General features: G+C 39.1%; 5 protein-coding genes across 18 annotated transcripts; 3 read left to right on the top strand and 2 right to left on the bottom strand.

The window, feature by feature from the left end:
- The first annotated feature begins 20,797 nt into the window (after nucleotides 1-20,797).
- Nucleotides 20,798-34,062, top strand: SCOC (short coiled-coil protein). 2 transcript variants are annotated; one of them, XM_017820362.1, is made up of 4 exons: nucleotides 20,798-20,984; nucleotides 30,948-31,022; nucleotides 31,117-31,200; nucleotides 31,767-34,062. In XM_017820362.1, exons 1-4 carry the CDS (start codon nucleotides 20,921-20,923, stop codon nucleotides 31,907-31,909), a joined length of 366 nt encoding a protein of 121 aa, XP_017675851.1. In that variant the 5' UTR covers nucleotides 20,798-20,920; the 3' UTR covers nucleotides 31,910-34,062. The 2 variants fall into 2 exon arrangements, with proteins under 2 accessions (XP_017675851.1, XP_017675852.1); XM_017820363.1 differs by having other exon boundaries at nucleotides 20,851-20,984; nucleotides 30,951-31,022; nucleotides 31,767-32,394.
- A 1,865-nt stretch (nucleotides 34,063-35,927) lies between these two features.
- On the bottom strand, nucleotides 35,928-60,854 carry CLGN (calmegin). Of its 13 annotated transcripts, XM_017820339.1 has the most exons (20): nucleotides 60,655-60,828; nucleotides 60,138-60,269; nucleotides 58,213-58,347; nucleotides 58,001-58,038; nucleotides 56,726-56,783; nucleotides 55,684-55,862; nucleotides 54,733-54,803; nucleotides 51,579-51,637; nucleotides 49,624-49,765; nucleotides 49,189-49,270; nucleotides 48,272-48,464; nucleotides 46,279-46,468; nucleotides 45,942-46,055; nucleotides 45,304-45,460; nucleotides 44,315-44,530; nucleotides 43,117-43,236; nucleotides 42,800-42,935; nucleotides 40,854-40,931; nucleotides 38,618-38,754; nucleotides 35,928-37,023 (listed from the first exon to the last, which is right to left on the bottom strand). In XM_017820339.1, the coding sequence occupies exons 6-20, from the start codon at nucleotides 55,843-55,845 to the stop codon at nucleotides 36,949-36,951; spliced, it is 1,932 nt and encodes a 643-aa protein (XP_017675828.1). In that variant the 5' UTR covers nucleotides 55,846-55,862; nucleotides 56,726-56,783; nucleotides 58,001-58,038; nucleotides 58,213-58,347; nucleotides 60,138-60,269; nucleotides 60,655-60,828; the 3' UTR covers nucleotides 35,928-36,948. The 13 variants fall into 13 exon arrangements, with proteins under 13 accessions (XP_017675828.1, XP_017675829.1, XP_017675825.1 ...); XM_017820340.1 differs by lacking the exon at nucleotides 56,726-56,783 and having other exon boundaries at nucleotides 60,655-60,829; XM_017820336.1 differs by lacking the exon at nucleotides 58,001-58,038.
- On the top strand, nucleotides 59,237-61,138 carry LOC108499954 (proline-rich proteoglycan 2-like). The gene is made up of 2 exons (XM_017820325.1): nucleotides 59,237-59,240; nucleotides 60,348-61,138. The coding sequence occupies exons 1-2, from the start codon at nucleotides 59,237-59,239 to the stop codon at nucleotides 61,136-61,138; spliced, it is 795 nt and encodes a 264-aa protein (XP_017675814.1).
- A 2,041-nt stretch (nucleotides 61,139-63,179) lies between these two features.
- On the bottom strand, nucleotides 63,180-98,652 carry MGAT4D (MGAT4 family member D). The gene is made up of 15 exons (XM_017820345.1): nucleotides 98,562-98,652; nucleotides 89,071-89,232; nucleotides 86,254-86,394; nucleotides 84,331-84,464; nucleotides 82,169-82,215; nucleotides 79,578-79,691; nucleotides 78,225-78,300; nucleotides 73,105-73,216; nucleotides 72,256-72,386; nucleotides 68,985-69,092; nucleotides 67,924-68,117; nucleotides 66,586-66,664; nucleotides 66,392-66,470; nucleotides 64,500-64,612; nucleotides 63,180-63,962 (listed from the first exon to the last, which is right to left on the bottom strand). Exons 1-15 carry the CDS (start codon nucleotides 98,650-98,652, stop codon nucleotides 63,936-63,938), a joined length of 1,608 nt encoding a protein of 535 aa, XP_017675834.1. The 3' UTR covers nucleotides 63,180-63,935.
- A 6,470-nt stretch (nucleotides 98,653-105,122) lies between these two features.
- Nucleotides 105,123-113,675, top strand: ELMOD2 (ELMO domain containing 2). The gene is made up of 8 exons (XM_017820353.1): nucleotides 105,123-105,315; nucleotides 106,483-106,511; nucleotides 107,118-107,212; nucleotides 108,001-108,130; nucleotides 109,096-109,229; nucleotides 109,822-109,890; nucleotides 110,938-111,071; nucleotides 111,488-113,675. The coding sequence occupies exons 1-8, from the start codon at nucleotides 105,171-105,173 to the stop codon at nucleotides 111,643-111,645; spliced, it is 894 nt and encodes a 297-aa protein (XP_017675842.1). The 5' UTR covers nucleotides 105,123-105,170; the 3' UTR covers nucleotides 111,646-113,675.
- Nucleotides 113,676-120,168: the final 6,493 nt, after the last annotated feature.

Here is a 120,168-nt window from a genome sequence, read left to right as displayed (position 1 = left end):
TGGGTCTCACCTAAAAAATCCACTGCGCAGGCTCGAAGGGTTAATGACCTTTCCCAAATCTTCGCTTGCGAAGACTGGCCATTATATAATGGGGATGGAGCCCTTTAAAAGTCTGCAGACCAGCGAGTTTTGGGGGAAGCTAGATACTTCTGCAGAATTTCCAGCCTCCCTACTCCTTCCTCCAAGCAAATTCTTTTCTCATTGGTTATGGCTAAAGTATTTTCTCTCTTTACAGAACCACTTTAATTTTTTTTTGCTTTAATTAAGATTGGTAGCCTTCAGGTTATTCTAAATTATGTGTGAGGGTATTGATTCCTCTTCAGAGGTGTTGTAAGTACCAAGACATCTTCTAGGTGTGGAAAGACTCCTTACAGATCTCTGAAGCTCTGAAGCATGTCCCAAGTAAAAAATTCCAAACCCATTCATACTGCCACAGGCCATATCCTGCTGTGAAAGAATCTATTTCCTCATCTTTTAAAATTATTTGATTTTCAAATGGTCCACAGAGAATCTAACGCTGATAATTTTTCCCAAGCATGTGCAAGACCCAAGAAATGGCCAAGAGTGCAGTTAGATTATTCTGACAGATTTCCCCAGGGATCTGGAAAGCTTCTGCCCTCTTTGAAACTGCTTAATTAGCCAGCCCCTACTCTGCACACCCATTTTGCGCAGAACCAGTATAATAGAACTTGTGTCTTTGCTATCTTGGGGAAAAACATTCAAATTCCTAAGCAGAAAGTCTCAGACCACCCTGTTATACTTTATTTGAGCATAGAGCATAGTGATGAAATACCCTAAAAAGAATCTTGACTCCCCACTGATGAGCATTTTCTGTCAGCTGGTCCTGGCTCTGCTAGCTCACACTTTGGGAAATCAACACTCATGGTTATTTCTTACAGGGCAGGAATATTCAGCAACTGAATATGATTGCATTGTTCATCAGACCCACACAAATTTCAGGAGGTACAATCTCTTCAGGAATTTTCTTTTAAAATGAATTTTTCTAATTTAAAGTAACTTCTGAGTTTTAAGCTCAAGTTTCACCTGTCAGATCAGGTAAAAGCACCCTGCCCTAGCAATCAAAACACCTACCATGGGCAACCCTGTGTATTTAAGAATTCTCCTTCTCCCCTTCTGGTCTCCATCCTCCAATTATCAACAGTTTTTTCTGCTTCACTGCATTTTTTCACATCCCCACAATTTCCCATTTTAAAAACCAAATTTCCCTATCTGCCTGCAGATCTTCAGAACTGCCATGCCTGAAAATAAAATGTGCTTCCATCTTTCCCTACAATTGTATTTACAGGGCCTGAAACAGTGTGATTCCACCTCCCAGGGCTGCAGCTTGGCAGACCCTGAGGAGTGGCATGGCCACCTCATCCCTGACCTCGGCCAAGGACAAGGCCCAGTGCTGTGCCTTCCAAGCTGTGCTCAGCAAAGGATTCTTTACCTCCCACTCCCCTAAGTGTGAGAAGAAAAGCACTGAAGGAGGTACACAAGCTTTGTGTCTGATCCCAAGAGACACAGACCTGATCCTCTAAATGCTTAGATCCAAGGAGACTCTTGTCTCCTTGTCTCAGTGCTTTGTTAGATTTGTTAGAGTAGTAAAACATTTCATTCCAAGTGAATTTTCATACATAAATACATGCTGTACTCCTCAGCCCTTTCAGAGCTTGCTCTATTATTGTGTTTTACTTCTCATGTTTTTAAATACAGTTTTCCCTAATTTCAGTATAAAGATTTTGAGAATCCTCCTCCTGGCTTTAAAGAGGGTATTACACACTTTTTTTCAAGTTTTAAGAACTACACTGTTCAATAAATTAAGCTTTTCATATTCCTAAATTAAAAGGATAAGTGAAGTTACATCATGTGAATTATGAAGTGATAATGTCTTTAGTTCTGCCCCAATCAGAAGTGTAACTGTTTAAGCCTTGTAATAATCATGTTCAAACATATTCAGATTATAATTACTTTTCTTCTGATAATGATAGCCCGTCTGATTGGTTGATTACCTATTTGACTTTGATAAGTCTCAAGGTCAAAGAAGATAATTACAGACATCTGTTTTCTAAGAAAAAAAAACCTCTTGAAAAATAATATTTAAAGTGACATCTGCAAATAAGCATTTTAGAATCATGCTGCTCATGTGAAACTCACAGGCAGGCAAATGAAATAAAAAAAGCAAATTGTAAAGTTACCAACTGATCACATTTCATTTGTAAATGTGCAAATTTTCTTTTGTTACTTACATAAGCGTAAATAAATTCAGTCTGATCAGAACATTTTTGAGTAAATGTTAAGGTTAAAAATAAATGAATTCAAGCAATGCATATTCCGTACGTTTTAAACCGTTCTTGTAGGCGTCGTTTGTTTGAACAAGAAAATTGTTTGTTTAGCCACAGAGTGGGTAGCAAATTATGTACCCTACCTGATGCTATTTCCGAGGAAGGAGGAAGAATATTATTCAGAGAAAATAAGCCAAAGTGTTTCAGTGTCCTAGTGATCAGAATGGACTCCTTTCATTTTAGCTGTAATGCTCTCCAGTGGCCAAAAGTGCCCTGATCACCAGTCAGTACAAGGCTATGGAATACTGAAGCATTACTAACTGGCAAACAAACTAATCTAGAGAAAAAGGCTTAAGCATTTGTTTCTGGAAGAAGAAGAGGCAGGAAAAGAGCCACAGGACCTAAGACAAATTTTCTATAAAGCAATATTTTTCACTCAGATGCTTTGCCTCTGCCTAGTACCCTCTAAGACAGGTTTCTCTTCAGGCTTCATGAGCATAAAAAAAGCTGTCAAACCAAGATACTCTGCTCAAACTAATGATAACTTCTCCATTTCCAATCTTCACCCATTTCTTCTGCATCAACGAAGTCCTGTAGTTTAAACAGCTTTTCTCCTCAGCAGGCACTCAAATAGACACTTTAGCAGAAACCTCTGCTCTCCTTGCTCATCTACAAGAATGTAGATTTTAATTTTATTTTTTTTAAAAGGTCAACAATTATACTTCAGAACTTTATGGATGCTTCCTGGTGATGAAGACCTAATTTATGCAGTTCAACAAAAAATAGATTCTGTCACCATAACCTACTAATGCCATCAGCTAACAAGAGACACATTCTCCCCCTGTTCTTCCTAATACCAAGCCATAATAAGATTAGATTCAATATAATTACTTTAAATATTCTGTTAGATCAGTGCACACAGCTATCCACCTATGTTGATCTGTAAGCTTTCTAGTTTTGTGTAACTTCACCTTGAGGTAAATTCCTAAATAATTCTGCTTAGAATATGAGTGGTGGAAAGAAATCGAGATACCATTAATTATCTTCCAAACTAGTCTCTGGAGGTAGGTTAAAATCAAGTTAGAGTCTTGAACAAGGCAGCTAGTTGGGTTAAGTGATTGCAAGATTAGGATCTTGTAAAACAGAGAAACATCCATTCCATACTGAGAAAGAAAAAAAAGACACAGTGAGGAAGAACAAGAATTGATGAAAACATGCTGATGATCATTATGTCTTACCCAGTAGGGAATGCAAAAGATAATTAGGAAAGTCATAGACAACATTAGATTCAGGATGCAGGCAGCTGGCCCGTGTGTTTGGAAAAGCAGCTAGATGGGTTTATATTTTGTACATTGAAATATTAAATCAAAATATCAGGGGGCTGAAAATTTACAATCTATTCCCCAAAAGAATAACCACACAGTTCAATTTAATTTTAAAGTACCAAAAGAGGTCATAATCTAAAGAAATGGAAAATATGGAGAAGTAGGTGAATTTTTCTACATTTCTTGAAAATCTAAAAATCCTGACAGACACAAAACATTGGCTAGATCCATTTCAGGTAAATTCTGATTTACAGTATTGTACTATAGCCCTCAAAGTTATAGTAGGCACCTCTCTTTTTGAAACAAAGTCTGTTTTCTATTGTTAAGGAAATGAGATGCTGAAGAAAATTATACTCAGACTTTGCTAATATATGATAATAAAAATTCAGATCTTCTCTAGAAAACTGAAAGTTTTTTTAAACAAGTGCAAGTGAGTATTTGATAAGTACTGAAACAGGAAAAGCAACCGAGCATTAAATGAGAACAGAGATGAGTAATGGGATAAATTAACCCCAACTACTATTGGTATTGTTCAGATACAAAATAACAAACAGTTCTCCAGAGAAGGACAAACAGGCTAAACTAGATCATGACTTTGGGGTGGGCTTAAAAGAGCACCCAAGGGGCTGGCAGAGCACAGACTGAGGGGGAAAAATCTTGGACTATTCCTTATCTACCAGGATGGAGGTGGGAAGAAAGAAGTAGAAGCTACTTATTTGATGCTGAATCACAGTTACACTAAAGAATTGCTGCTCTTACTTTGAACAGCTTTACAGCAAAGGAAATAATGCTGAGGCTTCAGGTTGTACTCTGTTTTCTGGCACAAGTACTGCCCCTGGATCAAGTGGGATACAATTGAAAGGGAAGAGAAGAACTGATCCCTCAGGAAGTTTGCTATGTGCCCAGGATCCAGATCTTTCTTCCCCATTCATTTATCTCCACTCACCAACATAGTATTCAAGCTCCTTTTATTCTGTTGCCTACATAAATTAAAGCATGAAAACGGAAGAGGAAGAAATAACTCCACATACTGCTACGTGACCCAGAACTACTGTCAACAAATGAACATTGAGCACCTGATAGGAGAAAGGGTGCTGCTCCTCTCCCAAAACTTCTTTGACACAGAAGATTGAAGAGACTGGGTGACCTCAGCAGGTCCTTCTGAAACTACCAAAACCAACTGGAACTAACTGACTTCAAGACAGGCTTAAATACACAGACTTCTAAGGGGAAGCATAGTATATCCAAAGTGTTCTCCCTGCCTGAAACAGGTCATAAAGCAAATCAGTGTATTATTATATAATTGGCCTTATTGCTGTTATGTCAAACAAAGCAAGACAAAAATAAAATAATTCACCTGGCACACTGATATTTGTAGAAGGTTATCAGCTGTGACAATGTCCCCCTGAATGCAGAAACACTGATTTCCTGGGTTTTTTATATGTACTGGCTCTTAAGAACTTGAACATGCACCTTGCAGTACCTGTAAAACATTTCGTGTTTCCAGCCATGACTCCAGAAGAAGATGGGCATAACAAATGCAGAGATCCATGTTGTGTGTATCTGCTGAAAAGCTGCACCCAAACCATAGCTTTGTGAATATCAGTGTTACTCTGTCCTACGGTGAGTACCACAAAAACAAAACTGAACAACTGATGCACCTCTTTAAATCTCTTTTTTCTTTTTTCCTTTAAAAATACTTTTCTTCCCTTAAAAATTTTTTTTCAATTACTTAAACGACATTCAGTGTAAGGTAGTCTGGAAACAGACTTTGAGCTGACCTGTCATGTCAGAGAGGGGAAAGGAATTATTTTGTAATCAAATTGTATTTTTAGAGCATAGACCATGCCGTGAAAGAGAGACTCCTGAACCTACTTTGACACTTCCTGGCAAAAAACCCAAATGCTATAGACATAAGAAAGAACCTCATCATCATTCCATCTGTTTTTTTCAAAAGTGCTCAACATTGGTCCAACCTATGTTTTGACACGCAGACCTTACTATATGGTCAGTAAGAACAATCACATTTTTGTACTATATTTCTGTAGGCACATAAATGGGCTATATCAATATACACAAAGTATTTTAACTGGCAATAAAACAACACATATTTGCACTATATGGTTGGGAAAGTTTTGAGCTTGAAGAGGAACAACTCTTCAATAATGAAAAACAAATGGTAAATCCTTTTTCCTGATGTAGATGCCCATTGCAGTAATTTCACAAAAGGGAAGCTGTAATTCAAGTACATTTTTAATTGCTATTCCTATTAAAATTTTCATTGGAATAGGAGAGCCAGGTATAAAATGACCCCAAGATAACATACAAGTTAAATGCTACTCAAGTCTCTCAAGTAGCATTGTAACTCTGGGTGAAATTAAGGTGCAACTCAAGAAGCGGTGGATTATATTAACCAAACAAACATTATTTCACCTAATGAATGTTTAATTTTTTTTCTTGCATAAGCTACTTAAGCAAAGGATCCTGAGATTCTTGAAGATAATTCCGAACAGCACATTTTTCTGCTGTAACACATTTGACAGGAAAAGAATTTTAATTTCTCTAATTGTTGCAGAAGACCCTGTCTGATTCTTTGGATTGTGAAATCTTAGCAAGACAGTGTTAACAGAAAAGAGGTATCCTGTCACCTACAACTTTCCATGGCATGTTAGATGATTTTTGAGCATCCTAAAGAAAGAAAAAGTTATAAATCTTTAACCTGGACACCATGTTATTGCAGCACATGCGAATTTTGAAAGGCAAGAAGCATTCTGTGGACAGTGAGAAGTCTTTCCTGACATGAAATCATGTTGGTTATGGCTTTCCCTGACTGCCATGAACAACAGAAAAACTAGCATATTGTGATTGTCCCTACAACTGCAGGAAGAAGAGACCAACACCATTATTTTACTCCATTTAGTCACCATGCAGCTCTCTTTGTATTCCTTCCTCTTCTTCCATCATCTATTGCGTTTCAGGATTAGAAGGAGCCACACGTTTGTTCACAAATGTAAGTCTTGCCCCCCTGTGTAATAAATGTGTTGGGTTTGGTTTTTTTTTTTCTTAAGTAGCAAAGTCGCTGTACCCAAAAGGTTCCCAGGTCTCAGCATTGTTCCCTTGTATTTCTAAAACCTCAAAACTGCAGCTTTTGTGAACTCAGGGCTTATTTTCAGCACCCGACTAAGTAAAAGCAGTAGCTATCAAAACATCATCTTGTTTGGAGCAACCGGCATCCTTCCCTCACATTATGTCTCAATAAGGTTTTATAGGGAAGTATTCCAAGGAAGTTCTCTGACCTACAAGCTACCTTTCATGTGAACTCACACTGATTACATAGAAAAGATTGTTTGGGGAACATACGAGAAAGATCCCTGGTAACAGAGCACAGTAATGATCAGCTAGGATTTAATGGTTTTTATCTGTGAAGTATAATAACAAAACAGAATTATGTATCTCTTTAACCATAAAAATTAATTTACAGTAAAGCTTTATTCCAGGGATTGAATATCAGAAGAAGAAAAGGTCCAGTTAGATATTCCAGAGAACAGCAAATTCTGCCATCACTTGTTTGCCAGACTCTGTCTGTAGTCTTAACTCTAACAAACAAACTGGTTTACTTGTACATGAACTGGGAGAAAATTACCTTGTTACTGCAGCTTTTTCAGTAAATAACAGTTAAAAGACCCAGTCATTGTTATCAAGGAAGGAAGGAGAATCAAGTCAAACTTGACTAGGAAAGTGGTTACTGTCAGCACAACACAGGGCTGGTAAAAACTCATAAATGGATAAACAGGGCTTGGTTAATAATTTAACCCCAGTCAGCTGCTCTGTTGGAGCTGGAGGCAGAGGTGTATTTACTGAGTCCTGCAGAGCCTTATGTTTCAGTTCAGCTTATGAGAACAATCACCCGTATGGGTGGACGCACAATACTCATGCAAGGTTACAGTACCAAGGCTGCTGATTTGAGAAGCGCTGGAAGAGTGAAGAAAAAGACCAACTTTGACCTTATAATCAGCTATATGCAGCCAACCTCTGGTGCAGTGTGCTGCCATATGAAAGCAGTGCTTTGAAAAACCTTCTTACAGTTTATTCTTTACCTCTGTCATCTGTCTCTTCACCCTTCTTCCCACTTCCTCTCAAACGAACAGTTTGACAACTGTTTTAATAAACACCTGCTTGAGACAGATGACCTGTACTTTCCATCAGAAGTTAATCTGTTCAGCACAAGCAGACTATCTGTGTGTCTGGTACATTCTTGCTGTATAACATATCTAAGCCATGACTTTTCTTATCCCTCCATACAGCTGAAAATCTGATTCTCATCTTGATTACTACAACATTCCTCTCCTTGGCCTTGACAGATGCAATCTTGTCTCTCTTATTTCTTTCAAAATACTACTGCAACGATGATTTCTCTCGGCTCATTTTTTTGACCGGGTCATCTCTCTCCTTGTGGTTTTCAAATAGTAGCTGCTTCTCTACTACATCAACTCACTCACTTTGTTGGCTCAGGCTTCCCAGTTCTCTTCCTCCCTCACCTTCCTGTGCCTTTCCGAGATGCTCCATTCTGATCACACTTCCATGCAAGCTTGCATGCCTAACTGTTACATTCCTGAGCTTTCTGCTGTGTTTCCCCTGGTGATGACTTAAAGTTGCAACATATCAGCAATACTGCCCGATTATCTTTCTCCACAGTTCCCCCTGGAAGCCCTACAGAAAATTTTGACAACAGTCAGATTGTCAGTGTGCTGAAAATATTGCCTGGTACATGGCTATTATCTCACTGTTTCCTCACATTTCCCCTCTTTTTAGTTTCTCTTAATTGCAGCCTCTTTTTGTTCTGTATTTGTACAGCATCAAACACAGTGAAATCTCCCTCTGCAGCTAGGGATGAAGGTACACAACATAAATATACACAATAGTGAAACTAAAGAGGTTTCACAGTTTCCTTGAGAAAATACTGCAGGGCAGGGCCTGAGGAGCTGCCAGTAAGCTCAAGTCGTGTTTGTTAAGGAGGACCACACTTCAGTAAATTATGCTGGCACACTTTTCCATTTCTACTATGTAGAAACTATGTAGCATTTCTAGCAAAATGTTATTTAAAAATATATATTTTTTCAGAAATCAAAAGTATTTCAAAGTTTAAAAATTAGGAATAAGCATCTTTGCAGGGCTGTTGGCACAGCTGTAAGCAAGAACCTCACAAATTGCTGTGCTTTAGATTAAATCCAGAGGTAAATTTTACTATGAGATCAAGTATTTGAGGCAGTAGCATCTCCCCTGCCCATCTGCAGAGATGCAGATACACCACAGTGCAGTCCTATACGTAGTGATCTGATATGATCAAACAGCAGTGATTTATGTGCAACTGTGACAATCTCATGGTGGGTTTGGATACAGAGACAATGAATTGTTGGATATCTTGCCCCAATACACACGCTGAGACAGAAAGAGGGAGAAAGTGTGTGCATTTCTACTAAATTACCTCCTCTGATTAATCCGTGCTTCTCATGTGACTCAGCAACACCAGAGCACTACAGCGAGGAAATGATGATGTCCTACCATCACTGGAGTAACTACTTCTTACTTGCTCATTGCTTAGCTACCAGAAGACCCCGAATTCCTAATATTTATTCATCTATCCCAAGGCATAACTTTTCAAATCTGTGCGCACAGATGATAACTGCATCGCTTACTTGAGCCTCATCACACAAAACTGATTTAAATTAGGGATGTGTGCTGTGGATATCAGATTCTCAGCATGAAAATGCTAAAATTAGGGGTGAACAAAAACAAAAAGCAGAACTAGAAATGCTGAGGTCTGCCTTCCTTGGTCTGTGTGTGTTAGAATTCGTTGCTGACTTTTATTCCTCGGGCGCTCCCAGAGTCAAGCAAACATTCCCACTAAAACAGTCTTTATAGATTTGTTCAGTTCCACCTTCTAGCCTACTCAGAAATAAAAAAAACCAAAACCAAACAACCAAATAAAAAAACCTCCAATAAACTTACAAAAACTTTACATAAATATTAGGTATATTTAGCTGAATGAAATGCAACTGAACTACCCTTGGACTTTCCAAGCCAGTCTGTAGTAACTGATGACAGATGCATTCCTAGTATGCCACAACTACCATGTGTTAGCTTAACTCACCTTTGTGAACTGCTCCACGGGCATATGAGAATACTCATTGCTTCATCCATAATTTAAAATCAATGACACTATATCAAGGCAATGATTTAGTAAAATGCATTTCTCCATTAGCTGCTGGTAATTGGAAGCTGACCACGCTGTCTGCTGACCCAAGCAACAACTGTCACAGCAACTTAAATTAAAAAAAAAAGGTTGAAAAGCCTCTCAATCAGACTTCTTTTTCAAACAAAATGAAAGAAACTCTTCCTTTTAAAAAAGAAGAAAATGCTGCCCTCCATTGGATCAGACATCAGTGCTCTTCAGTTTAGAGTACAGCAGGAAAATCTCTTCTGGAGGAGTCAAGTCTGGTATTGCATCCTTTAGCTGATTCTCATGTAAGGTCCATCTTGGAATTTAGCCAAAAGAACCATGATTTAAAATCCTGTCTAAAAGATATCACCCTAAAACCCCTCACATCTCATGCCATGTTTGCCGTGGACTTGGAGATGGGAATATTTATTAAATTCAACACTTTATGCAGCAGTCCTTTGAACCAGCCCCCATCTGAATGACAAGGAGCACACTTCCAGAGATTTATTCAGGGACATCACAAAATGCCTTGGCAATGTCTTCCCTACTTTCACTAGAGAGGATAATTTGCATACAAAGCAATGGACTTTAGAAAAAAGGTAGGTACCACTCTCAGATAATCAAACAAAATAGCTGGGGTCCATACACATGCAAAGCAAATAACACACAGAGCATGAATAATTAGCATTAATGAATGTCAAACTCATCACTGAAGCCTGGCTGTTGATTCACGACACTGCTGGAGTGTGGAACTACTGCTCCTCTGGGAAGTAATACAAGGAAAAGGACTGAGGTCTATCGGGGAAGTCAAAGATGAAGGGGACCTTCTGTGAAAAAGATTATTAGAAAAACGATGTTTCCTTTTCCCTTTGTAAGGCAAATACATCCTCTGACAGTTTGATCTGACTAATGAGAAAAGTACTGTAAAGAGTCACAACCTGAGAGGGTTGGTTTGTTTGTTTGTTTTCCTAACCACAATTCTTTTTCAGAGTTTGTCAAAGGAAAACCTGAGCAGGTACCTTAGGATCTGGCTCTTCATACACTAGCTGTAGATGTAGAGAATAATAAGCCTTTTTTTTTTTTTTACACAGAATCTTAGAAAAGCTCTTAAACCATTAATTTATTGTACATGCAGATTCAGAATCCATGGAGTTTAGGAAAGCTCTTTACCCATTAATTTCTTGTACGTGCAGACTTAATCTTCACTTTCTGCCTGAAACTGCTCCACTGGAATACCTCTAAAGTTACAGCATTTCATTCCCAAAGGACAAAAGCCATGATAATATAAATTATAAAGAAATTCATAATTTTCCACTGTGAAGGTATCATATCTTGTTAAGCTCTTCAGCATAACTTTCCTAAAAATAAGGTCAGATTTCCTACCCATCCCTCTCCCCAGATAAGGTACTCTTGCCTTATATTTATGATCAAAGACTAAGAAGCTGTGAACCACAGCACGGGGGTGAGATACTGCCCATCAAATAACAATAATTTGCCCCTGTGGGACACAGGCTACTGTACTGGGCCTGCCAGAACACATCAGGAGTCAGGACTTGTACAAAGTGACTTATGACAGAAACATGGTCAAGTGAGGAGGGCTGAGAAGGCAAGAAAAGCTAAAGACACACAGAAAGGAGGATGGAGCAGGAGCAGGGCTGAGGAGGAAGCGTGAAGCTGGGATATTGAGGAAGAAAGCAGGATGAGGCTGGGAGGGGAGAAAAAGACGTGTCACAGCTTTGCTTTAGTCTGCAGAAATATGCCTCTCTCAGACACATCAAACTAGAGATGCTCAGGTGTTTGGGTAAGTATCTGGTCCACGCCAGATAATTCCATCGTTACACTTGCAATTTCTGAGAGTAACTTTTCTTTTTCTTGGCTTTTGGTGAATTTTTTGGTAACAGACATTCACGTACTGTTACTGTTGCATGGGCCTTGCAGCTGATTCTCTCTACATAAGGTATCACTACAGTTCTTGCAGTTTTATCCTGCATTGTGTTAACATAATGGTATATCTCCTCCTGTATCTTGAACTGATAAACTTTCACAACATCTTAGCTTTAATACCCTATTAAAAAAAAAAAAAATCTGCTTGGGCCCAAAGAGATGTTAGAAGCATTAATGCTCATGGCTAAAGAAACAAAGGCTAATAAAAGAATCCCAATATTTATTATTTTTTGAGGTTGAACCATTTACAGAGTAGCATTTTTGAATCTCTGGGTTTGGCATTACTGTCAAAGCTTCATTCTTTCCTTCTTAAATAGTTTACTTGGCCTGGAAATCGAGTTTGTTCATTACACTCTTACTGTTTTCTCTTTTTCCCCTTCTACTTGCAGCTTTTCCAAATCAAAACTGAAAACTTTTTCTTCAGTATGATGTGATTCCCACCAGGAAAGTTGGCAAGGGAAGCCACTCAAACACAAACATAAGAGATAATACCCTGTAACCACTTCCAGAGTCTAAAAAAAAAAAAACAAACCCAAACCCAAAAACTTCCAACTTCTAAATAAAAAAACCCTTGCTTTGATAAAACAGTTTTTAAAGTGAAACATGGAAACAAACCAAGTGCTCCACCATTTAAGTGCTGTGACTCACAGAATTAGATTTACAGGAACAGAATTTTTCCTTTATAAATTCAAATACTTCACACCTGTGTTCAGAGTTCACAGGTACCATTCTTTTAAACTTTCATTCCTTATCACAAGTCTTGCATTTTAAAAGTAAAAGAATATGAAGATAAAATTATGAAGATTCTCACAGAATTTCAGATTCTTTTTAAGGAAACACCAGCTATTGTAAGACTCATGATAAAACTAAGATCTATGCACAATTCTATTAAAGTCACTGGGAAATAGCCCGTTTTATAGGGGAAAAAATGTGTCCAAAGATCCCTTCCTTCTTCAGAAATTGTTTTTTTTTTTTTTTCATACGTGAGCTCTCTCTCAACTGAGATTTCCCTGCTATTGTATTGTTATAAGCACTATTGATCATCAAGTCCATTAAAAGCATTAGTCACCTTAAATAATTCATCTCTCCAGACTAGGTTTGGCCACTGATGCCATCAACAATAACCTTCTAGGAGACTTGTATTAAAGAAAATCTGCAGCTCAAATAGACAATATCCAGGAATAAGCAAGAAACAAATGACTGAGCAAATGTGCCACGTGATTACATTCCACTGGGGATTCCTCTAGAAATCAGGTATGTGGCAATGGGAACTCATGAAAGGCAACTTACTCTGCTCCTGCAGCTAGCCCTGAAATCTGTGTTTAAACTACACTGCTTGAGTACTCAAACTAGTGATCTCAGCACCTGAGTTGTCATGAAGGAAGTTTCTGTGGCTGCATTGACATCCACACTGTTTTGCAACCCTCTTACGAAGTAAAATCTATTAGTATTATATCCATTTAATTGTTGGTTAATCAACAAACTTCCTTTGGATTAAACCTTCCCCATTCATTTAACGATGACAATTTTAATGACAACACATCTAAAGTCTGAAATGTTTTGCATTTACCTGCACTGTGGAAGAGAACTAAAAAAACAGGGTATCTGGTTACAGACCTGAGGGGCTCTAGGAAGGCCCAAGAGGAAGGAAAAGTTCCTATGTTCTGCCAGGTCACACTCACTTTAGAAGGATGCTAGTGGCCAGTCACGAGAGAACAGTGTCAAAAGCAGAAGGAACACATACCCTGGGACAGGTTGTGCACTGCTGAACTTTCTGCATGACTGTATTAGAAAGATGTGGAGGAAATATTTAGTATGAGTATAGAGTGATGAAAGGAAAACCAGTGTCTCATCAGTTTCTACACTGGTACTCTCTACTGAGCTAACCAACACTGTCCTAGTATCTTTAATGAACACTGTGAAATATTATTAGAGATGTAGAAATTATCTGAGCCAAAGCTGTTCCTGAATTACTGCCATGTCTAGAATTATAGATCAATGGACTTAAGCAGAACAGACTTTCATTCAAAGAGAAAAGCAGATGGATCATTCCAAAGTGTGGTGAAGAGTCCTGTTCTGCTGCAGGCTGCACATGCTGAGGCACCTAGTTAAAAATTATGATGTATCAGATGAAAGAGAAAGTAACAGGAAATGGAAAGTAACAGTATTTTACACTAGTAAAATATAGATAGGCTCAACCATCGCCCGGTCACTGTCTGGTTTCACAGGAATCATAATGGAATCAAACTTTATGGAGTATTTGAAGCAGTAGAATTTTTTTTAATTTTTTTTTTTAATTTAGCAGGCAAATGTTCTCCAAGTCTAGACAGACATATGACAGGAAATCTGAGAGTAGAATGGACAAGTGTGAAGGAAAGTGGGTCTGTTTTAAGGCATACCTACCAGATGTTATGAACAAGTCTCTCATTTTCAGACAGCAGATCCAAATTTTAAAAAAAATTACTCATGCAGAAAAGAAAAACACATATGCATTCATGAAAATTAAATGTAGTAAATCAGTGGATATGAGTACAAGTGGGTAGTTGTTGTAGACAGTTGCCAGGTGGCTGACTTTGGATGCAGCTTCAGAAGCAGCATTTGCAAATAATGATGCTCATTTGTCTCAAAGTCTATCTCAAAATTTGGAAGACTGTCAGCCACAACATGGCTTGTAAATACCTTAAACTGGTAAGTGGTGAGAGAAAAGGGAAGCAGGGGAAGAAAATACACACCTAGGAGACTTACTGGCAAGTATAAATATACCTCAGTTTACAGGTTAAATCTGTGAATACCACATTTAATACACTTCTGTCACCATCTTAGCAAACCATCGTTCTGTGAGTAGGTTACTGTCCTACAGTGTCAATCAGCCCAGCATTGAACATCCTGTGAATTCACCAGCACAATTACTGCTTTATTAGCATGCACTAAACAAATTCCACAGTTCCTTTCTGCCAAAGTTTATTAAAACAGAAGTGCACTGGCAGCTGTCATTTCCTAACAAGGCACATAGTTTTAAAATGCTGTGGTTTATATGTAGTGGGAAACTGATACATTGGATGCATCTTTACAACATTTTGTGTAAGAAAAATAAATCCAAATGCTACTCTTTACTCAAAGCTTATTGTCTTACTTGATAAAAAATAAAATCAAAAAGAATGTTTTTGCATTTGTTTTTAAATGTGCTGACTAAAAGCAGAAGGGTACAATATCTCCTAAGAATGCAAAACACAGTTTTCTCAGTTCAGAATCTTTTAGTGGCTTGCTTAATGTACTGTATTGCTTACATCATATGCATCCACATTTGTAAAACTTGTCTTCAAGTTATACTCCTGATCAAACCACTGTATAACAAAAGCAGAAGAACACATTAAGATTGCACAGTGCAACCTGATGGAAGATCAGACATTACACCTGTGTTGCAACAAGGATCTAATCTACCTAGACTACTCCAACTCTGTCCCAGTATTCCATGAAAGCAACAGGAACCTTCTTTTACTTAAGTGATTTTCTGACTTTTTTAAAAAAATTAACTTTTCTATTATTGATACTCAGAAAGTATCAGAGAAGAGCAGGCACCGCTACACAATTACACCTTTGGAACGAGGAGTCAGTGAGGTTTTGCCAAGTGGTGCAGACAGCAAAAATGTCTCTCAGGCGACTAAACTCCTGTCTCTGACACCACACTTCCCTCCTGCCTTTCCAAGTTAGGAGAATATTTGAAACAGAGCCACTGCAAGAAAAGTGTTTGCGGAAAGCCCAGCAGCTGTGGACTTCCAGAGATAACAAATTAGCACTAATAGGAAACAAGGGAAGCAGGTGAACATGGCTGTTGAAAGTTTTGGTGTTGTAGCTCAGTTTGTAAGTGCAAGGCTGAACTCTAAAAAAAAAAAGAGTGGCATTGAAGTCTGCCTCAACCATCCTATAAGCACTGTTACACTGTTGGTATAAATAGGAGTTCTAGCACATGCTATGCTTTAGCTAAAATACTCCATAAATTCATACTTAACTCTGAGCCAACTTCCTCTTCAGATGGAAGCTGACTTCAGTAATTAAATCACTTTAATTAGAAAGCAGTTACAAGGTACTTACAGTTATAAGAAAGTGAACCTACTACCAGGCAGGTTTAGTTATAGACTTTTAAATCTAAGGTCCTAAACACTCCTACAAGTGTGTCCTTGACACAGACCAACTACAAAACCCTGAGTTTGGAGAATCATTTCAGTACCAAGCATGAAGACATTCTTGGGCTTTTATCTCCTGCTTTCATGACCATTATATCCAGACAGTGATCTGCTGATGCGCTTGTTATCAGCACTCATTGAGACTGGGCCAGCACATGGCTACATCAACTGATGTTATTGCTATAAAGTCAAACAAATGGCTCAGGAGCAGCTGTAGAAGATGCTGCCCCCATATTTCCCCTACCCTCAGCTTCCTCTGATAGTTCATGGCACCTATTTTAAAAGGCAGCCAGACAGCTGCTCAGCACTCCACAACCTCTGTTCTACTTGGTAATGAAGCCCTCAGAAAGATGAACTGATATTTTACAACCAAATTAACTTTTACATTAATGTCCATTGCTCCAGTGAAAATAATTCACACATGGAAATAACTGAACTCCTTGTGCCTGACAGTTAACTCCATTATGTAGCTTCCTTTTAAGCTGGTCAGAGTTCCTCTGTCTGCTACTGCTCCTTTGTATTCTCCCTTATAAAACAAACACGGTGACAGCAAGAAATGGGTATTTCTACTTTACATTAACATGGCACCTCCTGTCCAAAGACATTATTTCACTAATGAAATATCAGGCCACCACCAGAGAAAATGTTTCTCACCATAACACTCATAAAACCAAACAAACCGTGGATATAATTCTACCAGTGCCTTTAAAATTATAGAACACAGCTGTATGGTTAAACATAAAGAATCTTTTGGGCAAGAAAGAAATAAGATCACATCTGTAGACTCCTTTTGAACCCCATCCCTCTCTCGGCTGGTAAATGAGTCTTCACTTCCATAAGCAAGCTGCGTAGGTCTCCCACAAACCTGATTCCCTGGTCCTCATGGAAAGCAAAGGGCTTCTGTAAAACAGTGCAGCTCCTGAGTTCCACATTGGTCTTTGTTTTCACACATGTGAACACAGCTAGATACATGCACCCAAACACATGTATCTGTACCTTCTGCTCCCTCCTTCTTCAGAGGCAGAGGCATTGATTGAGGAAATGAAGTGAACAAGCAATCTGTCCAAAGGCCCTCCTTTCAAAGGGAGCTTTAATGAGCTCTGAAACATTTGCAAAGCAGCCTTATTTTTGAGCCTTGGAGTCTTTACTCTCTAAGGCAGGTCGAAAAACTCCTCAGGTAACCTGCTCCTGGTGCCACATGGAGTGGAATGCACTTGGCACAAAACCAAGAGTCTGACTCCATAAATTGCAGAGACTGGTATCTCTCACAGGAGGCAGCCAAACTCCTCCCTGAATCATCTTCTCCTTCACCCTGAGGAGCCTTTTTACTGGCTCTTATTAAAGTATAGCTTTTACTCTGCAACACTTTTGCTAATGCCTTTCATGTAAACATGAATAACAACTGCACAACATCCATATTCACTAGGCTACTGTGACAGGCTGTCTAAAACCAGCTAATAATTTACATGGAAATTGTATCTATCAGAGGGTACCCATAAGGCCAGTAGAACAATATTGAAACAGGCTCAAGAAATTCATTAAACCTTTTAGATGAGGGCTGCACAGTTCAGACAAGATGAAACCCTTAGGTTCCACAGGCATATGATTTTACAAAATTTAGAGGTAACAGATTATATAATTGCATATGTTTTTAGAAACTGCCCTTCCAACCTGAGTTGCTTAAATGCTTCTACTGTACTTAACATGCCTGAGAACAATAAAAGACATAATAAAGACAAAAGCTGTTTTCTAGCTTTATCATCATCATGAGTGCTTTGTAGCATGCTGCTGCATCACTGAAAAAAAGAAAAAAACAAAACAACTGATCCAGAACCCCCTTGTGATACTCAAGGATCTGGAATTAATCCAGCAGGTCTCTTTACACAGACTACTCAAGAATCATGGAATCATAGAATACACTGAGTTGAAACGGACCCATCGGGATCATCAAGTCCAGCTCCTGGCCCTGCTCAGGACACCTCAAAACCAGTAAGGTAAATTTTGAACTGCTTCTGATCAATATGAAGCAAAAATTAGTAACTCAACACAGTTCTGAAAATGCAAGATATGCTTGTTTTTCAATTATCTCTGAAGGCAGCTGTCAGTAACATCACTGACACCAGCAGTAAAGCTAAAATGAAGCCATGCAGTTAAAAGATCAGAAGAAAAAAAACTAAATAGCAGCATTCCATTATAATTCCTGCACCAATTCCAACACATAGTGTCAATAGAGTGATGGTGAATCGTGCCACATTCAGTTGGTGGCCATTGCCTAGTGGTGCTCCCTAGGGCTCAGTATTGAACCCAGTCCTGTTTAATATCTTTATTGATGATCCGGATGAGAGGATTCAGTGCACCCTGGGTAAGTTTGCAGACAACACCAAGTTGGATGGGAGTGTTGATCTGCTGGACAGCCTGGATTGTTGGGCTGAGGGCAGTTGTATGATGTTCAACAAGGCCAAGTGCTGGGTCTTACACTTTGGCCACAACAATGCCATGTAGTGCTACAGGCTGGGGGTAAGCGTGGCGGGAAAGCTGCCCAGAGGAAAAGGACCTGGGGGTTAAACAAAGTAAGGTCAAGGGACCTGCCCAGGAAATTCAGTTCCTGGGAGTAAAGTGGCAAGATGGATGCTGCCAGACCCCAATGGATGTGGTTAACAAAATAGCAGCTATGTCTCCACTGACCAGCAAGAAAGAAACACGGGCTTTCCTAGGTGCTGTGGGTTTTTGGAGGCTGCACATCCCAGAGTACAGTCAGATTGTAAACCCTCTCTGCCTTGTGAACAACAAGTTTCTGAACAGATCAAACAAGAGATTGTTCAGGCAGTAGCCCTTGGGACAGTCAGGACAGGACAGGATGTAAAAAACGTGCTCTGCACTGCAACCAGGGAGAATGGTCCTTCCTGGAGCCTCTTGGAGATCATCATGAACCAGCCTGAAGGTGAATATTTTGTCTATCATCTGAAGAGGAGCAGGTGACACACGCTGAGGAAACCTCACCATATAATCAGCTGCCAGAAAATGAAAGGCAACATGCTCTCTTCACTGATGGCTCCTGTCGCATCGTAGGGACAAACTGAACGTGGAAAGCTGCCATATGGAGTCCCATGCAGTGCGTTGCAGAAGCCATTGAGGGATAGGGTGGACCAAGTCAGATGGCAGAGCTGAAAGCCATCTTGGGCCTTAAAAAGCAAGTCCTGTGGTGATATAATGCTCCAGAGAGAATTGAGTCCGAGAGTGGGACTCATTCCAAGAATATCCTCATAAACACCTGGGCCAGAGAGCACAGTATTGACTGGGTGTATCATATTCCCTGTCAGGCACCAGCCTCTGGGAAAATTGAACAGTGCAATGGACAGCTAAAAACCACAGTGAAGGCAATGAAGAGTGGGACCTTCAAACAGTGGGATCTATATTTAGCAGAGGTGGTTAGTTAACACCAAAAGCTCTACCAATCAAGCTGTCCCTGCCCAGTCAGAACCCTCACATACCACAGATGGAGAAGAAGTCCCCATTGTGCATATGAGGAATATATTAGGAAAGACAGTCTGGATTAGTCCTGTCTCAAGCAAAGGCAAACCTATCCATGGGATTTTTTTTGCTCAAGGACCTGGGTGCACTTGGCAGGTAGTGCAGAGGGACAGGGAAACATGACGTGTACCTCAAGGGGACCTGATTTTGGGTGAGAACAGCCTGTGATGCTGAATTGCATATACAATGCCAGTTGCTAAATGACACTGCCATTGTATATTGTACACACCATGGATAAATGAGCATGGACCACTCCACTTACTCCAGTCATGGACAACAGGAATTCAACAAGCATCTTAGGGGAATGTTCAGTAACTACTGAAATAATATTTTTGTTTGTATAATGTATACACACATATATAGGTATATAGTTGATAGGTTTAAATCTGGGCATGTTATGGATGATATAGAATCAGGAGGAATTTATTCTCAGAAAGGATTGTTAAACATTGGAATGGACTGCCCAGGGAGGTGGTGGAATCACCGCCCTTGGAGGTGTTCAGAAAACAACAGGACTTAGTGCTGTGGTCACTCTGACAAGGTGGTGATTGGTCAAAGGTTGGACTCGATGATCTCAGAGGTCTTTTCCAACTTATATTATTCTGTGATTCTGTATCTTAGGCCCTTTGTCCTGCAAAGTTTCATGCATTTTCTTTGTACCTAGAAGCTGTCTCAGGAGTCCAAATCAAGATTATGCCCAAAAGTGTGAAAGGCAAACTGTAAATTCAGAAAACTTCTAGTTTATGTGCTCAAACTATGTTCAACATTCTTTCAGGAGCAAAACAAGATGACTAAAGTGGGGTCTTCCGTGAACTTGATTTCCCTTCCTTCCTCCTGTCTGCTATCATGGAGCATCAGATGCTCACTTATTTAACTTCACTTGTTCACCTTACCTGATTGGTTTTGATGCAACTGTTTATGTAAATAAAATCACTCAATTTCCCAAGTATTCAAAGATTATATTTTAAATTTGTTGCTCCCAAGAGTGTTCACTGCATTTTTTTGGACTGTAAGCAACATTTTTTGAACACTAACTTACTTCCCCTCTTTTCTCTATCAAAAACCCCTCCAACAAAACTCCACACTCAGCCCTAGAGAAAATAAAGAACAGCAGTAACAAAAAGCCAGCCAGGGTGGATACACAGTTCTTTTACAGAAAGAACCTGTTATAACAGTGTTTGCCTAGCACATGTCTGACAAAGCAGTTAGAACTCAGACACCTTCCAGCTTAACAATTTCCGGAAAAGAGCTCAAGGTTCAGAGGAGACACCACATCGAGTAAGACGTGTGCAGCTGCCAACAGTACACAACAACACCTGTGCGTTGGACTCATTAAAGATTGAACCAGGGAAGTCACGTGTGCTCTCAGAAATGGCTGACAACTGCCATGCTTAACAACACAGCTCCGAAACTTGGGAAAAAGGCAGCAAAATGGAGTTACCTTCGGATGAGGAGGATGGCACTTTCACCAACATTTCTTTGGCAGACGATTCAGGTAAGGAACTGCAGTAGTCTACTGATACAATGCAGAATACATGGGCTTAATAATAGCATTGTGTGAGCAGACAAATTTGTAGATCGTGATTACTGGGTACAATGCACTTTCAGCAAATGCCTTCACATAAACTTTTTTTAGCTGTGTGGTTGAATAAGCCCTGTGATTTGTTAAGAATTGAGATTTTGGGGATATGGAGGGTACCACAGTTTTCACATATTAACATATAGTAATATACATTCATCAACTGAGCACATAGAGCCTTTCACTTTTTAGAGGGACAGTGTTACAGAATGGTTAACTCAGTAGTTACTACTATCAAATAAAACACAGATAATGTTCTGAATACAGAACAATAACCTCTTTGACATGCTCTCAGGAGAGCTCACAAGAAGTGTTGCAAATTCATTAGTAATGGAAACAAGCTGATAATTTAAATTTCCACTATTAAGCATTTAATTGCTTTAAAAGAAACTACAAAGACTGTCTCCCCCTCCTCCACCCAACTTACAGAATAAAAATTACTTGGAAGGGGAAGTAGGACAATTCTACATACTGGAAAAATGAAGTAAGTTAATATGAATTGATAATAAATTATTTAGAAAGGTGTGGCCAGAGTATCAACTTGATCACGTCAGCATGGCTGACATAGAGCTGTGCTAATTCACAGGAGCTAGGAGGGCTTATTTATGAATAATACAAGTCCTATTCCCTCCCCACCCTCTCTTTTTTTTTTTTTAGCATAAAGAACATTATTGTGCATGCTATATTTACCTCCTGTATAAAAAAACAAAACAAAACAAAAAAACATTGAGTTGATTTTATTTTTAGAACACAATTTTCTAGCAATTCAATATTAGTGTGATGGTGTTGAGTTGGATATTTGAATGCACTTCATTTATACAGAATATAGCCTTATGACATCAAGATGTGGTTGACCTGAACTATTCACAAGAAGACAATTTGGCAGACCTTGGTCCAAGCTGTGCAATAATGAAGGGTTCTCTTGACAGTGAATCTCACTCTGTTCCTGTAGCAGGGTATAGAAGAGTAGGGAAAAGGTATCCTATGAGAGAGACACTGTTTCGTGACTTGCCCGCAGTTGGTAACACCTCAAGAACAAATGAGGGGCAGCATTCAGTGACAAGATTGTCTTGTCCTTGCAAAACATCCAGAACTGAGTTGCAAAACTCCATCTGAGTTAGGGATGACTCCATAACACAGGATATGTTTGAATCTGCCCTGTCTCACAGATGGGTGGTTTTGCCATATAGCTTGCTTAGTCTTTCAGAAGACAAGTCAGTTCCTTTAGAAGGCAAACACCCACCAGCCTCCTTTACTGCTCTAACCTCAGCACCCTTGCAGCTTGGAAAACGGTATTACCCATGAGAAAACAGAGGCACGAGGTTAAAAACTCTCTCATTCAAGCACCTACTGACAGTGGGTACCAAAGTCAGCCCCTGAAAGATGTCACTGCTACAAACTGAGCACTTCAGATTTACCAGACTCTCGATTGCAGTAATACACCCAAGGTCAGAGAAGGCTCATGTCCACAGCACAGAGGACCATAAACAAGGCATCTTTATTAAAGATCTGCTACCAATATTACAGGTTTTCCCTAGTAGTGAGGAGGTGGGGACAATCACTCAGAAAGCAGAAGTAAAATCAGAATAATTGACAATAAGTGACATTTTCAGGCAGGCTTGTAGCTTGAAGGCACAGAGGGTAAATACAGTATCATGGTGAACATGATAACCTGGGTCCATTTCTTCTGCCAGATCGCAATGCTTGGATGTTAGAAAGGTATGAGAAAAACCCCTAAACTATAATAGGAAGAGACTACGATACACTTTGTAGGAAACAGTCTTCCTTGTCTCTCCCAGCTGAAGTTAAGACTAATTGCAGTAACTCTAGGGCACTGAAGCTAACAAGCAGAGTGGGGTGGGCCTTACAGCTGTAACTGTAAGGCTGGAGAAGAACATCGATTCCAGAAGAGCAGGGAAGCTAAAAATCTACACAGTGAGAGAAACAAAAAGATTCCTTAGGATGGAAAACAGCAAGTTCAAGCATGGAATAAAGGAACTAGGCTTGCAGTATGTAGATCATAAGTGAACTTTGTCTGAGAATGATAATGATTTACATGCAACTTGAGCACATTTGTTATTGCATAAGGTTTCCCCTCTGTTTCTTAAAACATACTGGAAAAGATGCTAAACAGACAAGCAGAACAACATGCTGCATATCTACAATCTGACACATAATCAGAATACAGACTTCATATCAAAGTTTCCTTAGTACAGTGAAAAGCCATTGTGTCAAAGCAACAGGGGTTACTGAGCCTGATTAACCGAGTGCAATGCAGGAATATTTAATAGCCATTGCTCTTTCAAAACAGCAATATTTCTCTATTTGTTAAGTATGCAGGTATCAAAAATAAAACACTTCCATGTAAATCAAGACAAAGACCAAATGGTAGCAAGACAGAAACTCCTCGATAAGTATTTTAATAGCAGTATCAACAGTGCATGAAATCGAGGAAAGCTTTTGCTAACGGCATTTGTGAAAATATTTTCACCTTTAATGAAATACCTTTTAATTTAGAAACTCATAGCTCTAGACAAAGTTCCCTTAAAACATGACCTACCCAAACAAAAGCACAGAGGAAATTAAACCAGAAGTAAAACAAAACAGTGAGATGATGTCCAACAGCTGCAAAAAATTCTTTATTGTACTTCTGATCAATGCTGAATAAGTAAATCAAGGCACTCTTTCCTTTTTGTAAAGTACCTAGAAATTATCATACTCTTTTTTCCAAATACTCTACAGAAAGCCAACACTAATGACCACATTTCTCATGTAAACCCACCCTTTTAAAAGCAGATATAAACCCCAAAATGTTTGGGCCTAACTTACAGAAAGACAAAACAGTTTTTCATCTTAATAGGTTATCAGTAACAGCTTTATGGAACCTTGCTAAATATCCTTCCAAAAACTCTGGTGGCAAACCTATAGCCAATGATTACAAGGGGGATCATATTGTTAACAAGACAGTGTTAACAGTCATATATGTTGGTATTCACAGCCTAGAGCTGCAAAGGGCCCAGTTCCTCAGTCTGTTTAAAAATGGGGTTTTGTAAGAGTCAGAGTAGAAACAAGAACATTTGCACTCACGCTCAATCTTGCAAAGGATGGGATGCAGCTATATGTAGACTATACAGCTATATGTAGCTATATGAAGGCAGGCCTCTTCAGGGGTAAAGAAAAAATATCACTTTCTGAGGCTTGCCTTTTGTAGACTTTCTAAAGAGGCTGCATTTTTTTATCCCAACTGTGTGCTCACAGGTTATGTCATCTGATGAGGTCCCATTCTCACTCAGGACCTAAGGCAAAACCAAAACAAGCACAATAACTAAGGACACAGACAAGAGTTAGAACAATGTAAGCCAAAGTAGTTGCTCATTTTGTGTCATTTGATTAGGTTGGAAAAAGCACAAACTAAGAAATACTCGAATTCTGCATTTGACAGAAGTGCCTAATTGGAAATTTGCACAAGGAAGTGCACAAGGCTACAAAAGCCTTTTGAGGTTACTCTGAAAGAATAACAAGAATTGCAGAGAATTTGGGTGTAAAGCAACATTACATGAAAAAAACCACCTCAGAGTCTGTTAGTTCTGCAGAGAAACAAAACCAAGAAGATTTGAGGTAAGGGGTCTTACAAGTCAGCATTGCAGGGAAAAAGGATTAAGCCATCTGTGTTCCTTTTTGTCTTTTTCTTTGTGGCAATAACTAGCCAAAGGAGGAAACAGTACAGTTCAAAGAGCAAACTCATCTCAGAAATATGTACAATGCCTTCCTCAGTTAGAGGAGAGGAGAATACATTTCTGTTGTAGTGGGGAACAGTGAAACCTCTGTCATCAGTCAGCTTACGCAGGCGCCTCTGGTGCCTGTAATGTTGCCAAAAAGGAAGTCAAAGGCTTGTTGGTTTGCTCTGTGTGCCATGGAGAAAAACAAGATGTACACCAGAGTTTCAGAAAGAGAAAGTCAGAAAACATTTGTCATTAGCAGCAATGGCTTAGAGTCTGAGTCCAGAGCAACAAAATCCTCTCCTCTCCATTAGTAACTGTATGTGTACGTGTATTCAGGTAAGCTGTTAATGATGCTTTACATCCTGGGGAGACGATTGTATTTTAAGGAAAAAAATGCTCTTTCAGTGAAGCTGATTAAAATAATTCCTTTTGCCAGTGGCATCAGCTAGTTTTAGAAAATCTAACTGGAACTTAGGGTACAAGTATATATAGATAATTGCTTTTGTGAAGTGAAATGTGTTGTTCCTATAAATTTAATATAATGACAATATTATGAATGCCTCCTCTGCTTTAACCAAATGCCTTAGAAAATATAAAACAAATTAGTAATACAGAAAGGGTTTAGCACCTCTTCTTAGTTACATTCAAGTCAGTTTTGACTTCAGGAGCTCTGACACAGCACTAGAACTTACAAGTTCTCTTTATAACTCTTCAGTGAGAAAATCCACTCATCTGAAGCAAGTAATCTAGTGTGACATGTAAAAACAGTTTAATAAACCAAACAGTGGAACATAACTTAGGGCAGTGTTCAAGTATTTCTAGTAACAAAGAGAATACTCTTATTTCTTCTTTTAAACTGCACAGTGCTATTGGAATGTTGTTATGCTGCTCCACAGAAGAAAACAATTTCCAGTGTTTGGGAATATTATTTAATTTTCTTAATAAGGTGTATGTTCTCCAAAGAAGAGAGCACTAAGTTTGCAAACAAAACCAATAAAAAAAAGCTCTGTGAACACAGGTTGTGGCCCATCTCTCAGCCTTGTGCTGCATATTCCGAAGACTCAAAGTAAACAGCCAAGCAGCAAAGATGGCCAGTTTGCTCACAGTTACATATAATTAGTATTAACCTCATTAATTTTGCTCCTCCCAGTCAGTGGGGAAACCATAGTGAAGCAAATGCTGCCAGATCCCTCTCAAACAGATGGCAGACTTTGGAAGGATTGTTTCAGGTTCTCCTGCAGTCCTCAAGCAAGACTTGCCATCTAACAACTTACAGAACAAAGACATGACACTTTCTAACACAAGAGCGAACAAAATACTACAGGCCGATAAAAGCAAGAATTGTTACACAAGGGCTTGAATTGGCCACCCCCAGCCAAAGGGGACACCAAGCACACCCCAAAAATGCAAGGTAGTATTTGGTTACTCTACAGATATCATAGAATCAATTAGGTTGGAAAAGACCTCTGAGATCATCCAACCTTTGATTGATTATCACCTTGTCAACTTGACTATGACATGAGTGCCATGTCCAGTCATTTCTTGAACACTCCCAGAGGGATGATGACACCATCACCTCCCTGGGCAGCACGTTCCAATGTTATACAACCCTTTCTGTAAGGAATTCCTTCTGATGTCCAACCTGAACCACCCCTAGTGCAGCTGGAGGCTATGACCCCTCCTCTTATCCCTAGTTACCTGGGAGAAGGGGTCAACACCCACCTGGCTACGACCTCCTTTCAGGTAGTTGTAGAGAGTGATGAGGTCTCCCCTGAGCCTCCTTTTCTCCAGGCTAAACAACCCCAGCTCCTTCAACCATTTTTCATAGAAATTGTGCTCCAGACCCTTCCCCAGCTCCACTGCCCTTGTCTGGACATGCTCCAGCACCTCAATGTCTTTGTTGCAGTGAGGGGCCCAAACTGGACACAGCACTTGGTGTGTGGCCTCACCAGTGCTGACTATAGGGGGTCAATCACTGCCCTGGTCCTGCTGGCCACACTATTTCTGACACAGACCAGGACACCATTGGCCTTCTTGGCCACCTGGGCACACGCTGGCTCATGTCCAGCCAGCTGTGGACCAGCACCCCCACGTCCTTTTCCACTGGGCCACTTTTCAGCCACTCTTCCCCCAGCCTGTAGCACTGCATGGGGTTGTTGTGGCTGAAGTGCAGGACTCGGCCTTGCTGAACCTCATACTGTTGGTCACAGCCCTTCAACCCAGCCTGGCCAGAGCCCTCTGCAAAGCCTTCTTACCCTCCAGTAGATCAACACTCCCACACAACTTGGTGTTGTAATATGCATAGCTGTGCCTTCCCTAGGGCACATTCTGCATTATAAAAGGAACCTGATTGTTTTGGTTATCCTCTAAATGCCTAAATCTTGAAATTTAAAGAGCACAAAAAATTTAACTGATATTATGTTACCCAGAGAGCAAGACAGGTGAGGTGAGGTAAGATATTTAAAAAACCAATAGGTAAGTCATGTGATACATTAAACTTCTCTTGTTTCGGTTGATTTCTCGTGAAAGAATACTTTGAGATGTGGGCTTTTTTTTCTGTAGTGTATTAGGTTTGGATGCATTTTGCTTTGTGTTTCGAGGGGTTTTTATGTGTGTGTTTTTTGGTGTTTGTTTGTTTAAAACTGCTAATGCATGGGATATTTAGAATCCTGGAATTGATTTCTTTGCACCAGGAAATAAGGGAGAGTTAGGAATGCAAACCTTTTTAAGGGAACACAGGATAATCTAGGCATCCTCTCTGTGGAATGTGCACCCACCAGTATCAATCCAACAGTTTTGGCCCCTGGACTGTGCAGATCAGGGTTGTGCACAGTAGAGCTGCTCCCTGCTGCCCCAGCACTTAAATATACTTCCCTGGGAAACGGGATGAAGGACAGGGAAAGAAATAGGGCAACGTGCATCAATCTTTCCACAATAAGGATTTGGGACACAGCCAGGTCACAAAGAAAACAGTTTCTAAATGTTGGGGGCAAGGAGCACATGCCAGCTGCACAATCTTATCTATCAGGGAAAAGGGATTCATACTAAGCACTCAGAGCAGGAAGATGCACTGTGTGAGATCCAGTATGTCTGAGTTTAAAGCAGTACAAACCCAAGGAAGCTTCTGTGCAACTGTTTAACACTAACCCAGTAACACATAGCACTCTGTAGACTAAAAACACCATCTGCTCTCTGCAATGCTGACAGTGGAGGCTCAGAAAAAGACAATTTTCTCTAAAGGAAAACCAAAAAGCCTCTCACATAGGTTAACTTCTGAAAAGGAGTTCCATCCTGGTGCTCATGCTCAAAAATCAGAGTTAAGAATCAAAAGAAAATACTACAGTCAGAAACCACAACCACACAAAGTAGAATGAACCCTCAATGATAGAGGTACCAAAGAGGAACCAGTAGGTAAACTAGCAGCTCTTGAAATTATTTCTGTTTTGGCTACAATAGGATAGGAGCCAATATTTCTAACTTCCATTCTGTCCTGTAATTTAACATCAAGGATCTTACCACTTTGCTCACATTGGGACAGTTTAGACAATAATACAATATACAGCAAGAAAATAATACAGCAAGAAAAGTGGAATTTCTGCAGTAGAGAGGTGCATTTCCCCAAGATAAGCCTGCAATATTCCCCCCTGCCTTACAGTGTAAAATACAGCAAGTTCCTCACCAGATAAGCAAGCTCTCCATCCATCTGTATAAACCTGCAGACTCTGACCATATTTTTTTTCCTTGTTAATGAAAGTGCTGGAGATTGTCTCATTAGAAAGAATTGTGAGAACCTGTTGATTGCCAGGCTTGCCACACAGCCGGTGCAGCAAGCAAGATCAAAACAGTGTGAGAAACACTCGTCATTGTAAAAACAGCAATCAAGGAGAGTTACTAACAAGCTCCTAAAGCCCAGCAACCACCTGAGAGGACTGCTTGCAAGGAATAAGGATTGCTGTGTTTAAAACAGCCATTGTAGAGAAGGTGATATACTTTTGAGCACACTAGCTAATGGAACTGAAAACAGACTAATTTTCCAGTACAGACAGACAGCAGGACTCTAATTACAGTAATTCGTAACCTGAATAGCATTCAGTCTAGTCTGAATTTATCTGATTGTAAGGTTAAAAAAAGTTATTAACACAATGATAGTAATACTGTGGAGGCAGCCGGAAGATACGGATATTGGAAATACACACTTTCTGAAGTGTACTTAAAAATACAGTAGAGGGCTCACTTCCCAAATGCCTTTATCTTCCCGTGTATCTGCATAGCATCGAATTACTTATTTATAACTAGATATATTCCTGCAATTTAGGAATACAATATGGATATATTTCACTGCAACATATGGTTCAAACTACATGGTACAAAGGTACTATGAGTTATGCAGTGCAGTCACTTCAGTGAAGCCACTAAAATTAGCTCGGGTCCTGAATGTTTTTCATTCCTTTACTGTGGCTCACAGACTGTGCTGTGAGGTCAAAGCGAGGAGCCTGTGCAGCATGTTATTCCCTCCAGGGAACCAGGGAAAGAACGGAGACACAGGAGTGTAGTTTTGGAGCTACTGAGCTATCAGATGAGAGTAACTCCGTGAAGTTACTTAGCTTCCTGCGTGATGTGATCTCTCATGCTGTGAGATCCAGAAGCAAGGAGCTAAATTACAATTAATCCAGATACTGCTGTGGAAAAGGCTTGCTGATCTGCCAGACTGGAAGCAGCTAAGCCAGTTGTACATAGTACTGAATTGGCAGAGGTAAACCCTGATGGACTCCAGCTGTGAGGCTCCTCTCTCACAGAGCTCCACATATGAGCACCTGAGAGTTCACAGCAGTCACACACACTGTCGGTTTTCTCTGACCTTCCTCAGGCTTTGCCAACCTACCTGAATCCGAAGGGGTTACCCACCAGGGAACAACTGCCTTTTCTCAATGTCTTGTGAACGCTATGCAGAGCAACTGGCGGCCGAGGACCACTGCTCTGAACATCGGCAGTGTGTGAGCACAGAACAAATTAATGTTGGCATTTATTTAGAATCACAGACTGGTTTGGGTCGGAAGGGGCCTTAGAGATCATCCAGTTCCAACCCCACTGCCAGGGGCGGGGACACCTTCCACTGGACCACATCGCTCAAAGCTCCATCTAACCTTGTCCTTGAACACTGCCAGGGATGAGGCATCCACAACTTCAGGATATGCCAGTACCTCACCACCCTCGCAGTGGAAAACATTCTTCCTTTAATTTAATTTAATCGCGTTCTTGCCAGTTACTTCCATTATCCTACTGGCAACCCGGCGGGATCTAACGGGAAAGGGCCGGGCGCGGCTCAGGCAACCCGTAAGGCAGGCACAAACTGCGACACGCCGCCCCGGCCACGGGAAGGCAGCCTCTCCCCCCACATGCCGCCCGCATCCATCCATCCCTCCCTCCCTCCTTCCTGCCCGCATCCCGCCCCGTGCCCGCCCCCTCGCGGCGCAGGCGCGGTGCGAGCGGAGCGGGGCCGGGCCTGGCCGGGGCGCAGCCCGCGGGGAGGCGGCAGGTTGGGAGCGGCGGGAGGTCGGGAGGGAGCGCCGGGACGGTGGGTGGAGGGAGGGAGGGAGGGAAGGGTGAGCGGGGGCGCGGGCAGGGCCGCGGCGCTGCCGTGTGGCTCCCGCGGGGCAGCCCCTCTGCGGCGCCGCCTCCCCCCGGCCCCCGAGCACGGGCGCTGCGGCTCCTGCGGCGCCGGGCACGGCCGGGATGGGGCCGGGAATTGGGGATGCGCGGAGCCCCGGAGCCGGCACGCCTGTCCCGCGGGCCCGGGCACCGGCGAAGGGGGGTGGGAGGGGGACAAAGCGGGGCCCTTCCGCTCCTGCCTTTGGGAATAGCCAATTCCAGAATGATCGGTGCTGGGAAGGCGGCAATTACATCACTGGGACGGCGATATCTTATGCGTTAGAGGCGTCCGGATCGGTTATTTTTGTAAACAGAAGCATAGTTACTCGAAGAACCATAGTTACATACCACATTAAAGCCCTAGGAAAAATAATTAAAGAATGGTAAGGAGTGTTCATCTGCCTTAGGCTTAAGTGCAGGCCTTTCACCGCCAATTAGAAAAATGCAACTAAAAGCCAAGTATAAAGGCAGTTCCATTAACAGTTGCCTCCATCTTCTTTTCTTTAAGCAGAGCACCTCTCAAGGAAACGCTCTTCAGAAGTGGAAAGAGCCCATTCTACAATGATGAATGCCGACATGGATGGTATAAGTTCTTAATGTTCTTGTTATTCTTTCTACTTAATATAATTTCCAACTGTTTGCAGAGGTTGCACTAAAACTCTCATGATTTATTGCAGCTGTTGAGGCTGAGAATCAGGTGGAATTAGAAGAGAAAACACGGCTTATTAATCAAGTTTTGGAACTGCAGCACACACTTGAAGGTTAGCAGCTTGACACATCAGATTTTTTACAAGCACACAGTAATAAGCGAAAAAAGAGAACCTCACTGCTCTGCCCTACCTTAGGCACAGTGTCCAGAAGTATGTCACTTAAAGCAGTTGAAGGTACATAGGCAAGGTCTTGGAACTAGGTTTTTTCCTTCCTCTTTATGCAGAATTGTGTTTGCTCGACTCTCACAATACACATCAAGCAGGAGGGGTGATAGAGTTAATTTGTTGCTTATTAGCTGACACACATCTTTGAGTCTCTTTCCAAGTAGCTGAGTTTGCAGTAGCTTAAATCAAAAATTCAAGAAAATAATAAAGTTACAGACTAGGAGTATGTTTAAGAAGTTTATCCAAATACTGTACTACAAAATAATACAGGAAGAATGGGCTTTTGATAAAACTTTAGCAGCAGAATGTTAGTTTATATTACTGTGTTAACATAATACCTTACGGTAACGTTTCCTGCATTAAAGGTGTGATGTCTGATATAGGCCCGTAGAACATATTAATTATTGCATGCAACAGTGTCTAATACTTCTCTTATAATATCACCTTCGCAGATCTCTCAGCACGAGTAGATGCTGTTAAGGAAGAAAACTTGAAACTGAAATCAGAAAACCAAGTTCTTGGACAGTATATAGAAAATCTGATGTCAGCGTCTAGTGTTTTCCAAACAACTGACACAAAAAGCAAAAGGAAGTAAGGGCTGACTCATAGATGATGCTGTTGTATTGCTGCTGTCTTTTTTTGTTTTAACTGGCATAGGCTACATGAGCTAAAATACCTTAGTTTGTGGCTTACTGGATACTTAAAGATTATAAACTTCGGTGATAAACAGAATTAAGAGCATTATCATGGACAGGAGACGTAAGTTTGTGTATTAAGATTAAGCAATGTGCAAATGTAGTGTAGATAATTACTAAATTTTGATATTTGTTTTAAAAATGAGCATATCTTGTTAAAAATCGGATTCAGTTTGTGAGGTTAAACAAAGGTCTGTTGGCACTCTTTGAGGTCTTAGGGTAGAGTTCTTGACTAGCAAAATAAGTTACAATATTGTGTTGAAGCCCTGTTTGATAAAAATATTCAGTCTAATTGCATCACTTTTTTCACATGAAATATATTTAATTATTGTGTAGTACTGTTCGTAGCTCTGCAAAGCAACTTAAAACAAGAACCTATCAACCAGTTAAGCATTTCTGTGAAGTAATAACAGTATGACATTGTTTGTAGGGCTTGCATACAGAAAAACACTTAAGATTTTTTGGGAAGGGGGAGGATAAGGGAAAGAAGAACAGGGCAACTTAATCAGGGAAATACCAAACCGATGCAGTATTGGAGTGTTGTAATATGTCCACTTGAAACCATTTTCGCTTTCCCCTTTCCTCGAAGAACAATCAGGCACAGCATCGTAACGTATGATCCTCCTGAGGTTTTTCAGTTGTGTGATGAAGAGTTTTGTAAAAACCTTAGTGATTAGCTTTTCAGAAACAGGTCAGCAATGTTCCTCGTGCTCATTGTGAGCAATCTGCAGTGAGGAACTGAGAAGTCTTCTTTCCTTCCCACCTTTTACTTTCCTCCTGAAGTGCCAAATTTGCTTCAGGCCTCAGAGCAGATGTTTTGCTGCCCAACAGCCTGAGCTTGTGAAGTGCCTCTTGAGGCACTGCATAAAAACATGTAAGGCAGAAGGCTGCAGTGGAACGAAGGTGGCTTTTGCCTCTCAAAACCATGCTGCTCTGAGCAGTGCCTGGTGCCAAGGTGCTGGTTTTACTGGCTTGGCTGTTAGCAGGTTTTGTAAGGGAGCTTAGCCCAGATTATGGGTCTGAGCACTTCCCATAGAGGCAGCATGTCCAGCATAATCAGTATTAAGGGAGAGCAGAAGCTGAAATACAAACAACAATGTAAGTTTTGTCAGTACTTAGTTGCATGTTTCATCTTGCCATACAGCAGCACTGCAGGTTTATTTATGGATGTTAGCTAGAACTGAGTATCTCTTCAGTAATTAAGCCATTGTACTTGACCTTTTAAATGGAAACCACTAGTTCAGGGATCTCTTTCAACCTAGCTGTGAACGAATCAATGGAATAGTAGAATAAATCCCTCTCAAACCCCAAGTTTCTTGGCAGCTAAGCACTGCTGTGTCTCAAGAGTAAGTTGACATTGTAAGGTTCCCCCTCCAAAAGGTGAGGTTTCCCATTTCTCCCCATTTAAAATGGCTCTACAGTGCTCACTGGAGTGTCAGCAAAGACAAAAGACTGCCAAAAAAGCACTAATAGTTTGCTCTCGAGGGCTGTTTACAAGTCTGGGTCAAGAAACCAAATGATGAAAAATGTTTTACCCGCCAAGACACAAATGGGTGATAGTCTTTGTGTCATGGGGTTCTTGTAAATGTCTAAAATGATTTTTAATCTTCTATAGACTACTCTCTCACACTACTGGAACTCTAAATTAATGCTAGCAGGTAGAGTAGATCACATGGTTAGTCCAGAGTTTGAGCATTAAACAAAGAACAGGCACACCAAGCACTTGACTTCTAAAGGTTGCATCGCATCACAGCCATTGTAGCTTTAAAGCCACGTCACTGCCCATCTCCATCTGCACTGTAGGAGCTCACCTGGTAACAGAGCATGCGCTTGTTAGACTTCAGCAACTTCCCAAGATAAAGTAACTTTGAAATCCTGGGTTTGTATTGTAGATTGGATAGTGATACTTTATCCATCAGTGTGTATATAGTAGTTATTTCATCTCTATGCGATTTTACATCCCACTACTGTGGCCTTCATTTAACTTATGAGCATTTTAAAGATGTTGTATTTCTGACTTTACACTAAATAAAAACTTTTGATTTGTCTTGATTAGTTTGCTTTAACATTTGTAAACCCTAAAACTTCTCACAGCCATCTGTAGTCGAAAGGTGGAAAAGTAGTAGGGTTTGCCATCATCTTAGTGGTTTCTACATAGCTGAACTGTGTGAAAGGCTAGATAAAATCACTAAGTATTAAGATTAAACCTGGGTCAATGAATCTAGTTTCAGTAAGGTTTCGGTTCCTGACTCACTTGCTATTTTCAGCCATGAATCTCACATTTCTGTATACTTTTCTGGCTAAAGAAAAAAGGATTGGTAGACTGCATCCAGTGTAGTCAAAAAGCTAAAACTTGCACCTCTCCATGTGGGAGGCCTTTAAGCCAAGTTAGAATACAGGAAGCGTTCCCTTTTCCTACACAAGTTAGTGAGCTCTACGTTAGACAGGAACCAGAATTATTACTTCATCATACCTTCATGACTGTGTATGCCAACTGAGGAGTAGCTTCAGCTGTAAGGAAATAAAAGGGCCTCAGTCCTACTTGGCCTTCCCTGCATATAGACAATGTTCAGTCTGGTGATCTGGCATCTTCCGTAAGATCTTTAATGAAGCTACAGTGTAGCCAGTGGGAGTGCAGGCTGTGGAGATCTGATACTCATGGAGTTCCAATGATACTTTAAATAATAAGGCACCCTGGAATTGAAAATCATCACCTTGTTAATTTAAAGCTCTTTCAAGCAGCTGTGATAGCAAGATCAAGTATTTTTCCTGAAATACCTGTTCAGAAATAAATGGATGATGCACAGGAACTGTGGGTGAAATCTCAACGTTACAAGTACCAATGGACAGGGGAGGTTCCCCTTCTGCCTGGTTTTGTACATTTAGAGCCTCAAATCCCCAAAGCTCTGATATTTCTCCCCTAATTAGCAGCGTAAGACTAGATCCAAGTAAGCTGATGTGCAGGAGAGTGTCTTCCATCTCCAGGTTCTAGGTGATCAAAGTAATTAAGTCAGTATTAAAGTGAGAGAGGCCTTACAGAGTCAGTATTACTGCAAACAGCACCCTTGAGCTATGGGTATCCACTGAGCAGTGGGTAACCCTTTTACCCATAATAAATGACTCCTTTTTTATTAAAGTGAGGTACAAGCAAAGATGTTGATGGGGCATTAATCAAGACTTTATGGGAACCTTAAGTTCAAAACCCCAAGGGAGGACTAGCATCCCCTGTGGGGTGACCAATCCCTGGAGTAACTAAATCACATCAAAGAAACTACAGTAACTATATCATATCAAAGGAAAAAACCCTCCAAAACCCCAAAATAAAAAAGCCAAACCCAACCCCAGAACCACACCCAAATGCTGTAACAATTCCAAAGGACTCTTATCAGACTCAGACATCATCCATTCAGTAGGAGCGCTGAAATGCTCCCTGACAGCTCACAGTAGCTGTTACTAGCAGGATACTACACTGATAACAACTATCTATTGCTGTGGAGTAATCTGGAGTCTTCACTTCTTACCTTCTGCATGTGGACCCTAAATAAAGAGGTGGGAGCTTGCACTTAACGACACAAAAAGCCCCAAACCAAACAAAAAACTCAGAGACCTTTCCATGTAGTTCACACTAAGTAAGAGTCCAATATAATTAACTTCTTAGCACTTCAGAACAAGGAACAAGCACTTGAGGACACTGCCTTTTTCATTAGGGTTAAGTAAGCATTCATTTCTTAAGAGACTTCCATGGAAACTGCTGTGAAAATACTCCTTTTTTATGTGAACTAAATTCTTGTCAGGTACAAGAAAATCGGTTAGAATCCTTATGAATTAATGTATTTCTGCTTGTTTACAATGTATAACTGCTTTTGGTAGCACCTTATAGTCCACTACTTCTACAGGCAGCTGTCAAGCAGCAAGAGGTTTCTGGCGACTGAATTTTTATTGTTTTTTTAATATACAGCTGAACTTTAACAAAACAAAGTTTCTTTTACAATATGCAGTTTATTTCAACTACATTATGAGAATGCCCAAGTTACTCACATCTTTAAAAAACTTAACCATCAAAAATTCTTATCTATATTAATAAATTTCATATTAAGGAAGAATTATTAAATATTTTTAGGTGGCAATATACACTTAGCAAATATTCTATAAACAGAGGTTATACCACTCTGGCTTGGAACATGAGAACTATAAAAGTTTGAAAAAATCATCTGTATATCACTTCTGCAGATCTGCTATCTGCATTCAAAAGAAAAACAAGTCACATCAATTACCACTTGTTCTATCAGTATTCTATTTTAAAATATCTCTTAAAAATAAGTTACTGTAACCAATGCCTAAAGTGAACAGGTGACCACCCATGTAACAAGATCAACTAAAATAAATAATTTACAATAAAAATTGTTGCTAGCACAAAATCATCATACAAAACCAATTATTGCATTTAGCTCTGCACAGAAAAAAATATCTTTTCTCATAGCAATGAGAACTGCTATAGATGCTACATCTACACTGTCATCCTCTTTTAGCTGAAATCTGTAAACAGCTAATTTTGTGCTAGAGCTGCAAAAGTATTATAATTTATTCATTTAAAAAAAATATTTAGAGCAAGTTTATCTCCAACTAATACTAATTTTCTTAGAAACTTCAAATCTTAAGAATCTTCACCTAAAAATCAGTTGGCCAACTTGTAATTTCACTTTTATTTTCAGTTGGAAACACCAGCTAACTCCTCACAGATAGTGTTTCTCCTTAAAAAAAAGGGAATCGAGGAAGTTCAGGATGGTTAAAGAGGTCAGAGGATTAAAACAGGAGGTTAAGTAGCAGTGAGTTCCCCTTTTTCCTTTAAAGCTCAGCAACTTGCATGCTGCCAGGCCCACTGGAGTGGCACACCAGAAGCTACTGTTATCTAGACCTGCAAATACCAGCTGGAAATAACTCAGTCCTTTCGTACTCTTCTTTTGCGCACTGATCTCAGCGGATGATCTCCTGTACCCTCATCGGCTTCTTTCTTCTGAAAAAGAAAAATGAAATTCAGCATTAGAATTTTAAACTTACTTTAATTATTGAAGCTGGCATGCTACTTTATTACTGCACCTAAACCTCCCAGTCATGTTATCACTAAATGCAACACTGAAGTGGCAGGACATATTTTTCAACAATACCAAACTAATGATAAACAAAGTGGGTAGAAGACTTTTCCTTCCTATATTCAGAAGGAAGAGAATAGTACATCTAAACAGATGTCAGAAATTTGGGGTTGCCCATGTAGTCACTGGTTTAAAAGTGGTGACTTTTAAATTAATTTAGCAACTTCTTCAAAGTGCATCTTATGCTAATTTTAATTTCCACTTCTGAAGCAGGAAGCATTTAAAACATTCTAACCATCCCCTTTGGAGAGCTGCAAATAAAGCAAGCTGTTCTTAAATCAGATGTGGTGTTCCCAGTTTAAAAGCAATAAGCTTCCAGAGGAACATAAAAAGCCTTTCCAGTGTGAACTCCATTCTCAGACAATGCATTGCTTCCTCACTTCCCTGCATCACCTAATGGCAAGCACCTCATTCAGAAGGAACAGCTCACAGAATGTGGGCCAACCTGAGTGAGGATGTGGTGTACATGATGCCTCCCAACTAGGTCACCAGCTAACTCATGACAGAAGCAAGCTGTGGCCTCACTGTGCTACTCTGTAATGGCACAGACACATTCAGATCTTGTTGCTACTTTCACAAAGAGTCCTGTGACTCCTAATAGGGTTCATCAGATACTGTATTTCTAGGTAAATGTACAAGGAAAAAAAAAACCAACTTCCTACAGGAAGAAGAAGTACTGAATAAGGGGTAATTGATGAAAAATTTTAGTCCTGAAACAATGCAACCTCATGCAAGGTCCAGTTTCCTAGAGGAGTTTTCCATGAAAAGGAGTTAACATTACATTACATTAAACAACTCCCCTAATCTGGGAAGGGACTCATTTAGGGAATGACAAGCACAACGTGACCAATGGGTGGATCTAAGGCATTTCAGACACACCAGTTTCTAAATAAAGGATAATGAGTAGTTGACTGATGAGCAAGTAAAGCACAAACAAATTCCATTATACAGTGTTATTTTAAAACATTCTGTAGATTATCTGGGTGACTAGATTAATCTGCACAAGAAAAATGAAACTGCAGGTGCTGAATTGAAAAAGAGTGTGGTCATTTTGCTTTATTTTGGAATCCAAAAAACCAAAAGACAGCTGAAAGCTTAAGGTTTTTCTAGGTCTCACGAAAAGGCTATTCTGTTAGAAGCACATGTTCCATCAATTAAGTAGCACAATAAAGACTGACATCTAAATTTTCAAGACTAGCAATTCATTTAATAACCTGTTAAAAACTACACTCCTGTAAAAACATTTCATGTTTTGAGATCTGCATGATCACTTCTGTACTATACCTGTATTTATACAGAGCATTTGAGGTGTCAAACTCAAATGTAAACACATTTCCACCTTAGGATTTGTTTCATGGCTCAAGAGAAGAAAAACACTTGTTGCAGGTAACTGGGCTTAGTTAGAAGTATGATGTCAGATAAGGGCAAGGAGAAAATAGGGAAAACCCACCAACTTACCTCATCTTCTGAATCAGATTTATTTGACATACCACCTTCTTCTTGAGTTGCATCTGCAACTTCGTTTTCTTCCTCATCTGCAACTTCATTTTCTTCTTCATCATCATCAAGATCTTCACCACCTTCACCCTCATCTTCTGCAAAAGAAGTTAATTTTACTTAGTAATCAGAACTGTATTAAAAATGCACTATATCCAGACACAAGGAAAATAAGCCAATTTCAGTCTTAGAATGAACTGCTTGTTTAGAATAACCCATAAAAACATCTGTGTGACATAGTGAGTAGAATTCTCATGAATTAGTAGAAAGTGATCATTTTCAAATTTAATAATCAATTTTAACACCTCCACCTTCACCTCTTTTCACAATAGCTCCTACTCTCTTCAGACTTGTTACTGACTAAAAGGATTTACTTCACTTAAAATCCAAGTATTGTATTGGACAGTTTGGAGACCAGAGTCCAAAACAGGACAACTCAGGCATCCCAAATTTGACTAAATTCTGACTTAGACAGGAAAGTACAATATTGCAGGTATCAGTCATCCAGCAAGGGAGACACCGACATCTTAAGGCAACTCCTGTTTTCAGCAGGGAATTCTTCTGGCAATTCTTCTGTTTTGGTTGAGGGATAAGCAGCCCAGTACTTCTCCCTTTCTTATGTATTATTGCAATGCAGAAACTAGTCAGAAGAGGACTGTACTCCCCTTAGACCACTCAAGGTATGTCCAGCTTGCACTACTAGTGCACTAGTACCCTTTGAAATACTTTCTATCATGAGTAAACAGACATCTTACCTAAAATCTGATAGAAAGGATACACAATGGCACTCTACAACTTGACAGGCTGCCAGTGACTCAGCTAAAAACAGTAACGAAGCAGTGCTCAATTCTAGCCTTTTCAGGTCATGCCTACATCTCATAAGCACTACTTCAGTGTGGGGAAAAAAAACAAAGAAAGAAAAAACCAAAAGAATACCCACCCACCCCAACCTCCCAATTCTTACTGCTGCATCTCAGTAAAAACTGAAACAGAAGTATCCATATAAATTCAGGAGGTAGTCACATATAAGATGTGACTCTCCTGATTCTTGGTGATGAAAATCTAGAAATTCCAATTAAAATATTTGAGACTTCTGTAGAAGTACCAAAAAACTTCACTTGCAGTACAGCTATAAATAGAGCTTCCATAACTGTTATAAACTAAGAAATCCATTTTCCCATCTGTCTGTATACCTGGTACATGTCTACAATAGTATCTCTCTACATTTGTTATGAAAAGGGGAAATATGACCAAAAAATGCAGATCATGGTTTAAGAAAGATGTAGACAAAGATTTCTGTTCTAAAAATATGCTCTTAACAGAGGAGCTTGGCAAAGCCTTTGCTCATATTCTAATGAAGATATTAGAAATGGTAAATGATGCAAATCCAGCTCTTCCCATAAGTACTAATTTCAATGAAGGGGAAAAAAACCCAAAACAACAAAAAAAACTTCAGACATCAGAAGCTGTAAAAGCCAGAACTGGACAACTGTACTATGTAAAATTATTAATTTTAATTTAATCCAATAGTAATTTAAACGGTATTTCATATAAATGAATGTATAACTTGACAAATAAGGTTCAGGCTGTGGTCCCGAAATTCCATTTTGTGGTAACATTCTTCTACTTCCTGGAATATTTTTCTAGAAGGCAAGGCATTCAAGACAAAGCAGACAAGAAGACAAGTCAAGAACACACCATTCTTTAGCAATGTCACAAAAATTAACACAGAACAAAATAAAATAGTAAATCCCATGGACAATACCCTTCAAGAAGTAATCTGCCAGCAACTCATTCTCACTGGAGTCAAAGAAATCTCCAAGTGTTTCTGAACTTTGGTATTGTGCCACACTTCCCTTTTCTTTCTTTTTTTTTTTAATGGCCCCATGATAAAATGTAGATCTCAAGTCACTCAGTATTCAACAGCTCAAACCCCATTACCTTCAACTCCAAAAAACAAAGGAGGAGATAATGACAACAAAGGAACTGTAAAAATTATAAGGAGTCAAAGTGACTAGGAGAAAATATTTATGACTACAGATACTACAGGGAGAAATCTTAGAGAGGACACTCGCATCTGCACTGGATGAAAGCTGGAATCCACCAGCTTGAAGTTCTACCATCAACAAGAGGGAAGAAAGCAGATAGGAAAGATCATTTGCAAGTCCTGGCCCAAATTACTTCCCTTTCCCAGTACCTGAAAGAGAAGCCTCCCTTCCCATCTTCTTTGTATCCTTCAAAAATTCTCTTTTTGTCTCCTCCATTTCTCTTCTCTCTGTAGCAAAAAGAATCAGGAAAAGGAGGTAGAAGACAAATTCTCTACTGCTTTCAGATAAGAAGAAGATGGAAAGATAGTGACAGAAAAAAAGGGAAGCTTTCAACCTGCAAATGTTAAAGGCAGCAGGAAGCTAAGGGAAGCTAAGCAATTCTTCTTAGAGAAAGAAACCTTGAAGTCATATGACAGCAAAGTGTAATCCTTCCCTCTGAAGCACAGAATTTACTTGAAAACTTTGGAATAGTCATACAAAAGCTAGCTAGGTTACTTTTACTCTGTGTTCAGTTTAGTAACTAAAAGTAAAGGTCTAAAATAGAACCTACCTTTGCAACACCAAGAACAGCTGTTCCAAGTAGAATTTTAAAAAGTTGTGGGAGCTAAACAGCATTCCTCTGCAATTGCCTGAACCTTATTTCTAACACTGAAACACACACTCTAACATGCTATTTATTAACTGATGTGTTGTAATTAATTAAATAAATTAAATTAACTGTCTTAAAGAAGAATATTGGACTTGAGGTATCTCAGCCTTGCAACAGCAGTGTATTAGGTACAAACCACATCTATGATCTGCAACAAGACTGGGTAGAATAAAACAGAGTCTGTAATTCAGGAGCCATGACCAGGTAGAGTAGAGCAAGATCAAAAGGAAAGTGCAGGAAGATACAATGATGAAATTATATACTAAAATTTATGCTAATGTAAAGAATAGCATAACAAAAGAACTAAATGCCTAGGTTAGGCTCTCAAATAGTGAGGCAGATAGTCAGGACTAAGTTTGGGGTGGCAAGCATTGGGACAACAATGTACTTAATTCTGTCAGTACTGGCATGGGGATGGCTGATGCTAAGTGAACTTCTAAGTCATACAGACAGAAGCCATCAACAATCATAGAACGTGGTGTAAAGACACACAAACCCCACCAAGTTTCAGTCAGTAATACAAAGTGATGTCAGTACCAAGGAAAAAAAATGCCAAGCAAGAATGTCTGCTCAGTTTCTAATTATCCATGCCAGTCACTTGTCACTTTGTTTGTTCTTATCAAGGAAGAATGAAGTAAGAGGCAGAACCTTCTAGAGTTCTGAAGCTAAAAATTTTCTCATGAAAGTCAAGATAACATACTGTAAGTTAGGTGATTTGTTTTTTATTCATTATATAGACTCAGGGAAATGCTAACAGCACATCAGAGCCATGGCTGAACAGTACCAGTAATCTTTGATACAGTAACACAAGATGATTTACCCTTGGATGCCAAAGTACAGCTCAACCTACTGAATCACTGATTTCTCACTTGGGCAGCAGGACAGACCTTTGCAATGTGTTGCTAAAAAGCAACACAAAGGAAGCAGCAAACTTCAGTATTTCAAGTATTTTCAGGCTTTAACAAGAGCAACTAAAAATAGTGATCAACAGAAGAGCTGAAGGTACAACCCTCCCCCAGAGAAGTAAGCAGAAAGATTTATGTTAAAGACATAAAGCTATTCCAGGCACATTTTAAAGACAATGATGTAACTTTAACCACTTCAGGTACTTATATCTGAACCATTAAAATGTGTTCAATACATGAAATATTTAGAAGGAATAAAATATGCATCGCTGTCTACAAAGATAAAAAAGACTGCTGGAAGCACATTAATTTCTTGCCAGTGAAAAAATACTGAGTAGAGCCTTACTTTCTGCTTGTATTTATCAAAGAGTTATAAGCCATGGGATGCCACTCACTGGAGGTTATCAGAGGAAAAAAAGACTCGGAGCAAGGCAGATTTCACATATTCTAAGATAACTGGCTGTAATTATTGGCAATGCAATCCATGAACTAGTTCTATTCATGTCTTTAACCAAACTGCAAGCTGACATGCTCATCTTACCATCTTCAGCTGTATCTTCATTTTCTTTTTCTTCATCTATTTCATCATCTTCAAACTCCTCTCTCTCTTGTTTTAATTCCCCTTTTCTAATTTGCTTAGATACATCAGGTTTTTTGAAGTCATATTCATCTGTTTTCTACAACAAATTAAAAATCGATTTACATTTCAACTCAAATTAAGAACTAAACACAACAGCCACTGTAAGCTGAGTAGTACCAATGGCACATTAAAAGTGCATATTGTTGTACAGATGCTAAGAGTTTTCAAATAAAGTATTAAGAATAAACTCAAATACAAATATAATAAATTTCTCTAACCTTTGCTGGCCAGCAGAACAATACACCTAGACCAACGGGGAGAGCTAAAGTCAAGATGTAAAGAACCCAGAGCCATGGGTGGTCTTCTGCAGCAGTCACCAGTTGACTAAACATACCAGGCTGTATTAAAGAAAATAAATAATAAGTTTATGAAGTATACTCTAAACATTTATATTGTCCAAAGGAAACCCTTCTTTACCTTTGCTTTTTAATGACTTATGGAAAAGGTACATCAGTAACTAAGGAAGTTTGAGAGACACAGTGGAGTGAGGGGACTCAAAGGAATTTTTTTGCCATTGCGTGTACAAGTATAGATAAAGGTTCAGACATAAACCCAAATATTTTGGAAAAAGACAAGGTTGGGGGAAGAGATGGCTTTCCTGATGGCATGGGCAGATATGCTATTGCTACCTGCTCATGCTGTGACAAACAGCACCTGTCAGGAATTGGCCACATTTGACACCAACCCATCATTTCTCTCCCAAAATTGCAGCCTGCTCTTGCCACTGATTCAAAGAAAACAGAGGACTGTTGGACAGAAACAGGAGGGCAGGCAGCCACTAGAGGGGCTCATGATCCCTGTGTGGCAGGGCAGGTCCTTCCCACAGCATAGGGAAGAGATCTAGGAAAAACTGTGGTGGCTGGCTAAGTGCAGAACAAAATGTGGATGCACACATACAAACAGAACAACAGATGCAGCTCCATAAACATATATGCAACATTTTCAGAGCTGCATAATACACGTGTAAGCAGCCAAAGCCCTAAAATTATTAAACAGAAACAAACACTGGACTATTTATCCATTCCTCACAGGAGGGAAGCATCTAAAGAATATGGATATAGCCACAAGGAAAAATGGGAGTGGGAGGGGAAAGAAAAAAGAAAAAAAGGTCTTTGAGTGCAAGTAACTCAACTTTCATTGGCTGTCAGGTACTGAATTTCTAGTATCACTGTGAACAGCAGAAGACTTAATATGAAGCCAATTTCTCATCAGGTGTTTAAGTAAAATGTAGTGCCCTTTTAATTTCAAGAAGATATTGATCTGGAAAAAGTAAAAACCCAAACTATCAGAGTTACTCAGCAAGATTATTAATTGCAGACAAATTAATATTCTGTCAGCATTAACTGACAGAAAATTCTTCCAACAGCACAGCTTCCTCACTACTTTCTGATATCAAGAACATAGTAAAGTTTATACCTCATTAGCACTTGCTACTAATTTCTTCAAGCCCCAGCCATCTGCTGCCCAATGATCTGCTACTTCTTTTTCTGAACAGATGATGAAGTTATCAAAGTAAATATCAGATGTCATAGACCACAGTTCTAAACCAATAGCACTGACAGTGGTCATCTTGAATGGGTGAAGATCTTCAAAATAGTCTGGGTTTGGTATTTTCCGAGGGCTCCAGATTCCCTGTTAATGGAAAAAAATCACATTAATCACATTACCTACAGCTCACCAAAAAAAACAAGCTGTGAAAGAAATTTTAAAATAATTAGAACTTCACAACTATGTTAAATGCATTATTTAAAAAGACAAGCAGTAAAGTTCAACCTACACTGTTACCAGAAGTGGTAGGGAAAATTTTAGGAAAGGAAACTTCTGCCTTATGATACCTCTGCAAATTAGAGGCAAATTTTGTTTGCAAACCTGCTTAGGATCTTAAGCTCAAAGAAATCAGACTCAAGTATTCCCCAGCCATAACTAATACAAAGTAACTCTCTTTAATATGCAACTGATTACCTCTTATGTCTGGAGGGGAAGAAAGGAATTTAATTATCCAAAATTGATGCATCCTCTAAAATGGAACTAGTAAGTTCAACCTGCTTGCTGAAAGGCTTAATTTTTGAATATAAAAAAGACTGTTTATTCAAAAGACTCATATTTAAAGCCCCAATGTAACTTAGAATACAATTCTACAGAGCATATTAAATAAATGGTACCAGTGCAAATCGTACAAAAAGCAACTTTGAACAGATAAATTGTTTTAATATAGGAAGCATTACTTAAAGGAAAAAAAAAAGCAAATTACATGCAAAAACAATCTCAAAGTGTTTAGTGAGGCTATTCAGACTCATTCTAAAATATCAATATACTGTAAAAAAAGCCTAGATAAATATACTACTTTGACTTTGCTCTTGTTCAACTCTGTACCTTTTAACAATGACCTACAATTTCACTATTACCTGATAGTTAGGATTGTCTATCATAGGTGCTCTCCATTTTCCTTTGTACCTTGGGTTGTTCTTCATGGGACGCACCCACTCTCCACAACCAGGTGCAGTCTCACACTTCGGATTAGGGATCTGGGGGGCTTCCCACTCCCCATCCATTTCTTCATCCCTAGAGAGAAAAACAAAATAAAATTACAAACAACTGCTTTAAGATCAGACAGGCCCAAAGCACTGGCAGTCTGAAGTTTGGGTCCATACACATTTTGCTACAACAACCTCAGAACTCCGACCTGCTCACAGAGCTTTACCCAACAGTATAAACACTTTTTTTAAGGAGTGTTCCACTCTTTTTTTTAAAGGTCACATGTTCATAACTACCACAGCATGACTGACCTCAATTACATTCCTGCATCTGCAGACAGCTTGAAACACTTCTCCCTAGGATGCTTAGAGATCCCTTGGAGCCTATTATATTATGACTTCAAGACATCGACTTAAACTGTAGTAAATTCTTTCAAAGGGGTCCTTCATATTCTGTTTTTGCTAATATATCTTCAGAAAACAAAAAGCAATGGACATGTTCATGTTTTTATAGAAGCTGTCCCACAAACCAACAAATATTTGGCCATTCCTTACACATTCCAACTTACCAGTCCTTTGGTTTTTTTGCATTAGGGTCTGGAACATATTCTGGTTCATCATCAAGCCATCCCTCAGGCTTAACAGCATCAGGATCTTCTATTTTGGAAGGTTCATCTTCATCCCTTCAATTACAGACTCAGGTTAGAAAATACAGCAGCCTGACTTCGAACCAATGTTCTGTTCAGAGGACTGTAACTGGCATGAAAGGGATGATTTTCAGAGGCACAACAGAATTAGACTCACTGACCATGAGAATTAGACAATTATCTGTTTACAAATACCTGAATTTCAAATATATAACCTGCATGTAAAACGCATTGTAGAGATTAAAAATAGTCTCCTTACCAGTCATCTGGTTTGACAGCATTTGGATCAGGTATTTTTGGTCTCTCATCCCAATCATCAGGCTTCTTATCACTAGGATCCTCTATTTCTTTGGAAGGGTTTACTGGAGGAACCATATTCTCAAGAAGACTTCCTTTACTGACAACTGTTTGGTCGATTAACATTTCAAATGTATCATCTGGTTTTAGCACTAAATCGAAGAAATTTGTTTTGAAGAAATAAGGAAGCCATTAATTTTATAAATATCTTTAACCAAAGCTATATAATAAGCACAGCCTTAGTCAAACAACAGCAAACAGGATCCTCCCAAGCAGAGCAGGAGACAAGCTCCTCACTTAATCTGGACACAAAAAGTTGCCCTTGAGGGGATGTATAACCACCATCAGGCCCTCAGAATGAAACTTCTAGAAAATTCAATTGCTGAAACACATCCAGACACATTCTAAGAGATTTTTCAAAAACCTACCACTTGGCCAAAATTCTGCTGTTTTTATTTAAAAAGCACAGACAATGAAAGTCAAATCTCTGCCCCCAAATGCATCTCTGCTACTAAATTACAATCTCACACTTGAAAGCATGGAAACACAAGAATTGTGCCAGTAACACAGCTGAAGGATCAAAGAAGTACTTTCTCTGGGATTCAAACCTCTAACAGCCACTTCTCTCAAATGCCAGACTGCAAATACAGAAAATTCTCTTCAAATGTTTAAGTATGTTAGCAGGTGTGAGTCACTGAGAAGCCAAGGTCAGAGAACTGAGCAGTGTCAGATGGTAACAGATGCACCCAGATCCACTTCTAATAAGCACTTACAAATGGACTCACTGGTCAACTAGTATATTCAACTCTCCATTCAACACAACAAAGATTATTAAGTAAAAGTAAATGCTATTCCAGTTTTATGACAGCTTTCTAAAGTTGGGTGATGAAAACCAGAGTAACAGTCTTATATCTAATGAAGATCTTGCAGCCCAAAGTTTTCAACAGTATTAAAATATCCCAAGAAAACCCTGTATCAACTTTAGATAAAATACAAAGAACTAATTTTTAGACTTCTGTTGTCAGTCACATTAGAATTACACAGCTCTGTGGAATCTATCTGAAGAATTATGAGAGAATAAATGCAATCCAAGTTTAAGTATCTCGAATTTCTAACAGACAGCCCAAATACATGAATGCATGCATTCCTTTACTATGAGATTCCTATTATCTAAAAGTGAAAGTTTGCTATGGCACACTACAGCAATCTATCTTAAAAACCCATGGCACAGCATATGAACATGCCTACTGTTATTATTAGTCCATGGAAGCTTGTAAGTACAGTTAATTTGGCTGGATTTGCAGCATGCCACAGATTAGCCCATTCTTCTCTGATTTTCTAATTCTGAGGAAGAATAAACAAAGGGGGGAAAATGAACTGAACTTTTATCTCTGCTATACTGTTCATTGGTACAGGAAGAGTTGTCACATGAATTAAACCCAGCCCACATTCATTCACCTTCAGAGGATGTGCTGACCTATCTTTTCATGCACACTGCAGGTGTCTGTGAGAGCTCTTAACATGTGGAGGAGGGTGGTGAGTGACATGCTGCAGGTTTAACTGAATTCCTGTGAACTCTGACACCTTCCTAGAATATTGGACAGTTGTATGTCTTAATATCTTCCTCAGTAAAAATATTTTTACCATAACAAATACTGAAGGCATTAATCAATTCTTTATGCTAAAGGCTGGCCAGGGCTGATATGCTTTTTCCTATAAGTGAATATTAAACAGCAGCTTCTGAAAGCCACTTTTATGTCCTGCAGTTAAGCTCAGTCATTAAATCATTTAAGCCCAGTTATTAAGTCACTTAAGGCCAAATCATTTAGCAATCACCCTTCACAATTAACAGACTATTACAAACAAAAAAGCAGACTCAATTACAAACTTCAGCAGACAGAAAAAAATTTTTAATTTCTGCTTTCCAATTTAAACTTGTAAGAATTAAACAATACCAAGAGTATAAAGATGTGTCTTCTTGTCCAAATAGAACTTTTTTAGGTCTACATCAGGACGTTCAGCATGCTTTTCATCATATTCTCCAGTTTTAGGATTCTTATGTCTGAAGATAAAGTGTAGTTTGTAATCTTCTCCACATTTATCTGGTCCAAACATAATAGTGTAAGGTGTTCTGTCAAAAAAGTATTCCTGTAGAAGCAAGAAAGCTGAGCATGTGTTATACTGGACATTTCATGAAGCAATTTTCAGTAGTTCTTTTCCTTGGCATACAGCAGTTACCTTTTTCTAAAAGATAAATGAAAAGTGGTAGGGAAAATCACGAAAGGAACTGATTAGTTCCTCTTGGCTTGCTGGGTGCTCTCTGTTCTCAGGGAATGGACTAACTCTTTTAGTCTCTTCAGAGATGAATGTATTTATTTAGATGCCTGTCACAAATCAAAACACCCAAGTATCTGTGTCCCTCTACAAACATTATACTAAAAATGGAAGCGGAACTAGTTACTGTTCTTCGTAACAACTTTATTTTCTAATAAAGATAAAAGTCAGAATTTTAATATCCAGTATTTTATCAGTGCTTTTTTTCCTTTCCACATTAAGTAACAGCAACAAACAGCCCTGAAAATATCAGATATAGTTATTCACCTTCAGAGTATGTTGCATTAATCTGTTTAGTTATGTCAGTACCTTTTAACTACTTATATGTTTTCCATATTTGGAATAACCTACCTGTGCTCTGCAGTAAAATAACTGTTTCAGAAGTTATGAGTTAAGATCCTGTGGCTTCTACTAATACACAAAGTCAGAATACACAGATACAGGAGTCCTTTGTCCAGGATATAAGACATCACTCAGGGAGAACCAAGCTGTTCCTCAAACGAAGAACTGATAGCAAATGTTAAGCAAGAGGACATACCAGATTCAAGTCATCACTACTGGAGAGAAGTTTAATATATGCACCACCACAGTCAATGCCTTTTTGAAAATTCACTTCATACCTGGACAAAGTTAAAAAAAAAATACCAAGTGTGAGAAAAATACAAATTAACTTCTAATCTGCCATTCTAATTATGAATACATAAGACTCGGTATTAGTCACTACTGTCAAAACACTTCTATGTAAGCAAATATTAGATTTCTGTCCAAAATTATTTCGAAATAGTCTAAATATCACTTTTTAACACGTATACTACAATTTTAATTAATGAATCAATCAATTGCATTTACAATTCTAATAGCTCTGGATACGACAGGTCAATGCTATATGGAAATCAGTATTGTTTTATAGAGGTTCACATTATTTTCTTAAGGATTTTAATAATAAAAGTAAAAAATCAGAGGCATTACTTACTGAACAATCAAAGGTTTATCATCAAAAATAAATGGTTTTGTTAGCATTGCTGATATTGCATGATGCTTTGCCACTGATTTTAACACTAATCCTCTGTCTCCAGGCACTGTGTTTTCTTTCAGCTCTTCCACTTCCCATCTTCCTAAAACACAGACACATGGAGTCTTTGAAAAACAAAGCAGGCTGAAGAAATCACAGCCTTGTTGAAAGCAAAGAGTTAAGGCATAAAGACTATTAGTCCAGGCAGGGAAAAAATCTTGACATTTGATGTCAAAAATATTATTTCTTGCTCTTCTCAAATTTACAGATATCTACAAGAAAACTTAAATGCTGTAGATCTGTATCTTTAGACTGTAGTACCCTATAATAGCTAGAGGAACATAAAATATTTCTTCAGATTTTAGATGTACTCCTACCATCATCACATAAAAAGCATCAGTCACAAGGCACTGTGTAAGCCAGAGACCTGCATCATTCTTTCTCTTCTGCTTATACAGAATTAGAATCTTTTGGGTCAAATCTAATCACAGGGCAGATCAAATTCCCCCCAAAGTCTTTCCAAGAATTATCAGGTTTGATCTTAAAGGCAAACAAATACACCTGCAGCTTTAAAAATAGATTATATACTTATATATTCTCCAAGTTTGGGAGAGATACAGTTGAATACACATCTGGCCAATATTCAAAGAATAAGATTTCTAAAAGGGTAATTATATTTTCTCACAGATTACCAGCACAAGATTCATTGGGTTTTTTTCCAGGAATGAACACAGCACAAAAAACCTATTTTTACAATTCACTGTAATCTGAAAAATGCCTGTGTCAGTGTGAAAAGGAAAAAAAAGGTCATGAGTTCTTCACCATGTATTTTAGAGAAGATACATAAAATTGTGAAATGCCAATATAACAGTTATTTACTTTTAATTAACTGAAGTGCAATATGTGTAGAGTTGTTAAGGAAGGGCAGGTATGTAAATCAAAAAAAAATTCTTAGTTTCTTCTAGTCTGCTAAACAGGAGCGAGGAAAATTCCCTCCTCTTCAATAGTGTTCCTTCATGGAAACTAAGGCCAAGCAATAACACTGGGCAAAACAACAAGCCTGAAAAAACAAATGATGGGAAAATAGTTCCAAAATGTGTTTTTACCACTGACTTTATTAAATGTTGAATTTTCTGAGTGGCTTCAACCAAAACCAACTTTCTGACATTAAAGACAATTTCTATCTAATATGAGGCTGAGTAATCAGGGAGACATCAGTTCTTATAAGCATCTCATCTGTATGGATATCTCCTCTGCAAATTCTTAATTTTACCAGTTATTTCTGGTAACTGCTAAACCTAAAAACATCTGTTCTGCTCACCAAAGTCCTGCACGTTATGTTTGCTTACCACTTTCTATTAACATTAACTGATTTCATTTGACATAAGAACAGTAGGAAATATTTTTCTTTAGCAGCAGAAACCTTTTCCGTTCTCTCCACTCCCTCTTGAATTAAATAAATTTGGACTCCAAAATTATGGCCACAGATCACACATCTGTCAAACAGCCTAGAATTACATTTAAGCAGCCAGTTATAGACTAGGAAGTGACAAGTCAAGTGCAAACTCCAATAATTAAACCAGCACAACAACCTTTTCATGATTGCTTTCCAAATTTATCTTAGACTACTGTAAAGCTAAACTGTACAAGAACCACTGGACAGCCCTATATTCAAGCACAGGCAATCTGAAGAAGTATTTTAAAGAAAAACATCATTCCATTTAACTTTCTTGTTTCAAAAGACGAGCAACACCTGGCGTCTCAGTTTCAGGGTAACAGTCATTATACAAACTAATATTTTTGACCTGTCTCGTCTAGATTTTCAGAGATAAGTTCTGTGTAAAGGGTAGTTCTTTCTCAAAGAGCAACAAAACATCACAAACCATACAATGGAGGTAAACATTAAAAGTGCTCACCATCATATTTAGCAATGTTATCATCTATGTCTTCTTTCTTAGTTTTAGACAACACCCACCTAAAACAAAAAGTGTACTGGTCATTGAACAATCTATGCAAAGCTCTATTATTTAACAAGCACGGGAAAAACAGCTTTTGCTTCCAGGGTGTGAACCTGTGATAATGATTTTGACAGTCAGCATCATGGAACTGTGTGTACTTCAAAGAACACGAAAAGAAAAATCATAAGTAGATTAGTCTGATATGGCACTTCAAAATATTTCCTAAAAATGCAAAGGAATATACAATTAAAACTCTATAAAGTAATTCAATTCCTGAATTATTTAATTCTGAATAGACTTCAGTTTTATATACAAGCTGAGTTTGGCAGAATGTAAGAATATTATGTCAGCATACAATGTACAAAATACAGGGAAAACAGCAAGTTTCAAGTATAAAACCTTCACTATGACAAGGAAAGAAAAAAAGTCATCCAAAGGAACCTTTACTTTATCTGACAGCAACAATACACCTGCATAGCAGAGGACAAAAGGGAATGGTAAGTGTCTAAATGACAAATGCAATTATACACAGAACAGATTCCAAGTGTTCTGCACACAGAGGATCCAACAGGGTAAACACACTCCTGATCAACTTGATAGTATGAGCAAGGCAATCAGCTTATCAAATTGAGGTTACCAAGAAGACATGTACAGTCTACACACAAAGTGTTCATTTGGAGAGGAAAAAAAGAAAAAGGACAGTCCACCCCCATGTGGACATACAGTGGTTATACCCTGAGCCATGCACAGGAACATCTTAGGCCAACAGTGTTGCTGAACTCTTCATTGTATCAACTACAATACTACATTCTCACCATTAATTCTGTAAAGAACTATTTTCATTCATTCTGAACTATTGTCTGCATGGAGTATTTCAGGGATGAATACTTTATCTTTTCTGCTGGAATTTCAGTCACATTTGTTCACTGTTAACAGAAGTGCTGGAAAAACTTCCCAGTATAAATAGCAAACTAGATCCTTGGCGTACCAGGACAGAGACCAATGAGGAAATAAAACATCTCTACAAGTCACACAAAAGATTTGCAAGAGCCATTCCCAAAAAAGCTACTCTACTCTGGTGATTTACCCAGTCAATTTACGTGCAGCCTTTTCCACAATTTTAGGGGAGAAAGGCAACATACTGCTTACTTTTTTAGAAATCTTTCTTCCATATATGTTACTTTTATGTAAATTATGTACATCTAGACCAAAAAATCCCAAGCATTGTAGCTAAAGCTCTGAGTATCAGATTTAGTAGGAAGACAAGCTAATCTTTGAACAGATCTCAAAAAGCTAGAAATGGGGATGAATGCTATCATTCGAGTATCCCAGTTAAGCCTCTGCATTTGTTAATCAAGGTTTTCAGTGGTTTGTTTCATTTTTTTAACCATTATTACCTCTTCTATTTAACAATTTTTCCTGTCATCTTGGGTACTGCCTTTGCACTTAACATTTAGAAGTGACCACATCACTAAGACAAGCGATAAACTGAAGACTGGAGCTTGCTAAGTTATTTTTCTTCTCTCTTTGGTCTAAATATGTAAGAAAATAAGAAAATATGAAAGAACATAATGTGAGTAATAACAGACTAATGTTCAGTGGCCTGTAACTCTACAGAAGAGAACAGTTCAGAAACAATTGGAAAAAGGGAGTAAGATTCAATCCTACAAAAGTTACTGGTGTCTGCTACCATGTTATTTTGTCTACAGTCCAAATCATGCACCCTCAATAGACATGTCTCATGATGTATAATCTCACTCCAACAATAGTTGGATCTCAGTTTTCACATAGGAAGCAAAAAACTTTAAGTTCTACCAAATGAAGATACCACACTGCACCTCCTTTCACCTCGATCTGGCTCTTCCCAGGAGTTAGTTTTTGTTCCATCAATTTTAGTAACATGTGAAAACACCTTTTTTATTGATTCTTCACAAATCAAGAGACAGCTCTTGTGCTCAACAGCATCAAAGTGTAGGGGGAAAAAATGCCAATAATAAGACTTGATTTTTCATTAGAAACAGAGACTTCCATTCATATTTTAAAAGCTGTTCTCATAGAAAGAAAGTACTCTAATATTACACCAGCTCTTACTGAAGAGATTTCAACCATATTCAGATTCTACCTGGATACACAATCACTTATCTTGAGCCAGTGACAGCATGCTGACCTGGCTTGATTCTTTTTCCATTTTAAAAAAGAGAACTCAGGGATGATATAGACCAAATTTACATGGTAAGCATTTGACTTGTCCTTGAGATTTTACACCCTTTACATCTGTGGTAGAAAGAGGACTGAATGCCAAATTGTTTTCCAACTAAAAGTAGTAAGTCTATTCCAGAAATAGAAAGTAATAATTACATTCTTTTTTATTGACAGTGCATTGGTGGCAACTGACTGCAGGTCACAAAACAGAATTTCACTGAACATCACAAGTCACTCAGCAGCAATTACACCCAACATTGCCACCCTGTTGTAAAAACACTTCCAAGATACAGACAAGACAAAAATTTCTGGCTTGAGAATTGTTGAGATAAATCTGAATATTGTTCTAAAATTTAATTACAGTAAGGACTACCTAGGAACACTTCAGTAGTCTCATAAATACCTAACTCCTCTTGAGTATGGGATGTGATAAAATAAATTAATAAAAATCTGCTTAAAAAGTCTTTTCCAATAGAGATTTTATCTATAATGGTGAAGGTGCTGCCTTTTTACACATACCTAAGATCATGTGAAAAGGAAGAAAGGGCTTGCTACTGGAGTGTAATGCACTGAAGTGTAATGCTACTGAAGTGCTATGCACTTCACCTTTCAGCTAGTTAAACTCAACTGGCTAAATCTTCATATTATTTTTCTTAATGTCCACAAACCCAGAGTTTATTAAAAGCTTCCTTAAAACACACAAAAAAATAGCAACATATCTGAAATGTTAAAGGTCCATCTTAACATTCTGATGTATCTGGAGCAAGCATTAACAGCCTACCCAATTCTAACCCCTGTAACAATTAATTTTTATAAGGATACTAGTTGAAAACTGAATACAAAATAAGTCCTGCCACTGTAATTTAAATTGATGAAAGTAAAAATTTATCCTTTTAAGGCATAAGCTTACCCAGACAATCCTCCATCAAAGGTTTCTGTAAAATACACTTCCCCGGTTGGCTTTGGAGTCTGGTACACAACCTAAGAGACGAGTACAGATACATGTTCTAACATAAACTACAATTTTTCATTTGAAATACACTATCATACCTCCAGAAGTAATCCACCCAGGCAGAACAACAGATTTTGTTCATTAGAAATACCTAGCAGCATAAAACCCCTTCCTCCCCACCCCTATTTCAATACTTTGGGTGCATCCCTCGAACACTGAACAATTTCACAACTGTGAATTTTATAAGTTGTTCAAAGCTCATAACTAAACCTTTGTTACATCTTATTTATAACAAAACCCCAGAAAATTTACTGAACTTGCACCAGTTCTCTGCTCCCTCCCTATTTCTTTCTATACATGTTTTCCATTCTTCTGTTTTCCTGTCTACTCAGCACATTACAATTGGGCTACACAACAGAGAGTTGAAAAAATAAGTTATTAATATTGCCAACAGCTATTTGCATCTATTTTGAAGTACAGCATAACAAAAGGAAGATTTTCTGAGAATAAAGACAGTGACAAAAAGCAGCTGTGACTGATGAAATCCAGAAACTGGTCGAAAGTCAAAATTTCAGATGCTTTCTGACAGATGCTTTCTGCTTTCTTCTCTAGAAAAAGCATGTTAGGACTTGCATCAAAAGGTTCTGTATCTAGATTGAAGTAAAACCTTTTTCTCGACTATCCACCACAGGCAGGAGATTTTACACTTTGGCATAAGAGAATCATTCTTTCAGTTTGCCCTACATGTCACACACAGCAACTGAAAGACTGCTGGGTTTGACACCCACTCAGTTGTCAACTGCATTTTAATTTAGTCTTTTTAAAATACATTTGTCCACCAATTTCTCATAGTTATAACTATGCATTTTGTATTTAACCAGACTTAACTGAAGACTTCTGTAATCTTACCTCTATGGAAGGTTTATCTCTGTCCACCTCAGTTTCTTGGGACTGCATGTCAAAATCCTCCACTTCAACATCTGCATCCAGATTTTCTTCATTTTCAGTTTCTGCAGTCACTGAGCTAATTAGCAGGACACCCAAGCACAGCCAGTCCCACTGGAAGTGCATCTTGGTTATCTGAAGAACTGAAAGTTTTAAATTTTAAATATTTTTGCAAGGATATTACCAATACTATTTTAATTTTACCCCAGACTTTATCTACAAGAGAAAAAACCACATTAAAACAATAGGAAACAACTATCAGAAAGCATTGTCACTATAATATTTTAGGAAAGTGCTATTTCTTAATTTGAATTTTTTTTTTTTTACTACAAAGCCCTGACTCAGACTCTCTTTTACTTCTTGTTGTCCCTGTGGAAGTGCTTGTAGCCTGTTCCCTTACCTTGCCAAATTTAGCAAGAATTTGACTGCAGTATATGTGTTTTTTTTAAGAATTAGGTGAGATTGCTTTTATTTTCCCATTCTTTAACAATCTGAACAAGTAACCAATTTGAATCAGTCTCTACAATGTAGCAATAAGTAACATCCCTTTCATTAGGGCAAATAAAATCGTTATGTTTAGGATGTATTATTATCCACTGCCAGAATTACACATTTCTATTTGCCTCTTTTTCCCATGACTATGTTTAGATGAGCGCAGAGCTTATATCAACTCCAGCTGTTAAGTGTCCAAAGAAAGTGTAAGATTGTTTCAGAAAATATTTTCTGTTTCAAAATTTTCCAATGATTTTAAAGTTTAAGTTAGTTAAAGCAGAAGGTCAAGCCTAAATACAAATACATTTCTGATTTCAGGGAAACGTGAAAACCTTTAATCTGTGTAAGTATGAATGTCAACAGCAGACAACTGCCCCAGCCTTTCAATGTGATCTGCTGTGAAAAAGAACACGTTGTTGCCCTGTATTTTTTGCTTCACATCTGTAAGACATACAAATTCACATTTATGTTGGAGTATCCAGTGGTTTGGAGCAGTGCATTGTCAAGGACATACCTATGCAAGTTTCCTCAAAGGTCTTGCAAAAAACACCTCTTTCCAAAATTGTTTTTGTCTGAATATGGAAACAGAACAAAGACAGATCCTAGATACCTCTGGAAAGGTGTTTATCCTTTGGTTCTTATTAATTCTATTCACAGTAAGCTTAAAAATAAAGACAAAAACTGATATTTAACTTGCTGTTGTATGACATTTTCAAACAGTACGTTACCTTTAGCCACTACTGGTCATACTGAATACTCTGCTGCTGAGGTGCTTTCTGCCCCTGAGATAGCAGCCACCATCTCACTTAAATCATCATCCCTTAGAGATTAAATTGTTTACCACTACAACTCTGAATATCCCAGCAATTCTAGATACTATCTTATACTGGAAGTGTGAGTCTCTTCCTTCCTTCCTGGGTTTATCAGATTTGCTAAGCAATTCAAACATTAGAATTGCACCAATAGTTATTCATCATTCATTTTTTAATACCTGCAAGTTCTATTGAGCCACACATGTAGAGATCAAACAGTATCAGGGCTAAATAAACTCATATCCCAGCATGATTGTGCTACAAATATCCAAAAAGAAAAAAGGGAATAAGGAAAAAAAATAAGATCTATTAAATTAATATTGACTGCACTGATTATATTTAGAGCCAAAATCCAGGAGTATCATACAGAAATATTTTACACACTAGTACTAGGTCAATATTGGGAAATAATCAAAAGCCTCTCTTTTTGGGACTAACACTTATTTTCCATAAAACTACATTAACCACATTACCATTCTTTTTTTGCCCCACACTACTATCCATAATCCCTGCGATTCCTTGTGGCAACTTTATAACCTTGCTTGAGGATGGCAGGTCTGTGGTTCCTTCTTTTCTCAGTTGTTACCACAGTGATACATTTCAACAGTTATCTGCAAATTTTTCTGTGGTTTTTGTATTTGATTTTTTAGAATTTTAGTTAAAAACTACAGATGTTGTTAATTCATAGACCTCCTGGGCCAATTCTAGCACTTAAAATAATCTTGCCCTTAAGATTGAAAGTAATTCAGTTTACCATGGTGAACATTGAATTTTATGGTATATTTTGAACACCTTTGCCTGGAGGGTGTCACACTTCGTTGTACCACCTTCACTGTTGTGTTTCTTAATGATTATATTAGAATAAAAACAGTCAAAGAATTTCATATCAATACCTTCTGGGACTCCTTAGCTCCTACCTAAAGTGTCATATATTAACCAGGCATCAGACTTGCTTTTTTAGTATAAAGCTTGCTTACCTTTAGCTAGTTTTTCATGCAGGTGGTCTCCTCTTTTCCTAAAGTAGGTGAAGAGATACACCTTTCTTTGTCAATACATTACAGGTGTACATTGTGCATAATCCAAAATGTTTTTCACTTACATAGCTGTAATTTTACTGTAATTAGCCCCATCCACTTTTGTTACATACACAGAATAACAAGGGCATCCAAGAAATCAGACTAATACTCACCTTTCTACACAGCTCCCTTCCAAAACTCCTGATGCTTTCACTTCGTTCACGCCGAGTCTTATCGCTGCTTCCTGGTCCTAGCCTAGGACTTTATCCTAATTTCATTCAGTCTTCAATTGGATCTCTTACTTCTTCCTTCAAGAAGAGAAGGCTCATTTTAACCTTTGACCTTTTGATACACTTCTAAAATCATCCCAGAAACACCAAAATGCATTATCAAGACCAACTGCAGTCATCGCTCAATTGCCAGGCAAAGATGGTTTTAGACAATCCCATCACATCCTTTATTTTTGTGAACTCTGCCAGCATTACAGTCTTAGAATGTAAAATAAATCAAGAATTTGTGGTCTCAAAATAGAATTTCACACTACACATTTAATGGTCTTTAAAACCTACTGAACTTTCTTAATTAACACATGAAGATCTATGAAAAACTTTTCTTACTCTTTCTTCAAGGTGACAATAAAACCAAGCCAGAAGGATCCTCACTGTTAAAACTTCCTCAGCAGAACAAAGCAAGTTGTCCCAGACTATGGCTCTCACACAAACCCCATACATGTTTACTGGCAGTTTTGCCAAAACACCAAAGACCAGTGACTTCCAAACCATCCTTCAGCCAGCTACAGCAAATAGATAATTGAAAAACCATAAATCTTGCCAGCATTTTACAGAATCACAGAATATTATGAGTTGGAAGAGACCCACAAGGATCATCAAATCCAACTCTTAAATGAATGGCCCATATAGGGATCAAACCCACACCCCTGGCACCATTAGCACCATGGTCTGACCAGCTGAGCCAATAGTTCTGTATGACCCATGAACTGGATAGAAAATCTGCATTCATAGAAACTGAGACATAGAAATCTGTCCTGGAATAACTGCACCTCCAAATCAGGATTCCCAATCTCTCCTTTAGGGATGGGCAGCTAATATTCATCTTTCTCTAGATAAACACCTTGACAATTCTGCCAGACCTGTAATTTTAAACTTAAATTTTTGCATAGCTTGGTCACTGTTTACCATGGGTAACAACAGCACTGCCACACATCAGAAGGGACATCTGAGCCAGCAGTACTACTGCTCTTGGGATCAGCAACAGTGCTGCAACATCAGCAGAACACTGCACCTCAAGAAATGAGCTGGTGTTTCTGAGAGACATACTAATATTTAAGAAAGACAACAGACATAAACTGAAAACATATTCTGACTGGATATTAGAACTTTTTCCCCCATAAGGGCAGGCAAGCAGTAGTACAGGCTGCCCAGGCTCAGTCCTTGGGGTCTTCCACACAGACCACACAAAGGTCAGAGCAAGCTGAACTGGCCTCAGGGCTGCCCGGGCCACAGTAGACACCTCCTGGGGTCCCTTCCCACCTGAATGATTTGATTTCCACAGATGGTTGGATGGTGCAAGCACATCAACCTTCAGACCTCTGCACTGTGACCTGCTGCACATTCTACACATGCCATTAAGGTAGTGGCACCATTGCTCCATTTTATGCAGAACTAAACAGAGATCAGGATCTTTTAGATTATTACTAACTTTTCTTTGGACTTTGAAGAGGGTCATGCCTTTTTCATGCAAGTCTCAGAGCTCTGCATTCTCAAGCAGAAAGGGAACAAGCCAACCATTAGCAGTCTCTCTCACTCCAAGGTCTAAAGCTCCTGCATGCAGTATCAACACATGGGCTTTCCCCAGGGCCAAACAGCAATTCCATCCAGGGCTACAAAAAGTGGAGGTTTTTTCCCCCCCACCTCTTCTTCCATCCATAACCACGTGCTGCCTTATTACCTCCCCCAAACTGCTGCACTGGCATCGACCTGACCAAAGACAACATCCAGCTGCAACTGCTCCGTGAAAAACACTCAAGAATTCTTACACATCTTTTTATTTTTCCCTTTGTTTGGTGTGAAAGCCGTACCTCCCTCCCTCGTTTGCCGAAGCGTCAAACACACCGCACTGGACTGGGTGCCAAATGTGTAACTCAGCAGCTACTCCCGCTGCAATGCTGTGCTCCTGAAGGTGCCTGCTCGAGGGTTTTTGCTGCTAAAACCTCCAGGAAGGCGTTATTTTACAATTTAAAAAAAAAAAAAAAATTAAAAATATTTTTAAAATAAAAAAAAAATATAAGTTCGGGTCAACCGAGCGGCCGCTCGGTGTTCAGACAGCGCCCAGCACGAACCCGCTTTTCGGGACAGCTGGCAGGGAGAGCGAGGGCCGCAGGCGCTGCGGGGCCGCGCTCCCCGTGCCCGGCGGGGCCTCGGGGCCCCAAACCCACCCCCGCGGGGGGATCACCGCGCTCCCCCCAACCCACCCTCGGGACCCGCCGCCGGCCGTGAGGGCCGAGGGGAGCGGGGTGAGGCCAGGGAACCACCGCCGCCCCCTCCCCTCGCCACACGGGGCCCACACGCACCTCCCGCCGCCGCCGCCCTCGTTACCAAGCACCGCGACGCACCGCGACGCCACTCTCCCTCCCCGGGCGCTGCCGGCTCTCCTAGCCCCCCGGCGGGCGGTTACCGGTGCTCCTGGCGTCCTCCGATCCGCGGCGGGCGGTCACCGGCGGCAGGATGGGGATGGGGAGCGGGAAACGGGAGCGGGGCCGGGTCTATGTTCCCGGCGCATCCCCGGCCGCGCACGCGCGCGGCGCCCCCGCCGCTACCGGGGCTGCGGGAGCGCGAGCGGGAGCAGGTGCCGCCGCTCGCGCCGCGCCGCCGCGTCCCGGCCAATCGCGGCACGGCCCAGCCGAGCGCGCGTGGGGGCGCGGGAGACGGGCAGGGAGCCGCGCCAATCGGCGGCGCCCGCCGTGAGGCGAGAGCCAATGGTGGCTCGGTGCGCGACTGGCGGCCCGCCCCTCCCGCGGCGAATCAGCCAATCGGCCGCTGCCCGGGGCCGGCCCCTCCCCTCGGCCACGGGCGCCCGTGAGAGCGGCTGTACCGTCATGGCCGCGGACAGGGGGACGGGGGGGGGTCACACATCGTCCTGCTCCGCACGCCCCCGGCCAGTGCTCAGCCCAGAAAAAGGGCTTCTCCCCCACCACTAACCTCAAATTAATAAAACCCTTCATTACATTTGGAGGCTCCTTTGGCGGTCCAATTATACGTGTTTGATGACCCCAATATACGGGGTCGCTGAGCCGAGCGAAATAAACACATTTTAAAGAAATAACCGAAGCTCAGTTCTCAGCTGCCTTTTCTAAAGAAGACGAATGTCAGTGTGCCCCCTTTCAAAAGTACTTCAAAAGATTTAAGACAAGAACCGAGGCCATGCAGAGAAATTGTGTGCTCCAGTGAAAATCATGGGTTAAATGAACCATTATTAACATTGAATAAGCTTGTTCAATATTGATATTATTCAACAGTAATATTATATTAATAGTATATATTAATGCACAATTATTCAAATATTATTAAATATCAATATTAATATTGAATAAGCTTTCTTCCCACACAGGCATTTAACCTGGTTAGGTGTATGTACAATGAGCTCGAGGTGGTCAATATTTTTGAGACTATGTTTTTAACCACGTGAAAGTACTGAATTGCAATTTCCTACTGAAGGGGCCTGGTGATCCAATACAGAATCTGAAACTCCTTTCAGAGTTGTTTTTCTCATTTATTGCCTTTGGTTTTATAAGTTGCAATCACAATGCCTAGACTTCAAAACCAGTCACCTGTAAAGTTAGGGGAAGATCCTTAATTCCCTGGATCCATTACCTGAATCAAAGCTTCCTCTTGGCAGCCTTTAATCTGGCTGTGGTTTGGCAGACTGTGCAAGAAACCTCTGTGCTCCCGAAAGCACAGGGAAGGATCAGGATTAAGCAAAATTTTACTTTAAAGGTTCACGTGCAAGCATTCATTATGTACGATGTCAACTAAAACCTCATTTACATCAGAGGGATGGAAGTGTATTCCGTGACTGTAATGGTTATGTAAAAGATGTAAAACCAGAAACAATGAATGAAGCACAAAGCAGGCAGCACAGGATGAAAAATTACATTTAAACAATATTTTGTAAAAGTCCAATCACTTCCTAACATAATTTCAGGTATTCTGATTATCTTTTTGAAATTACGCTTCATGAGTTAGAGTGAAATCTCATTTCACTGTGAAAATAAGAGGTTTTGGTAGCAAAACCTATTGCCTTAGTATTTTCCGTGTTTTCACTGATTTAATAATCGCCCTAAAATTTCCTTCTCACGGTGACTGCCTTGTAACAAGTGAGTGTAAGGCACCCTGAATGCAGACACTACTCCCAGCTTGTGAGTCTGCTGCAGCGAAACCAATGGCAAAATAAGATTTTATGTTTTCACTGTAAGGGCTGATGGATAAAGGTGTCGCTCAGTGTATTTCTAAGGATGCTGGATTATTGCATTGATTCTTAACTGGCATTAAACTCTTAACATAATGAAGGCTGCAATATTTGGTCCAAGAAATACATGTACATATATGTATGTATATACATCTACACACATATATATATAGCACCACAGTATATAAAGAATCCTGTAAATAATAGTCTAAATAAATAATATAAAAAAAATAAATTATAAACCTGCAAGTAATTTTATCAAGACATTTTTAGAGGTGGTCTTTAAAAAAAAACAAACCTCTTCTTAACTCTTTTAATTTAAGACAATTGATTTCAACTCATTCTAAATGAAAAACACTCTTGCATTAAGAATACAATATTACATAAATGTAACCCATTCAATACAAATCGATGCAGAGCTGTACATTGCAATTAATTTCCTGCTGTTAGGATGCAATGCCTGTGCAGGGGAATGAAGGCACTGTCTTCCTTCAAGTGCTCAGGATGTGATACTAGAATTCTGCCTGTTTACAGACAGATGCCCAAGGTGGTTTGTATTTTCCTAGAAATATGTCAAATGAGATTGCTGTTTTCAAATTTTTGTCAAATTTCGACTTGTGACCAGGATTTAAATATGACTACACAGTGATTATCAAACAACAGGATCCAAAATTTTATTTAAATAGATTTTCTTTTTACAAAAATATAGTTACACATAATACCCTTATTATTTCCTGTAGTTAATTCAACACAAAATTCATCGAAAAGTTTTACAATCTTCCAAACAATATCTGTTTAAGTATAAAATTATTCAAATGGTAACTTGGAGGCACTTTTCATTTAAAAAATATTAAACATAACTTATGCTACATTAAGACTGAAACACACTTATGTTAAGTTTGAGATCCATTTTCATAATGTTAAACAGTTCCTGTGGACTTCTTTGAATACTTGCAATGAATATTGACAGCTTTTCCTTCAGTTCTCCTTTCCCTACAAAACTGAGCAGTGTTTTTAGTGGAGTTGAACATTGTGTTCCTAATATTTTCCAAAAATTTCCATATTTTTACTTCTGATGAAATTTGTTATACATTTATGTTTTAGTCCCTGAGACAGCCTGCAATGCCTTATCAATTTTTTATAACTATATATGTTGAATGTTGCCAAGCTAAGGTGAGATTTTTATAGATGACACCTTACTCAACAACATTTTACAGAAATTACAAACATAATTGGGTTCTTTATACCTTTTTCTATAAAGACATAAGAGATCTCAACTCTTTCATAATAGACCGTATTAAGAATGACATGGGTTTGGAATTGGTCTTTTTACCCAGTTCTTTTTTTGTTGCTGTCAGCCTTGTTTTCAAACAGTCTGTAACAAGCAACACATCAAAAATGTGGGTTTTTTTCAGTTTTCAGATGTCTTGATAAATACCTGAAAAAAATCAAAATCTTATTATTTTCTAAAATCTGCAGAAACATTTCCTAAGACATTAGCTTTTCCCTTCTTCCAGCTATGGCTAGAGTTTAAGGCTGTAGTAATTCTCTTCAGTGACTTCTGCTGAGTATTTTCTATTTATGGGCTCACAGATATTCAAACACTTGGGAAAAACTTGAAGAATTAAAAAATCACATGTTCATCTGAAAATTACATAATATAATGACATATTATAATTAATATACAAGATGGTGACTGAAAAAAGCTTTTTTAATCAAGACCCAAATCCTAGCAACTACACTTGCAGCACTGCAAAACTGGAGAATCATCCCATTTAAGCATTTCCAGCACTTTCTGTGACATAAATTTAACTTCTCCCCTGAATAATTAATATAATTCTCCACTTTTGTGAGTTTCCCCACACAGAATTAATTTAAAATTAAACAGAAGTCATGATTATCAATACTATATGATTGGAACAACCAAAACTCATTTAACAATGAATAATAAAAGTGCTTTTATTATTATGCTTACCTCACTAAGTATTGCCCAGACAGGGGAATCAGAACTGATCGATAAACGAATAGCCTTTATTCTTCCTATTGACTGATTGATGCTGCCTTCTGCAATTCCATTTTCAAAAGCTCCTAAATAAAAAAATAGAACAAAATCCATGCAAACATATATTAGAATGAAATATATTTCCAAGCAGACTTATGTGAAAGCCCTAAATTACAGTCTACAAATTAAATCCACATATAATTAAATAAAACATTTAGGAAAAAAAATCTTTTGGAAAAGGTCAAACAATAACAACTGAAAAATAAAGCTATAAGCAAGAAGGATTCATTCCTTCAGTTACAGCAACTAGGAGCTGGAGAAGAATACAAGAAAACAACCTATAGCTACAAATGTTAAATAAATTTGCATATGCTAGTAGTAACCATATACATGTGGCACACATGGTCATTTTAAATCATCCAGAACAGTTTTTCTGAGAAGTATTACTGTCTGTAAAAAGATGTGCTGGTAATCATGGAGCAATTGTGACACATTCCTTCAATAGTTCAGTGCTTTTTAAATAACCTTGTTAAAATGGCATAAAATCCCTGAAGATAAATGAAAAACACCCATCCCATATATGATATTCATTCCTATAAACTTGCATGTGCAACTGTGAGCTGACAGCATCTTGGTTTGCATCTCTAATTAGAGCAAAGCAGCCATGAGTAGGTGGGAGAGAAGTCAAAGCATACAAAGTGTTGGAGAGATGAAAGTGGTTCAGTGGGAGAAAAGAGTAATTAAGTGTTAGAAGGCACAGAAGTGGCAAGCAAATCAGATCTCCTAACAGACCATTTTTGTTCACACAGTGGTGTTTTAGTCTAGGTAATTGTAGAAACCAGGCCTTGGCAAGCATGTGGAGAGTCTGCAGTTCGTTTAAGAGAAGTCGCTCACCACCCTGAGAAAGGAAGAAGGGCAAGCAGGGTGGAGGCAAAAAGGGAGAAGGTGCATTGTATCGTGCTTCATTTCAGGTTAGAACACAAGTTAATGTCATAATCATGATTTTTGTCTTCATCTACGGCTGCAAAAGCCAAACCAGAATCCTGTGGGGTGGGTTGATCCTGGCTGGACATGGGCAAAGCAGACTTGACTTGGGAAAAAAATTAATTTATTACCAATCATATCAGAGTAGAGTAATGAGAAATAAAACCAAATTTTGAAAATACCTTCCCCCACCCCTGCCCTTTTGGGCTAAACTTTACTCTTGATTTTCTCTACCTCCTTGCCCCCTGGGGTGCAGGAGGACAGGGAATGGGGGTTGTGGTCAGTTAGTCCTGTGTTGTCTCTGCTCCTCCTTCCTCCCCAGGGGAGTCAGCATGGCATCCCCCTCATCCTTCTTCACAGACTTTAGTGCCTTCAGAGTTATTTCTCTCATATATTCGGACTCCTCTCCCCAGCTCCAATTGCTGTCACACAGGGTTTTTTCCCCCCTTCTTAAATATGTTACCCCAGAGGTGCTACTCCCATCGCTGATGGACTTGGCCTTGGCCAGTGAAGGGTTCACCCTGGAGCCTTCTCCTTCTCACAGAAGCCACCACTGTAGGCCTCCCACTACCAAAACCTTGCCACACAAACCCAATTCATCCTATTAAGACCTTGCAGGGATTGTAATTAGTTTTTTCTTCTAATTAGATGTCTTGGCTTTTGCTGCTGCTGCTGGTAGGGTTCTTATTTAAACCAAACTGGATAGTCATTGGTCAGACATCATACACTACACTACACAGCAGTGCAAAGGGTTTCTCTTCCTTACTAATCCACCTTGGAATGTTGAATTTATTAAAGAGGTAATGAAATACTCTCAAGCAGTACCATTTTTTTATGTAAGAACAGAATTTCTGATTTTGCAGTGACAATAAAAAAATTACCTATTTTTAAATATCCGTCTTTGGTTGCTGGGTAGTTAAATTTATTTCCAGTATCAACCAGTTCTTTTCTCTGCATTTCCTGTAAAAAAAAAAAAAAGGAAACAATAAAACTTCCAGCAATGTTTTCTAGGTTATGACATTTTATGCTGAACATCATTCTTAAAATGAAATACAGTTGGAAATGAGAGACTTACATCAGCTGGTAACACTTCCACAGTAGTGTTAAACAGTTTATCACCAGGGTGCTCCATGTTTCCACTTCTGAAGAAGTACCTGATGATAAAGGTATATTATTTCCAGGTATTTTATATTTTAGAAAAGTTCTAGGGAAGTAATTCTTTCCAGTTTTGAAGGAAAGTTTCAGATACTTTTTCTTTAAATAGTTGTGGGCTATAGTGAAATATGCATTGGAACTTTAACATCTGTGACCAAACTATAGTAGAGGCTTTTTATTTTAAACAGAACAAACATTTAAACCATCTGTCTCAGGAACCAGGAATGCAAGTGTCTCCCCTTTCCAGTGCTCAAGTTCCAAATTAATTAACTTCCCAGATTTAAATGGCTAGGGAAGATCTGCCCTCTGATCTGTTCCTATCATTTTAAGACCGAGGTGAGATGGGTTTCTGGAAGGCAAATGGCAGCAAAAACTCCTGTTTCCACTAAACCATACACTGCATGCCAGAAGAATCCTCCTTTTTTTAAATCAATACTGATCAATTCAGATGCTTCTAAATAATTTCCTTCCTAGACAATGAGCCAGAGCACTGACAAAATAAAAATCTAAGTGAAAATACCTGTAAGATTTAAAAATAAAAACCCTTGTTTGGTTTGAAATTTCTGGCACTAGATTTCTTAGGGTTTTAGATCCAAAAAGAACTAAGAAAATTTAAAGCATCAACCTCTCTCCTCTGGTATCAAACATTCAAGGCCTAAGACCACCAAATATTATAGGACTAACAATACATTTTCACAGGTTAGCATTGTGATGGGGCTGGGACGAGCCATTAGACAATACTATATGTGAGTTAGCTTCATGCAGTAACAGGGAAATGTAAAAATACAGGCTACCCAAGTTTTCTAAAGCATAAACCAGTTAATTAACCACTGATCACAGAACACCAGTGTTTATTGTAACAACTGTCATTCGGTGCAGCTCACTAGGTGGAGATACAGACCTGACATCATGCAAACAGCCTTTCTGTTGGCAGCTACACAAATAAAGTTTTCATAAACTCTATTGTTGAAATTCATTACTGAAACACAAAATCCTTTGAGAATTATCACGAGAGAGTGTAAAATATTTATATGAAGAAACAAAATAAAAAGAAAAAAATTACGAAGGTCTCCAATTACCAAGGAAGAAATGTATTTCAGGAGGGGAGTTCAAGAAGAAGAGCAGATAAGTATCAAATAAAGGATTTTTGTCAGTAACAAGGTTTATGCAAGCAGTTGAACACTGATTTTGAGCAGAATCAATAATTTCCAAACTGGATATATGTAGGTTTCTGTATTCCATATCATGTAATACTTACTTTTCAACTTTAAGTGGATTTAAAAAGGTGAACCTGATGTAGTCACCTGCCACTGGAGCTGAAGCCCAAAAACAGTCTTCTCCTTTGTAAATTTTTTCCAAGGTATATTGCTGGTATATTCTTAGGCTTGTATCCACTTTTGCAGGTGGATTCTTATGTGCTTTATGCAGCACATTTTTTCCAAAATCTTTATCCTTTTGGATATAAAGAAATTTAATTTCACTCACACAATGAAAAAAAGTGCACTAATCTGGAATAGCTATAGGAAGCTATTCCAGAAAATAATTAACTCGGTGTGAAAAGATATACAATATGTTTTTAATAAATATATAATATTTCAGTGCAATCACTGGGACTCAGCGTTACAGTTTGTAGACAGAGCTGTACTGATTACTCCTTAGTTACCAAGATTTAAAAATAAACTTCTCCACAGTAGGCTATCTCATAGTTGTCTACTGCCAGAACATGTGATACTGGTCTCTGCTAAAGGCTACATGAATCTCTAGTCTGATCAAATAGAGAAATTCAAATGATCTTGTGACCAGTCTAAGTGGCACCATCAGGAGATCCCTGAACCCTGGTGCACCATTGTTCTTGTCCTTATCAGATACGTGGTTTGCCCTCCAAACTCTCCCTAAAAATCTGTGGCCATCACATTAGGCACACTCCTGTCCTACCAGTACACCTTCTTAATAGTCCTTCATACTGGGAATGTGAACTGCTCAGCCAAAACAAACCATCGCAGCTGTCTGTGTTTGTGTGGAGCAGAGCACGTGTAACCTTTTGTTGGGAAGAGGGTTCCTACATGAAAGGAAATGAAACGCTGCTGTGACTGGTGCAATTGTTCATGTTAGAGATTCAAAAATGTTTGTGCAGAAGCAGTGTGCCCCAGCTGCAGCTTAGGTGCCAGATTAATATTTTCCACCAAACCTGTAAACCAACGTAATTGAATATGGAAATGCCATCCAATGCCAAATATGTGATTCTAGAAACTGATTTGAGAAACAAGTCAGAACCCAAGCGTGTAATTTAGAAATATGGCACTAATTTGTTAATCTTACTTTCAAATTCTGTATCTTCCCAGCCAAGGATGAATGAATTCCCATATGCTGGAAGAGCGATGGCTTAGCACGGATACGGAACTTTGACTTTTCCTGTTCACAGTGTGTCTGGAAAGAAAGTAAAAGGGAGCAAAGGATTATTTAAACCAAGGAGAGACAAACTAAGTTCCATAAGGCAATTTCACTATGTACTTGAGGGTATGGGTTCAGGTTTTTTATCCATATTTAAATGAGTAATCCTTAAATTAACCATCACTTTATATCAAATACACTGTTTCTAGACCAAAACTCATAATTCCACTTACAGTGTTATATAGATTTGAAGGCTGAACTACCAGTAATTCAGGGATTTCTGCACTGTATACCATGGATCACATCTCAGAGTGACAAAAATGGACCTCAAATCTGAAATCAATTGATTTTTTTACCTATTTCTGGCAAATTTGATTTCAACTCTTAGCTTTGCCATATCATTCTAATTAAACTATTTCAACCAAAATTGACCTTCTTCAGATATATTCTAGTTATACTTCAATCTTTATAATTTTGGCTCTTTCTGCTATGTTTGAAAGGCTTATAATGTACTATAAGTCATGGATCTTTTATCATATAAATAGATAAATCCCTTAAATACTGTATTTCAAACACAATTTTCCAGTTTACTACACTTGTGACAATACATATACCAGGGAGTTAAATAACTGTAATTGGTACTAATTTCTGAGTTTCTTGATTTTTGAATGATTGCAAACTAGTCCTTTAAATTCAATTTTTTCTCAGTACCTACAGAGCATCATAGTTCGATGCAATGAAGCAAACATGCCACAATAATTAATGAGACCATGAAGCATAATAGCATGGAACAGAGCAAAGAGCTAAAATGAGACTCCCTGGGTTCTACTCTTGTTTCTGCCATAGAATGGAGTGAGTTTAGAAGATCATTTAATTTCTCTGTATGCCAGGTCTCATACCTTAAAATTTGAGAGGATAATGTGTTTACCTCTTCAATCAAGAGCTTTCACTTCTATTAAAAAAAAAAAAGTTACATAAACTATATCAATGACTTCTAAAGCTAAAACTGATAAAGTCTTCACTCAGCTGGCTTAAACATCAAAACTCATGGGGGATTTATAATTTCCACAGAATTGAAAATTCAAAACCACCCGGAAAGCAGGAACGAAGTATTTTTATGTTTGTCCAGCAGATGTTCAGCAAAACACTGCAAAAAAGCAACACGTGCAAATTGGTTTATTGGCAGCTGTTTCTTTGAAAAGCACGCTGTACTTTTGCTAGAGAAAAAAAATCATTATAAGAAAATAAATTTGTGATCTTTCTACTGACAGGGTTTGCAGTTCATCCCTTATAATAACGTAGTCCCTAGCACGTCTCCTTTTGTGCTAAGGAGCACTACTAGTGCTGGCAGCACTACTAAAAGAGCAACAGCTGAGAATAATCAGTAGCACAGAGATGGTGTGGTCATTTCTGCAGAAGCTGAGATAAGGTTCCTCGTTGAGTCAGGCCTTCCACCCTTGCAAGTCGCTAGTCCCAACTGCACGTGATCACAGGACCACAGAACGGTTTGGGTTGAAAGGGACAGTTAAAAATCATCTCGTTCTGACACCCCTGACATGGGCAGGGACACCTTCCACCACAGCAGGTTGCTCAGAGCCCCATCTAGCCTGGCCAGGAACACTGGATCTGGCATCCACTGCTTCTCTGGGCAACCTGTACCAGTGACTCACCACCTTCACCATAAAACATGTTTCCCTTATATCCCATCTAACCATACCCTCTTTCAGTTTAAGGCGATTGTCCCTTGCCCTGTCACAACAGGCCCTTGTAAAAACACTTCTCTCTTTTACTTAGAATCCCCCTTTAGGTACTGGAAGGTGCTGTAAGGTCTCCCCTGGAGCCTCCTCTTCTTCAGGCAGGACAGCCCTGACTCTCTCAGCCTGTTTCCATAGGAGAGGTACTTCAGCCTCTGATAATTTTTGTGGCCTCCTCTGCACCTGCTCTGTACTGGGGAGCCCAGAGGTGGATGATGATTCACAGGAGGTAAACATGATGAATTTTCTAAATTGTGCAGAGAGCTGGTGGCCCTGCTTATCACAAACCATCTTTTTCAATTTGGTGAGCGGATGAAGTTGAACCTTGATATGTTAATAGTTGAGGCTGAAAACGTGGACAAGCTGGACAAGTGGGCCACTGGGAATCTCATGGGGTTTAATAAGACCAAGGGCAAGGTGCTGCATGTGGGTCAGGGCAACCCCTGATATCGACACAGGCTGGGAACTGAACAGATCGAGAGCAGCCCTGCTGAGAAGGACTTGGGGGTGCTGGTGGGTGAGAGGCTGGACAGGAGCCGGCAATGTTCCGCTCCCCTTAATCTCCTGCTCTGCACAACTGCTATCTGTCTCTACTTGCTTCCTTATCAACACGAAAGTAACACGTGTAAATGCCTGCAGTAGGGACTGCCTACACTAATTAAAACTCCTGAACTTTAAAAACCAAGGAGGAGCAGAAACTCTGGTCAGTCCTCCATGGCACAGCCTGTTATACAAGAAGACTATGAGTAGTGACCAGCACCAAAGACTAGCAAGAGAAAGAATGCAAAATGACATAAAGAAATACTTAACATATCATTGGGCTCACCCATAGTGCTAGAAATGGCACAACACAAATGTTCCTTTCATTTTCAGCAAAAAGCATCATTTACTTCCTTCAACCTACATGTTTTCCTGCTCTTTTTTTTTTTTTCCAGGAAAACAGTCAATTTTTTTCCCAGGTAGTAAAAGATTTAAAGTAAAACACTTAAATTCTGCTTCCTGAAAGAAAGGAATTGATAGGCAAATTTCAGAACAACTGTGGTGGTAACATTGTATGTTCTACGGACTTTCATATTAGAAGGTCAGCAGAAGGTTACAAGAAACCCATAGGTTTACATATTAATATTTTTCTTTCATGCTGCAGGGTTGCCTACGTGACCAGCTGCAGGCAGATGTGAGCTTGTGCTGATTGTGTTCTGAGCTGATAGAGGCAGCAAAACAATTCTGGTGCAAAAATGTGAATTTCTGAGAGTCAGACCTCCCTTTATGGCCCAATGGGCTCAAACACTGTGCCACTCTGAGCAGATCCACAGAACAGTTTTCCCCACTAATTCCAAAGTATGTCAGGTTTGAGAGATTTATATTCTGCTTACTGAAAATAAATTACTTTGTCACTGAGATTGTTTGAATATTACCTATGTTCAAAAACTCATAGACATACTTACTGCATCCTTTTCTGGATTGCATACTTTAACCCAGAGCAGGTGGTCTATAAGCCAGTCTACGGGCTTATCTTTATAAAACATGAGAAAAAATTCCACTATGAGTGGCAAGTCTTCTGATTTAAACAATTTTCCTGAAAGCAAAACAAAATGTTGCACGTTCAGATATTTTCATTGCTATGCAAAAATCACCAGCATTACGTTTAAAGGTAATTTATTTAAATAAATATTTAAACATCACCAGCCTTAAACACATGAACATAATGCTGATATTTAGTGAAAATTTCACACAGACTTCAGCTTTGGAGAGTTGTTGATCCTCCAGCTCTTTGGGATTTTGCAAAGACGTCCATCCCATGCCTGGAGATATTCTTACACAGTCAACCAGTTGACTAATAATGTGTGTAATTATATCCTATTTCCAAACACAAACCTGCCAGTCATCTGTAGCAGAGTGTCAGATGAAATGGAGCCTGAATAGTTCGTAAAAATACTAGACATGCCATTTCAGTGGCAATATTATACTGAATATCTTCAAATTAAGACATAGATATGAAAAAACATTGCTTGATTCTTGAAGACTACACGTTACAGGGGCACACAGCGCCCTGGGATGGAACAATTTCCTTTTTATGGGAACCCAAATTTGGATCCTATGCTGAGGAGATTCTGTATTAAAAAGACAGTTTTAAAGAGGACGAAAAGTAAAAGACTTTCAGTGGGACCTTCCTTGAAGAACCAGGGAGGTTTTGATACATGAGTCCTTCCATGCTTTGAAGTGTAATTCTGAGTGAGACCTTTCTGACCTACACAGCTCCAAATCCAGTTGACCCTGTTAAGATCGATACTTACCAATAAACCCAAGCTGTGAAAACTCAAGAACCATCCAGTCTTGGGACTGTTGAGCAGCAAAGCTTTTTATACTTGCAATATAATCAGGTTTGGCTATAATATCGTCTTCCAGCTGAAGAGAATGGAAAAAAAGAAAAAAAAGGCAGTGATTTTGTTGTTTGCAGAGGGGGTGGTGATGTTGCCACATGCAAATGTTGACAGCTGTACTGTGTGTACTGAAACTTTGCCAAACTACAGTGGATTGCTATTTAACTTCTACATATATATCTGTTTCAGTATCATTCACTAAATATTTATCTACAGGAGTGACCGTAACACCATGGGTGCTTGTCTCTTTTTTGAGAAAGGAGGACTTCCTACCTTAAAGAGATTTCACTTAAAAGAAAATATTAAACAAAAAGATAAGAAGTTAGGGAAGACAACAATGAACAGTTTGTACTTAAGTTGTATAAGCATTGATAGGCAACAGGAGCAAACTGTTTGAGAAGAGAGGTGCCAAATGCAGGTGATTAAGGGCTCTGGTAGCCTGGGCAGACTTTGTCATTCGTAAAAGGTGACTGAGAAGAACTGTGGATGATTACTGAGATGCCTGTGGAAAGCAAATTGTCCCAGGGAATTCTGGTAATGAAAGAAGGGATGTGCTGTGTGAATCACACTGAAGGACAGGAACACACAGAGCTTTTGAAGTGTGATAAAGGCCGAGGGAGAATACAGCAGTGGAGCCAGCTAAAGGGTACTTGGAAAGGAGATGACATCCATGAAGGAAATGAGAAAGGCCTTGGCTGCATTTTTGCCTAGCTTTCAGAAAAGAATGGGGCACCTGAAAAAACAGAAGCTGTTCCTGATACTAAAATGCCAAGGATAATGAATCCAAATAAGGAGCTTGGAGGCAATGACACAAAGGAAATAAATGTATTTGAGAAGTAATTAAGGAGCAAGCAATTCACAGTTTGAATTCAGTATGGGTGTGAAAACACAAGAAGAGGAGGCTGAGTCTTCAGGAAAATACTGTTGGGGTGTAGTGTAATCATACAGTAATGTGATCTAATTGCTGTATTTTCACTGGCCCTGATACATGTCTGGTGGTGGTAGAATCTGCTTCAGGAAGATAAATAGCTAGAAAATGAATGCTATGAGGGGAAAAAAAAAAAAAAAAGCTCAATTTCCTGCTGGTTTTGTGTCTTCAACTGACTCAGCACAGTCATCATCAAGAGCTTGAGAGAGCAGGCCCACAGCTTTTAGTTGAACTTAGCCACCACTACAAGTGTAGGGCTGGCTGGAAAGAAATGTGTTGTCAACAGTGAAGCCGGGAGGATGTAGAATGAGGTTAGAAAGACAGGATTTGACCCTGTCAGCTTTTGCTGATAGTAAGATACCAAAAAAATAGATAGACGGAGACAAACTGATCAAGATGATCAAGATGAATGCTTCTTAACGGATTCTGAGGTGGGGGGATTGAGTTGAGTTGACAGCTATGCAGAAGAGAACAACAACAACAAAAAAAAACCAAACCAAAATGTCAACTTACAAGAAATCTTGCATAAAATCAAATGAGCTTAGAGGAGCTAGATGTAAAGGGATAAAGAGCAAGGTTAGAGAACCCTTAAAGAGAAACTGAGGGGCACCAAAAAAGGATCAAAACCAGTGAGGAGTATCTCAAAAACCTAGGGAGACCACCATATCAAGAAACACCATGAGAAAGCGTACAAGAGCAGTAAAAATTAAAAATACAGAGGCTGTGAATGTGGTTATGAACTGAAAGCAGTTTTGCAAAGCGATAAGTCTGAAATGGGCTTTCCCAAAGCTGGCAGTGAGTATTAGAGAATGTAGTTTGATATCCTGCATAGCACAGGCCACTAAGTTTTTTATATAACCCTGCACTGAGCCCTGTAATTTGTGTTCAACTAAAGTACATCTTCTTGGAGAACATCTGCCACTGCTTAGGTACTTCAGTGTCAGTTCTTTTTCAGTATGTGACACGTGTAATTATCCTGAATGCTTAATACCTTTTATCCAAATCCTAATTTGAATTTTTCCGCCTTCAGCTTACAGCCACTTGTTTTTCATACGCTCTTCTCTACCAAAAAAGGTTATGTAGTGGCACACAGCTGGATCAGGAGGTTTAGGATATTAACTGTCTAGTTCATTTGCCCCATTGCCATGAGAAGGTCAGCAAAACACGTGATGGCAGCTAATTTCCTTTCACTCATCAGTACTTCTGGATGAAAAGAGACACATGCACTATAGGAAGGCTATGAAAATTTTCAAGATGATAGACAGTAAATGGGTTTCCATTTGTTTTTCTTATGCTAAGAGAAGTAAAAATGAAGTAGTAACAAAAAAAGTGGAAGCATTCAATGGAAGTGTAGGCATCAGACAGGAAAGTGTCTTCCTTTCTAAGTTATATTAAGGTATTTTTATATTTTTGAAACACTGACAATGACTATGTAGAGATTGTGAAGCTCCTTTTAGGAGCTCTGCCAAATAACAGGCTTCACCTAGAGTCTAGTCAGGGGAAGAAAAAAAATCCATGTAAAGACTACTAATGAACTCATTGAGTCATTTCTCAGGCCTTAAATACATTAGAGAAATATGCTTGAGAAACTGAAGTAATGGTATATAAATAATATATATGTTATATATAAATACACAAAGCTTCCCCAGCCTCCACATGTGGTGATAAAAAAAAGCATACCAGTAGTTCAGTTAATTAGATTAGAACTTTATAACAGATTTTAACTGAAGAAATTAAAAGACTTATTTAATGTTTTATTTTTGCTTCCTCTCAGTGCTAATAGAAAACAATTCCCAAAAACTGCTGTATTTGTGTTTCTTTCTGATTTTAAATGTTTGATTGCTTCAGAATGAGCTAAGTCTACAGAGACAAAAAGAACAAATGCATGTCTTCACTACTAGGCTGGGACTGGAATGCCTGCTTTTATAGCTATGTTATGATCCCGTTATTACAAGTGCCTCAAGGGGCTCTGGTGGATGCCAGGAGGTATAGTGAAGGTGGAAACAAGGACTTCAAAGTTCTCCCAGGTTTTATTGATAAAGAAAATGTCACCAAAAAACCCCAACACCCTCCCCCCGCCAAATAAAAGCCCAAAAAACCCCTAACAGAAAACCACAAACACCATCCCCCCTCAAAAAAAAACCAAAAAACCAGAGCAAACCAAACAAAAAAACCCAACAAAAACCAGCAAAAAACCTCCACCCAACCAAACAAAAAAAAAGCCCAAAACAAACAAAAACAAAACAACCAAATAAAAAAAAAAGAAAAAAAAAAGAAAAGTAGAACAGATGCTTCAAGTAAAAAGGATGAGATTTATTTTGTTTCTTTCAAATACTATGTTTGATCAGTAGGTAAGGTTCATCCACAGTGTAACCCTGTTAGCTTCAATGGACTTCACATTGCCTAAATCCTGGTTCAGCAGTATCCTAGAATGAGTGTTTATTTGGCAAAGATCTTGCCTGACTCATAACATCAACTGTAGACATCAAGACTAATCATGCTTATCTTCTTTCGAAATTTTGGAGTTAATACCAGTCACCCAAACTATACTATTCCTGACAAAACAATAAATAAAATCTAAGCTAGTGAAAGTTTTGCTTAAGACTACTAAAGTAAATCTTTGTAGCAGCCTAAGGAAAAGTATTTTTAAGTTATCTACTTTCCTTTAATACAAGACTTCCAAATAGAAGGAGATCATCCTGATTTTATGGCAGCAAGTGTTCATTCTTTCCAGCTGTACTCTACAAAGTATTTTTGGGACAGAACAGCATCAGTGCTACAGAAGCAACTGCAGGCTGGACATAAAAATGAAGAAGTAGATATAGTAGGAATGGTATAAGGAAAGTACAGTTTCTTTTAAAGAAAATTCTGAATGTAGGCATAACTCCCACATAACCATCAGAACCCAGGCTTTGCTCTGAATAACACAGTTCAATATAACTTATACAGTTGTTATATACTGTCTCAGATAAGAAAATTCATGTTCTCAAATCTCTGTAAAAATACAAATACATAAGTAAGTCATTGCCATGCAAACATGAATGCTTGTAGACCTGTTTAACAGGAAAGGACATTAAATACCTGGCAGTATCTTAACATTTCACTTCACTGGGTTTCCTATACTTTAATGCTCTAGTCTACACTTAGTAAACTTGGGTACCGTTCTTAAGAATATACAAAAGCCACAGGAAAATACTTCCTTTTCCACTAAACTTGAACTGTTCAAAACACAATGTTTTTCTTTTCCTCCTGCCTTCTGAGCACCTATGCCACATTCTAGAACACAGCACGGACCCTTAGGTAGCCCAGCTCAAACGTGTTTGTGTTTAAATCCTGACAAGAACCGCACGAGATGCCTGCTCCTGCAGTCCTCTCTTCTTCTGCTTCCAGGAATCCTGTGATGTCCTTATGTGATACAGTGTCTGGAGCAGAAGACCCAGGAAAACTAAGAACCAAGCAAAACCCTCTTCTGAGCTTTCTTGACACTAATGAGCTATGTGAAAATTTTATGGATCTCTTCCATTATTGAACAGCTCTGATAAATTTTGGAATCTCTGGTGGTGATTATGATCTTTATGGAGTGCAAATTAGGAAAATTTAGAATGATGGCTAAAGCTAAGCCTGAATGCATGCAGATCTTAAAGTCTAAGTCTTCTGCAGAAATTAGAGTCTGTACCAACATGTAGTTTAACTTTAACTTCAGTATTGCTATACCAGTGTGTTTCCCTATCAGAGAGATTCTGGTTTGTTGGGATCTGGGCTGCAACCTGGACCTACCACCACAATTTTGCCTTGCTGCACTAAGTAAAGAGACATTAAACTCTGACTTTCTTAACCTAATCAAATAAGGCCTTCATGCTTCAGTTACCTTGCTATTCAACCTCACAAACGACAAGAAGGTACACATGGATTTAATCAAATAGTACCTGGCCACAAGATGAATATAAACAGAAATATGCAGATGCTTGTAAAGAGCACAGGTAAAATACACAGAAAATTACAACAGGCTTCTGGTTTTATTGAGGCTTTTAACAAAAATTAAAATTGCCAAACCTAATAATCAGTACAGATGCATTGCAGCTATTTAATGATAATATAGACATACCTGTAAATACAATGTTCCCTTGGGTTGGGCATACAGCATTAAAAAGCTATAATCCAAATTCTGTTTAGTTCTCCACCTAAACATAAGCAGCAAATTCTGATAAGTTTTTCGGGGGGGTTGCAAGAGTTATTTCTATAATAAAAGCATTTCTAATGCTCTGCAGTTTTTTTTCCTCTATAGTGAAATTGTAAGGTTGAGTATCTAACCCATAGTTAAGTGAAAAAAACATTCCTCTACGATCAGTGAAAACATTTATATATAATTTGACTTTCCCATAAATGTTAACATTAACTAAGCAAAAAATTTTGATCTCCATCAATGGAGCCTGAAACAAAATGTCTAACAAGTTTATTCATGTCAGTTGACTGAAATTATTCTACTCCTTATATTATGAACAGTAAACACATATGGATTATTCTAAAATTAAAAACAAAGTCCTTTTACTTATGAACAGCACAAAAGCAGGTTGATAAACTTAATTTTCAGTTTTAAATATAAACAGAGACTTTGGACAGTCTGTCATTTTACGAGAGGACAAAGTTGATGTTTGATAATCTATGCTGAAAGACTAGAGAGTAATTTATCAGTATTCAAATAACATAAAAGTGTATCTGATTTTAATCATATCTGAAAGTTAAGTATTTAAACTTGTTTATGCTCTGAAACACATAAGATTTATCTATAAAGCCAAAACACAAGCATACATATACTTGCTGATTTCCTCCAACCTAAATTCTCAGTACTGCAGGTCTCTTGCTGCTTTGTTGCAGTGGTTTCTGACAAATTATTTATTGTTGATTGAAAGAAAATTACTTTCCTCCAATAAATCAATGGGTTTTTTTAGGTTATAATCTCTGTCTCAGTGAACTTGGGGCACAGGAGTGAATGAAATCACCAGTTAGGATGCATTAACAGTAGATAAAATGTCTGTGATCACCAAAAGTTAGGTCACTAATTAAACCCATAGTAGTTGTCAGTAGTTAGCTAAGGGGCCACATGGGGTTTCCTTTGTGTGTTCACAGAGCCTCTCCCATATGCATCACATGAAAGATTTTCCTGTTTTGTTTCCTTTATGCTCAGATAATGCCTTTTGGCATTATCCATCTGATTTAAAACCCATGGGATGCCCAGAGTCAAGACCCAAAGGAGAAGCCTTGGCTTTCACCCTGAAGCTGATGTGCAGCATAGCTTTTCTCAAGATCTGCTTGTGTAACAATTTTTTTTTAACGTTACAGTTGAGATCCATTAGCTCTGAAACAGAAAAGCATTATCAGCTCAAACACACTGACTTTTGCAGAATTTTTCATTTTTTACTCTTAGCAAAAGTTCTTGGGTATTTTACAGCCATCTTACCTTACTCTGTCCTCAGAATCCCCAAATGTTTTTTTCAGGTTTGAAAGATCTGGATAATAAGAAGCAGGAGGAGAAATGACCTCTAGGACTCCAGACTGGATTTCTCTGGGAAAGCTGTGAGAAGAATCTTTGTGAGACTCCATTCCTCAAAAAGACTTCTGAGGGCAATCATAGACAGAAGGTCCCCAGAATTAGGTCTGCTCCCACACAAGTGGAATTCACAACTCCAGCAAAGAAACTAAGTCACATAGACTGCAAATTTGGAACCAAGAATTGGTCTTTGACCACCATCAGAACAGACAGGTCAGTAACTCAAAGTCTCAGAAAACACTGGAGAGAAGTGTGTCTCAAAAATCCTGCCCCTCCTGCATCTATAGATGCTTACTAACAATCCTGAGATAATTGCCAAAATGCAGCAGTAACTCATGACTAAATCCACTATTTAGAACAACACACAACTGTTCCCCCTTGTGTGAGAGCTCCAAGTTTCCTTACCCTTGCTCCAATTATAATTCCACATCCTAGCCAGAAACATACTGTCCAGAGCAGGGGTTTGGTTGGGGTCTAGTCTCTGCTCCAAGGATTAAATTTTCCCTTTAAAAAGTCATTGAAAAAATGTGTAATCTACTTTGAGAGTCAAGCCTGGAAGTCAAATCTCCCTCTCTTCCCATAAAAAAAAAAAAAAAACCAAACACCAAAAAATCACAAAAAAACCCCAAAACCAAACCCAACAAACAAGCTCCAATGCAACAAAGTAAAGGATCACTGAAATAAAGAGCCTTCAGAAGTGAGTTTCACATTTCCTATGATTAATGAAAAAAAAACCAACACTAAAAATTAAGCACATCAGAGTAAAAGCATTATGAAAAAAACAACTTTTACTGTGTAACTCTGGCAAAGCATTTACACTGCAATAATTTTTTCTAAAGCCATGAAGAAATAGAAAAAATTATCTAAGTGCTCAAACTGCTTTAAGTATTGTACCTTAGCAGTGCCCAACAGTGCTGAGGAGAAATGCCTCTTACCCTTGTCCTTGCTGCAGTATTCCCAGCTGAGATAAACCCTCTGGAGGCAGGAAGCAATGCTCAGCACGAGGGGTCTTCTGGGGGAAACCTACACCCCAAATGCAGTGTGGGAAACCCTAGAGTGCAGCAGGATGTGCAGAAAAGCCTCAAAAGCGAAGAAAAAGGGCAACTCCTCCAGGGATCTTGTTCGATTTTTTTTTTTTATTTGTTGGTTGTTTTGCATGGGTGTCCATCTCTTTTCACAAGTAACAGGACAAGAGAAATGGCCTCAAGTTGCGTCAGGGCAGGTTTAGATTGGGTCTTAGAAAAAATTTCTTCACCAAAAGGGTTATCAAGCATTGGAACATGCTGCCCAGGGAAGTAGTTGAGTCACCATCCCTGGAGGTATTTAAAAGACGTGTAGATGTGGCACTTGGGGACGTGGTTTAGTGGTGGGTCTGGCAATGCTGGGTTAATGGCTGGACTCAATTTTAAAAGTCTCTTCCAACCTAAATGATTCTATAATTCTAATAAAATATTAATACAAAGATTGAGAACTCTCTTGTAGGCATTTCAAAGGAGTGAGGGGAAAGGTTGTTTCACTTCAAATATTGGCCAAAGAGGGGTTCTCTCAGAGTAACCAATTCACCAATAAGCTTGTGCATGAAAGAACCAGCAACACCAGTACTGCAGCACAGTGCAGATTTCAACTCTTTCTTCTTTCAGTCCACTGCCCTTCAGGGCCTTTAGCCTTATCTGTTTTGTGACTGCTAGCTACACCATACTATTTCTTAAAAGCAGCACTTTTCAAGACAAAAATCTACCAATGAGTGTATTTTTTTTCCCAAACATTTTAATTTATTAAACTGAAGTTGCTCTGCAGTTTTTAACACGCACAATGCTGTAAACATTTATGGGGAGGGAAGATAAGAGCAAGCAGAATTGCGGTGGCAACCAAGCTTCCATTTCATAGCTCTTACATTAATTTGGCATGGCAAAGAATACCCATCTCATGTTACCCATCATATAATAGTATTAAAAGATTATAGAGGTAATCCATTTGCTGCCCAATAAAAAGTAGCCAAACAAGGAAACAAAGACACCTGGAGAACATGTAGATGTGGCATTTGTGGACATAGTTTAGTGGTGGCAGTGCTGGGCTAATGGTTGAACTCAACTGATCTTACAGGTCTTTTCCAACCTAAATGATTCTGTGATTCTATGACAGACATCAGAATACATTGCAGGCTTGTGTAGTCAGTGGGGATCTAATGTATGTAGCCTCAGGTGTGTGAATTGCATCATTAATTTCATGGGGAAAAGACTTGGGCTCAAGTAAATACTTATCAGAGATTTAAGCTGGTTAGTTAAAGCATATTTATGAAATAAAAAATAGAAAATAAACTGATATACATCCTTCTGTTCTGAAGTTTTTGTTTTGCAGTGTGTTATGGCACACATACCAAGAATGAACCTTTGCCTCATTATTTAGCAGTTCCATTTCAGCTGAAATGCTCTAATTTTTTCAATAATTTTTCTTTCAAAAAAACTCACTTGCTGTTGGATGTTACATTCTTTAGGACTTACCTGGTTTTAATACTTTCTGCAACACTCTTAACATAGTCTGCATTCACCTAAAGAAAAGAAGGGTGCATTTCATTTCAAGCCTACCTATTTTTGTATTAAACAACCTTTCGTAGGGAATATTTATACGCAAACACTTCATTTTTATTCTCTATTTCTTTTCCTTCCAAACAAACACGGTACATTACAGAAGAATTTCTACTAAAGGACAGTATGGGCTTTTCAAACCAATTGAACTTTCAATGTAGTTGAATGCAAAAGTGAACCATCTCCAGCTGTGGTTTCTGCATTTTGTTTTTCACTGTTCTTGCAGGAGGCCAGGCCATTTTCTGCATAAATTCTGTTCTACAGCTTTCAATTACGCCAGAAAAGCACAGTCATAGAAGTGTCAGTAAAAAGAGCTGCTTCAGGTTAATCATCAAAAAATCACAAAAGAGGCCTGATGCTGTTGAGAAAAATCACCTAAGCAAAATATTCTAAAGCTAGCAGTACTTAAAATTTTAGTTAGTTTCTTCCTAATATAACAAACTTAGGGCTCTTTGTCTGGAAATTTTGAGGACACACTTATTCATTACTGCTGTTTCATAAAGGTAACAGTTTCGGTGTGCAAAACACATCTGCTAACTACATTAAAGAGTGCAAAGTTTTATAGATGTGATTTCCAAAGCAATACAATATGTGTCTTAGCAGTTCAGATTTTTTTTTTTAATACACAATAAGTAAAACCAAGGTGAAGTGGTAAGCAAAGAGCTGCAATAAGAAAAAAAATACCCAGAACTTACAACTCACTTTCAGTCAATAAGTTACTATGACTTAACCCATGATATAAACATTTAACTCGATCTTTTGAGACATTTGGGGAAAAAGGAAGGTGTAGATTCACCTGCCCTCCTCTCGTAATAAATGTTCTTATCACCTCTCATATCAGCACAGTCAAGCTGCTCCAATTTACTGCATGGCTGAAAAATGGAAGCTGCGAGAATGTGACTTTGGGGAGGGTATAAAGGGGAGAATAATTCCTACAATAGCAGTTTAATCCTAAATTGGCTGATGTGGACTGTGTTACTACAACCAGACCTGCTGTTTGTTTAAAGTGTCACATTAGGACTCTCTACTATTCAGAAGTTAACCCTCAAAAACTCACAGAACCCTCTGAAGCCCTGTAATAAAACATTTATCTGAATGGCAGCTTGGCAAAGCTCATCATTGCCAGAGCTCTTCACTGGGAAATACCAACTGTAAATTATATTCAGCTCCTGAAAACTATGCTCAAGGGGAACTACAGCCAGTAAAATTCATCCTATATACTTATCACTGTGATCAAAACAGAAAAGTGGAAGTCATGACATAACTTACTAAAGTGAACTATGTCCTGTTTGACAATATTACAGCTGCAAAATTGGTGACTGAACTAAAAAAAAGCAAACTGTAACTGTTAATGAATACATGTATGAATTTAATGTTGTTCATGGAAGGATAAAGAAACATGAATTAAAAATACAAAGTCTGAATAACTGCACAGTCATTTACCTGCAAGAATCTATGACTAGTTAATTCCCTTCTGTAGCTTTTTTTCTAATATGATCAAGACATGTTGGAATAAGAAAAAAAAGCATTTAGCTCTAATATTTTACCTTGAGCCCCGTTTACTTTCCCAAACATGGAACCTATCAAGTGTCTGAACAGTCTTCTTTGGCACATAAAATGTCAAAATGCATGCAGAAGGCTCTAACATGACCTTTGCAAGATATATGATATCAAACTAGAAGATAAATAATCTGAACATTTTTTAGACTGATTAAGTTTCCTTTCTTCAAGTTCTATGGAACTCTTCAGTGGAGGATTTACATTTCATTCCAAAAGCAGAATACCTTACTTTCAGAGATAAACAATGAGTTCATATGGTTTTATTGAAAAATCTGACTCAACAACTGTTTCTGTAAATGTAATGTGACTTTTTACCCTTCGATCCTCTGAGTTGCAGGGCTTTTTGCACATATGAACATTAAGGCACCAGCTGCTCACCATCTCCTCCAGGCCTGAAGAAATCCCTCCCAAATGCCCAGGTAACATTATTTTGCAGCCTTTCCTACATTATTACACTAAGACATAAATCTCCATATTGTCTTTCTACCAGCATACTGCACCTTTCCATGCAAACTTACCTCTGCTACAAAGATGATTATTACACAGTCCTTCTCTTGCTCTTCAGAAAGTCCATGCAGTAGGGAATGCAGTGTACTAATCAGGTAATTTTTCTTTTCCCTTTTCACAGTAGGAATACCCATCACCAGTGAGACTGCAAAGAGAGACGGCCTCAAGTCACGTAATTTTAAGTCAAGTAAAAGGAAAGGGAAATTACATTTTAATTTTGATGTGACCATGACATTTGGTGACAGTTAGTATTCCCTTAGCACTGTGACAGCATTTGCTTTACTACTTGGAAGGAGAGATATCTCCAGCTAAGTTTAGGTTAGACACCCAAGTGTCTATGTTATAAGCACCAGCCCTACACTGTGTTAAGTGTCAACATTTTGGAACCTGGGGATACTACTACCTCTGGCAAACACATAGGTGCCTGCTACTGAGTTTTAAAAGTGAGTATTGCAAAATAAGTGGTTACTTTTGCTTTGGAGATCTAAATAGTAAGGGTTAAACCAGAACTGCTCTAGTGAACAGGCTCTCACAGGAAGTGAACGCTGTGTATGTATCTCAGAAGGAATCAAATTCAAACATCTCGCTGAGCAGTTTGATTGATATGCATCAATGGTTTCCATAGAATCAGTAATAAGAAGAAAGAAACTTAGATATTATTGTTATTTAAAACACAGGCGATGAAATTGTCTCTGGCAAAGGTTCCACTAGTACCAAACCTCTGCTGTATTACATCATTAGACTGTAAGCAGGATGCATCTGCAGGATACATATGGGCATTACCTAAATCAGTGGCCAAACATAGCTCAGTAAACCTATGGAATCTTAGTCCTTGCAGATGATTTCTGTTCACCAGAATCTGAGGAGGTTGGTAAGAAAGCAGCAGATTTTAGAAGAATGGAGTAGGTGCAACTAGTGACTTGCTCCAGACTTTAGTATCCAGGCCAGTGTCAGCTCAAAAATGCCTAAGTTCCAGTGTTCCTTCCCAGCACATATCCTGCTAAACCACTGGGGTTTTACACACTGAAGGTCAACCCGTCCTTACTAAACTGCAGTCTTGCTATTGTGATTTTCATGCACAAATAATAAAAAAAAATTAAACATGGAGCATTCTTTTATTGGTGACACTGATCTATGGGCACTCCGGTGAGAACTACAACACAGGATCACACTGATACAGCTAATTGTTGTACACCTGCTAGTGAGAAGTCTGTAGAAAGTTATCCATTGTCATGGGCATGGCCAAGGGTTTGGAGTTTTTTAGTTAAATCAAAAGTGCTGCCAAGTGTTTCTTTATATAAAATCACCCTAGAGAAAAATCAAAATTTAAAGAAAATACAAAACTCAGCAAAATGGTTGACTAGTTCCTTCTTTGCTTACTGCTTTTGAATACTCCTTTTACCTGTCACATGACAGTTAAGAGAAGATGTAACTTTATAATTTGTATTATAGTTCACTGAAATTCATTATGATTTCTGCAGGTGTCAGCTGATTTCTCATGTGGATGAAAAATTACACTGAAGATATATTAACATCCTTTAAATTATCACATCACCTTTCCATTTGCACCTCTCATTGGCAAACTGACTGCATTATAAATTCACCTTGGCTTCCTCATTCATACTAATTTTGTGGGCGAAAAATGTCAGCTAGTGCATCTTAGCCATAAGAACATATGATTAAAACAAAAAATAATATTGTTTTTCAGTTATGACTGTTTTTCTTGATATTTGAAAAGCTTTTCAGAATACCCTGAGGTAAAGATTTTAAATAGGGATGAGTACTTTTGCAATCTCCATTAAAATTAATTCAGCTTGGCCACATTGTTAAGTTAAAGGAGAAAACCCACTCCAAACTTTTGAGTATGCTTCATTGCTAGAATTTAATATAAAACACAAACATACAGAAAATATAAGCCAAACCAAATTTCCCACCTCCTGTTCTCTGTTGCCCAAAAATAACATTTGGGAAAATTCCATCTTCATATTCTCGAAGGTGAGGTAGATAGTAGTGCATGTTTGTGAGATGCATGGGGAGTTTTCTTGCGAGGTTTAATATTTTCAACTTCATATCATCTTAAAAAAAAAACAACAAATCCACAGATACAGATAAAATAAAAAGCCAGCAGTGAAGCCTTTTTTTTTTTTTCAACTGTTTTGCTCAACTGAGCACTGGCAGATTACCACAAGCAAGGTTATTAAATCAGAACTACTCCTCAGAAGCAATTATATGTCACTATATTAAACTGAGAATTGCCCAGCACAATTTCCTCCCACCCAGGTGATGCTGCAGAACTCCAAGCTTGAACATCCTGGGAACTGAGTTCACATTTTCCTACGATTAAACACTTGCAAGACTGAGCCACCTTACAACACAACAAGCAGTGATTTTAAAAGCAGCAGTAAAAAAAAACTGGTTTGGTTTTTTTAACATAGTTGTCAAGCAATTTTTTAAATGAAAAGAAACACAGATTCTGATAAATAACTTTCTTAATTACATAATAAACTTAAATGCTTTCCCTAAAATATAACACATGGTGGTTCTCAAGGCTCAAACAGAAGTTCTCAGGTTATAAAAAGTCCTATGGCAAAAAGAAGCCATATCCAGGCCTTTAGAAAGTATTCCAGAAACCAAAGACTGTAGTAGGTAAGAGAAATCTTTTTTCTTTACCTGTTTAAAATAAAGATGAAAGCAACAGAAGGTCTATTGACTTGGATGGAAAGTTACTTTTCCTAAAAAAAATTGCATCTAAGATAATTCCCAAACTTTACCACTTTTCAAAGTGATGTACAAGTCTCACAAACAACCATCATCAGCCTTATTCACTCAGCTTCGATCAACAAAGACAGAGCCTTACTGAATGGGAAATATTTTAAGTTTTTCAACTTCCAAGAAGTATTCCCACTGAAAATTAGGACTCAGAGATTCCCGGCCCTAGAAAAAACAGCTTATAAAAACCCCAAACAACCATATATATATATATATATGCATGTATGTGTGTGTGTGTGTGGTTATATGTATTTATAACACCCAGACATTTGTGTATGAAAGAGAGACCCACAACTCCTCCCACTCTGTTTTACCATTAAATATACAGGAGTTTTGCTACATAGAAACGTTGCCATTTTTGTTGTACAATAAAACTTGGCTGGAATGAGAAGCAGAAGGGCAAGTAAAAACAAAAGGAAAATTATTCAGTGATTTTAAGAAATTTCTGCTTTAAATCCTGTGAACTGACAGCTTTAATACTTTCTGATATTCAGCTGGCCCCAGTGTGAATTAAGAGGGAAGGGGAACTTGAGGTCTTCTCTACTGCTATTATGTCCTTTAGGCAATAACTGTATGTGGGGCTACCGGTGGCTGCCAACGTGGCTCTATTCTAAAGCTTGTAAGGCCACAATCCTGTCAACACTCAGCTGTTTGTTTATGCACATCTGAACAGTCCCACTGAATTAACATTGAATAAACAGACAAAAACTGGCAGGGAATAACAGGATAAGAAACAAATCTGACCATACAAAGAAGAAATGCACCTTGTTCCTTCTTCCCCTGTAAAAATCCTGGTTAATTCCCTATTTTAATCTGATTACCAGCCTACTGCACTCAATGAAAATAAGGATTTTTAGATGGCAGTTTTCAGTATCACCCAGACTCTGAAGTTGGGGTGTACTGTGAAATGCCTCCAGCACAGAGATGCCTATTCTAGTTTCCCTTCTCTCCCCAGGGAAGTAGGTCTTCTAGCAGGTCTTTCAATCTGAATTTGGGAGGAAGGCAGATCACGCACAACTACATCACTTATTTTAGGGGATGGGATCAAACTGTCAATCTATTGTATGCAACTACAGTGTGCATGTAGATGGAGATGTACAACAGCCTGTAAGGCAAGGTAACTAAGAAGTTAAACAATGGGAAGAAGCCGCATCACTAAACTTAATTGCATGTTGCTGTCCCTCAAAAAACTTCCCAAAAATCCCCAAAAGCCCCCCCCCAAAAAAAAGCCACAAAGAAAAGGGGCAGAGACATGCCCTACCCTCCTCCCCCCGATAAAAGTTTTAACTGGCAACGCTTACAAGCATTCACATTTTCCTTCTGATTACTAACTAACTGCTTGCAAGATGAATTCTAGCAGGGACACTCTTGGGCTGTATCTAGCCAGCAAGTCCTCATGGGGCTTCCCAACTCCTGGGTTCAGCAAACACGGATGTGATCTGCCTGCTGACATGAGACTGCACACCCACACAAGCACCTCGGTGCCCAGCCCTTCAAAAAGTCACTCCACCTGGAAAGTGTGGAACATCTGAGGAGGTGTACCTGCCTTCCAGGTCAGAACACAGTCCTCTTTTTATGAGGGTGTACTGGCACAGTAAAAGCTGGTAAAAATAGCTTATTCAGTGCTCTGTGGTTGGCAGCAAGAGAGGGATAAGGACTGTAAGAATCTTGATCAGCAATATAAACAGCTTTGCCACTATGACACCACTGCAGCCCAGTGTGCCCCCTTTTATTTATCTCCTTATTTGATCACTTACTTACCAATCATAAAATCCTGTTTAAAACGCACTTAGGTAACACAAATTTGTGAGATTTGCAGAGGCATTTCAAACAGGAATTACTCCCCCAGCCTTCCCTTCAAAAGTAGAACCCTCTACTCAATGCTAATATAATCAAAGCAATGATTTTTCTCCCCGCACCAGTTATAAACATGAGCACACAAAACTGAACTGTTAACACAGTACATTTTTATACATACAGACCTGTAAGATTCGCTGTCAAGTTTGCTCTTGTTGCAACTATACGTCTAATTTCATCGAGGGCACTGCTCAGTTCGTGTGATCTTCTTTTATTTTCCTTTTCAGCATACAATAGTCTTTGCCGAAGTTGCAGAAATTGGCTTTCATACGTGTCTAAGTCATTTCCTGCAGTGAGAACATAATTTCTTTTCAAAGAGGTAATTTATATGATGGACTAAAGCTAAAGAATAGGAGACAGTCCAGAAGATGACAGCACCAGAAGGGTATAAACAATAATAAATTTTATTCATGTGAAGAAGTCTGGAAGAGTGTTAAGAAGGCACAGTTTAGGGAGCACAGCTGGGTAAAGGCTTTCAGTGAAGACAAAACCAAAAATAAGAAATCCACAATAAGAAAAAAGTCAGTGCAAATCTGTGAGTTGCAGGGGAAGGTGCTATCTGGTAAGGCAAACAATGTTTTTCACCAAGCTACAAGTCTTGATGACCCTTTTCACATTGGAAAGTATAATTATGTAACAGCTTGTGTTTTTTACCAACCACTATTATGACCAAAATGTAGGTATTTAGTCTTCATCTATGACTCAAAAAGTGTCTGGAGTGTATTAACAGCTATTAGTAAAGATAGTTACTCGAACTCCTGGATATATTTAATCAGATAATAATTGAAACTGTGCTCAGGCACGAAGGACACCTTCATAATATAGAGCCCACCTTTGATTAAATACTCTACAATTACATCAACATTAGAAACACTGTACTCGGTCACACTTATCACACACCTCTGCCGTTCTGCACAGTATTCTAGGATAATATCAGTGTTCTGTTTAAAGAAGATCCACTTTCCTAAGAATGAGGTGATGTCAGAACTTCTCAGTTATCACAGATGGTATACGAGATTCATATCTGTTGGAGCATTCACTGCCTCATTGTCATATGAACAAAGACTGTTAGACTTATTAAAACTAATACAAAGCAGCACTCCAATAATGTCACCCACTTTGCAACAGAGAGTAAAGAAAGTAGAAGGGGAATCCTGATTCATTTAAAAGTGTTTTGTAATGTTGCTTCTTTTAATTGTTTGCTTTGATATTTTTTTTTTAGTTAAATGCTGTTATTTAGACACTTCTCCCATTCTGTTTGTGGACTGTGCTGAGTCCCATCCTGTGGCAGGCCTCATTTTCTAGGACCCACCATTGTCTCTCTGGAAAAGTGAATTCCTGGGAATTCTAGCCTGTAAAAGAGACTAAGATCATAATGGACAGGTAATACAAATTTGTGAGGATTTGCAGAGGCATTTCAAACAGAATTAGTTTGCGTTTTGGATAAGCAGGGGCTTTTATTTGCAGTAAACACAAGTTCCTAATTTAATAATTAAATTTATGATTTGAAGACACTGAAGTTTAAAACATCTAGGAAGAAAGTAGTTAAAAAAAAAGAAGTAAACGTATGATCTGTATTATTGTTATTGGCCTCTCTAAAATCTTAAAAGTAGGTTTAGTAAAATGCTCATAAAATGAATGCTTCCTAAAATTTTCTGACACTCTTAAAAATGTTTTGACTTGCAAGACAGGCATTCATATCTATGAGTATTCTGTACTAGGCAGCTGTGAACATAAATTTATCATTGCTGAAGGAAGGGGGAAACTGGATTATTTCAGCTGCATGCAACAAGGAAGTTCTACTTTACTGAGGTAGGCTTCCCCAAAAAAATCAGTGAATAAATTAAAAATAAAAAATGGAAGGTCAAAACAGATTCGGCGCCTATCTTTAAACAACTTAAAATAGATTAAAATAGATTTCCAACAGAAATCTCTCATGAGGCATCAGACTACAGAGCTAGAATCCCAGAGAAGCTAAATTATTGGAAGACCTAAGAAAGAGCCTATTCATCAACTACCATATAGGAATGCACTTTCTTATTTATGCTTTTCTTTGGTAGCTCTGTTTCCAATGCCATAACCCAAATCCAACCTTTAGTTTTTTTTCTTTAGAACATATACGAATAAAATGAAAACAGGTTTAAGCTGATTTAGGTGACTGATAGATATTCATTATACTGTTTTCACAGCAAGAAAGTGATTCCAGATAGAACATCAGCACATATAAACATAGTGGAGATTTATCTTCCAATTTCAAGCCTAATTCCAAGGTGTAAACTAGATATAGTAATGAATGTGCATTTTTCTTTACTTTCCAATTGCCTTTATTAGGAGTTACCTAATAAAAGCAGCAATAAAAAGTGGAGGCTTAACTTGCAGTAAAGTTCCACGTGCTCCTGGGAAGATGCAAACAACAAAGAGCAAGCCCACAATCTTAAGATAAATACATGGTATCACAGGACACAACTTACTGCTTCTGAAAATGGAGTCGATCATTTGGTAGTGGAGGTGCTTTATAACTAAATGTTGGAAAGTGTTGTTCCACTGACATTTCCAGTGCTGTAATAGCATAAGATTTTGTCACACCAAGTTAAAATTCCCCTCAGTACAACTGCATTGTAGAAGGAATCAGTAAAGAAATTGCAGATGAATTATAACATCATAGTCAGCCTCTTCACAATTCTTTCAGCTACGCAGTGTCAGTGTGACTCAAAACCACAGGTATCACTGCTATGCTGACATTTTGGCAAGCACCAAGCAATTATAGTTTTATTTGCTTTACTTACAGGTGAGCCTACCAAAATATCATAGATGCCTCTGGCAAATAAAAGGTCAATACTCAACTATCACTCAGCACGTCCAGAGAAGATGGTATTTGTAAATCAGCCTCACCTATTTCTTCAGGCCAGAACATTACACTTTTAAGTCTTTTAGAACTGAAGCCTCTGTTCAGTTAGGAGAACAAGACTTATAGTCACTTATCTCACTTGATTTTGATAGATGAGGAAGCAAGAGTTTGACAAAAGCAACATAATATTCACTCACCCTTAGCAAAGGATGAATTTATTATAAAAGTATGTAGTTTGAAATAGAACACTAAATGGTCTAAGTGTTATTAGAGCACATGTAAATGAGCAATACTATTACTAAACCCTTGGCAAAAAATGTGTGTTTGGAAAGCAGTATGAAGCTAAATACTCCAAATATTTGAACAGTCATTAGGTTTAAATGAAGTGTGTGTGTAAAATGTTGCTCCTTTCTACACAGAACTAAAACAGCTGCTTGCAATAGATTGCTTAGAAAGAAAAATGGTGTTTTTACAAACATGGCTCTCTGACAGGGAGGGCCAGGGAGAAGCAGCTTTGGACATATCACGAAACACTCTGTGCTCAGCAATAGCCTAATGTGGCAATGCTTTGTCTACCAATGGTTCTATCAGCAACAAGGAACGCCAGAATAAAAGCAGAAAACAGCAAGATGAGGTCCTATGGCAAAAATACGAAAAGAAAATGAAGGTAAAGACTTCATGAGCTACTAGCCATGGGAAGAAAAAAGGACCCAGCCAGCAACCAAACACAGTGATAGCACTCAAAGCTTTTGCAATGAATTTTTAGCTCTACTGTAGCATTTCCTCCGACTGTTAACTACACATTTTCATGTATTCTTATGGCTACTGTAATGCTCAGCTAGCAACACTTAAAATGGTTTTCACTGCAATCTTGTGTCATCTCCTAATGCATACATATATATACTTTCTGCACTGGAAATTGAAACTGTTTAGAAACAGTACTAATCTCTAAAGCAAATACTCATTCTAAAAGCTGACTGATTATTTCTCTTCGCTCCACACGCACACACTTCCTCTATTATCATAAGTGCTTAGAGTTTCATTGATTATTTTTGGCAATATCTAAGAGCTGTGGAACAATTCATAACTATCTCTTCTTAGCATTCAAAGAGAAAAGAAAATAAAAAGAAAATTGGGAGTGGCATAAAGGAGGGAAGAAAGCACTCTAAAACCTAGCAGGGAGTCTTGTTCCTATTTTTTGATTACACGCTACACTGTTTATTGTACTTAAAGACTCCTTCTTTTAGTAAATGAATTTTGGTTAATGGCCTCAAAAGAAAATTATATAAGCACACTAACTGCAAAAGTTCTTGTCATACTCCATGCTTGGACCCACTGCTCACTGTTCAGGCTAATGAAGCATATTAAACCACTGAGATTTAATTGCACTAATAATAGCAGTTTCTTATCTCCCCGTAACTGATCTAAAATGGATCTTTATGAGTCTTGTTACATGCTTTGCAAGCCCAGGTTTTCTTCTCTCAGAGTAAGGAAGGAAAAGAAATTGCCCAAACAATGCCTCTGTCTTGGGTCAGAACAGCCAGTTCTTACGCAAACACTTAAATTCAACAATGTGCATTATCTTTAAATATTTTCTTTATAGCCTTACAGCACAGTACTATTTGTATCTTCCAAGACGTCAGAGACAGCCAAGAAAAACTACCATAAAGTCAGAAGCTGCTTCACCTACACCAGGTACGTTCACCTGTTACATTTAATGTCCAGTGACATCAAAGAAAAGCACTGTGTCAGCAATTTGGGGCTAGGGGTGGGAGTTAAGGTTCCTCTGTGCCCATAAAGGGCATACTAGGAACAGAATCAGGATGCTTTCCAGTATTAAAACAAACACACACCTTACAAAGTTAAAGGCAGACCAAAGTTAATAACTGAATTTTGAAAAAACGTACAATTATCTAATGAACACAGACTATCTATTGGGTTTGGCATAGAATAATTTTTACTGAACCATTTACATGCTGTATCTAATTTAAAGTAGCTTAGCAGCAAGCAAACTTCTTTCAAAGAAAATGCAACTTAAGCTCTAATAATATTTTCCTAGATGTTGGCAAAAAACCCTCATTTGAGGTCCAGGTCTTTTACTACATTAGAATATAGTGAAAAGTGATCATAAAACATTCAGTCAGAACTCTGCAAAGAAACTGAGTAAGCAATTGACGGACTGGAAAAACTCTTCCTTTATCACCCCGTGCATTTCAGCCACATCCTGACTGCATGCTGGGGCAAAACCTGGATGTGCAATAACCTCTGTATGCTCTCAGTGCCACTGGAAGGAAATGTACACATAAAAGGAAGATGTAGCCTACCAGTCAGCTGGGACAAGTGGAAAAAATAGTGGTTAAACGCAGCCTAGCAGTCCCGGAGAAGGCAGGAAAATTGGCTTCTGCACACAAATCTGGATAAGTTATACTGGCTGAAATGAGAACGGTGTAATTCAAGACTCCTTATCAAATCTGTCAATATGCCCCTATTTAATTGAAGATTTGAGCCAGAGTGTGCCAGTTGGGTCTGGACAGGAAACCTGCAAAGAGGTCCATCACAAATGACCTGCACGTGGCTGCACAGCAGGGGCTGGCCAGGTGAAACAAAGCATCACACCATGGGCAGAGGATTACTGGAAACAAATGTGCAATCCGCTGTTTGGGCTAGCACATGCATTACTGTATTTCAACTGAAAAAAGAACTACTTTTATCAGAAATACCTCTTTAATATTTTGTACACCTTCCCCTAATTAAAGGGTTTGTGAAGCAAAGAAAAAATGTAAACATTAAACAATTTGATAATCCTTAAATATACTTCTGTGAATGCAATCACGTATGAACAGCTTCTCTCTTGTTCGCCCTGTCTCAAAGGAATAACTAAAGAAATTCAGGTTTCACAGTGTTTGACTCAACATGTATATATTAACATGCCTAGGTTCTTGTGATATTGCATTTCAGCATCACTTTTTCCTAAATTCCAGTCAAAGCTTACTTTTAATTTACTTGGATAAATTATCCCACAAGTTCAGGTGAAGAGGGCAGCAACATCTTACAAGTCAACTCAAAGAGATCTAATTTTGTAACCTTTGACAGCAACACAAAGACTCACCGCCATGAGAGATGATATGATTTACCTCATCGCTGAGACTTACAAAAACTTCACTGTTATTCAGCACAGACACCAAAGTTTCTTTGTAATCAGGAATACTGTTTTCTCTGAAGAAATTTTATGTAAGTTCACAATGAGTTTATAATGTATTTTTGCCTTCTCCTTTGCTGTTTTTCATGAGGGGGAAAAATTCCCTACCTCCTTACACTTAGACTTTAAATGGATTAATATTTACATGGAAAACACTACTATATTGTGAGTTCTATACTACTCATAACTACAAATCTATATGAAGAGTGTTTCTATGACAGCAAATAATTTTTGATCAGGTGAATTAGCAAGTGGATTGTAACTCAGTTTCACAACAAGTAGAAACATCTGCATCATCCTAACAACAGCCCTTTCTGTCCTCAGATAGAAACTGTTTGCCTCAGACAGGTTTTGCCTGGGGCCTGGGGAGGGACCAAAAAGCTCATAGCAAAACCATGCAGGACATGAAACAGGTATTGCTGCAGCAGTCCAGCTGATTACTCTCTAATAGCAGCCTGTGTTGGCAAGCTCTCTAGAGGATGCTGAAGGAATCACCCCACAACTTTAGACACAGTATTAGGGTTTGCTGAAGATTTGGTCATTGCCCCCATAATTACTTTTATCTCCTTTTTCTTTTCCCGGCCACAAAAATATGAGCATTTTTAATGTGAAATCTCTGCTTATATTTATAAAGCAATGGAAAAAGTGACTACAAAAACATCTTTGTAAGGATAAAATAAATACCATAATATCCACAATAGCTGAAGTCTAATGACATTGGTACATTCTGATTTTTCATTTTTAAGTGAATAGGTGAGGCAGGAGCATCTTTCCTACTATGCCAGTTTGAGCTACTCATACTTGAGTTCAGTCTCACAACTCCAAGTCAATGCTCAGGCTGCACATAATAGTCAGAAGCAGCACCAAACAGCCAATTATTTACTGGTGTCATTGACAGCAAACACATTTCAACTCAAATCTCTCAAACTACCTTTAGTATAAGGTGTTTCAAGGTCATTGGCATTAGCTATTGATTTTTTATTTGCACAGAATTCAGGAGAGAGCTAATATCTGACTTAACACTTTAAACTAAAAGGGCTGAAAGGCTCTGAGACTGCGGACAAACTGAGCAACATTTTACAAGGCTTTTATGTACTTTTTATTCTATGGAAGTACCCAAAACCACTAGCCTTGAGCTAGGCTGTCCTATCCTAGTTGTACAACAAAGATTATTTGCTGCCCCAACGTCACTACAATCCAAGAAACCACTAACTAGATAAAAACCTGAGGGAATACTACAGACTGCTTAGTGTGATAGACTGTAGTAAAAAATCAAGAGCAGCCAAAACATGTCAATGGGCAAAGCAGAGAAGGAAACCGAAGTAAGAGGAGATTTAACAAATGTGTGGAAGAAAATGAGCCAGAAAACAACATTTGACAAATGAGTGAAAGAGCTGGGAGCTGTTGTGCAGCACTTGACCACCCATTAACAGGTGGGCTAAGTGAAAAGGGTATTAGAAAAGAAAACACACATCGCAGTTTGAGATGCACCAAAAGTGGGAATTGCTGTAGTGCTCTAAGCCTGTCAATGGAGAGCAAGTTCAGCAGTGCAGAAGGGAAGAACAGAAGTTTAACAGCGTCTAAGCAGAGGTATCTGCCTGTTTTCAGAGCAAAGATTAATTTCAAACCATGTTCTTAAACAAATACCCTGTGACAACAACAGAACATTAGCTGGTTTGCTCCCAGTGCTTCTCTCTCTGTGGAAAAAGGTAACAACATATGGCTGGCTGTTCTTGGGGTTTTCCAGATAGTTAGAAGGCTTCAATCTTCTAACGTCGCTTGGGAACAAAGTGTTTATTTCAGTGAAATAAAGATAATACAAAGTCATTCACCACATGCTGTTACCTCCTCCTTTAGTTACTAATATTAACTATTTATTTACACATCTGTGAGATTTACCAAGCTTGAGAGAACATGTATCTGAACACTACATATTTATATTTGTAATAGTTAAAAGTTTGCTAAGAAAACAGGTGCTGATAATAATAGTAATTAGGAAAATTACACCATCTGAGAGGAATTAGTTACTCAGTTTACTGTGGAGGAGGAGGCAACTGTAGAAAGAGAAAAGGCACAACACATATACACCACAACACATATTATCACTCTTCCCCAAAACAAACAAACAAACAAACCCCTAAACAAACTAACTAACCAAAGCAAGACAACCCAGCATGGAATGCCATCAGAGAAAGGCCAAAAAGAAAGTGAAATGAAAATGTAGTGTCAGTTATGAGGAGTCACAAAACACGAGTCACAAAACAACACGAGAGTGACTGCAGGTTGGACAAATGCTTTCCTTCTGACATCTGGATCTTAGTTTCTTAAGACACACCCTTTTACTCCATTTCTCCTCCACTCCTAGCAAGATTGCCACTGAGAAAAACATGAAGTGTTGTAAGATAAACAATCATATAGTTCACACGAAATGCTAAAAGGCAGGAGGACCAGCACTGCCTCAACTCTATTCAATATGCCATCATGGGGCTGAGTTCTCTACTCCCATTTCTATTTGTTACAGGAACAACTAATATAAACAAATTAACAGCTAGCTGGAGTTCTGTGTTCCCCCAGGAATTACTAATTGGTTTATTCTAGTTCTTCTGCATCTGTAAAACCAGATGTATTGTAAAGGTGTATACAGGAAGCTCTTAAAGACCCATTCTCTCTCTCTCACCCCAAACCAGCCACCCCCTCACCCATAACAATTCATGTCTACAGGTCTTAGAGGTACTTTTTGGAGAGACTTTCTCATTTATTTTTGGAAAGTACTATCGGTTTTATCTTCCCTATGTTAGCTTGGAGAATCTGAGACATGGCTTTTGGTAGATCTATCTGGCACGTGCCACCTACATAACCTATTAAAAAGACATTGTGTCATTTCAAAGTTTATTTTTAAAGTATAAAAATTCGGGTAGTTTTCTCTGGAACGTTGCATTCTGGAATGCTGGAAACACACACGTGGAAAAGCGACTGTACGTGAGGCAAAAAAGCAACTGCAGAGTGGATAATGCTACTTTACTCTCCATAATTAAAATCAAAAACATTTAAAAAGCAACAGCTACAGCAATCACCTTTGGACTTTTCTTCCCGTCTTAACACAAGACGCTTGCTAGGAAAAGAGTTAGAAAAAAAAAAGGAAAAAAAAAGTTTAAAAAGTTAAAAGGAAACTTTTATTGTCTCCTAAATTTAGGGGTTTATTTTTAACAGGACGCGTGTGACTACTCAAGGATCCAACCCTGTAAGCTGTTACGCAGGTTCGCACCTGGGTGCAGGTAAGCCGTGACCCGGGGGAACAGCCGAGACACGCGGCCAAGCCCCGGGGCCACGGCCGCTGCCCGGGCAGCCGAGCTGAGCAGGGATGAGGGAATGATGCTCCCCCTCCTTCCCTCCACGGGGTGCCGAGCCCCGGGGGTGGATGGGGCGACTCGACGCCTCGCACGCCGCGACCTCCCGCCCGCGGCACCGGCGCACCGAGGGAGAGGCGCCAGCGCCGCTGCCCCCGAGAGCGGGGCAGCAGCAGGTGCCGCCGCGCCGCCCTCCCTCCGCTCCCCGGCTCTCCCTCTCACCTCGGCTGCCCTGCCACGCCGCGAACCACAGCAGGGGGAAGGTGGCGCCGAGGCACAGCCCCGCCAGGAGCTGCCCGTGCCGCAGCCGCATCTCCCGGCGGGCACTGCCCCGCACGCCCTTCGCCCCGCAGCCGCATCTCCCGGCGGGCGCGGCGCTGCCCCTCGCGCCCTTCGCCCCGCCGCCTCCGCCCGGGCAACGCGGGGACGGGCGTGTTCGCCCCGCCCTGCGCCGGGGTCCCGGCCGTGCCCTGCCCCGCTGACCCGCCGGGCGGGGCCGCAGTGCCCTCCCGCTTCGCATCGGTGTCCCCCGGGGAGCGGGGGCCCGTCGGGAGGGACGCGAGGTGCAGCGGGGACGCCCGCTCCTCCCGCCGCCGGGCTTTCCCGCTGGAGACACCGGCCTCGTGAACCCCAATTCCCGCTGCAAAACCCTCCGCTGACATCAGCCCTCCCGCTGCTCGGACCCACACTAAAAAACCTCTCGACTGCGCCTGCGTTTCCACCGCAGAAACACCTCGGACCAGCACTTCGGCAGGTGCTGTTTAACCCAAGTCGCAACACCGTCGTGGTTATCAGTATTTTGCTCATTGAAAGCCAATGGGCCATTTGCTTGCATGTTGCTTATAAGATCGTATCAGGGAGCCGAACTGCAGTGTAGAATTAATACACGCACTTAGCACAGTCTCAGAATCAGGTAAACAACCAAAGCTTTTCAGTTCACCTTTAAAGAAAAAGCGGGGCAAGCAGCTGCAAAATGTAACCTGATGGTAGTCTGATCTATGCTGGTAAAGATATTTTACTTCAGCCATCGTACCTTGCTTCCCCCATGTTGTGCCTTTCTATTATGGCAGGCACACCTCTTTTCCTTTTTAGGTCTTCAGCAGTCCATAAGCAAAGAAAAAATTAGTCTCTGTTTATAATACACCCTCTATAATACAGTTCACGAAGAGAAGGGATAGCTTATTTACCAAGATTCCTGGAACCTCTTACAGGAACACAGTTCTAGTAGAACTACGTATGTTTTATAAGAAAAAGTGCTCCTCCTTCTTATACCTGATTAGCAGGTATTTGGTGGCTCTTGCTTTGACATGTTCTCTCCCTGCTCACAAATCTACCCTCCACTGATGAAATCTACCCACCCGTGATGAAGAAAATACGATTTCTTGTTCTCTGATGCAAACACCTAAAGGACAACTTCAGAAATCAGGCTGGACTTGGCTATCTGACAAAAGCAGGAAGCTGTTTGCTATCTAATCTGCTACCTACTTCCTTAATGTATTATTAACATATATAATTCATTACCTTATTTACCCAAAGGATATAGTATTTTATATAATTTGGTTTTGAAAAATATGCTTGTATTATTAATACAGTATCTCTTCCCTCATTTTCTCTAGTTGCTTACTTAACAACTTCATCTCATTTTATACCACACTCCAAAATCATAGTGGTGTGTAAAGAAATCCCAAACCCTACAACACTGGTGTCCTGACAGACGTGCTGGAGTCCTAATGTCAATGCTGCCTTTATGTGCCACTCTTTATACCACCAGCAGTAATAACTATGTCTTTTTTTGAAACTTAATTTTAGACCCCCAAAACTGTATATTGCTTCTCTGGCAAGCTTAGTGTGACCTTCCTGTGTTTGAATTACGACATGGATGGGTTTACTCCTCTGTTTACTAATTACTTTGACTTATAAGTGTTTATTATTCATTAATAATGCAGGAGACTGCTAGTAGCCTGCATCAGTATACAAATGGTGAACTAAAAATCTGAGTATTGCTCCATAAATCACCACGAAGTCTCAAGTTAGACCTCACTATTCCTGGCCTGTACTCATTTGTTCTAAGCTTCTCTCTACATTCCGTTTCTGGCTGTATCTTTTAAACTTTTACTGAGGAACCTTCTTTCAGCTACACTTTGAATATGCATTTATAATTGTTCATATTAACCAATGCAATCATGACTCAAACCTCTTCTCCAATTTCATTTTCATCATCATTTCCCTCTCCCAGATAAAAAACTAAATGCTCAAGGCACTAATTTTGATTAGGAGGATCAAGGTAGATTTTGAGACATTTGCAGTAAAATAGAGATTTAGAACTAAGAGGAACAAATGAATATTAAATATGTCCCAAGTAATGAATAAAATGCCTTTTAATTGACTGGTTGGTGTTCTGTTACAAAGCCAAAGGGAACATGTAAAGCATGTAGTGAAGCAGGAGCGCCGCTGAAGATAAGAATAACAGAAATCTAAACCACACTTAACTTTAGCTTATTTTCAGAGCCAGTAAGAAAAAAAAAAAGCAAAAACTATACTTCTAGAAACTAATAAACATACACACTGTAGAGGGAATGTCTGTGGAGACTGTCACTGACTGCATTAGAGGTGATTTATTAAGGCTGACTCCAGAGCAGACACAGTTAATCAGCCCTGCTGAGTTGTGGTGATCATTTACTTAATGCTGACTTCATAGACTAGCTCATTAACTTACAATGAGGTAGTGCATTAAGTGTTCCTCAAAAAAAAAAAAAAAAATCAAAAAACCTGATGACTGAAAGTGTCATGAGCTTGCACTGCATTGGGACCTACTTGCAAACAGGCTCCCTTATTTGCTTCATGCTTTCCTAATATCTCTCTCTCGGTGCTCTCTTCATATGTTATTTCACATGCTCAAGAACTGTGTACAACTGGAATAAGATCCGTTGGGGTTTTGGGGCAGTGTTAAATGATTCAGTGGGGCCTCTGGTGATCTAGTGGTTAGGGTGCAGGACTCTCACCGCTGCGACCTGGGTTCGATTCCCAGCCCCCCGGGCAGATGGAGCTCGTCAGCCCTGTAAGGCAATCCATCTAAGAGAAGGTCACTCTAAACAAACCTACGTTCTGAGGACCTCACTGCCACTGTCCAAGCTTGCTCAGCCCCGGCAGATGAACCTCAGGATTAAAGGGTGGGCTCAGTTCAGCGCAAGCTGTGTCTCACCTAAAAAATCCACTGCGCAGGCTCGAAGGGTTAATGACCTTTCCCAAATCTTCGCTCGCGAAGACTGGCCAGACTTTGTATATTTTTGGCAGACTGATCATCTTCAAAAATACCCTTTAGAAGAACACATTGCTGAGTGACCTCTAATACTTAACACTAAGCAAGTGATTCAGTAGACTAGTTCCATCGAGGTGCTTTACCTGCAAGAGAGGGTTTCTAGGCTTGTCCTTGTGCTTAGTAACTGAATGTCTTTTCTTGCTCAGATGATTGTTTCACGTTTTTGATACCATTCTCACAAATCTATATGTAAGCAAGAGTAGAGATATGAAACATTAAAATCAATATTTGACCACCAAGCAATGGGTTATTTTGAATGTGGGTTGCAGCTGTCCTTCATCTACAAGGGTACATGAACAAAGAATAACTACCAGTAACAATACGTAGTAGTTGCTGCCATGGAAAGTTTTCTAACTGCACAGAGATCCAACTGATAGTGCTGGTTTAAGTCACTTTTTATTTGCCTTGCTGTCATGTAAGAAATGTGATTTTAAAAGGTAAATAGTAGGTCATGATCTTTACTTCAGCCAAAGACTCTGTGAAGGTAATACTGGAAGGCAATCACTGAACATAAAAAGAGGAAGCTAGAATTTATTTTTTTAAGCTACTGCATTATATTATATTTAGATTATATCGACTGTCTTAATATAATCTATAATCTATAATCTATAATCTATGAATTGACTGAACATGATGGTACAGGAGCATCTTGCATGATTCAAGTACTAACATTTGTGTAAAATCAAACATGCTTGATGTTTTGAAAGTTATAAAAAGCTGTGAAAAAAACTGTCAAAAAAGCATGCTTTAATATTTTAAAAAAAATTAATTCAGGTGATTACGGATATTACTTTAAAATACAGATTTAAAGTGAAGAAAGCATCATATGAGCAAAAAACACAGTATAAGCTAAACTAAAAAACTTGCATCTTCTAAACTCTCACATTTCAGAAGCACTTAATTTAAAGCAAGACCTTAAAAATTGTCAAGCTTAGCTCAACAAATCTAATTATATCACACAGAAATGTGGTGCAATGCATTGTCAACACCAGATACTCTACACATCAATCCTGGAGACTGGAAGCAAAGAGAACTGACTGAGAAAACAATAATCCTGTAGTGTATCTATGTATTGTTACAGTAAATAAAAATAGGAAGTGGAACAAATTCCAAAACCTGTAACAGAAGTTAATTTGGTTCTTAGCAATCCACACAAAAAAGGAATTTATATTTAAGTATAAATATAATGAAAAAATATTCGTATTGATATGAAGCTATTTAATCCATTAAAAGATGCACTGGAAAGTGAAACCCTTGAAGCAGCAGAAAGGTTTTAGTTTGGTACACATCAGCAAAAATCTCATCAAACTAGAAATTTCCCTGTGTTGTTTGTGCAGACCCACGCTTTTAAGGATGCACCTGCTGGACTTCCTAAAATTCCAGTAGCTCATGCTTCTGGTGAACTATCTCCACGCAATCCATGCGTGGGTGTAAGGACTGACAGGAAAGACCTGACCACCCCTAACATTTCTTCACATTGTTACAATTCTTCTGCCTTCCCAACATCAAACTGTAACACCCCGCTGCTGCTGAAGCCAGGATTCCCCTGACAACAAACTTTCATGTTTAAATACCGCAGCAGCAGTGCTCTGCCAAATTATCAGATAGGGGGTATATCACAATCTTTTTTTCCAGGATTATTTGCTCAGAGTTGTTTCACATACAAGCTAGGTGGGAGCTGTAGCTTACCCAGGTCCTGCAACACAGACAAATTTCTTTTTTCCAGTTTCTTTTATCAGCTCTTAGGCACTGGATCTTTGATATTTTTTTCAAGATATTTTACTGGTTTTTGGCTATCTTGGACCAACTTATATGCGGGTAATGCAATAGAACCATGTCATCCTGTCGCCAAAAGTAAGAATACTTTTCAATGGAGATAAATACTTTTAAGCTTATTTTCATCCAGTGCTCCAACACTTTGAAAGTCATACTGTTCATGTAAGAAGTTACACTGCCTCTTAATGTGCAACATGCACCACGTCTCCTCACAGTTTTTAAGAATAAGATCTGCAAACAATTGAAGTTCACGCAGCAATGATTTCCCCACATGAAACTCTGCACCCCTATGAGTGCAAAAATCCAAAGAGAGGATGCCAAACATGTTGGGCCACCCTCTGAAATCCTCTGTGGGACACAGGCCACTAGACCTGCTCTGTGGCTTTTGATTTTGTGTAAAAGGTGCTCCAATTTCCACACATCAAAAATATATCAGAATGTGGTCAAGCAAGTCTGTCAGCTCACTTTCAACACGCCAAATTTTGCATACAATTCTGCTGTGTTCAACCCATGTTTGCTGAAATAATAATTAATACAATGGAAGTAGTGACCGGAACTAAATGGAACACTTAGGCTGAACCTCCATTCAGCAAAGGCAAGGCAGGACCCTTGGCAACGCACCTCTCCTTAAAGTCATCTAGCCCAAATGTTGCAAAATGTTTAATATGTAAAAATTTTCTTAAGAAAGGATGTTCTTTGATGTTCGATTTTTGTATAGTTTCAAGACTAATCAACAAGAAGAAAGATTTAATCTGTGAAACAGAGAGCAGCTAACAAGCAAGCTCTAGGTGATATCCATGCATTAGAAAAACAAATTATTTGTTGGTAGAATCGCCTTGTTAAGGTTTAGGACTGGACATGCTTCAATGGTCTCAGACCCAGGGGGAGGCTAACAGAACTCGGGAAGGATGTATCACTGACAGTGGACACAAAGAATGCAGGATTTACGGCCACGAGGACATTCAGCAGAACTCCTAAGGAAGAAACTAATAAACCCAAGTCAGCAACGGTGCTGGAATCAGCTCCGACTGGGTAAAAGGTAATTCCCTCAGGGGGATTTGGGAACCACCGACTCAGGGACCCCCGACCCAAGAAACCCATCCACCCAGGAGAAGAGAAAGACTGAGCATGGGGACTAATTAGTATGAGAAGAGGGGCAATCATTAACCAATAGAAGATAGAATACTAATTAATAAACGAACTGCTATGCAACTTGTAGCCAATGAACACTAATTCCTTTGTTTGCTAAAACGTATAAACAGCAAAAGGCTTTGATACTTGGGGGGCTCGATTTGTGGAATTCCACCGGGCGCGCAGGGTTGAACGAAGTAATCAGTGTCTCTCTGGAGTGTGTAACTACTGGCTTGTTGCACACCGGGTGAGGAAATTTTGCCGACAACAGTGGCAGCCCCGGGAGGGGAAGCGCTCCCCGCCCGGCGGGGCAGAAAGCGGGCGGGAGCCGGGCGAGAGAGCGGGAGCCCCACGGGGCCGAAAGGGAACCACCTTCCCAAGCGGCACTTCCGCCCCGCGATCACTTCCAGGTCGGGAGGGCGGGTTCCGGCGGGGAATGCGGGGACCGGCCGGGCGCCGCCGGGTCCCCGCCGCGCCGTGAGGGCCCCGCAGCGCCCCGGCCGCGAGGGGGCGCCGGGCGGGCGGGCTGAGGGGCCCCGGGCAGCGGCTCCCCCGGGCACGGCTCCCCCGGCCCCCGCCAGGCGCGGGGCTGCCGCCCGCGCAAGATGTGGGGGCGCCTCTGGGGGTTCCTGTACAACAAATACTTTCGGTTCTGGCTGAAGTGGGTCCTGCGGCTGCTGACCGGGAAGTGCGAGCTGCAGCGCGTCCTGGGCGGCGCCGCGGCGGGGGCGCGGCGGACGCTGAGCGTAGGTAATGGAGGGGCCGGGGCCGGGGCCGGGACGGAGCTGCGGGAGCGCCGCGAACAGCAGCAGAACCGCGGAGTCGTTTAGGGTGGAAGAGACCTCCGAGCGCAACCACTAAACCCCACCACTGAACCACTAAACCCCACCACTGAGCCGTGTCCCCAAGCGCCACATCTACACGTCTTTCCAATACCTCCCGGGATGGCGACTCAACCACTCGCCTGGTCAGCCTGTCCCGGTGCCTGACAACCCTTTCAGTGAAGGCGTTTTCCCTTATTTCCAACCTAAGCCTCCTCTAGGGTTGGATATAACGACCTGAGGCCGTTTCCTCTTGTCTTGTCTCTTGTTCCCTGAGAGGAGAGACCGACTCCTCACCTGGCCACAACCTCCTTCCAGGGAATTGCAGAGGCGTCCCCTCCCAGCCCTCTGGTCTCCAACAGCTGGGAACCAGTGCCTGTCCCGAGTGCTCTGTGCATCCCCTGCGTTGTGTGTTCGCTCCTCCCTTCATTTGAAATGAGAATTTTAAATCAGAATGCCAGAGCTACTTTCCTTGCGCGCTCGCTAAGGTAATTCCAGCGTCTTGCAAAAAATGATTCAGAAATCGTATCTTTTCCCCCAGTCTTCCCATCACTTCCTATATGTTCTTACCCACTAAAAAATTCACACAGATGTAAATGCAATTTTTTGGGGGTGAGGGAGAAAGAGTGATTTAACTTAGAATTCTGCTTATGCAGAATTTTGATCTGAAATAGCAATGGCAAGTTAAGAAACTACGTAACATTTTTGTGGTTTCACAATAGCTTGCAGAAGTGACCTTTACACTTCCTTATTATTTGGTAATAAACAGAAAACAATTTCTGAAAACAGAAACACGTTGAGACATATTTTTGTTTTGACATCTTTTCAAATTTGTCTTCTACACTTAATTGATGTTTTAAGAAAATGCGAGTCTGTTTTCAGCGTTGTACTCGAGGGTTATAAAAAAAAAAATCTATGTAAATTAAGACCTTCAGTTACCTGATAGCTGTTCATTTTAAGATTGAGTAATTTTTTTTATTATATGTGTTAAAGGGATGCAAAATATTATAATACTTATATGCTGCAAGAACACCTGTTGTCATTTATTTAAAATACTTCAATTTAACTGTGACGTCTTCTTTTTTTCGTATTGCAGAACATTCACTGGAATCATCAAAGAATAAGGTAAGAGATTCGAGGGATGAAACCTTAATAAAACCTTATTTCAGAGAGAGATCCCTGGAAAAGAACATGTGCATTTACTTTTTGATAGCGGAGCACTGTAGAGGAATAAAAGGCAGAGAGGAGAGAACAGCATTTTGGGTTCTATGCTTGGGTTAGTTGAGGTTTCTCCAAAATAACTCCATGTCCCTTCAAATGTTTATTTCCATCAAAACGTCAGCTTGGTTAGCTCTGTGTCTCCTAATTCTGAAGCATTGTTTCCTTGGCTGCATTTGTTTCAATTGCATTAGGAAGAACATGTTTCAATTCAGCAGTTGAAAGCAAACAAGAACCTAGACTAAGCAACTCTCCAGCTTTTCATTTATTCTTTATGGAACTCCTGGATAAACACTGTTGTTTACAGTCTGAAAAATTTACAAATTATGCTTTTATGTAATTATTGCAGATCTTTTATATGCAATTTGAGCCGATTTATTGTAAACAATTGCAGTGAATTGACTCTTGTCCTTTTATAGTAAATAAAGGCAGGTATACAGAAGCTGAGAAATAATAATGAGTTTGATGATTTCTGCATTCCTTGTGAAGTCATTTGCTGTGTTTACTTCCTAGGTTTTAAGAAATGCTGTACATGTTGAAGAAGCTGAAGTGGAGAAGTGTGTCAGAGATGTAATGAAAGAAAAGAGAATCGAACAGAGGGATACAGGGTATGTCTGGAAACAGAACATAAGTTCTTCATGGCCAATAACTCTCACTTCTTAGCATGTTCTTGCAGTTGCTTAATCTTATGCAATATTTAAGCCATTCAACACAAGTATTTAGAATGAAATTAGAAAATAAGGTGCAGTTGTGTCCTCACCAGTTCTAGAAAATAAATTGCAAAGTTTTAATTGACATGGATTTGGGATTACTGCATCTCTATTTTGCAAGCCCCTTCTGTTACTCCATATTTGTAACTAATATGATTATTGCATAGATTGATTACAAGAGCTGTGTAATTGCTTAGATACATTTGAGAGAGCACGGTGATGGCTGATGAATGTTTGCATTTATTTGCATAAGTAATTAGCAAATGAGAGGGGAAAATTGTGAACAGTCGAAATTTTAGAGTTTAATGAAGTGCTTCTTTGAAAGTTTAAGACTCATAAAAAATTTAGGAGTAGGTGAAGGTACAGGGGTCAGGATGATATATGGGGTTTTCTTGTGTCATAGCAGATTTTAGCTAATTTTGACTTTTTTTTCTTTCATAATTTAAGCTAAGAGAGCCTGACTGCAGCACTGGAATGGGCTAGGGATTTTTAAAGTATGTGAGATCCATGTGGCAGTGTACTTAATGAATATGCTGTAGTTTGAAAGATAAACATAAAGCACTTCCTAATTCTAGTGTTTACATTGCATTAACATAAGAAAGGTCTTCTCTGGTAGTTCAAGCTGGAATTTATGGCTAATTAGGCCTGTTTAATAGCTCCTCTGTGGTGTTTTGTTATTATTTCAGGTTTAAGGCAAATCTGCATATATCCTTACTGCAGATATCAGGTTATAAAAAACTGTATTTGAATGTGGAAAACCTAAGGAAGGTCCCATATGATTCAGAAAATGAAGAACACGAGGAACAGTTAATTGAGGTAAAATAATTTTTTAAATACAAAAGCTGTTTGTTTGGGTTTTTTTCCCCTCCAAGTCGAACACCTCGAATGAACTTGTTGGTAGTATTCTTAGCAGCTGGCCTATTTAAAGCTCTTTTCTACTTATAAACTGCTAAGCCATTATAGGAGTGACACATTAAAATACAACTTCAAAGCAAAACAGATTAGTAAACTAGAGTTACTTGCACTGGAATTATTTTGTGTGAAATCAGACAACAACAGCAACGTGTAAGTAGCAAAATAGGTTTCTAATGGGTCACTGAATGCTACTAAAAAGATATTCAGCCTTATGCATGTGTGTAACTTTGTAAACCAGTCATTACTGAATTAAAAAAAAGTATTTTCTTATTGCTGCATCCCTGCCAATGTCAAAGACAATGGTTTAATGCTGGAAAATAAAGATTATCAGTAATGTATTTTAGGCAACTATAAATAATAGCAACCAAATAACATATTGGTTATTTTAAAAAGCTTGAGGCTTTTTAAAATAGCTTCTACTGTGCAAATATATTAGTATGTCATTTTCTTAGCACTTCCTAATTATCTCAACTTACTATGCAATAACATTATGTTATGCTGTGCATAACATTGACATGTTATGCATTCACTGAGAATTTGTATTTCAGTTTATAGCTGTCCTATCACAAAATGGTGCATAAATCAATTCCTAAGGTGAAACAAGTATTTGTTTCTTTAGTGTTGTTACAGTCTCTTTGTCTGTGAAGGGAAAGTATCACATTTAATGTTAAATGTAGTAATTTTTATTATTTCTGAAGTAAGCCATTGTGGCATGGCTCCAGATTGCCACTAACAGAAAAGAACAGCGTGCAGATTGTGTCCTGGTCCCTGGGGAGGGGTTTCTAACATGCAGCAGCAAGTGTTCTGAATTATGTGACTTAGAACGCTGTAGCAGCTGTGTGTAACATGGAAGCATATTTGTGCAGCTCTGGAATTTGCTGATGCCTCACGAGAATCTGAAGGCCAGAATCAGCAAGCAGTGGTGTGACATTGGCTTCCAAGGCGATGATCCCAAAACAGACTTCAGAGGAATGGGTCTGCTGGGCTTAGTGAATCTGGTGTAAGTGAAAAGAAGTATTTAATTTCTTTTGTAACTAGTTTTCGGTATCTGTATTTTCTCTAGTTACTGCTCTCTCTAATAAAAACTGAATAGAAGCAAATAGAAACCATTATGTTCTAAATAAGCCAACATTTCTAGCAACTGCACATCTGTAAACGTGGGTAAAATCAACAACGTTGAGTAAAATCAACAAGTGAAGGAAGGGGCAGAAATTTGCCCAAGACACCTTATCTTTTGTTGTCATATGATAGATTTGGTAGGTTGTAACTAACTTGTCAAAAGCTTTAAAAATTCACAAATTAATTATTGCAAAGAAAACCAGATAAGTTTACATATCTTTGCTAAGCTAATTTGTGGACCGGGGTGAACTTCATATTTGATGTTCAGATCACAATGGCTTATTTTTTTTTTACAGTATTAGTTCATGCTGAGTATAACTTAATTTGCTACCTTTTCCTTGGCTTTCATTATGTGCCATTTTTCAGTACCGAGTAGTATTCAGCTTTAGTTTAGAGCTACATATTTTAATGTTGAACACAATGGTTTTTTATATGAACTGAAAGCAATGGAAGGTCCTGTTTGACACCGACAGGTATTTCAGTAAGCATTACACCAACGAAGCTCGGCAGATCCTTTCTCGTTCAAATCACCCAAAGCTGGGGTAAGTCACTGTATGATTTTTTCTGCCTTGTTCTGTGTAAGAGCTCATGTGATGACTGCCAAGTATGTGTCCAGAAAATTAGGAGGAAAATTAGGAGGAAAATATTTTTGGGTTTTTTCCATTAAAGAATAAAAAAAAGGGCCAAAATAGAAAGGTGTGAGAAACTGAACACTGAAATCAATTTTGGAGCGGGGAACTATGTGCAGCTTTTTTTTTGTTTTAAATGGATTTGCTGGGACAAAAATGTTGCAAAATACTGTCTTTGGTTAACACAGTGAATGCCTTTAACATCATAGTTAACTTTATTTCTAATAGCCTTAGATTAGATTTAGAAATTAATACTTATTTTTTGCCTTTTACTGATCATGTGTTGGGATGATAGAGATTATCTCTTAAGGTCCTCTTTTTTGCTAGGTTTCTGTACTGTAATAAGTATATTCAAACAGATGTTTTGTTCAAATTTAACTTAGTTTTTGAAAGCTTTGCATATTTAAACATTTTACAGGGAAAATATACTCTAAGACCAGTTAGATAAAATGATCTGATCTATCTAGTCCCCTGTTAACTCAGTGACCTACCAAGAGCAGGAGACCTTCATGACTTTGATTCTAAGTAATATTACCCTGTGTAAGTAGGTCCTGAATAGGATGTCTGAGACTTTTTGCTCAATTAAATCACCATACAATTTACACAAATGAACTTATATTTATTTTTCATTCCTCCAAAACCACTTTAACCGTTCTTCAAGAATTTCTACTGTGCTTTCTATACGATGCAACAAAAAACCCAGAATTTTTTTCAGCTTGAAGAGCAGGTTGCAACAGCCATTCCATTTATACCGTAACTACATTTTTGACATGCAATTTTTAATATTCCAGCAGATCTAAGGATTTCAAATGACGAAGTTGAGGTCAACATTGATGGCCTTACCATCTCAATACTGCCCAAAAATTGACTCTTACAGGTATCCTAAAGCAGACTGTTTCAGGGGAGCTTTTAAGACTTCCAATCCATAAGGTAAAACGAGCCCCACGATTTGTGTTGCAGATATTCCTATGCAATAGTTGGGATCAATCTGACAGAAATGGCATACAGCTTGCTCAAGAACGGTGCTTTGAAGTCTCATCTGTACAACATGGTGGCTGGATTGCCACAGATGGAGCACTTCCATCAGTTTTACTGTAAGTATCCTCAGCTCCTTTAGTACACACTACCAAGGGGAGGCCTACAACATGGAGTTTAGGTTTTGGAGTGCACTTCCACTCTTCTCTCATTAGCCAGAGCAAGCTGTGTGTCTTCTTCTTCTTGGATTGGTATTGGAAATGCACCTGATGCTTAAACATTGTACTACAGAAATGTACATTTAAGGGATAATTTGTGTGGCTTTCTATATATTAGAGACTGCTGTTAGAAAACTCAATGTTTGCAGATTTAATTTTTTTTATTAATTATTACAGCATCCAAAAGCTTGCTGTAGCCCAGCATGGGACAGTCCTTGTTTTAAGGGATGTCTAAGGGATCATTCTAGGACTAGCTGAATCAAGGCAGGAAATTGTGGAGGTAATTTTTGCAGATCTGTATTCTATTTTCTTCACAGGTTATCTAGTTTATGAGTTTGACAAGTTCTGGTTTGAAGAAGAACCAGAAAGCATTATGCACTTCAACCAGTACAGAGAGAAATTCCATGAAAAAGTTAAGGGACTTCTACTGGATTGCAACGTGATACTCACCTTACAAAATACAAAGAAACCATAACTCCTCTGCAAAATTTGAGGTTCTGCATCAAAAATCAAATGATGCATTTGGATTGAAGTCTTGTGTGTTTCACCAAAAACTGTTTAACAATAGAACTTTTTTTACATTTAAAAAAAAATTAGCAAAATTCAGTTAAGAAAGCTTGTACAATCAACCTCTGTTTACAGGTATTTATATGCTATTCTCCAAAGGGCAGCTTTTTAAGAAGGAAGTTAAACAAAAACCAGCCAACAAACCAACACAAAAACCAACCCACAAATCTCAAGAGCCTCTGGATCACTTGCTTTCACTTTTTTATTTCTTGATGCAGGAACATGAAGCAGGTATTTATGCTGCATCATGTTTTCTATGAAGAGGTTTCACAGTTAATTATCTTTTAAAAGACAGTTTAAGTTCAACTTTTCAACTTTGAACTTAAATTCCAACTTTTTAATGTAATAGTTCAAGTTAAGTTTGATTTGTAGATGAAATTCCCCTGGTTTTAGGCTTCTTGTGTTCTTGTTCCATTACATGTCATTATCATTCACTAATCAGTGTTAAATTTCTCTGTAATTAAGAGGTCCATGGAGGGGACATATTAGTCATTTATAATTTTGGAGAAGAGGCTTAATCCATCACCATACTGATGTACTTACTAGAAGTTACTTCTGGCTAAGGAAGTTTTTTAGCTGTGGATTTGTACCAGCCACTTCCTATGCTTGGAAGAAGTTTAGTTTGCAAAACAAACAAAAAGAACCACAAGTCATCAGCATGAGGATAAGATTCTCAGGCTAAAGCTACTCTTTCTAAAAGTATTCCTACTGTAAAAATTTTTGATTCTTTATAATCTGACTTCAGATGCTCCGGATGAATGACTTTGTATCTGTTGTCAGCCCCTTCTTCTAGCAGGTAATGGGGCATTCTTAGTGGGAAGTACAAGAGACCTAGTTTAGCCCTTTTATAAATTTTAAAGAAAAACCTTTATTGCAGCTGCAATCCTTATTTTGTGAAATTAAATTCACATCTGAGTACTAGCCTCTAACAAAGATGTGTTTTCCATGGAAGGGTGCAACTTTGATGTGTACCTTAACCTTACCATCCTCTGACAATCTAGTCATTAGGACTTCTTGTCTATATTGTGACTAATTATTGCTTAGAGCAACTTTAAATGGATTTGGCATGACCATCATTTCATTTTCTAAGAACTACTACTAAATAAGTGCCTTCTGCTTTTTTCAGTGTCTTTTATTTTGATTCTGTAACCAGATCACAGCCTTAGAAACTTGATTTATTTGAGAAAAATTCTTTCACGAGGTACCTAAATAGCTCACAGTGGCACAAAATTTGTATGCTAATACAAGCTTTCATGACTTTATTTTTTTTTAAAATCATCTCAGGTAAACTAGTTGTAGTCAATGACTAGTCATGAAGAGATTCCTGAAGAATACAAGCATTGAACATGAGAAGGAAAAAAAAAAAAAAGAGACAAATCCCTTTTTCTAATGAGTATTGTTACACTACATAAGTATGAAATATATTATAATATGTGGTACTGCATCTCTTAGAGATCATCAAAACCCAGCTGGACTTGGCCCTAAGCAGCCTGTTCTGAGGGACTCTGCTTTGGGCAGGAGATTGGACTTCATGATCTGCAGAGGTGCCTTCCCACCTCAGCAATTCTGTGAGTCTGTATTGTGTAACTGATGACTTGTTGCACTGCATCCACCCACGTGCTCTTGATCCCTTTAAGTGTTGGTCATCCCTTGCTTGTGGGAAAGCTCCTGGATCAGGGTAGACAGTACACGTGTAGGAGGAGGTAACACAGTTCTGTTTTCTTTTTATGGTACTTTAGGTGTAGATGAGAGTGTAACAAGTCTAACGTGTGCAGGGTGGAGAAGGGCTCATCTCACCTGTGTTGGGTTGGATGCTGTTCCACTTGGGGAAAAAAAAAAAAAGGAAAAGCACTGTGAAGCTGCTCAGAGGGAGAGTGTTTACGGTTGTGCCCTGGCTTGTAAACCGAGCAGTTAAACTGACCACATTAGATACAAAACTGACCATGGGAAGCCCAGTTCTTTTGCTACTTCAGGTACTTGGATCCTGCAGTTCTCACCACTGAAAAGCTGAGATCCTGTGGAGAGCATTCTGTGATTCAGGTCCTGCAGTGAAGCTCTGTTTCTCTGACCCTTGCAGACATTGGACATGCCTAAAATCTGAGGAAGGAAGGGGAAAGTGGACTCCTTCCAATTATGCTTTCTAGCCTCAGCTTCTGTCGAGTTTGTCTCCATTGATAACTTTTGCTACTGCTTGTAGATCTCCTTTGCAAGCAACACGAGTGACTGAATTTCAGAGGTGACCCCAGTATGTTTAGCAGCAGCAGGAAAGGAGATCCTATTCTTTATTTTCATCTACTGCTTTCTAGCTAGCAACAAAGCTGCTTGAGACACCTCTCTAAACACTACCCCAGCCAGGTTTGCAAGCTCTATTTTTTTTTGGCAACAGTTGCAAAAATAATCTACACCCTTGTCTTTCCAGCACTGAAACTTTAACTGGGCTCCTTGTTCACTGGGAGACTGACATTTGATTATTGCCGGGGCTTCTGAAGCCCAACCCTCAAGTTTCAGATTTCCTATCACACAGCAGAGGTGTTTTAGTGTAGAATGTAGATAGAGCTTAGTGTGAGATGTATCTCTGTTTAGCTTTTTTTCTTTTTAAATCAATGAGTGACCTGGGACTAAACTGTGGCAGTATACAAGGGGAAAAAGTAAACCCAGCTGTCATCAGCGAGTGAGACATACGGGAATACATTAGTTTGCATGTTGTAATTAAGGTGAATGTTTATGTTAGGCTCCAGCACACCTTCCCAGTAAAGACTTAGAATTTGCATGCCCAGTAATTCTGTCTAGGAGTCACTCACTATATGTAGACTAGTACTGGGTGTCCCTGTTTGCACCAGTGGTAGGCTAATTGTATTATGGTGGTAGGTAGAAGACATGGAAAAAGGTAAAATTGTGTTTATGGAAGGGAAGAACGATGCTTTACTAGTCAGCACCAGTTTATGCCAACTCTGTAGTAGAGTGACAATCCTGAGGTTATGGAAGATTGGAAATAGAGGTAGGCCACCTTTCTGCAAGGTTTATATATCAATTTGTTCAGCATCAGAATTTGTTGCTCACAGGTTATTCTGAGAGTATTAAAAACTTGCTAAATTCTCTTTATTATTTTTTAACCATCACGCTTCAAAGTACATACTGCCTTTTTAGAATTTGCAAGTGCTGTTAGTTTTCTAAGTTGCTGCCTCTTTAAAGCATTCACTCTGTGAAAGCTTGTATGCAATAGTCATTTAAGAAAAAAATTCTAAAACTTAAGACAAGGTGGTTCTCTAAATTTTTTGTTGTTCCTGTAGCAACTGTTTAACAAACTACCTCCACTTTTGTTGTTTAGTGTATGCTTGAAACGTGGTACCACTCTATGAACAAAATAATCTGAAGATAAGTAGTTTACCACAAGCAAAAGTAAAATCTAGTCTTTCACTAAGTAAACACTTTGCTTCATAAGTAACCAACTTGACTGGAAAGTGATCTGAAGACAGTGCTACTTAGGAGGAAAGAAAATGAGAATGTTTTTAAACTGGTTGTGCTTCTGTCATCTGATGCAGCCTTGTAAAGGATAGGGCGTTTTGTCCTAAAGGACAATTGGAAAAGGGGCCAATTTAAACACCTCAGATAAACAGTTTTGGATTTTCACTCTTTGAAAAACAAAACCAAAAACATGCAAAGAGCAATTAGACACGCACAAAGCCCCAAGCAGTGGTTTTCCAGACTTTCCATCCCAGTTTAAAATAAATCTTTATGAAAAAATTACTTAGCCTTGTTTTAGGAATTATCATAATGAAAAAGTTTGTATTGAGTTAGGTGGGCAGTCAGTATTCTTGAAAATACTGCTAGTGAATGCGTGGTGAAAGATGTAACCTGTGATTTCTTTCTGTCATACTTGTTTGTGTTGCTGTAGTACAATGTTGACTAATTTTTGGACTGATGTTTCTTGTGCCAGTCTAGATACTGTCTTTCTTTCTCTAGGGAATTAAAAACAACCCAGCCCAAGACAGCTTGTGGGCAGTTTCTTCTTATCACACTGTGCTTAGATAGCTGCTTACTAATAGGAATCCCTGTTTACCATGATATAAAAGCAATAATGTAAACTGTGATGTCTGTGTAATAGAGATGTTTACAATGGTAGCAAATAAAGAACGGGTTATTCCAAAATATTGTCAGCATTAGTATGTTTGGCCTGCAAGAAAATGTAAGAGCTTTCACTTAGCTGTGCTCTCTGTTCATGCACCTGCACTGGGATGTGAGAGAAAGCTTTTTCCTAGCTTTTTTTTTTTTTTCTTTCCCTCCCCTCTCCACTCCCCTCCAGCTCCAAGAACTTGTTTAGAGGTCTCTGGTTCTTGTACTGGGCTTGCATTTGTGCCTAGGAAAATAGGCATTGTTAGGAAATAATACTACAGCACCAACTGTTGAAATGGTGGGCAGCAGAACATCTGTATGCATGGAAGCTGAACTGGAAAACGCAACAACAGCTGGAACAAAGGCCAGCTGGCTCACACAGACCTCCTAGTTTTTAGATCAGCATCCAAGATATGTACTTGAAATCAAACACAAGAAGAAAGGAGTAAGATTTAAATCTGACTGTGAGATCCACACAGAAAGTGTTTGTTTTTACCTCTCAAGATAAGTCCGATACCACAGACAAACACGCTTACACCCAAGTCCACTTGGTATCTTACATCTAACAGGAAATGCTGCAGTGGGAAAGTCCCGAGTTCGACACATCTTACAGATTTGGGAGTACTACAGCCTGGAACACTCCCTCACTCCCTGTTACCCTGAATGAAGTCTCAGCCACGGTGCACTGCTGCACAGACCAACAGCATTCCTGGGAGGCCAGAGGAGATGCTTCCTGCTTGGCTTAGCAGAGGGGCTTCCCAGCCCTCGGCTCACTTAGTTCTACACCCCAGTAGAAAGGTGGCAGCATCCCTTTTGTCACATTCTTTTGGTCCAAGCCACAGAAAACAGACCTCACTTCCTTGAAAAGAGCACATACAAATGGCATAGTGGGGTGGAAGGAGACAGAGAGGGGCTTTGCTGCGTTTCTTTAGCTGGAGTGCCACATTACTCTCCAGGGATGGAGCTGAGTTTTGATTTTTGAATGTAAGAAAAAATTACACAGATGGGCTGCTGCAAGTGGTAGAGGTTTATTACTGCTTTTTTTTCAGTTCCTTTTTAAATCCTTACTTCAAAAGCTCTGTTTTAGGCTTTAAAAGAAAACCGAAAAACAAACCCACCCACACAAAAAACCCCAAAAAACCTCACAAGAGCAATTTTGTTTGAAGGACCTGAAAGTTAACTCTCAGAGGCAACTCAAAATGTGGTTTTGTTCAGGGGAGCAAAACTCCAAGAACAAAATTTGCAAGCTGGAGAACAACTCTAGAGAACATTTCTGGAGAAAGAAGGAGAAACCCTCAAAACCCTCAGAGGTTGATGTTCTTTTTTTTTTTTAAAACCTCTGTGTGTGCTGGCGCACCTTCATCTCCATACAAGCTAAGTTAAATAATTTGCTTGGGTTTTTTTCAGTTCATTTGTATCTCTCAGGCAGCCTTTTTTTCTGCTTCTGAGGTAGAGGTAATTTTCTTCACAGTGGCTGGTATGGGGCTGTGTTTCGGATTTGTGCTGAGCACAGGGTTGATAATACAGAGATGTTTTTGTTGTTGCTGAGCAGGGCTCACACAGAGCCAAGGCCTTTTCTGCTCATCACATTGACACGCTGGTGAGGAAGTTGGGGGTGCAGGGATGGTGGGGAGGAGACACAGCTGGGACAGGTGACCCCAACTGACCAAAGGGATATGCCAGATCTTATGGCATCATGCTCAGTATATACAATAGAGGGAAGAAGAAGGAAGGGAGGGACCTTTGGAGTTAAGGTGCTTATCTTCCCAAGTAACCACTATGGTTGATGGGGCCCTGCTCTCCTGGAGATGGCTGAACACCTGCCTGCCCATGGGAAGCAGTGAATTAATTCCTCGTGTTGCTTTGCTTGTGTGTAGGGCTTTTGCTTTCCCTATTAAACTGTCTTTATCTCCACCTACGAGATTTCTGGCTTTTACCCTTCTAATTCTCTCCCCCATCCCCCTGGTGGGGGACTGAGCAAGTGGCTGCGTGGGGCTTGGTGGCTGCCTGGGGTTAAACCACGACATTAGAAGTCTCAATTGCCCCTTGAACCACGTAACACTTGACTAAAGACTATCTTCTAGTGGAAAGGAACAGAAATAGCAGAATAGAAGGAAAGTTTTATTCCAAGCAGAGGATAAGGCTCAGTAATAGACAATACTGCTTCACTTTCATTCTCACTATAATATGTCTGCAGGTACCTAAACTGGTGAACTCTAGTCACAGACCAGGCTTCTCCCACAGCACCAGGTGTTGACATCAGGATTCAAAGGAAGGCCCCAGACACTGGAACCTCATATTCTAGCTAAGCAAAAGGCCAGGATACTACAGCATGCTCTGCCATAGGCTGAGCTAACCCACCAACTCATAAACAATTCCTCAGTATTTTCTCATTTTTTCAGATGTTTTACTCTAAGCCCAGCTAGTCCACATTTCTTACAAAAGTGGATACAACACCATTAACCAGCTTTTACTGTTAATACTTAATTTCTGATAAAAGGCATCTTCTACCAGCATGCCTTGTTAGTACTGAATTACCAGTAACTGGAACAGACTAGGCATCATGGTTGTCACTCACAGGGATGCCACAAGTTTGCAGAGTAACAGCACTGGAACTCACCAAGGCACGTACAACCCAAACTGGCAGGGACTTGGTGAGCTGTGCTCTCTACCTGTAATACACTGGGACAGCCACAGGTGCCTCCTCTAACCTACTGCTCTCCCATTTAGGCAGGTTGTAGGTTTACAGTGCTCATGCACCGGCTTCGTTTTGTTGCTCTGTGCATTCTGATGGAATTGAAACTCTTCCCAACAGTTTCTTGTTGGTTACTGTATTGCACCTACTGTTGACACCCAATTACCACAGTTTCAATATGATGCTACAAGATTACACATTACTAAGTAGCAAAGAGCCTATGACAGGAGGCATCCAGAGGCTTGCAGAGTACCCAGCAGAAGAACCAGACCTGGCTGCAAAACCTTCCATGCAAAAGCACTGTCTCTTTGCTTGTCCAACTGCTTTAAGGCTATTCCCTTCTCCGTCACAGTTCCTTACATGTCACACCATATATATCACACCAGCCTCTGCCATCTAAATTTATGACACAACACCCAACATCTATTATAAAAGAAGCTCCAGCATCACTGTATAAGAACTCATAAAGTGTTTTTCTCTTTACAACAGATTTGATGTTAATTTTTTGCTAAGTTTAATACATCACATAATGAGCTTCCTGTCTGCGTAACACAACCTGTATAAAAACAAACCTTTACAAGTCTCAGAAACAACCCTCAGCTCTAATACCTGGAATTCAAGAGCTGTAAGATGTTACAATGAAGGAAATAAGTGCCACAGAACTTCCATGTGTTATCAGCATTTGACTAAGCTGAAAGACAGATTGGAAGAAAATTCAAGAATATTTCCTTATGGTTTTGTTTGTTTGACTGGCTGGTTTCATTTGGTTTTGGAGTTTTTTTTAATACTGCTATAAAATAGCAGCCCCAACTGAACTCTACAGTTCACAGGTTAAAGAGACTGTATCTCCAAGCACAGAAAGCACAAGGCACAGGTACTTGTAAAAAACCACACTCACTTTCTGTGTAGGACACCTGCACATACAGATTAGACTTTCAAAATACTCACATTTTCTCACAGGTTTCACATCACTGTCAGTTGAACTCTTCTGTAGCTTTCCATTCACCAGCTCCCAGGCAGCTACTAAAGAACAGGTCACAGCAGATGATGTCATCAAGTAGGCATCTGCCAGGTGGCTGTTTGCTGTGGTTCTGATCAGGTGAGAAGCCTCATCCAAAAAACCCTGGAGAAAATCAGCTCACCTGGCTGCTCCCTACAGCAAAGACAGTCTTAAAGATGACCTGGCTCACACTTAGGAGCTTTGCTGACATGATCATGAAGGTAAGGAAGGCTACTAGAGCAAAACAGAAAGAAGTTGCCTTGTAAAATGGCTCTTGTTACACCAGGCATCCACGTGTGGATGCCTCTTCTTGTTAACAGGAGTCGTAACAGCAAAATAATTCTCATGGTACGTTGCATCCCCTGCCCTGCGGGTGGGGTGTGGAACAAAGCTGACAAGGCCTTCTGAGATAAAGAAGGGTTTTTGAGCTGTAGTCTCTGTGTCTCTAGGGGTGTGTGGAAGCTTGCTGGTAGGCTTAAATTTGCTTTAGCATAACAGACACCTAAAAGAGAAATACTTCAGGGATCTGCAAATCTAAAAAGGTCAGCAGTCCACTTAAGGATGTTAACTCTTAGTGCTGAAGACTTCCATTATAGCTTATTCAGCTGCCAGGCATTACAATA

This window comes from Lepidothrix coronata, unplaced genomic scaffold (genome assembly GCF_001604755.1).
Source record: "Lepidothrix coronata isolate B3197 unplaced genomic scaffold, Lepidothrix_coronata-1.0 Scaffold82, whole genome shotgun sequence".
Taxonomy (NCBI): Eukaryota; Metazoa; Chordata; class Aves; order Passeriformes; family Pipridae; genus Lepidothrix; species Lepidothrix coronata.
This window is presented reverse-complemented; position numbering and strand designations above follow the sequence as displayed.

Coding starts and splice junctions, on each gene's coding strand:
- SCOC (XM_017820362.1), top strand. CDS start 20,921: ATGGAGTTACCTTCGGATGAGGAGGATGGCACTTTCACCAACATTTCT. Junction 20,985..30,947: donor TTCTTTGGCAGACGATTCAG/GTAAGGAACTGC, acceptor CTTTTCTTTAAG/CAGAGCACCTCTCAAGGAAA. Junction 31,023..31,116: donor GATGAATGCCGACATGGATG/GTATAAGTTCTT, acceptor GATTTATTGCAG/CTGTTGAGGCTGAGAATCAG.
- CLGN (XM_017820331.1), bottom strand. CDS start 55,845: ATGCACTTCCAGTGGGACTGGCTGTGCTTGGGTGTCCTGCTAATTAGC. Junction 54,804..55,683: donor GAGATAAACCTTCCATAGAG/GTAAGATTACAG, acceptor CTCGTCTCTTAG/GTTGTGTACCAGACTCCAAA. Junction 48,465..49,188: donor GTAGTGATGACTTGAATCTG/GTATGTCCTCTT, acceptor TTGCTTCTACAG/GAATACTTTTTTGACAGAAC.
- MGAT4D (XM_017820345.1), bottom strand. CDS start 98,652: ATGCGGCTGCGGCACGGGCAGCTCCTGGCGGGGCTGTGCCTCGGCGCC. Junction 79,692..82,168: donor GCAGAAAGTATTAAAACCAG/GTAAGTCCTAAA, acceptor TTCTTCTCACAG/CTTTCCCAGAGAAATCCAGT. Junction 69,093..72,255: donor GCAATCCAGAAAAGGATGCA/GTAAGTATGTCT, acceptor CTTTCTTTCCAG/ACACACTGTGAACAGGAAAA.
- ELMOD2 (XM_017820353.1), top strand. CDS start 105,171: ATGTGGGGGCGCCTCTGGGGGTTCCTGTACAACAAATACTTTCGGTTC. Junction 105,316..106,482: donor GCGGCGGACGCTGAGCGTAG/GTAATGGAGGGG, acceptor TTCGTATTGCAG/AACATTCACTGGAATCATCA. Junction 108,131..109,095: donor ACGAGGAACAGTTAATTGAG/GTAAAATAATTT, acceptor ATATTTGTGCAG/CTCTGGAATTTGCTGATGCC.